At 39.4% G+C, this 144,179-nt stretch overlaps 1 protein-coding gene across 1 annotated transcript; it reads right to left on the reverse strand.

Annotated features, from left to right (window-relative positions):
* Nucleotides 1–18,935: 18,935 nt before the first annotated feature.
* LOC126426625 (zinc finger protein 98-like) lies at nt 18,936–100,343 on the reverse strand. The gene is made up of 6 exons (XM_050088514.1): nt 100,236–100,343; nt 98,570–98,656; nt 78,372–78,458; nt 39,199–39,291; nt 30,153–30,190; nt 18,936–20,115 (listed from the first exon to the last, which is right to left on the reverse strand). The coding sequence occupies exons 1-6, from the start codon at nt 100,275–100,277 to the stop codon at nt 18,936–18,938; spliced, it is 1,527 nt and encodes a 508-aa protein (XP_049944471.1). The 5' UTR covers nt 100,278–100,343.
* Nucleotides 100,344–144,179: the final 43,836 nt, after the last annotated feature.

Consider the following 144,179-nt stretch of genomic DNA (forward strand, 5'->3'; position numbering starts at 1 on the left):
TGGTCATGTATATTTTGATTTTTGTATTCCTACTAACATTACTGGAATTAAAAACATTCTGCAAGGCAAAATAGCAACGATTTCCTCTCGCTATCCATTCTTGTATTTCTACTGGTACTTTATTGTCCTCTGTTATTACAGAACCTAAATATTTAAATGTTTTCACTCTTTTATATTCTTTCCCATTCATTACTATTGAATTCTTTCGTCCATTTATATTGGGCTCCCCTATCACCATACACTGTTTTGTTTACGTTTACTTCTAAACCTACTTCTCTTGCTGCTTCCTCTAATGTGTCGTAGTTCAACTTTAGTGCCCTTACATTCGTCGCCATTACTGCTACATCATATGCATGTGCTACCACTTGAACTTGCCAATTAAGTATTGTTCCTCCTGGGTTTATCAGATTTTCTGCACCACCTTTTCTAAAACTAAATTAAATAGCACTGCAGAGATCGCATCTCCCCCTCTGTAGTTGGAATTGACCTGACAGTTCTTGCTCTATTCTTACTTTACACACTGTTGCTTTCATTGTTATTTCTGTTAACTTGACCAATTTTAATGGTATTCTAAATTCTTTCATGATCTGCATAATTTTCTCCATGTGTAGGCTGTCGTACACTTGCTTAAAATCAATGTATAACTGACGTAGTTGTTTTTCATACTCATAAAACGTCTCTAGCACTTGTCTTAATAAATATATGTAATCCATCGTGGATCTGTTCCTCCTAAATCCAGCCTGATAGTCCCCCAATATCCTTTCTGTCATTCCTTCAAGTGTGGAGGGTAAAATTTTACCAAGTATCTTATATGTACGTCCAAGAGAGTGATTCCACGATCATTGCTGCATTCTGACTTGTCGCCCTTTTGTGTAATGGGCAGATAATTCCCATGTTCCAATCCTTAGGCAGTACATCATTTATCCATATTTCCTTGATCAATTCACGGACTGCCTCCCCCATTTTCTTTCCCCCATATTTTAATAATTCGGCCTCTATGCCGTCTTCTCCTGCAGCTTTATTTTTTTGGGCTCTTCATAGCATTCTTCACTTCCTCTGGCTCTGGTACTGTTTCCTCTTCCTGATCCTCTACATTTAATTTGATTCCAATACTGAGTCCTGTTCCTCCTCATTCTCAATCACGGTTCCTTCTTCTTTATCCCCTTTTTTCCCATCAAGCAGTCCGGTAAAATGCTTTTGCCACCTTTCTAGGACTTTGCTTTTATCTCCAATTAGATTTCCATCCTTATCCTTCTAGAAAACTGCTCAAGGTTGGAAACCTTTCTTCAAATCTCTTGCTCTTTCATAGAACCTTCTGATCTCTTTCCTGTCTGCCATTTCGTCCAGCTGCTCTATCCTTCTCCTTTCAGGCTGCCTTTTCTTTATCCTACAAAGCTTATCAGCTCTTTTCTCTGTATTCTTCTGCCCCTAACATCGTTTTCCTTTGCAACATTCTCCATCTCATTTCATTTCTCTTGTGTATTACCGTTAAGCATTTCTCGTCGAACCACATAACTACCATTTTGCGTTCTTCTCTCCCCAGTATCTCTTCTGCAGCTATTCTAATGGCAGTTTTCAACGACTCCCATTTAGTTTCCACATTATCTTCATTCCCTATGTTTCTACCTGCTTCCAATACCTCTTCCAGTTTCCTCCTATATTCTTTCTGTGTTCCTTTCATTTGGAATCTCTGTGTATCGTGTTTCATTCTTATCTTATTCCTTTGGTTTCTTACCAAATCTATCTCCTGCCTACATCTAATTCGTACTAAGTAGTGGTCTGTATCTCCATCTTCCCGTTTGCAGCTGCTAACTTCCATATCATCCGATGCATGCCTTTTGTCTATGATCTATTTGGTTTTTTGTGTTTCCATCCAGTGATACCGATGTACATTTCTTAATGTCTATCCTTGGGTGAAAGGTGCTTTTCATTATGCTGTTTTTCTCACTGGCGAAGTGTATCGGTCTGAGGCAATTATCATTACTGTCATTGTGTAGGCTTTCCTTTCCTATTATACTTCTATATATCTTTAATGAAGGGGAAGAAATAGTGGGGGATGGTGGGGATCAAAAACTTGGTAGAATTAATTCTGCAACTTCTGAGTAAGCAGAATGAAAACATAAATAATTTAAAATCTGAAATGAGGGCTGAAATTGACGAAAGTTTAGGGGAGAATTTGAATAAGCAATTAAACGTAATAAAAACTGAGTTAACCAAGGTCAAAAATACACTGGAAGGTAACTTAAAGGTGATAGCATTGAGGGTAGACAATGTGGAGGAAAAAGTAATTGTTTTTGAAAATGAATTCATTGCTGATAATAGTAACAGAGTCAGGGAAATTCTGGAACTTCAAAATGAAAATGAATCGCTACATGCAAAATTAGATGACTTGAAAGCAAACAATGTTAATGCAATCAGTAGTGTTGAGAAAAAGGTTGACAGTTTAGAATCTAATCTTACCAATAAATTAGACACATTAAAAACAAAAATAAATCAAGTTGAAGAATATGTTGTTAACAAAAATTTGTAGTCATGGAGCAGTATGGTCGAACCTGTTGTTAAAAAGTTTTCCTTGTGATAATTTGCACCCAGTTGATTTTTTGCACCATTGCAAGGATAATTTTGTGCCAGGAATGTCTGATAATTCAAAAATTAAATTTGTCAAAAAATTTCTTGAAGGGGAGGCCCTATCCTGGGCTAACCGAAATTTAGATCAGTGGGAAACCTTTGCAAATTTTGAGAAAAGCTTCTTAAACAAATTTTGATCAGAATCTGAACAGGGGAGGATTAAATCTGAATTCTTGAATGGACCTTTTTTGAGAGGGAGAGTGGGCACCATGAAAGCATTTTGTAATGATCAATTGAGAAAATTAATACATTTAGATAAACCTTTTGATGAAATGACAGAAATAGATGCGCTGAGAAGAAGGCTACCTGAAAAATTGTATTGGGATTTACTTCATGGCTCTGATGAGTCTTTGTAAATTTTTTTAAAATCTGTGGATAAATTGAATAGGACATTAGTAAGATGGAATATGCAAAATTTTAACAATGGTGAACACCTACACGGGGGGTGGTATTCAAACAGGTATGGAGAGAGAGGAGAATACAGAGACAATAGATATGAACAACACAGGAGAAACAATAGGAATCATAATGGTAATGACAGAGACAGAGATAGAAATTTTGGAAATAGAAACAGATGGGGTGACAGAAACAGGGGGGAACAAAACTGGAGATCAAACAACAGAGAAAACAGGCAGGAAAACTCTGGACTGCCTCAATGAGGGTCCACAGTTTTGGGGCGAGAAAATTTAATCACAATAGGACCTACAATAACAACTGGGAATTTACAGAGGAAGAATGAGAAATGTAACTTACTATTATAATAAAACCAGTGAAAGACAAAACAAATACACACCACAAATAACAGACACTCGTGTTCAACACCAAATTAATACTGTAAATTCTGATCAGAAATTTTGGGATACAATAAGAGAAACTAATCGTATTGAAAGCAACAAGGTAACTACTTCTGAGAACAAGCCAGATGAGGATATTGCAATTGTGCCAGAATTTCATAATTGGGCAGATGAAAATCTATGTAATTCTGAAGTATCTGACAAACATTACAGCTCTGATTTGCATAAGTTATTTAGTGAAAATGAAAAGTTATGTGAAGAGAGAGAGATGGAACTTAATGTGACTGTGGATAGGCTGCATGATGAGGAAAGTTTTGATTTTGATGAAAATATGGAAGCTAATGATGTTGTTGAGAGTTGTACGGAGGTAAGTAATGATGACATTAATGCTGTGGGAGGTATTCGTCGAAATTATTTCAAGTGAAGTAGTGAAGCTTTGTGAAAATGAAGTTGATAATTGTGAGCATTATGATGAGGTAAGTGTGGTTAGTAATGAGGAAGTGGACACTCATGCATCTGAAGAACAGGTAAAGTTAAGTCAGTGTAACCAATCTAATGTAGCAGAGGACTGTAATGTTGTGACAGCTAATAGTAACAAGTATTTAAACTCACAAACAAGTTCTGAAAGAAAAGGTGAAAATTTTTTAAAAATATTATGGAACAGTTGCAATTACAAAACAGATAGGAAAGAGTTTTGGAACTATTTAGCTAAAATTTGTAGAAGGTTATATCCTCACTGGTGGCAAAGTGTAAAATGTAATGAATATCTGATGTATGCTCAACCTGTTGTATCCATAGATGATGTTAATAAAAGTGTCAATGTGTGTGTGAAGCTATTAAAATCTGATCATGAAAATAATTTGGGTAATTTTAGAGAAATTGAAAATTACCTGTTATATTAATCATTAAAAGAAAAAGTAGAAGAATGTGAATTAGGGTGTCCATACATTAAAGCTAAAGTAAACAATTGGGAGGGTAAATTGATACAGGGAGACCTATTTCAGCCATTTCAGAAAAATTCAGAAATAAAATTAAAGACAGTGTTAATTTTGTTGAGGCCCCTGTGATGGGAGTAAAGATAAGAGGAGCTACAGGCAAACACAGTAAAGTCATCAAAAGTCAAGTATTTCTATCATTTGAAATAGAAGATGTAAAATTTGAGCAGGATTGTCTTGTTATTCCAAGTTTAGACGAGAACATATTGTTTTGCATGGTCTGGGAGTTAAAGGTAAGTGCTGGATTTAGCTGGAGTGAGATGAAGTTAATTGTGTGTGAACCCAAAAGCTGTATTACTGTGTGTACACAACTGTTTATTATACACTGCGGAGAAGGTTGCAATCATGTCAGGAAAAACATTGACTATGAAGAGAATTTGTACTGTTATGATGACAAGCCTGAGCTAAATTTTTCTGGTCAAAATTATCAAAACCTAGTTAAAAGCAAAGTAGAGGAAGCAATTAATTTGGACAGTGATCAAAACAGACAGTTGGAAAATTTATTGTGGGAATTTCAAGATGTTTTCAATGAAAAACCTGGAAGAGTCAGGAATTATGAATGCACTTTACTCCTTAAAAATCATAATCCTTTTTCGCTCAAGCCTTATAGTATTCCTTTTGCAAAAAGAAGAAAAGTAGAGAATGAGATACAAAAAATGGAAGCATGGGGTATAATCGAAAGAAGTAAGAGTGATTATAATAATCCTTTGGTGGTGGTTTGCAAACGTGGAGGGGGTGTTAGACTTGTACTTGATTCTAGGCACCATAACAAATTTTTGAAAAAGAAAATGATCATCCAGAAAACATAGATGAACTGTTACATAAATTTGAATGTGTGAAATTTATGAGCAGCTTAAACTTAATTTCAGGCATTCCTCAAATTTTTTTAGAAATAAATTCTAAAAAATACACTGCATTTTTGTATGGGGGAAAAAGTTATCATTACAGTGTTGTACCATTTGGACTAACTGTTTCTGTTGCTGAGTTTATTAGAGCATTAGATCTTATTTTGGGGGATGAACTGCTGTCTAAACTTACTGTATATGTAGATGATATTTTGATTTCTCGAAAAACATGGGAAGAGCATTTTGAATTGTTAACACATGTGCGTACAAAATTAAGGGAAGGGGGTATGACCTTAAAGTTAGAAAAATGTAAATTTGGAGTAAGTGAATTGAAATTTTTGGGACACATTATTTCGGAAAGGGTGATTGAGCCTGACAGAAAAAATTGAAGCTATAGAGAATTTTCCAGTTCCTAAAAATAAAAAACAATTAAAATCTTTTTGGTCTTGCTGGATTTTACAGAAAGTATGTCAATACTCAAGCTATGAACGCTTCTTGTTTATGTGATCTATTAAAGAACAATACTGTCTGGGATTGGTCATTTGATTGTCAAAAAGCATTTGATAAGATAAAGAAACAACTTTCACAAAGCAGAATTCTATATAGGCCTGACATGTCTTTACCTTTCTGTTCGATGATTGGCAGCAGAGTGATACAGGATTAGGAGCACACTTATTTCAGGAAAAAGTAGCAAGAGATCATATTGAACACCATTCCATTGTATTTGCTAGTAGAGTATTACAAAAGTATGAAAAGACTTACACTGTGCCTGACAAAGAACTTTTGGTTATAGATTAGACTTTCAACAAATTTATAAATTATCTTCTTGGATACAAAGTAATTGTTTACTCTGACCACAAAGCACTAAGTCACTTACAGGAGTAGAATCACCAGATGGACATTATTCTTACAACAATTTGATTATGAAATCAAATATATTAAGGGGAAGGAAAATTGTTATAGCTGATGCACTTTCTAGGTCACCCATTGGGCTAAATTTTGGTAATGAAACAGGGATTGATGACAAAAATTCCAAAATTATGTATTTGAAGGGGATAAAAGAGGAAGGAGAAATTTTAAAAATTTTTAATGACATTAGGAGACACCAAAATAATGATGAAAATTGGAAATTGGTAAAAAGTTATTTGGGAATCAAGCAAAAGATAGATAATTATTATAAGGTACACAAAGGGATTCTGTTCAGAACATTAAGACCTGATTTGAATGACTGGAAATTATGTTGGCCTGAGCAGCACATAGACACCCTAGTTAAGTACATACATGAGAGCTTTGGACATTGTGGTTCTGCCAAATGCATACAAAAGATTCAGGAAAACGTCTACTTTTATAATATTGCCATAAGAGTGAAGAAAAAATTAGCAGCCTGTGACCGATACCAAAGAGTAAAGGTGAGTAATGAAACATGCAGAGGGATGATGCAAAATATTTTGCCCAGCAAAAATTTAGAGCTGGCAGCTTGTGACATTTATGGATCCCTCCCCAAGTCAAAAGGAGGTTACAGTTATATCTTTTTGATCATTGACATATTCTCAAAATTCATCAAATTGAATCCATTGAGGAAAGCCACAAGTAAACAGATTACATCTAAATTAACCAGTGATTATTTCAACAAGGCAGGTACTCCACAAGCAATCTTGTCAGACAATGGGTCACAATTTACATCAAAAGTATGGAAAGATTTTGTTGAAAATGCAAACATAAAACATATTATGATTTCAGTTTATCACCCGTCCAGTAATCGAGCAGCGAGGTACATGAGAGAGATACGGAGGTTGTGCAGAACATATTGTAGTAAGAACCATGTAAATTGGATTGAATATGTAAATGATTTCGAAGACATAATGAACAGTTTGCAACACACATCCACTGGCTGATACCTAGAATGAAATTTGCAAATCTCAATAACCTGGAATACAAGGAAAATTTTTCACTTTTTATATTGTTTATGAAGTTTGTTTCCTATCATGTGATATGGAAACTATATATCGTACTGAAGCTTACTTATTGTTGAAAGGAAGTGCAAAATGATTTTGCTTTATGAACCATGAACACATGTAATATATGTACTATACATTGAATATATGCCTAGATGTAAGAAAATATTTTGATGGTTGGTTATGCATTTCATTTTGTTTGTGTGGTAGGACATGTGCTATTTTAGTTGTAGTTTACTCATGTTAGTTATTAGACATTTTAATGAACATTTTCACATTAATATTTTCTGCTTACTATTGTTTAAAAATGCTCGTGAAGTATTAGTAGTGTGACATGTTAAGGAAGTTGTGTGTGGTGAGTTGTGGTGTCATGAACAATTACTCACTTTGGTAACAATGTTTATGGAAGAGGCTATTATGTATGCATGCTTAAATTTGTGACTATTTTCTTCAAGTGCTGATGTCATTTATGCTGAAAATACTTTGTTGCTGTTGTTATATTTTCTGAGCCTATATGTTGGAACTCACCAAAGTTTGTGCTTGGACACATTATGAAAAGACTGAAATTGGAATATTATGGACAGGCTATGCCTGCTTATTTGCACACTTGACAGTTGGTATGTATGAAATTGAGAAGAACTTTACACACTGTGGAATTAAATCATTCTTTTGCGCATTATTGGTGACCCATTCTGTCTGCTTATGGAGGCAACACACAGATACTAACAATTTTCATTTTTCTTAGTTTTGTCTTTGTACATAACATGTTTAGGATTAGTGTGATACCTTTTGATATTTTGCATATTAAAATAATATTTCTTCTGTTTTCAGAAGACTCAGTGTACTCCTGAGCACTTTTCTTCCTTTATACATGTCATATTATAGGTTTTTATGCTACAGTTAGATTGGATCTGTATTGGGGGGGGGGGTGAATATTGGGATAGACAATATATATCAGTCATGGGTTTCTTAAGCTGCTGTAGGGAGATTATCACAGTTGTCCGTTCTGCCATGTCTGCGTTTTATTTTATATTGGTGGGCGGCTGTTGATATTCTGCTCTCAGTTATATTTTTTGAATCCTGCTCTTTTATTTCTTATCCTACTGCCTGTCACTGATTCTGTTCTATTTTTCTTCTGTTGCTGATGAGAGGGGGCTAGGCTGAACTCTCCAGTAGTACCTATTTCTATTTTTCTTTTCCATCCACATATTTTGAAGTATTGCTCCGCCCTTGTTGCAGTGTCTATAATTGTACCATGTCCTCATGCTCTTCAATACAGATCAACAAGGAATTGTTTACTTAAATGCTGTCTGGTAATACTTCTCTCTGTCACAAATTTCCATGTCAATGTAGTTAACTGTATCTGGTTGAATAACTTTGAAATTAATTATCAAATTTATTTATACACTATCATACCATGTTATAGTAGAGTAAAAATTCCAATTACTTTCACATCAGAATTTTGAAGGCCTATGGATAATAAAAGCTTGCTCATGATATGTCACAAACAAGATTTTTTTTAATAATGTCAGAAAATGAGACATTTTATGTGTGTTGTAGTATATAGAATTTTTATTGAATATGAATAATTGTTAGATTATTATAATCTTTCATATTGTTTCTTTTATATCCTTCTACTAGTGTTTGATCATTCTTGGTGACACAATATAACACTGAATATTTGTGTAGGAACTTATAATAAACTGAAGAGTAATGTAATAATTTCAGGTCAACTACCTGTGTAGATAAAGAACCCACCAGTTAAAAGGAACTATGTAAAGGGAATACCTACGGCCATGATATTAGAGGAAAAAGTTAACTAGGAGAACAGGAACTATAGTGGTGAAATGGACAGTGAGTTTATATATATATAATAATGGACTGAAAATAACAATTGGACTCTTGTTTGAAAAAATTTTAATACTTTTCTTATTATATTGCCAGGAGACATTCTGTTCTCATGTACATAGTTGTAACTAAGATTAAAAAATGTTATGAGTTTTTCTTTGCAAACAATATGTTACAGATTAACACATTACATTTTGATATTTATGGGTACTGTTCTAAAGAGAGTGAAGTGAGGCCTGTCGTAAAATTTAGTAATTTTTGCAAGTTTGAAAAGATATGGTTAAAGCAACTTTTAATCTATTACATTTCATTTCTTTAATATTATACCATGAGGATCAATAATCTCTACGTACTGTTTCAATGATACTATTATTTTATATATGATTACTGTAACTTACTACCTTATCTTGCTGTTTGGGACACCCAATCCCATGCAGCTTGTGCATGGAATTGTGTGTGTGTGTGGGGGGGGGGGGGGGGGGGTTGTAAAGGTACTTTAATTACGTAATCATTACAGCACCACACGTTAACTTCTTGATACCAGCAATATTCTCCTGTGTTTCTGTAAAGTAGTTAACATTTTTCTGAGACAACATTCAGATTTGATTTCATTAATGTAGAGGTACTTTGATGCATCAATGTGTTTATGTTGCAATGATATTATTCTTATATGTATTCTTTCTTTTGTGATTATGATCTTTGTCATACTTGTAACTATGATTTTTGGGCGCGTAGGTGGTTGTTGGAGAATCAAGTCCCGGTGGTCATGTTGAAAAGACGCGACTTGTAATCAGTTTATGAAATGTGAACTTTAACAGTGAGGAAAATATTTTCAAGTATGTTTTGTATTGTGAAGTGATGTTTTGCGTGTTATGTGATGTTGCTGTGGTCTTCAGTCCTGAGACTGGTTTGATGTAGCTCTCCATGCTACTCTATCCTGTGCAAGCTTCATCTCCCAGTACCTACTGCAGCCTACATCCTTCTGAATCTGTTTAGTGTATTCATCTCTTGGTCTCCCTCTACAATTTTTACCCTCCGTGCTTCCCTCCAGCAATAAAATGGTGATCCCTTGATGCCTCAGAACATATCCTACCAACTGATCCCTTTTTCTAGTCAAGTTGTGCCACAAACTCCTCTTCTCCCCAATCCTATTCAGTACCTCCTCATTAGTTATGTGATCTACCCATCTAATCTTCAACATTCTTCTGTAGCACCACATTTCGAAAGCTTCTATGCTCTTCTTGTCCAAACTATTTATTGTCCATGTTTCACTTCCATACATGGCTACACTCCATACATATACTTTCAGAAACGACTTCCTGACACTTAAATCTATACTCAATGTTAACAAATTTCTCTTCTTCAGTAACGCTATACTTGCCATTGCCAGTCTACATTTTATATCCTCTCTACTTCGACCATCATCAGTTATTTTGCTCCCCAAACAGCAAAACTCCTTTACTACTTTAAGTGTGTCATTTTCTAATCTAATTCCCTCAGCATCACCTGATTTAATTCGACTACATTCCATTATCCTCGTTTTGTTTTGTTTATGTTCATCTTATATCCTTCTTTCAAGACACTGTCCACTTCGTTCAACTGCTCTTTCCAAGTCCCTTGCTGTCTCTGACAGAATTACAATGTCATCGGCAAACCTTAAAGTTTTTATATCTTCTCCATTGATTTTAATACCTACTCCGAATTTTTCTTTTGTTTCCTTTACTGCTTGCTCAATATTCAGATTGAACATCGGGGAGAAACTACAACCCTATCTCACTCCCTTCCCAACCACTGTTTCTGTTTCATGTCCCTCGACCCTTATAACTGCCATGTGGTTTGTGTACAATTTGTAAATAGCCTTTCGCTCCCTGTATTTTATCCCTGCCACCTTCAGAATTTGAAAGAGTATTCCAGTCAAGATTGTCAAAAGCTTTCTCTAAGTCTATAAATGCTAGAAACGTAGGTTTGCCTTTTCTTAATCTAGCTTCTAAAATAAGTCGTAGAGTCAGTATTGCTTCACGTGTTCCCATATTTCTACAGAATGCAAACTGAACTTCCCCGACGTCAGGTTCTACTAGTTTTTCCATTCGATTGTTAAGAATTAGCGTTAGTATTTTGCAGCCGTGACTTATTAAAATGATCGTTCGGTAATTTTCACATCTGTCTACGCCTGCTTTCTTTGGGATTGGAATTATTATATTCTTTTTAATATAATCCATTATGGAGTCGAGGTAGCAGTTGCCGTTATACTGGTTATCACTCTTAGCGTTCAACCGCGATTCTTATACATATATTTTAACAACGTGTAAAATTTATGTCATGAAATTAAACGGACTAAAAAGACAAAATACCATCACAAATAGTTGGGAAGTCCATAGAATAAAACAGAATTAAAAGTATATTGGACTGTGGGTCCTCGTCTTACATTGAAGTTGTTGACACCAGTCAATGGCTGTCGCATAGCTACCAAATATACTGTCGCACTGTGCTGGCTCTGGAGCTGTTGTGGACTGACGTGCCTAGGTGTTGTGGCGTGGTTACAGCCGTGTGCTTGACGGTAACGCTATGCTATTGGGCGCCTGATTTCCTTATTGCATTGGTCTGCTATTGTTAGCCTCTCGCCACTCCGTCAGTGACATGTTACAAGTTTAAAGTCGCATACCTACCCTAAAATAATTCTAAAAACCCGCTAAAAAATCTCATTTCTTTAAAATTATCTTGTGCATTTAGAATATTGCTTTATTTCTTTTCATGGATAGCTATCTCGAATTCCTCTAGTAAATCAAGTTTCCTCCCTTTCTTTTCTACATGCAGTATTTCTACATTGTCTTCTATGCTCTTAATGGGATGGCCTGTTTCATATACATGGTTCGCAACAGCTGATTTGTCATAATTTCCTAACCTGAGCGCATCTTTATGTTCTTTATACCGGATCGCGAATGATCTTCCTGTCTGCCCTATATATTTTGCATCACAAGAATCTTATAAACTCCCGATCCTTCAAACTTATTTCTCTTCTCGCCAATATCGTGCTTAAGGCTATACCTCACTAGGTTATTATTCTGAAAAGCTATTTTAACATCGTATGGCTTGAAAATATTTGCTATCTTTTGTGAGACTGTTCCGTAGTATGGCATCGTGATAATTTTCACTGTCTTTCCATCAGGTGTATTCTTTTTGCGCAGGTAACAGTTATTTAACCACATCTATTCTGTAACCGTTATTCATCGCTATTCTCTTAATGGTATTAATTTCAGTCTTCCAATCTTTTTCGCTCATAGGTATATTGACTGCCCTATGCACGAGACTACGGAAAGAAGCTTCTTTATAAGCCTGCGGATGGCATGAATCATTCGGGATCACGGCATCAGTCGTAGTTTGTTTTCTATAAACGGAGAACGCATGTTTGTTGCCCTGCTTTTTTATATTCAGGTCCAGGAACTGTAAACAATTGTCAGTTTCATACTCCACGGTAAATTCTATTTTATTATGTGCGTCATTGAACTTGTTTTACTATTTCCACAATGTCCGTGCGGGAACCATCGACAAGTAACAGAGTGTCGTCTACATAACGTTTGTAATAGACGACACTCTGTTACTTGTCGATGTGGTCAGAGTTCACATCTGCCCCTGGAAATGTCTTACAATTTAAAACCTGTTCCTAAATCTCTGTCTTACCATTATATAATTTATCTGAAATCTGTCAGTACCTCCAGGGTTCCTCCATGCATAAAACCTTCTTTTATGATTCTTCAACCAAGTGTTAGCAATGATTAAGTTGTGCTCTGTGCAAAATTCCACCAGGCGCCTTCCCGTTTCATTTCTTAGCCCCAATCCATATTCACCTGCTACGTTTCCTTCTCTTCCTTTTCCTACTATCGAATTTGAGTCACCCATGACTTAAATTTTAATCTCCCTTCACTATCTGAATAATTTCTTTTATCTCATCATACATTTCTTCAATTTCTTCGTCATCTGCAGAGCTAGTTGGCATATAAACTTGTACTACTGTCGTAGGCATTGGCTTCGTGTCTATCTTGGCCACAACAATGCGTTTGCTGTGCTGTTTGTAGTAGCTTACCCACATTCCTATTTTCCTATTCATTGTTAAACCTACTCCTGCATTATTCCTATTTGATTTTGTATTTATAACCCTGTATTCACCTGACCAGAAGTCTTGTTCCTCCTGCCACCGAACTTCACTAATTCCCACTATATCTAACTTTAACCTATCCATTTCCCTTTTTAAATTTTCTAACCTACCTGCCCGATTAAGGGATCTGACATTCCACACTCCGATCTGTAGAACGCCAGTTTTCTTTCTCCTGATAACGACATCCTCTTGAGTAGTCCCCGCCCGGAGATCCGAATGGGGGACTATTTTACCTCCGGAATATTTTACCCAAGAGGACGCCATCATCATTTAACCATACAGTAAAGCTGCATGCACACGGGAAAAATTACGGCCATAGTTTCCCCTTGATTTCAGCCGTTCACAGTACCAGCACAGCAAGGTCGTTTTGGTTAGTGTTACAAGGCCAGATCAGACAATCATCCAGACTGCTGCCCCTGCACTACTGAGAAGGCTGCTTCCCCTCTTCAGGAACCACACGTTTGTCTGGCCTCTCAACAGATACCCCTCCGTTGTGGTCGCACCTATGGTATGGCTATCTGTATCGCTGAGGCACATAAGGCTCCCCACCAACCCCAAGGTCAATGGTTCATGGGGGGGGTGTTATGTGACATTGCAACAAAAGTAATAAAAAAGAAGTGTAATTTAAATTCGGAGTGCTGATTACTTTTTTACATCACCATTGTGGTAACTTGCAAAAGTTTAATCTTCAAGAATGTATTATGAAACACATCTATAAAACTTTTGAATATCGCAGAATAACACCTAGGTCTCTTTGCATCTGAGCTTGGAATCATCACTACCTAGATTTTCGACGATTGAGCCATGATTTCACAATGAGACCAGTGTGGGGAACACGAAAAGATGAGTGCCTAGTTTATCCATTATTTCATGAAATGACTTTATTAACTGTGCTGTAATGACAACTGCCATATAATATAACTTGGTTGTTCCCCGAAAATGCAATATTTAGCAGCATGAGCAACACTACAAATCATAATTAATTTTTGACCTTTGTTGTGGTAGGGTTGTTAAAACCTCTTCTTTCTCTATTTTTGCATTTATGTCTCCAAGCATTATTTTCACATCGTGCCTTTCGATTTTACCGGTTTCTTCTTCCAACTAGGCATAAAATATATCCTTTGAATCTTTATCTGCCTCCTCAGTAGGGCTGTAGACATTCACTATTGTAACGTTACAAATTTTTGTCCTTATTCTTAGATAACACATTCTGTCACTGCCATTGCCATAAAACCAATTATGTTAGCGCTCATAGGCCTATGTAGAAGGAAACCAGTGCCATAAAGGCCTGTATCTCCAACGCTATACTTCTTTAAATGTTCCCCCGATGCTATCATTCCTTGCCCTTTCCATGTAGTTTCTTGTATTGCTCCTATTTTCACTTGATACTTATCTAGTTTACTCCCTATTTCTTGTGTCTTGCTAGGCCTCTTGACTGTCCTCACATTCCAGGTGGCTATCCATATATCTGTGATCTTTCTCTTTAACCATTTTCCTCGCCGGATCATAAGAGGCAATCCTTTCTATTCCGAGGCATATGTATAATATCCAAAACAGCACTTTTTTCCTGCATGGGGTTGTTACTCTCACACCTATCCACTGACTTTGAGGACCTGTAATTTTTACGGTTTACTCCACTAGGTGGGTTGGGTTCCCTATGCCTATAGAGCCGCCGCCCCCCCCCCCCCAGGTCGTATGTTGTGGGACACACTTTGTCTGACTCCTACATCGAGACCAATCCTGCTTGGGTGACACAGCCAGTAGCTGCACTACCTCCAGCACAGCTCTCGACTACGTCACAGCATGTAAAACTTCCTACCAAGCGCTGAAGGTGCCTACGATAATGTGGTGTCCCCTGGGAGGGTTCACAATTTTATACTTCAGTGAAAAGTAGTTTTTTTAGCTTTAAATGAAACTTGTATCATCTTCCAACAAACTCCGTTCACTCAAGTAATTTGAAACAAGAAGGTACTGCAATTCTACAAACGACAATATTATAATCACACTTTCTTCATTTATGATTCATTTTGGACTCAAGTGAACAGTAATGTTTGTCTTTTGACAAATGTCTAATAACTCAGGTTTACAAACGAACCATTTTCGACAAAAGTGCAAGGAACTGCTAAGCTCACTTACAAAACAGAAATGGCAACAATTATCGTCCCTAAATGAGTTTTCTAAGAACGTTTTGGTTGGAAAATGCCACCCATATTGGCTTGAAGGGCAATGGTGATACTGTGAAGATGGTCATTACAGCCTTTATGGCATTTGTCAGATACATTTCATCAGAATACATCTAAAAGTTACTAATAATGACATTTGTGTTGGTCTTATGAATAAATACCACACTACAACAATTAATATCTTAGTGTGGGTTACTTTAATTTCTGTTCAGAATCATCAGAATCTCACTTTCAGTGATGAGACTATTAAAACAGAACAGTTACGAGCCAGGATTTAAGCTTCATGTGAGTAGAAGCATTGTAAGTTTGTGAATTTAAGGCTCTGCTCTTACTTGAATAAGAATTATAATAATATTTGTCTCAGCAAGCACTATTGAGAGGAAATATATTTTTCTGTTATGATTAAAATAGACCATCCTCGCAGTACCAAAAGGAAGTGACGCAGAAATATGCAACTAAATAGCTGGACAAAACAGTGTAACAACACTGCTATATGGATAATGATACATTTTAAAATCCATGCAATTTCATTCCAAGTGACAACCAAAACTCCTTATCAAGTGTGTATGAAGAACAATACTCCACAAACTGCAAATATATCACCATTACCTAAATATTTAAAAGCCACGGCAGTATTACACTCCAGATAGCAGCTCAGTATTATGTTTCAAGACCCATCATGACAGATACATTCTCATTTCAGACAAAAGCCATAAAGCAGAAAGTGTCACAAAACTCAGTAATGGCTACCACTTAATAACAATTAACTCAAGTTTTTACTAGTATGACAAAACATAACCAACAAGAAATAAGTAGAAAATCGAAAAAAACTGATCAAAAAGTAACTTTATGAAATATGAGACAAAGCTTTAGTAAAGATTTCTGAAACCTCACATTTATTAGAGAAATAAAGGAAAACACACACTATGAAATCATGTTTAAAGTTGATGAAAGAAGACAACTAAAAAGAAATAAAATGAAAACAAAGCAATTAAAAAGAAAGCACATTTGGTATATTTACTTATTACAATAAAAATTATGCATTTGGATTACATTTATATTTAGTAGTCACACTTTGAGCTGTTTCAATTGTCCTTGTATTTTATAAAATTGGAATTATAATCTGACACTACATGATGACATAGATTTCCCACATATGTTTGTGCAGCAGTTACATGATAATTAAAAACAGACAAATAATTAAAAGACTATACGCATAAAACTACTCTTCATTAACTCAGAATTATGTACAGAGCTTTGTACTACACAAAAATATTTCATAAGAAACACAGCTCAACCTGCCAGTAGTGTATTGATATAAAATTTAAGAAAGCATGAATATATGAATTACTACACAATTTACCAAATGACCCTTTTGCATGAATATACACTTTTGATCCAAATCAATATATCCACTTCCATAGGAGGGCTGTATGCTGCCCAGTGGCATTGTGGGTATATCACGTAGTAATGAATCTGTGTAAGCAGAGATGAATGCGCAATCATTCTAGCGACAGTATGTGAAAAACAACAGACAAATAACTTTGCCAAAGAGCAGATTGATTTTCCTGGTACCTGGGTAATAGCATCTCACTAACAGCGAATCTGGTTGGCTGCTCATGTGAACCTATTGTGAGCCTCTATGGAACATCGTTTAAAGATGGTGAAACCACAAGTTGACAAAATGGTGTAGGATGCTTGTGCTTTACCTAGAGAATGGGAGATGAGTCTGGCTGCTCTGTAAAGTGGGATCGATGTCAGTCTATGAAGACAGGAGACAATGCTTGAGCATGCTCATGACTCAAGCAATTCAGCAGACATTGTTGAGAATGAGGCCCCAAGTATTGTAATATTGATCTAACAACATTGTCAGTTAAAGCAGCAGTGGAAATGTAGGAATTGAGATTGGACTGCATACCTAGAAAGATGTGTCAGATGTTGTTGGGATAAGTGACATTTCTTGTTCGACCAGGTCAATGGTTGTGCCCAGATATGCCATCATCCACATGAGTGGTTATTCAAAACATGTACCACACAACACATGCAGGAAGATGAAGGCAATGTCATGCTATGAGGGATATTCATATAAGACACCAAGAAAAAGCTGGTCGTATCTGAAAGCATCATGACAGCTGTGGATAATACTAACTTTATTGCAACCTCTTTACATCTTCCCTGACAGTGACATCTTGCAGCAGGATTACTGTCCAGGTCACAGGGCCATTATCACACTACAATGGTTTGAGCAGCATGATAGCGCACACTTGTCATGCCCACCTAGTTCAACCCATTAGATCATGATGAAACGAATTTGGGATGCTATTGCACACTGTCTACACAGCAACAGACTAACAGCCTACAACTTATGGGTACTGTGTGAACTATGTTTCGACATGTAGTCCAACGTACTACTGGAAAACTAACAAAGAACAAATGAGTCCACACCATGCAGAAGCGATGTTGTATTGCATTCTGAAGGTGGATTTATAGGCTACTAGGCAGATGATTAAAATTTGTGGAATATCACTGTATACTCACAAAAATCAGTTATTTCCTATTGGGGAACTAGTACAAAACAGTTAACATGTGTGCAGATAATTAACTTCAGAAATATCAACTATTAAGGATGCATACCTCAGTAAAATGTTTGCATGATCATGAGATTTTTGTATCTTTCTCCAGTGTTCAGATAAATAGCCTGAGTGAAGAATATGTAATAAGCACATCTTAGATGTCACCTGTCTAGTGCATACTGGTTCATGGGTCGTGCATTGGCAGTATCTTTCAAACGATTGGCAACAAATTGTTCCATTTGCATGATGAAGATGGGGTCATGATTACTACTTGGAACTTCTACCCAAACGAGTAAAAGATATCTCTCAATACACAAATTTCTGATCGCCAGTTCATTAAGGCATGGAGCATTTATCGGAACAAAAAATTCGCAACTGTGTGATTCATAGGTAGTATTCAATATGCATCCTCTTGAAACGTCAAGAAGCATAAATGGATTTGTCATTTTTATGACCTCTCTCTAGCACATCCAAACAATTTTCATAACACATGTGTGATCTTACAACACGTGTAACACTAGAGGCCTCGACAGTGCTTTGAATGGTCTGTACTAAGTGTGTATTATAGCAACCTTCTAAAAACGATCAACCTGAGTAAAAGGTTTCCCACAGATATATCTGTGTAGCCTTTTTTGTTGTGTAGTAATTCCTGTGTTTTGAAATTACTGGAATGGTTTAACTATTTTCCACAAGCACTACATTGATACGGTCGTTCGGCAGTGTGTACTAACTTTTTTTCTTAAGAGTAGCAGAGTAAAACATTTGCCACAAGTATCACATTTGTGCGATCTGTTCCCTGTGTGTTTCTTTAGATAATCCAGTAATAAAAAAGATTTGTCACACACATTGCATTTGTGTAGTCTCTGTCCAGTGTGTATTAATTCATGTCTCTTGAGACTGCTCAACCGAGTAAACGATTTTCCACAAACACAACATATGTGCGGTCGTTCGCCAGTGTGTGTTAATGGTGTTTCTTGAGATTACCCAAGGAAGTAAAACACTTTCCACAAGTATCACATTTGTGGGGACTCTTTCCTGTGTCTATTAGTCTTTGTGCTTTTACATGACCCAGTCCTGAAAAAAGATTTTCACAACCAATGCATTTGTGTACTCTTTGTCGAGTGTGTAATAAATAGTGTGACTTCAGATTACTCGGATGATTGAACGATTTTCCACAAACACTACATTTGTAAGGTCTCTCTCCAGTGTGTATTAAGACATGGCGCTTGAGATTGGACGATACATTAAAAGATTTGTCACAAGTATCACATTTGTAAGGTCTCTTTCGTGTGTGTATTAATTCATGTGCCCTCCGATTGCTCGATTGAGTAAATGATTTTCCACAAACACTACATTTGTAAGGTCTCTTACCGGCGTGTATTAAGTTATGGGACTTGAGAGTACTCGAACGAGTAAAAGACTTGCCGCAAACGCCGCATTTGTGGGACCTTTCACCAGTGTGTATTAATTTTTGTCTCCTAAGAGCACTTAACCTCTTTGCACATAGCACGCTGTGGACATTATCACTTGTAGATAAAATTCCATCATCATTACATCTTATGGGTTTTTCTGCAGCTTGTGTCACATTATCTGTATTGCAGACGTCATGAAGCGATTTCTTGAATGTTTTCCTACTTTTCTTGGATGAAGACTGCTTCTCAGTCTGTTCCATGGTTCCTTCTCGTACTTTTTCCAAGGAGATAATGTTTTCATGGTCATCACTCCAGTCAACTATCTCACTGTTGGCAGCAGATAATGCTTGGTCAACCTCACTCATTCTCAAATGTTTTTTCAAGCAATCATCAGTGGGCAATACTTCACCACATGACTTACACACATATGCAGGTGCCTGCACACCATCAATGTGGTTGAAGACATGCATTATGAGTCTGTATTTTGAAGGGAAGCTCTTTAGGCAGAAATCACAGTTAAACTTGTGAAATTCCTTTTCCCTAATGCTACGACTACATCTCATGCTGAATAAGCTATCTTCTTGTGAAATTGATATTTTGGTATAGCTACTGCACACAGTGAAATCTGTTGACTTCTCTGCATCTATCTCCAGCTCGTTGTTCACTATTCCTTGATGCATTGTTTCTTCAAACGAAATGTCACAGCTCTCACCAGAACTTTGAATGAAACTGAGGAATGAAGAAATAGGTGTGAAATGTTGATTTACAAGATACAAAAGAAGAATATTTGAGCACGCACAAAATGAGGGACTATCAACTGAAAGATAAAAATGTATGGGCATCACAGATAACTTATTCAGTAAATGTAAGGGTTTAAAATTAACATGAGATTCTACCAGAATGATATCATTTTGCAACACTCGAACATTTTCACAAAGCAAACCATCACAGGAAATTCAATAACAACCAATCTCATTCAGTGCTGACAACGTTTCCAAATTTTCTGTTATTTAAAAGTGTCACAATATTATAAAAATACTACATTTATTAAATATAATATCCTCCTGTTTTCTACATAGGAGTTTCCATTCAAAGAATAAAGGAAACGAAAAAGAGTAATCAATGATTTTAAAATAAAAGTAAAACAATTTTCCGAAGTGGCTTTTTCTTTGTTTTGGAGAGCAATTTCAGCTATGGGTAGAAATTCTTAAAACCACATATGATAAATTCATTTCACAAAACAATAAAGCATGGTTTTTTTATTTGATTCTAAATGAATCAACAACTACCACAAACATCAACTTTTTTTATTGGCTAGTAGTAAGGCCGTCAACCAGGTGGAGAACATCTGTGCATATATAGGAAATAATGTCAGGTCAATACACAAAGGAACACCTACATGAACTTCCAGACTGATGAACAAATGTGAATGGCACACAAATTGTTCTAACATAAGACGTGTGTTGTTAGCAGCACAGCTTGTGTGTAGCCCTCTGGCAGGAAGAACGCCAATGCAGTTACAGCTACCCATTCAAAAATATTTTTACAACTCAACATTTGGTCACCAGCAATTCCAAAACATCCTTGGCTGTATCAAACACATTTGTCAGTGGTGATGTCAGCACAAGTCACACACTGTACAGCCTACCATAGTCTTCTGAGAGCAAGTAATGGCAGTAGGTGCATGGTCTACCTGTGTGATATCTGGGTCCAATCATTCCACCTGCAGCTACCCCATTCCATCTGATTGGAATTGGAAATTTTTGAGCTTCCCAATGAGTTCATTTGAGTGTGGATATGTCTGTGGGTGTGTAGGAGCATGCACACATCTGTGTGATATTATTCTTATTTTATCCTGATTGCTGCGTTTGACTGTTTTGCTTTTTGGTGGGTATTATATTTGGTTTCAGGTAACCAATGACAATGAAAAATTACAGTTTGCTTTCCTCAAAAAGTGATATTATGCTGCAGGATATGGCTACACTAACAAAAATAAGGAAATTTTTCTCTCTTAAGTTAGCTGATAGTGGTTAGCCTTAAAACTTCTGCACAAAATGATCATGATCTTAATTGTGCTGCAGATTGTTGATCGGTTTTCTCAGTTATATTGCACACCACATGGTTGTGGTAAGGTTAGGACATGACTTTAAATTACAGGCTACAAAACCTGTCATCTACCTCAGTTTAGTCACAGATCACTTAAAATCGCCTTTCAACAGAGCAAATCCCATTTCTCTCATGCTGTGCATTACATATTAACAGCATTTGTGAAGTGACCCACTGCGTTTGTGTGTTGCCTATAACCGAGCAGTAGCTGGCAGTGGATGTAGCAGCACTGCAGTGCCAAGTGACACACGTCAACTGTTAAGTAGTTTTAATCAGATTACAGTAAAACTTATTTTCTACGTGATTAATTGAAATCTTTACAGTTAATCACTCCATTGCTGGTAACAGTTATACACTGTCATTAATGTCATACACCAGAAATTGGTCTGTAAGAGAAACTCATAGTAAAATGGGCTCCTGTCTAACATCTCTAAGTCAATGTAGAATATTATACCCCACTGACCACAGTATCGTATTCTGCATTAAAAAGAACACACCTTTTGGCTATGTCCTGTGTAGGTATGTTTCTTATACAGTTGCTTCCACACAGGCCATGTAATAAGGGTAGATGCTTGGTGTGCCCATAATCAAAGTTGCCGAAAACACCTCTCACTTTCACAGCTTACATATGGCATAGATGGCAGGCACTGAGTTTCCCAGAACTGTCAAACAAACACATATACCATGAAGACACAGCCACAAACACACACTGTTTCGACATATTATTGGATTAGGGAAAGGCAGTGTATTCCAGCCATCCACAAGCTGAGGGTGCAGAAATATCATCTAAATATAGGCTGGATGTTAGTACATTCTTTCTTGGATTCTACAGACAAGGTATGCCACATGCTGATCGAACTTTTCTTGTAATTTGGCTTACAATTGGTGAGGGCAACATTATTGTAATTTTGTGCAATGTACCTTTTTCCCCTGGGTTCAGTAGAATAGGCAAGACTGATTTCTTGCATAAAGATAAATGGTTCCTAGCAGTTCAGCTGTTATGTAGCACTACTTGAAAATAAAAAGTGATATCTAGGTTCTTTGAGACACCACATTTGCACTGCCTGAGCTATTACAATAATAATTAATACTCCTGGTTGCTACTCGCATTTTTGTTGAGCCAGCTGACAAACTAAATGTTTAGACAGCTGTTCTCAGCTAAATATTCACTGTACAAGTGTACTCTGGAGATAAGCAACATTGGAATTATCACCAAGCTTTGCAGAAGGTGAATACTGTGGGCTGACATTTACTTCCACAACAGGACAAGTGCACCAACTGTGTGGTGAATTTACCTTGCAATAAACTTAGAATGGCAAGATGTAAGCAGTTTTGAAAATCACCAGATGGTAAAACAATCCTCTGTTTGCTCTGTGTGGTACCACCCTCAATGACCTCCTTTTGACATGCCTGTGTGTGGAGGTTATAATTATAATGAAGCAGGATTAGAGATTAGTTGAAAGAAATCAGATAACTGTGCTGCAGCAAATTCTGCGACCTGTGTTCAGGAGACATAGCTCGTCTCACGACCCACCAGGAGATGCTGGCATTACCCCTGCATATTACTGACATTACTATCTCCTATAAACGAAATGGCTGTCAAAATTTTAGATCAATATTGACAATGCTTCTTGCAAAGAGGTTCCTGGCAAGCGAAAACAAAATGTAGTATTATTGAGAAACTGCTGTTCGTATTAATACAGCTAGTGTCTGATCTCAGTCCTCACTTATGCCTCACAGGTAAGTAACACAGGTTATCCATCAAGCAGTTCTTACCCCCCCCCCCCAGTTGGAACCAGTCAGATACTGTGCCTTGACAGCATGGGACAACTGAAAGATTTACACAGTCACTGAAGTGAAATACAGTGATCTTCTTCAAATATAAAGTTTCAGTTACTCTACATATGCTATCAAACTATGAATGTTCCATTGCAGTATAGGAGTAATTAAACCAACAATAAGTTCGTGTATAATTACTAGAAGGGAGTAGGGAGATGACAATTTGAGGGTTTTTGCTGTGGACCTTTGTGGTTCCATCTTGAAACCATCAATGTTTACATCTAGTTGGCTGACTCCACCTGTGATTCATGGTATAAGGTAGTTGTAGCTGACGTTCTGAAAGCATCAAGTCTCGTTATTTTGACAGTTGTTAGTCACTCTATGTAATTTCCCCAGTGGTTATGGTGATGGCTTTAGGTTTCAAGTATTTTCTAACCTTGTCTGTTGGGATAGAGTAGAGCATTAAGTAACACCCCCATCTGCTGCCACAGCCCCCAAATCACCACCAAATGTATTCTTGAAGACTTTGCTAGTGAACTAAGATGTCCCATAGGAACAACCCTCCCACAGTAAAACCGAGTGACACAGCAAATATCCTCATTTAATGCTGGATAGTCATGCCTCAAGCTGGTACAGTTGTTGCAACACGATGTTCCTGATTCATGTGCAGCTTTCCGGTATTTCTCAGAGTTCTTGTCCTTTGAAAACCCACAACAAAGCTCGTGATATTAGGGATTAGTGGCATCATCTCACAACTGATTACTTGAGCAGTTACACATGCTGTTATCCCTTATGAACTTGAAATTAATACTATGTGTCTTATCTGTGGATTACCATTTTAGTTATTCATAATTTTCCTCAAATATGTGCTACCTCATTTCTACCAGCCTTTCTTAATTGCTGGGTAGCTTCCAAAAAATTACTTATGAGAAACAATAACTCACTAAGGTAGGTTGTGAGAATCTATGATATCAATGGTACAATTAAAAAGGCTATTAACAGCACCATAGCACAATGTCATGTCTTCCAAATTTTGTGACTTTTTGGTAATAGCTAAGTTATTTCACGTGTTTCAGTTTTGAAGCACCCATTTCCTACATGAACACTATGTGAGAAAACCTATCTGGAATCCTGGCCGAAAATGACTTACAGGTTTGTGGCACCCTCCATCAGTAACGCTTCAATTCAGTATGGTGTTGGCTCACCCTTACTCTTCATGACAGCTTCCACTCTCACAGGCATACATTCAATCAGGTACTGGAATGTTTCTTGTGGAATGGCAGCCCATTCTTCACAGAGTGCCGCACTGAGGAGAGGTATCAATGTAAGTCTGTGTTTCAAAATATCGCAAAGGTGTTCTACAGGACTCAGGTCAGGACTCTGTGCAGGCCAGTCCATTACAGGGATGTTACTGGCATGTAACCACTCCGCCACGGGCCGTGCATTATGAACAGGTGCTCAACCGTGTTGAAAGAGCCATCCCTTAATTCCTCCTCGGGAATGGGAAGCAATAAGGTGCTTAAAACATTAATGTAAGTCTGTGCTGTGATAGTGTCATGCAGAACAACAAAGGGTGCAAGCCTCCTCCATCAAAAACGCGACCACACCACAATACCACCACCTCCAAATGTTACTGTTGGTACTACACACGCTAACAGATGTTCACCAGGCATTCACCATACCCACACCCTGCCACTGGATTGCCACATTGTGTGCCATGATTCGTCACACCACATAACGTTTTTCCTCTGTTCTATCGTCCGATGTTTATGCTCCTTACACCAAGCGAGGTGTTGTTTGGCATTTACCAGGATGATGTGTGGCTTGTGGGCAGCCACTCGACCACGAAATCGATGTTTTCTCACCTCCTGTCTAACTGTTATCGTACTTGCAGTGGATCCTGATGCAGTTTGGAGTTCCTGTGTGATAGTCTGGATAGATGTCTGCCTATTACACAATAGGATCGTCTTCATTTGTCGCCAGACGAGGTCAGCTTTTACGTTTTTGTACTGTACGTGTCCCTTCACGTTTCCACTCCACCACCACATTGGAAACAGTGGACCTAAGGATATTTAGGGGTATGGAAATCTCGCATACATATGTATGACATGAGTATCACCCAATCACCAACCACCTTCGAAGTCTGAGTTCCACAGAGCACCCCATTCTGCTCTCTCACGATGTCTAATGACTACTGAGGTCACTGGTTTGGAGTATATGGCAGGAAGTGGCAGCACAGTGCACCTAATATGAAAAACGTATGTTTTTGGGGGTGCCCGGGTACTTTTGATCACAGTGTATATATCTTGCCAAAGTGAAGTGATTTGCACAACTTAACGAAAGAGACATACGGTACATAAAACTGCAATGGAAGGATATCTAGGGAGAGTCCAGACTCTAACATGTGGTTAATGAAGACGCACGACAGGCTTTTAGTAGTACAGGTACCAGCTGTCACCATACTGTATGATGGCTTGCTGAGTATCTATGTAGAAGCAAATGCACAACAGTTTGTACCATTAGCCAACATTGCGTTGCTATGTTAGTACTGTGAAAGGCTAAAAGCAAAGGAATTACAACCGTTATAATCCATAAGGGCATGCAGCCCTACCGAATAGTTTAATGATGATGACCAATCTCTCGCAGGCGGCTAATTTGGTGCATATCATCATGGAAAAGAACAATATGGCTACAAGTCAGAGTGTGGAATGTTAAGTCGCTTGATTGATTAGGTGTGGAAGAGAACATGAAATGAGAAATGGATAAGTTTAAGTTTGATATGGTGGCAATTATTGTGGTGCAGAGGGAGGAGGAACAACATTTCTGGTCAGGTGAGTACAGAGTTATCAACACAAAATGAAGCAGGAGTAATGATTGAGTAGAAGTAATGATAAATAAGAATATAGAAAAGGAATTAAACTATTATGAACAGTATTCTGGACTCAGTACCATAGCCAAAAGATATAAGAAGGCAAAACTATCCATAATTGTACAAGCACATTTAATTACTGGCTCTGCCAATTATGAAGTAATTAAAAGAATCTATCAACACGTACCTAGATAAAATTTTGAAATGGTGCAACAATTGGCAACTAGCATTAAATATTCGGACTAAACAAAGTATAGTTCAAAGAAAGGAGAAACATAGTATCCTATCACTATTCTCATTAATTCTTGAGTGTAGCAATATATGGAGATACCACATTGGTTTAGTTGCTACGATACTATACAATACATTGCTAGGATACGAGAGAAATCCAGTCATGCTACAAACGTGATGCTTTCAAAACAACTGTAAGACTCGCCTCAGAATATTGCTGAAGTGTGTATGACACGTATCAAGTAAGTCTAACAAGAGATATTAAGCTTTTACTTCACATTGCTTTGCAAATAATGGATGTGTATCTAAACATAGCAGTCACGCTGATCTGTGAGCATTTACTAGGTGAACAATGTTAAACGTTTAAAATGTGGAATTGAATTATTTCCTAAATATAATTTGGAAATCTCATGAGTCCAGCATTCCTATACAACAGGTCAAGCATCAACTACATTTCTAGCACCAAGAAAGGATGGCTACAAGTTGGGATGAGAACATCTTGTGCCAGGAAAAAAGAGCTTTACTGAACACAAAGGAAGATCTGATAGTGCAGTACAGCTGAATATTTCACTATGCGTGATTAGTTGTCTTCTCAATTAGGCAGAGCTCTCTCTACCTTGCACAAGATATTTAAGTCCAAGAAGTTATTCGTCCCTTGCTCTTACTTCCATTCAGTATTACCGTTTTTTAAAGAATAAGAAGACTAGGAAAATAATTAACATAAAGTTTAATTGTCCAACCACACTGTGTGCCTTATACACCTAATGATAACATTCATCAAGAAATGTCACTCTAATTACTGTGATTCTGTGATTAAAATACTTTCCTCCTATGACCTGACCACAATTGATCAATATTCATTTTACTGTCATGGTCAGATAATTCACTTACTATCGGTTTCGCTCCCAAATCAGCCAAGCTTGTGGTGTGCCCATTAAGTCCTTGTGGTGAATTGTACTGTGTTAGATTTCCCAAATTCAGACATTGGGAATTCCAGGTGTCGTTGACTTCTAGCTTCTGACAGAGAATCAACATTAAAGTCACAAAAGATAACCACTCACAAGTCTACTTGGCCTTACTAAGGCTGCCCACAGCTGCTTTATGAAAATTAAGATCATGATGGTGGTCTGTAAACTGTCAATATAACAAGCTTAGGTTTCCCAATTCACATTCTTGACACAGTGTTCAAAGAGCTGTTCACCACACCATTCATTAATCTGAAAGAACTAAGACTTGACTCCAGTATTTGCATTTATACCCACTCACCCTTTCCTCTTAGTTGTTCTACATTAGCTTGTACGCACCATGTTGAATTTCTGTGACTTCCATCTCATATTCAATTACAATAGTTAGCACTATACAGCTGCTGACACTTCACCTGCACTTTCTTTCCCTTTTTTGTATAAAAGAATTTCACTCTTTTTATTAAGGAACAGAAACACAAACCAGCTGTTTTATAGAATGTGTTACCAACCATACTGCTTTGTAATATTTTTTCTTATCGATGAACAATATTGTATATTTCAAGCATGATGCTTAATGTGAACTCACTTAAGGTGAACACTTTGTTAACACAAGCAAAAGAAAGTCCAGGCAGTGATGTACATGATATTATACAAATTTTTACTGCTTAAGCAAATTTCAGTCAGCATGAATTACAAACTTTTTGTCATAATGTTTCTCTGGCTGACTTTTGGGCATAACATTGCTCAACAATCATCAACAATGTAATCAATCATCAAACCAACAGTGTGAAAAACTAGATTCCTTCAGGAAGTGCAATTCTATGTTGAGATGTGCTTTTATGTTCTTTAAATGGAGCCTGTATTAGTAACATTCAGTTCCAAGCAGTAAAAGGGTAGTCATATCAATAGGAAGCAGAAAGCCTAGATCAGGAAGTAAAACTAAAAATTCTGCAGGAAGCATACCATGGTGTATTGAGCAACAGCACAATTGGCAGAAAGATTAGACTCAGCAAATCTACATTAATCATACTACCTAAATGAAAAGTTCTTAACTCTGCGGCACTGGATTCCAGGAGCAAATCTAAGTGACTTCACAGTGTTATGTTTGAAGATGCAGAACTTTTACTTTTACAATGGTTCATCTATACGTACACTTCCAACGTCCCTATAGTGGAACTATAATTCAGTCAACAACAAATGAGATAGCAAAAATTTTCGACATTCAAAATAGACTTCGGTGTTTTTGCTTGTTGGCTGTATTGTGTAAGTTCCAAAACAGTGGCATAATTTCACGCTCAGTTATTGGCAGTGAAATGAATAAAATTGATGAAGGCCAGGCAAGGACTGGTTGCATGAATTTGACCAAGTGAAAGAAAAGTTTGCTATATCTTATATCTGCAATGCAGACAAAACTAGGATTTCTTTACAACTTCTGCCAAGTCAAACCACAAAATTAAAGGTGACATGTGCCATGGTGGGGGCAGCAGTAAACAATACTTAATGTTGTACTTCTCTGTAGTTCATAAGACATAGATAAACAACATTCTTGGGTGATCAGTAAATCTGAGAAACCCATTTGTTTTAAGAACTTTGCATCTGCTGTCATTATTGGAAAGCTTCAATTGACAGCTAATGTTAAATGGCTTTTCTGTTTTAATATGAACTAAGGTAAAGGTTAACTTTTTACCTCCAAATACATTCAGTTGCCTTCAGAATTTTCATCAAGGCATTACTGCTGCTATGAAGATATTGTATCACAAGCCACTTGTGCAATCTGTATTGCTGAAAACAAGATTTAAATGCCAATTTGGATTGCATTGGATGGAATACGAATTGGGAATCAGTTCTATCACAACACATGGAGAATTGATTTAGAAATGCCTGGAGATATTATGATGCAAGTTAGATGGTCATAATCACTTCACCTAAGAACAGAATATTTTGCAAGACATTTCAAATCCTGCATTCAGTCCTGAAACTGATGTACAAACATTTCTGTCTGAGGTGCAAAATGCATCATAAGAATGTGATGACAAGACCATTCTGCCTACCCACCATTAAGTGTTAAATGCCTTTGACACTTTTTCTGCAACATCTGAATTGATCATTATTTTTACAGAAGTTTCTAGAGATGGCCTGAAGCAAGCAGGCATTTTTGTTTCTTCCTGTGACAGCACAATATTCTGGATGTTTGCCATATGGAAATATCTGAGCGTATAATTTTTCAAATTACACTACAGCATTTAATGTAAGGGTTTTGGTTTTCATATTTGCTGTTGATGTTGTTGTTATTGCAAACGAATGTTATAAATGGGACTGATGTACCTCATAATATTGTAAAGATTCTTTTTAATTTTTTGCAATAACAGAATGGTGGACATAGTAGTGTTTCCTGTAATAACATGCATAACATTGCTGTAGTACATATATAATGTATATAATGTATACTATAAACAGTTAATATGTAGAAAAAATTGAACTCCAAAAATATAACTTTTTATAAACAGTGTCTAGTATTTTGATCCCTAGGGGTTATTGTTTATTTTGCTTTCATATGGCTGGCTCTGACCACTATGGGACTTAACTGCTGAGGTCATCAGTCCCCTAGAACTTAGAACTACTTAAACCTAACTAACCCAAGGACATCACTCACATCCATGCCCAAGGCAGCATTCGAACCTGTGACCACAGCGGTCGCACGGTTCCAGACTGTGGCGCCTAGAACCGCTCGGCCACTCCGACCGGCCTGCTTTCATATGGACTAACTAAAAACTTATACTGCTCCAAAAATTGTGCAGTGAATAATAAAAACATACCTTGTACTATCAGATGTGTTTCTTATTGAGGCTGCCACCTGAAATATTACAAAGAATTACTGGTGATTTAAAATTGATGAAACAGTAAATAAATAAAACTGTATTAACACCCACAAACATCTTATTGTTCCAAACAATACTTGGAAGTAGTATTAACAAAGGGACACTACATAACTGTAGCAGTAATTGAAGAAAAGTAAAAAATATAGTAAAAGCAAAATAAAAAATCAACAATTCATTTCAGCACTTTATTTTTAGCTGTGTAAATAACTATAAAAAAATAGATACATTTGAACAAAAATTTCCTACTTGATACTTGAAAAATAAAAGTGTCCTGAAACATCTTTCACCTATCATGCACATTGGGTTAGGCAAAATACCTGAGAAAATGAAAAAATGTCCATTTTTATTGATGAAACACGTAAAGAAAAAACTGAAAAAATATCTGAAATGCTATTAAATGTATTTTTTAAACAACTGCAGTATTGAGTATTATTCCATTCTTGTGAGATAGCTCACTGCATGGAACATCAACATCATTAAAGGTCACATCAGTTTCATTCACAGAGGAAATTTAGGAGTACAGCTTGACATAAAAGCAATTGGAATTATTACATGAAGTGGTGGTGTTTTATAGGAATATAGATGACAAAGATTCATGTATTATTATGAATAGGAAATGAACAACATGGTCAACATTAGGACAGTGTCTACTTCAAATGAATAAATATGCATTCATACACTTCAAAAGAGGGAAGGATTAATACAATTGCTGATACATTCAGGTGACAGATTATAAAGAGCCAGTATATAATGAATATACATGAAGAAGCACTCTGAATGTGGACAACTATAATAGCAGTCAAACAAGTCTGTTACTGGAGCCTAGGAGAAGACCTTCAACAGCAAGGAGAATCCAGAAATTCAGTCATCAATCCCAGAGATGATCACATTTTGTGAAACATGTCAGATTAAACAAACTAGGGCGCATTAAAAGTACAGACAGTCATCTCTGACAGCAACTTCAATTAAGCTAAGTAAAACAGCTAATTTCTGTTCAAAAACAACTGCACTGGTAATGAATAATAAAGATAAGTGTACTATATTTTGCAACAGGAAACAGTTTCTTGGTAGTGGTCATGATTTGTTATTCAAATTATGTAATTTAATGAAGCACAACTTTAGTGACATTAACGAGGAATACGATCAGTACAGCAAGGAACTTTGCAACAAATGAAATGTTGATATAAATAGAAATAATAAAAGGTTTGGAGATAATTGCAAAGGAAACTATCCAGAAAAAAATCATTTTTCAACAGGATAGAGCATACCACTCTGGCACCTGCATGAAAGAGCACTTCAGAACAATCAGCCATAAGGGGAATACATATCTCACATTCATTTGCTGACCTTGAAGTTTGTCTGATCTTCCAGTATGTAATTTTTTTTTGTCAGGGTTAGTCAAAGGATCCATCAATTGGCCTTGCCATCCTACAACTTGGGGATAGCTAAAGAAACAACTTTGATCACAGTAACTTTAAATGTGCTTCAATATGTATGGGACAAGTCTATTGCCTCAATATTTGTTGCGTGTCTGGTGGAGGGAATACTGAACTTTCATCAAAGGTAAATGAAAACATTGAACCTAAACGACAATGTGAAAAGTACCCCATTATACTTGCTTGCATATAGAATATGTACATTTGATAAATTGGATGGTTCTTCTGGAAATAAAAGCTTTATAGTGATACATCTAAGCAACATTTATATCTATATTAGTGTCTAGGATATATCCTTGTGAATTAAGATGAATCTTTTCGGAACACCCACATGATCTGGTTACACAGCCATCATTTCTCTTTCAGTAAAATATGGTAATCTTGATGTGGTGAATTTATTTATTAACTATTTTTATTTTCTTCATAAATTTAATTTCTCTTTCACTGTTGAAATCACACTACAGCCTATACCCTGGCCAGGGAAGGTTATTCATTCATTTGCTTGTTCTATGATCCACACATTGTGTTCCACAAATCAAATTGTCTTGATGGGTGCAGAATGTGATACATCACACGTTATAAAGCAGAAGCTGCTGTTGCAGATTACTTTGCGAAAGCCTACTGACAATGAGGTACCTTTGGTTCAAATGGCTGTGATCACTACGCGACTTATCATCAGTCCCCTAGAACTTAGAACTATTTAAATCTAACTAACCTAAGGACATCACGCACAGCCATGCCAGATGCAGGATTTGAACATGTGACCATAGCAGTCACCCAGTTCCGGCCTGAAGCGCCTAGAACTGCTCAGCCACTGCGGCCAGCTGAGATACCTTTGACTATTGCTAATCTCCTCACACTGACACTTATGTGAGATGTTTCCAGATTGCATTACTATTATTATCATTTCTTTACTTTCTCGGGCGTTAAGTCTGGTTAAAAATGGAAAGTGACACGCACCTTGATCAAGCGTGACTTCCTTTTAACTGTACAGTATATGTTACATTGCATTTAGGAACTTTTGGGTAATTGAACAAGTGTCAATAATTACAGATTTCTGTAGTTGTATATATAAGTTTGGATGTAACTGTATTGCATTGATGTACTGGTGGATATTGTGTGGTATGACTCCTGTAGTTGATAGTATAATTGGTATAATGTCAACTTTATCCTGATGCCACATGTCCTTGACTTCCTCAGCCAGTTGGATGTGTTTTTCAATTTTTTCTCCTGTTTTCTTTTGTATATTTGTTGTATTGGGTATGGATATGTCGACTAGTTGTGTTAATTTCTCCTTTTTATTGGTGAGTATGATGTCAGGTTTGTTATGTGGTGTTGTTTTATCTGTTATAATGGTTCTGTTCCAGTATAATTTGTATTCATCATTCTCCAGTACATTTTGTGGTGCATACTTGTATGTAGGAACGTGTTGTTTTATAAGTTTATGTTGTAAGGCAAGCTGTTGATGTATTATTTTTGCTACGTTGTCATGTCTTCTGGGGTATTCTGCATTTGCTGGTATTGTACATCCACTTGTGATGTGATCTACTGTTTCTATTTGTTGTTTGCAAAGTCTGCATTTATCTGTTGTGGTATTGGGATCTTTAATAATATGCTTGCTGTAATATCTGGTGTTTATTGTTTGATCCTGTATTGCAATCATGAATCCTTCCGTCTCACTGTATGTATTGCCTTTTCTTAGCCATGTGTTGGATGCATCTTGATCGATGTGTGGCTGTGTTAGATGATACGGGTGCTTGCCATGTAGTGTTTTCCCCTTCCAATTCACTTTCTTCGTATCTGTTGATGTTATGTGATCTAAAGGGTTGTAAAAGTGGTTATGAAATTGCACTGGTGTAGCTGATGTATTTATATGAGTGATTGCTTTGTGTATTTTGCTAGTTTCTGCTCGTTCTAGAAAGAATTTTCTTAAATTGTCTATCTGTCTATACTGTAGGTTTTGTATATCGATAAATCCCCTTCCTCCTTCCTTTCTGCTTAATGTGAATCTTTCAGTTGCTGAATGTATGTGATGTATTCTATATTTGTGGCACTGTGATCGTTTAAGTGTATTGAGTGCTTCTAGGTCTGTGTTACTCCATTTCACTACTCCAAATGAGTAGGTCAATACTGGTATAACCTAAGTATTTATAGGTTTTGTCTTGTTTCTTGCTGTCAATTCTGTTTTCAGTATTTTTGTTAGTTCTTCTTTAATATTTGTATTATCTATTCCTATTTTTTGTCTGTATCCTAGATATTTATAGGCATCTGTTTTTTCCATTGCTTCTATGCAGTCGCTGTGGTTATCCAATATGTAATCTTCTTGTTTAGTGTGTTTTCCCTTGACTATGCTATTTTTCTTACATTTATTACTATTACTATTATTATTTCATATGCTACCTTTTAAAAGATACTCTCTAAATTTGACATTTTCTTCTTATTCCTACATTCTTCCCAATTTCTTTATGTCCACTATGGTCTCTCCTGTGGTCTTCCGAACATTTGTTTCCTATTCTGTTTTCCATGTGATGTTGTTTAAGTGTATGTTTCACGGTATTTCTAGACTTTTCTCGATTGATTATGTTATCTTGTGAAAGTCTCACTTCTTTATTATCTTCTTCTGGATCCATGATCCATTCTGAGCTGCTTTTTATAGTGTTTGCCACCTCAAAGATCTGCCTTCTGAGCCTGCTGTTCATCCTGTGATACATCCACAGAATTTTTCCTTCCTTATCTAAAGGTGTCTGTTATTGTTTCCATCTATTTATAGATTTCTCTGAAGGGCCTGTTTATCCTAATTCATTCACAGGAAACTGGTCCTGATTTTTTCTGAGAATTTTTCTTTCCTGCTTCTCAACCAGCCATTTTTGTTTGACCATGAATCACAGTACCTTCTGCAGCAAATAATTGCTCCAGTAGTAGTTTTTCATTGACAAAGACATTTTTTATTATAATGACTCCACTAGAGCTGACATGCTTTTGAGCCAGAAACTCTGGAAGTTGGTCTGATAAGTGAGGATCTCACTTTTGAAAGACTGAAGATATTGAACAATGCGATTTCAAGATTTCAGCTACAAAACTTGTGGACAGATGATGACAGGATACTGGCGAGAACCTGAAATAGGAACGCTAAGTCTGCAATGCATATCAACTGGAATGTCTAGATTTCAGAAGCTAAAAAATGTGTCAACTCTTGTTGCCTCTAATTTTGTCTGCTTACTTTCATATCTTTATTTTGTAAAGAAACTATTTTACTTAAAACAGTCTCCCCTCTTGCTATTTTCTATTTGTCTAGTACTACTTCTAGTACAAATTTTCTGCTCAATTCTCGTACCTCCAATAACAATACAATTCATTGATTCACTATTACTTGACTATCCTTACAAAGATCTGAGTCAGACGATGATTTACCGTCTTACTTCTACTTTTATTTAACAATTTATCATGATATTACTATGGTTACTCATCATTAGAACCAGTAACTGTACACACTGCTTTTATTCCATTTATCTTTCTTTCGGTATTGTTGTGCACAGATTATTCTAGCTCTGTTCAGGATCTTTCTCCTCCTGTCTCCAGTCGTCCATTCACTGACCAGTGCAAAGCCTGCTGGCCTTGTCATAAAACCTCCCTCCTCCTGGCGATAAATCCCCTTTCACTTCAAGGAACCCTGTTCCCCTACCAGTGCACTTTGGTATGCTTTGTTCTCCCTGCCTCGCCGGCTTAAAGTTCCTACTATCTAGCGTCTTCACAAGCCTTGTAACCAAATGCACTAAACTTCGTACTGTGCGTGCAAATGTCCAATCTCTGCCACCTCACTGCGACAAATTGTGTCACATTTCAGGACATGGACATACATCTGATACTTCTGCCAGTGACGTGGCTCAAACCAAGTATGCTCCCAAGTTCAGTAAATTCAGAAGACTACATCTGTCAAAGACGCAACAGATGTAACCAACAACTGGGTGGAGTAGGTGCACACACATGCTCTGATTCATCACAATGTGCTACACACATCCAACAATGCAGAAGGTGGGCAAGAGGAATATGTGCGTAGAGATTACATCCATCAACAGCAAGTGACTTATGTGTGTCGACTACAAACTTCCTGAAGTAGCCAGGTTTGGCTGCTTTTTAACTGGTCTTTGAACTCTTGAACTAACCTGTGAGTTTATAATTATGCTACACCCAGATCTTCCCCTTTTCCCAGAATTCTTGGCTGGTGAAGGGTTCTTCAATTTCCTTTCCACAGAATTCACTATATCAGAAAACTATCTTGTAAATCTATAAATCCTTTTTATACCTACCGCTCTTATTGTTTTCATTACTACTGTTAGCATTGTCACCACCACCACCACCACCACCACCAATGGGAACAGCTGCAGTACTGTTCAAAATGGTTCAAATGGCTCTGAGCACTATGGGACTTAACATCTATGGTCATCAGTCCCCTAGAACTTAGAACTACTTAAACCTAAGTAACCTAAGGACATCACACAACACCCAGTCACCACGAGGCAGAGAAAATCCCTGACCCCACCGGGAATCGAACCCGGGAACCCAGGCGTGGGAAGCGAGAACGCTACCGCACGACCACGAGCTGCAGTACTGTCAGTGTGAACTTTATTAGTTCATAGTAGGTTTTACTCACATTGTCATTACAGACACTCAAATAATTTTAATATTATTTACCATATTAAAACTGTTGTTTCTTGGGTAACTGTGATGTAAACAAGGTACTGTCTGTATGAAACACTGGTCAGATGCAAAAGAGAACCTGATGGCCCTTATCAGACCAGGATAAATAAATTACAAACGTCTTGCTGCTTGGATAATCTCTCCTGGATATGTAATGTGTGTATCTTGTGACACTTCCTCATATCAAGTTATAAAGGAGAGATTATCTATAGCCTTCCTGTCCATTATTGAGTTCTCATAGATGATTTGTACACCAGGTTTCTGTGCCATTTCATGAAACTTCTCCATGACAAGTCTGGTCTCTCTGCTGTTTCTCAGAAAGTAATTGTCCACAAAAGCTATATACCTCATGTTGATTCTCTGCTCTTGTTTAATCTCAAGCTGAATTCCCTTATCTTCTTCCCCTATGTCTTCATAATTTTTTGCAGAAATATTTTAAATTGGAGGGGAGCATGGATCTCTGGCTGCACACTTGTGCATTTGAAATGCTTCTGAAATTTCTCCAATGAATTTAATGTTCGGGATTGTACCCATTAATGTCTGTTGCATAACTGCCACTGTTTTCCTGCCAATTTTGAATTCCTCTGAAGTACTGAATCAAGTCGTTTTCTATCAAATCATAAGCCTTTCTGACACTCGACAGAATTTACCACAGTATTTACAAGTCACCATCTTTCCAAAATTGTCTTTGGTTCCCATATCTGTTCTATACAAGATTGCTCTTTACAAAATCGTGCCTTATACTCTCATATTAATGAGTCTACTTGTTCATCGCGTTGACTTCACAGGGCTTTTTAAAAATTTTTGGACATAACAGGACCAAGTGAAACTATCTGGAATTATTCAGACTGGTTTTATATTGTTCTCTATGAACAGGATGACTTATGCACATTTCCACTCTTCAGTAATTTGTTTCAGTTTCACAAATGTTTAACATAGTTCTGTGTGTTGCTTGTGTCAGACTACTATCGATCAATATCCATATATCCATACTTCTGCTATGAGTTTGTCTTCTGCAGATGACTTGTTATTTTGAGAAGTACTGATTATTTCCTTCCGTTCCTCAACACATGATTTTTAATCAGAATTTTTTGCCTCCAAAATCTAATTGTCTAAGAGGCACACAGTTGAGAACTGAGTGAAAATAATTGGCTAAAATTATTGTTATTTTTATATTGGTCTCAAGTGACTCATCAAGTAGGCATTATCACACTGTAGGTGGCCAATACCTTTTAAGTTAGGTAAGGTTGCTGTTGTGCAGTATACGGTCATCGACAGTGAACTTGTAAACGTAGACCAACAATTTTTTCTGGAGCACTGTGGATTGTAAAGATAGTGGACAAAATGGAATTAAAATTTATGCATTCCAGCTTACTTTTCCACACAATAGCATGAAGGTTGCAACATGAAAACGATGCAGAGGGATGTTTACTAATGGAAAAGTTTATGAAGTGCAACGCCAACTACTAAGTTAATATTCCAAGGTGTGAATCTTCCTCTTATTGTGAACGGATGTAATGTGGCAAAATATCAGAGCAGTGACAGAAAAGGCACACAGTTAGTAAGTGAATTGATTTCAATATTGAGCACATTCTCTAAACTGAATACCATATATAAAAACTACTATGTCTGTGCACCACAAAAAATAATTATTACGTCATGCATATGCAACAAAATTAGGCCTAACAAACAAATGCTTAATTTGTGAACAGGAAATTGGATGCAGGAACCACTTCCTCCACATGCACTCTTTTTTTATATACCATATGCGCTGTACCTAGCATGATGAATTTTGTTCCTTGACTGGTATGCTTGCATAATCACCAGACATCTATGTGCCTCAGGGTCCTTTACAGACACGACAAGGACAAGAGAAATTATGGCTTGTATGGAGGCAACAGACAGTTGCTTTGCCTTCACTGTATTTGCAAGCGGAAAAGGGAAGGAAATGACTAAATGTGGTGGAACCATACTCACTGCCGTGCACCATATTGTGTCTTGTGTAATTTGTCTTTAGATTTAGGTTTTTCAGTCCTCGATCTTATATTCCCCAACATTAGTTAGGTTTTATACCTGTGAGAAGTTTATGAATCTAACCATCTGCTTTTTCTTACGCAAGACAGATAAAATTATACCACCACATTTTAGTTTACTGGGTTAAATTTTATGCTTCATACAAGCAGACCCTAAAAAAGCTGTAGGGTGTGCCAAGAAGATAATCTGTTTCGACCAGTTACGACTTCAGTGGTGAGGTAATACACAAATTTATCTGCGCAGGTACAAGAATTTTTCTGTGACACACAAATCTACAAGTAATTCAACATATACCACTGAGGTAGACATATTATAAATATTTTAAGACTAATGTATCAAGGGTGATCCATCACATACACATATTATGACATTTCATACCTCAGGCACGTTTGAAAATTTTTGGTACGAACTCTCATATATCAATGATTCACAGAATAGACAAAAATATCCAATGTATTCTTCTGCATTCCATTAATCATAAATTATTGAAAGGAGCCATTTTTTTCAAATCATCTACACTCCCCAGGTTTAAACTTATACAGAATGTTTAACATCCATAAGGGTCACTGAAAATATGACTGAAGATATTGTTACAAATTCTACTTTGATTCTATTCAGAACAGTAAGGAAATAACAGTTGATAATCCACATCAAATGAAACAGTACAAGAGCAGTGGAAAATTAGGAATTGCACTTAATTGCAGAAAACTCTCAATCTGTGCCTGTCCCACAGTACTGCATTATTAACATTAAGCAATTAAACAAATACGTTTTTATCACACTACATGCAAAAAATCAGAGATGTGAGTGCTTACAGTATTCTCAGTTTCATCCACCTCCAAATTTAGTTCAGGATCCTTCTTGATAATATCATTTAGCCAAGAGAGTCCCAAGTCATCTTCAAGAAACTGAAAGAAACAGAACATCTCTCAGTTAAAACTGCTTGTACCCTTCTGTACTTATTACAATGCTCCCAATATTTTTCTTATAAATATCTCACAACTTTTCAGAGATTCGTATCATTTATACACAAAAATAAATAAAAAAATATAATTTCTTGAGCAGCTATTCTGCCAACACAGATCACTACAATTTCAAACTGCCATACTGTACTAATTTTACATGTAATCAGACAGTACATGCTGTATTTAAGGTGCTTACTGACCCTTGTCATTCCTCTGGTAACCTCACAGTTTGCCCATAGCAAGAAGAAGATAAAGTAATTACTTCCCATGCATTAACATAGTAGAATAGGAAAGGTGGCGAGCCCAAGAACTATGATTAGCAATGTCACTTGAGACTAAAATTGACATGTGATCGGATGGCATTTGTTTCTTCTGCCTCAACTTATTTTGAGAGTTTGTTTATAGAGTTGTGAGTGAGTATTTAAGAGTTGAAGGTTGCGATTATGAAGAGGCGTTGAGTTACAGTTAAAGGTATTTTTAGAAGGAAATGAACAAAAAATGCCCACGTTTTTCGATCAAGTGTACTGTCTTGGGTGAAGAGAAACAAAAGGTAAATATTTTGTAGGTCTCCAAAAATTAAAGGACAATTTCAAAATAGTTGAGAGCAATTTCTAGAAAAAACCATCTGATTCAGAGCTGTTCTGTGTGTGATACACATTTCAGTGAGGAACAACAAATCTTTATCATCGGTAAACAAGTTGTAATTCTAAGAGAAGGGTGCTCTCTCTTCAGCCGAGAGCAGCTCAGCAGTTCTTTGTGTATTTCCCAGTTTACTGAAATATCTGTCGAAAATATTACACGAAAGAGGTCAGTAAACCACTCGTTAAAGGGAAGCTGTGAGAAGAAGACAGTAAACAAGCTGCAGTTTCGATACCTGCCAGTGCTTCTTCTGTTGAGGAAAATGTAGGGAGCACATCAGTACTGAACGAAGGAGTACTTACATTAGAACAAAGTTGAAGTGCCAGGAACTGGAAATTGTGCGATTATGTGAAAAATTAAAGACTGCAAATTCTAAAATCAATTTCTTCCGAAATCAAGTCTCAGTTGAGAAACATGAGATGGCTCAGTCGAATGTCCTAGATCATTTGAAACTCAGTAAAAACAGAAAATCATAGTTGCCACTACTTTAAATAAATGCCAATTTAGAATCAAGAGAATGCATTACGTGGTGTGACAACGAATTTATTCTGGATGGCGTGCTCTTGAAAATTAGTAGCTCAATGGATAAAATTTGTTTGAAGCACGCCTTGTTGCAAAAACTTTCTGAAAACCATCTCCAAAATTTTGTAAATCATCTCAAATGCTCATGCGCAATTAACAAAGAGGCTGTAGAACAATTAATAATTATTTTCGGGAAGGACAAAATGAAAACAAAGGTACACTGATTTATGATGAAGTAAAGCCCAAGAAAAGCTACATTTCAATAACACTTTGCTGAAAGTTGGTTTCGTCAATTTATGGGAATATACTTCAGACGATTGTAGTAATAACTTTGCCTATCATTGCTCTGATGATACAATGTAGGTTTTCATGGCCGGTGTTGTCTTCAGTTGAAACTTCCGGGCTGAGAGTCCGTGGTCGTTGTATAAAATTTCCACCTGACGTTATGTCTCCATCTGTGGGAGACATCTTCTGAGGTCGTCCGGCTACTGCCACTGAGGCTCCAGGTAATCTCGCATTTATAGATCGTATAGAGGGCACCACTATTCGTCACGTGATGCCGACGGTATGCCTATCTTTGGAAGGCGTCGTCATTCTCGATTAAGAGTAATCGATTGTCATTCTGCTGGCGCAATGTCGACATCCATATTTTGTCCAACTTTAAAACTTCCTCTTTTCTATTAAAATTGTTAAGGTGTTTGTGAATTTCTATTGCTTCTCTATACATGCGCTCACGATAATGGGATGTCCGTGCTAGAACGCTTGTCTCATAAAGTTGGACAAAATATGGATGTCGACATTGCACCAGCAGAATGACCATCGATTACTCTTAATCGAGAATGATGACGCCTTCCAAAGATAGGCATACCGTCGGCATCACGTGACGAATGGTGGTGCCCTGTATGCGCTCTATAAATGTGAGAGTATCTGGAGCCTCAGTGGCATTAGCCGGACGAACTCAGAAGATGTCTCCTGCAGATGGAGACGAAACGTCAGGTGGAAATTTTATACATGGACCACGGCCTATCAGCCTGGAAGTTTCAACAAGACAACGGCGGCCGTGAAAGCCTACATTCTATGATTAAACGCCTCTACGGGGAGGGGAAGTGTCAGTTTTGGTTCGACGACTGGAGGGACTGTGCAAGAAGAAAGGACAACAACTGTCTACACTTACTTTCCTGCTACACTGCCGGGACACAACGACAGAGCCGAAGTTTCTGTAGGCGAGGTGAAAGTTTCACAGTTTCACACGGCGCAAGTGCGCCGTATTTACAACCGCATGGAACTATTTTTTTGTTTTTTGTTTTAGGGCGCAAAACTGCTATGGTCATTAGCGCCCGGTCCGTGACTTAGGAAAAAGTAAAAAACCGAAAATGGAAACCAGCAGCAATGGGAACGAAACTCATAAAATTGGAGAAACTAAAAGCAGGAGGAAGGCTTAAAAATCCACTACAGAAAGGGGTTGGTTGTCCCCAAAAATGACTTACGTCATTTCACTGGCACTAATAAACTCCAGAACGCGATCGGCCGAGCGTGTGTCATCTGCTAAAATTGACGATATATCAGGCGACAGCTGTAGACGGGCGCGTAACGGAGTAAAATAGGGGCACTCAATTAAAAGGTGTCATACCGTCCACGTCCCGCAATTTATTATGCGGAAGTGTCGACCAATGTGAGTGCCATAAAAGAACAACACGACGACATAAAACGCTCCATAGATCGGCGAAGGGAATCGATTGAATAGCTGGCCGAAGGAGAGGGACTGCAGCCTTGGCTGCTATATCGGCCGCCTCATTTCCACAGATACCAACGTGTCCCGGGAGCCAGAGGAACGCCACCGAGACGCCCCCCAGGTGGAGCAAGCGCAGACAGTCCTGAATCCGGTGGACCAGAGGGTGCACAGGATAAAGAGCTTGGAGACTGAGGAGAGAGCTGAGAGAATGTGAACAGATAACATACTGTAGCCGCTGATGGCGGCGGATGTAGTGGACAGCCTGGAGATCAGCGTAAAGCTCCGCAGTATAAACAGTACACTAGTCAGGAAGCCAAAATTGATTTGGGGTGTCGCCAACAATATAGGCGCTCCCTACACCAAACGATGTTTTTGAGCTATCAGTATAAATAAATGTGGCTTTCTTCATTTGTGCACATAGAGCAGAAAATGTCCGACGATAAACAAGTGAAGTGGTACCATCCTTGGGAAACTGACAAAGGTCACGGAGCAGGCAGATTCGGGGACGGAGCCAAGGTGGTGCTGCACCCCAAGTTGTCAAGAAGGTTTTAGGAAAGCGGAAGGAAAGAGAATGGAGCAGTTGACGGAAGCGGAGTCCCAGTGGTAGTAGGGAGGAGGGGCGGCCTGCATACCCTACATCAAAGGAGGCGTCGAAAAAAATGTCATGGGCTGGATTAGCAGGCATGGAAGCCAAATGGCTAGCATAACGACTCAGAAGGACTGCTCGCCGATTGGACAGCGGAGGTTCAGCAGTCTCAGCATAAAGGCTTTCCACAGGGCTGGTGTAAAAAGCTCCAGACACTAAACGTAATCCACGGTGGTGGATAGAGTCGAGACGCCAAAGAATAGACGGCCGAGGAGAGGAGTAGACTATGCTTCCATTGTCCAATTTCGAGCGCACTAAGGCGCGATAGAGGCGGAGAAGGACCACTCGGTCCGCTCCCCAGGAGGTACCATTCAGGACACGGAGGGTGTTGAGGGATCGCAGACAGCGAGCCGAAAGATAGGAAACGCGGGAGGACCAGCACAGTTTTCTGTCATATATAAGACCCAAGAATTTAGCGACGTCCGAAAACGGAAGGTTGACAGCTCCTAGATGTAAGGAGGGTGGAAGAAACAAACGGTCTTACTGGGAGAAAAACGGAAGCCGGTTTCGATGCTCCAAGAGTGGAGGCGATCGAGACATCCTCGAAGACGTCGTTCAAGAAGGCTGGTCTGTTGAGAGCTGTAGTAGATCGCAAAAATCGTCCACAAATAGGGAGCCGAGACATCAGGAAGGAGACAATCCATAATTGGATTGATGGCAATGGCAGTACAACACTCAGCACGGAGCCCTGGGGTACCCTGTTGCCTTGGGAGAAAGTACAGGAGAGAGTAGTGTTCACCCGCACCCTAAATGTGCGCTCTGCCATAAATTCGCGAAGAAAAAGGGGCAGCCGACCTCGAAAGCCCCAAGAGAACAGTGTGCGGAGGATGCCTGTCCTCCAACAGGTATCGTATGCTCTCTCCAGATCAAAAAATATTGCTACTGTTTGGCGTTTCCAGAGAAAATTGTTCATGATATAAGTGGAGAGAGAAACAAGATGGTCAACTGCAGAACGATGCTTTCGGAATCCGCATTGGGCAGGTGTTAAAAGACTGCGGGATTCCAGCCACCAAGCTAAACGGCAATTCACCATACGCTCCAAAACCTTACAGACACTACTCATGAGAAAAATGGGGCGATAGCTAGAGGGGAGATGTTTGTCCTTTCCAGGTTTCGGAACAGGAACGACGATAGCTTCCCACCATCGTCTGGGAAAAGTACTGTCGGTCCAAATTCGATTATAAAGGCGAATGAGGTAACGCAGAGTATGGGTTGATAAATGCAGGAACATTTGGACATGGATACCATCCGGTCCTGGGGCGGAGGAGCGAGAAGAAGAGAGTGCATGTTGGAGTTCCCGCATGGAGAAAACAGTATTGTAGCTTTCGCGATTTTGAGAGGAGAAAGCAAGAGGTCGCACTTCCGCTGCACGTTTCTTCGGGAGAAAGGCTGGCAGGTAATTTGAAGAGCTCGAAATCTCACCAAAGTGCTGACCCAATGAGCTAGAAATTGCGACGGGGTCCACTAATGTATCATGCGCGACAGTGAGCCCAGAGACCGGGGAGAAACTAGGCGCGCCTGATAAACGTCGAAGCTGACTCCAAACTTCCGAGGAGGGAGTGAAGGTGTTAAATGAGCTAATAAAGAATTTCCAGCTTGCCTTCTTGCTATCGCGGATGACGCGACGGCATCGCGCACGGAACTGCTTATAGCGGATACAGTTGGCCAAAGTAGGATGGTAGCGGAAAACGCGAAGAGCACGTCGCCGCTCACGTATTGTGTCACGGCACACCTCGTGCCACCAAGGAACTGGGGGGCACCAGGGCAATTCGGAGGTGCATGGTATTGAACGTTCCACAGCTGTAAGAATAACGTCGGTAATGTGTGACCTCATCGTCGACGGTCACCGAATGTCGCTAGAGACGAAAAAAGTGTCCAATCGGCTTGGGCAAACTTCCAGCGTCGCGGGCGCATATATGGCAGTTGAGGCTGCAGTCTAAGGACACATTGAAAGTGGTCAGTCGAGTGTGTATCATCAAGGGCGAACCATCCGAAGCGCCGAGCTAGCGGAACAGTACCGACCGCAAGGTCCAAATGAGATAAATTTGTCGTGGAGGCAGACAAAAATGTAGGGACCCCAGTGTTGAGGCAAACTAGATCCGCTTGGTGCAAGACGTCTAGCAATAGTGAGCCATGTGGACAAGGATGTGGAGATCCCCAAAGCGGGTGGTGGGCATTGAAGTCCTCAACCAGCGAATAGGGGGGTGGAAGCTAACCAAGAAGATGAAGGAGATCAGCTCGTGCCATTGGTGTGGGCGATGGAATGTATACAGTACAAAGAGAAAAGGTATATCCAGAAAGGGAAAGACAGACAGCGACAGCTTGGAAGGAAGTGTTTAAGTGGATTGGGTGATAATGGAGAGTATCATGGAGAAGAATCATGAGTCCTCCATGGGCTGGAGTGCCTTCAACAGAGGGGAGATCAAATTGGACGGACTGAAAATGAGGGAGAACAAAGCGGTCATGGGGACGCAGCTTTGTTTCCTGAAGACAGAAGATGACCGGCGAGTAGGATCGTAAGAGGATCTACAATTCATCCCGATTGGCTCGAATACCACGGATATTCCAGTGGATAATGGACATAGGGTGAACAGAAAATGGAGGAATGTGACCAAGGTCGCCGTCAACTCAACGACTGCTCAGAGCTTGCGACCAACAGCATGGAATGGCATTCAGCCGAAGGCAGAAGATCCTGATCCATAGGTTGTTCAGGAGCAGCTCCTCCACCAGCGATCGGCCGGTTGATCGGCCACCAGCAGTGCGCGACACAGAAGACGGGCGAGGGCGATTTCCGCCAGGTGGTGCTGTAGATGGGACACGCCTTAGCGGAGAAGGAGATGAACTGGGTTTCTTTGTAGCCTTCTTGGAAATATTATGTTTAGATGAAGGAGGAATCGATGGTTGTGAAGTTGGGGTACATAAAAAGCTTCACGAGTATGCTCTTTTTTCGAAGTCTTGGTGTCTGACTTTTAGGCTCGAGATTTAACAGAACCCGATGAAGGGTGAGCCATAGAGTGGGAAGGCGAAAGTGGTGAGGTTGAACGGAGAATCTTTGCGCTGGCTGATCTGACGACCGTGGCACTAAAGGTGAGGTCACAAGTCTGCGTGGCCGCCTCCTTTGTTGGCCGAGGAGAAGCAAGGACAGTGCTGTATTTTCCTGTCTGAGGCACGGTGGGCTGTCGACCGGCGAATAATTTTCGAGCAGCAAAGGTCGACACCTTTTCCTTCACTATGATTTCCTGGATGAGCTTTTCGTCTTTAAAAACTGGGGAATCTCGAGATGAAGCTGCGTGGTCACCCATACAGTTGATGCAGCGAGGGGATGGAAGTGGACAAGCACCCTCATGGGCATCCTTGCTACACGTAACACATTTGGCCGGATTGGAACAGGACTGGCTGGTGTGATTGAACTGCTGACACCGATAGCAACGCGTAGGGTTTGGGACGTAAGGGCGAACGGAAATTATCTCATAGCCTGCTTTGATTTTCGATGGGAGTTGAACTTTGTCAAATGTCAAGAAGACAGTGTGGGTTGGAATGATGTTCGTGTCAACCCTTTTCATAACTCTATGAACAGCCGTTACGCCCTGGTGAGACAGGTAGTGCTGAATTTCTTCGTCAGACAATCCATCGAGGGAGCACGTATAAACGACTCCACGCGAAGAATTTAAAGTGCGGTGCGCTTCAACCTGGACAGGGAAGGTGTGGAGCAGTGAAGTACGCAGCAATTTTTGTGCTTGGAGGGCACTGACTGTTTCTAACAACAAGGTGCCATTCCGTAATCTGGAACAAGACTTTACAGGACCTGCAATTGCGTCGACACCTTTCCAAATAATGAAAGGGTTGACCGTGGAGAAGTCGTGACCTTCGTCAGACCGAGAAACAACAAGAAACTGTGGCAATGATGGAAGAACTGTCTGTGGCTGAGACTCAGTGAACTTTCACTTGTGGGCAGACATAGTGGAAGGTGAGGAAACCATTGCGGAAGAATCCCCCGTGATTACCGGCGTCTCCGATGGCGCGCTTCTCCCTTGTGGGGTCCCTCTCTGAGGGCACTCCCGCCTTAGGTGATTGTTCACACCTCAGGCCACACCTCCTGACAAACGGACGGAGGGACCAATCGGCACTTTCGGAAGGTATCAGCTCGGTTAATCACCCCTCCCTGGGCCTGGGCGTTACCAGGGGGTATGTACGTGTCCTACCTGTCTACCCAGGGTGAGGAATCACGCGTTACCCCGTCACCGGCTACGCACAAAAATGCGTGGGTCGGCCTTCAGACACGCACAGGGAGGAAGAAAGAGAAAGGGAAAAACAAGGAAAGGAAAGAGGAGAGGTCTCAAACGCTGCAGCGGAGAAAAGGGTAAAGAGAAGAGGTAAGGAAAAGAGAAGGACAAAGGAAAGATGAAGACATACAAGCAGAGAAGGCGAAGAATGCGTTACATTTACGAGCGTCCGTCTCTGGACGTAGGCACAAACCATACTCCCAGAGGGGGAGAAAGGGAAGGAAAGAGCCAGAGGTGAGGGGAGGGGGGGCGAAGATAGGGGAGAGGGAGGATGCGGAAAAGGAAGGTATGCAGCCCGGAAAGGAAGGAGGGCCACATTAGCTCGGGGTCCCGTGTTAGCTACGCACGTATCTACAAAAGAGTTGTGGACCCCCTGGGGGGAACCGCATGGAACTAGCGATGCTACGGGAACGAATTCACCACAGGCGGCGAGAACTAGCGGAAACTAGCAGTAAGCTGTTATATATCCATTTATATATCTGAAACATAATGCAGTGTTATGACTGGAATGAGGTGGACTGTCTAACGTTCACGACCATGGAACTGAGTGCAGAAATGTCATCTAATAGGCAGAAGAGGAAACTCGGTGGCCTACAGAAAGGCAGAGGTGAAACATCAGTCGCTGGCAACTCTCCTACTGTGATTAACATGTCTGGGAGAGAATTAACAAAAGACGAACATTCAGTTCTATCGAAAGGAGGCAACTTTGCAGTCACGCCACTAAAGGTTCCTATGGAGGACATTATAGCGAATGTGGAGGTAGGAATCCGTTTGTTATCATCGCATTCCGCAGATGAAATCAGGACTGAAACAGCCAGAATATTACGCCAAGCGAAACCACCGATCAGCAATTTGTGTCAAGCGGAAAGGATGGCACTGAGGGAGATCAATGCGGATAAGAGCATTATTGTACTTGCAGCTGATAAAGGAAATGCTACAGTTCTGATGAACACCGAAGATTATAACAAGAAGATTAGTGACCTTTTGGATCCCACAACGTACAAAAAGCTTCAGAAGGCTACTACAACCAAAATTTTGAGAAATACCAATCAACTGGTGAAACAATCTTCTCTTTCTTTGGATAATAAAAAACAACTCTGCAAAACGGAAGCTTATCCACCCTGACTTTATGGACTCCCGAAGGTACATAGACCACAGATCCCGAAGAGACCGACTGTGAGTGTCATTTGATCTCCAACACAATAGGTGGCCAGATATCTCGCCTGCCTGCTGCAACCACACATAAGCAGTACCGACAGTTACATTAAAAACTAGGCATAATTTATTGAAAAACTGAGGGAGATTAACGTCAAACCAAGTGATATTCTTGTGAGCTTCGATGTAGTGTCATTGTTTACCATGGTGCCTGTAAACGAAGCTATTTCATTTATAGTAGATATTTTTACGACTGACATAGTGGCTTTATTTAAACATTGCCTGACGACAACGTATGTCCAGTATAACGAGTTTTACGAACAGATCGACGGGGTGGCGATGGGAAGTCCTCTCAGCCCAGCTGTCGCCAATTTATTTATGGAGATCTTCGAACAGCGAGCGCTGCAGACTGCCAGTAAGAAGCCTAATAAATGGTACCGCTATGTTGATGACATATTTGTAGTGTGGACTTACGGTGAAGAAGAGTTGGATGTCTTCTTGGTGCACCTGAACGGCATTAACCCGAAGATACAGTTTACGATGGAGAAAGAAAGCAACGGTCGACTCAATTTCCTGGATGTGTCGGTAATTAAACGGGTGGATGGAACGCTGGGCCTCAAGGTATATAGAAAGAACACTCACACGGATCGATACCTCCACAAGGAATCTAACCATCATCCTAGGCAAAAAGAGGTATCATGAAAATATTGGTGGGCAGAGCCAACAAAATCTGCGAGCCAGCTTACTTACAAGATGAACTGAATCACTTTCATGAAAAACTGATATACCAGCAAGGAAATTGAGCGAGCACTATCAAAGAAAAAAAGAAGTCCAGAGCAACAACGGTCACCTACTGGAAAAGTTTTCCTATCGTTCATTAATAAGGTCATGGACCGCATCGGGATAGTGCTGGCCAAGTATGGGATGGAAACAATCTTCAGACACACCAAGAAGATTAAAGAATATTTAAGAACTGGGTAAGACGCCCCACATCCCCTAGCAACACCTGGGGTATACAAAATTCCATGCAGTTGTCGACAAGTACATATTGGAACAACGAAAAGAAGTGTTAACACTCGCTTAGCCGAACATAAACGGAACTGTCGCTTAGGACACATCAAAAAATCGGCCGTAGCTGAGCATGTTTTTCGAGATGGGAATCACGAAATTAAATTTAATGAGAGAAGCGTTCTAGCACAAACATCCCATTATCTTGCGCGCATGTATAGAGAAGCCATAGAAATTCATAAACACCATAATAATTTTTGTAGAAAAGAGGAAGTTTTAAAATTGGACAAAATATGAATGTCGACATTGCGCCAGCAGAATGACAATCGATTACTCTTAATCGAGAATGACGACGCCTTGCAAAGATAGGCATACCGTCGGCATCACGTGACGAATGGTGGTGCCCTCTATGCGCTCTATAAATGCCAGAGTACATGGAGCTTCAGTGGCAGTAGCCAGACGACCTCAGAAGATGTCTCCAGCAGATGGAGACAAAACGTCAGGTGGAAATTTTATACATGGACCACGGCCTCTCAGCCCAGAAGTTACAACTGAAGATTGCTCTGGTGTTCATATTCCTTGCTCTGATGCATTACCATATTCACTCTATTCTTGTGTACCCGAGTCGGAATGCCACTCCTAGTGATGTCTAGCATCTATTGATTCAAGTAATTATCCAACTAAAGCAAGCTGAAATGAGACTTTTTGTATTTACTTCGTATGGTACAATACACAACCGAATAAAAAGGCCTGGCAGTATCTACTAATTACTGGCATAAAAAATAAAGTTGCTTGCTCAGTATCAAATGCAGTTGACAAGACCAGAAAAATATAAGCATTTTCATATGTGCTATTCATGTCATATATTGCGTAAGAAATGGATGATGTGATAATACTGGTTGACTTTTTAACGATGGCATCATCAACTACAGTTTTTATCGACAAGATAGTTCTCCAGAATGAATGGGTTCATTCATTAATAGATGAGCAACTTAGTGGACACACTTATTTTCTTGATTATGGTTTGTACAAAACACAGAGGCTCACAAAACGTTTATGAAATAGAGAAGCATTCTCACTAGTAAAGTAAAAGCTTAGCTTCTGAAAGAACTCTATAGCCACTAAGAGTAACCATTAATAGTACCTTAGAAATACCTAAATACTTATGGAAAAGATGCTCCAAACAGCAGCATCACTTCAGTAGCGTAAGGTCTCCAAGAATCAATGGTCACCCGTCAATAACAGACTACTTCTGCTTGAACCAGTTACAATTTGTTTGCCAGTACATTGTTGTAAGACTTTCACTATCTCTTGCAGAAACTGAGCACAAATGCGAATTTTCGTTGATGTCATATGTAAGACAAATGCGGATTTTAGATGGATATTTGCAACAAAAGAACCAGTACAGAGTTTTGGAGCAGAAAACATACTTTCAAAAACCCTTTGTATTCATATAATATTAAAGAGGCCCAAGCTAATCCACAATTTAAGTCAGTATGCTGCTTTTGATGTTGTAACACACACTTCTGTGGGTCATAAGCAGACCAACTGACATCTCACGACAGAACCACTCAACTAGGGGAGTCAGCATATTTCCTCTTCTACTCGCTATGGTTTGCCTACAGTTTCAGTGTTGTTTTCTCCCTCCACTCATACAATTACTTGTCCTTAATTTTTAATTATATCACCTGCCTATTTATTACTGCCTGGATTTATCAGCTGAACACATTCTCATGCTCACAGGTCTGGTTTGAATATTTTCTGGCATATGAGACTCTTTTCCAACAATGTCACGTTTTTGTTTCATTTCCAACACTTCTTGTTTTTTCTCTCTGTCCTAATGTCTACAGAGTTTTGGAATGGACCTAAAACAGAGATGAGACTTCCTCTCAGTTGTGTTTACAATACTCAAGAACTCTGTTTATAAACCAACACTGGGGCTGCAACTGTGTTATAAGCCTAAACTTTAGTATTGCTGGAGATACTATTTTAAGTTACAATCATTTTCACAGTTTCACAGTTCTTAATGTACAAATGCTGCCTCATTAAACATCCAGCTGTAAGTCTGTGCCCACAACAATATTTCTCTAGGGTGATAAATCTAAAACCACCACTTTGCATCGGGTCACTCTGCACTAACCCTCAAGGAATAGTCAACACATCTGTCTTCTCAGCGTTTTAGAGTAAAAACCTGATTGTTATGTCATGTGCCCTATCAAGTTGGCATCCCTATTTCCATTAATCTGTCAAATATTACGTTGAACATTCATGGTGACGTGTGTAATCTTGTCCCAAATCTGTACACATTTTAAACATACAGCTCATCTCTCCGTCTCTCTCATATATTTGTACATTTCCTCTTGTCCCTGTACATCTTCCACTACACCCACTAATTTTCTTGGATTCCAACGCTCCCTACCACTGTTGGGTAACCTCTGTCTGTGACTATTGTCCTGCGACTGAAAAATGTATAAACACCAAAGAAATGTGTTCCTAAAATTCATTGAACTTCTCCCAGAGTCTTATAATATGGAGGCTTGGTGAAAAGTAATGCTGCCGAAATTTTTTATTCTGTTCTCAATATCAAGTGAGGTATTACTTCTCATTCATATTACATGGTCGAATTCCCATTTCACTGACAAGTTGCAACACACAACTACTTTACAGCTTTGAATTGTACCATGTAACATTGCAGTGTTTAATGGAACTATGTTACTGCAAGAGAAAGAGTGCTGTAATCAAGTCTGTAACTGTAGGAAATGTGCCTTCAACAGAATCCATAGAAGAATGAAAGCAGTGCATGATGTTGACCATATCAGTATGACTAATGTCCAACATTCAGTTGTTCATGTTCATAATTAAGCAAACAGAGCTGCTAAACTCAGCTCAAAGTGGACAGCTGCATTCGCTAAAACATAAATCTTTGAGGAATTCAGTCATATAGTGATGAAATGCTTCAAGTCGAGGTGAGGCTGTGGCTCCATCAACAAAGTTGAACAGTCCACAGCGACAGTATCAATGAACTCTTCAATCACTGGTAGAAATGTTTTCATTCCCAATGTCGCTTTGCTGCAACATAAGTAAGTGGAGATGAAGAACAACGGTGTAGAAAATTTATAAGGTTTTATTCAGAAATCTGAGTTTTCACATAAATTCGGTTGCATTTCCTTTCAACATGCCCTCATAGAAGTGATTTACAGTTCATATCATATCCTCCCCCATGAACCATGGACCTTGCCATTGGTGGGGAGGCTTGCGTGCCTCAGCAATACAGATAGCCGTACCGTAGGTGCAATCACAACTGAGGGGTATCTGTTGAGAGGCCAGACAAACGTGTGGTTCCTGAAGAGGGGCAGCAGCCTTTTCAGTAGTTGCAGGGGCAACAGTCTGGATGATTGACTGATCTGGCCTTGTAACATTAACCAAAACGGCCTTGCTGTGCTGGTACTGTGAATGGCTGAAAGCAAGGGGAAACTACAGCTGTAATTTTTCCCGAGGGCATGCAGCTCTACTGTATGGTTAAATGATGATGGCGTCCTCTTGGGTAAAATATTCCGGAGGTAAAATAGTCCCCCATTCGGATCTCCGGGCGGGGACTACTCAAGAGGACGTTGTAATCAGGAGAAAGAAAACTGGCGATCTACGGATCGGAGCGTGGAATGTCAGATCCCTTAATTGGGCAGGTAGGTTAGAAAATTTAAAAAGGGAAATGGATAGGTTAAAGTTAGATATAGTGGGGATTAGTGAAGTTTGGTAGCAGGAGGAACAAGATTTCTGGTCAGGTGACTACAGGGTTATAAACAGAAAATCAAATAGGGGTAATGCAGGAATAGGTTTAATAATGAATAGGAAAATAGGAATGTGGGTAAGCTACTACAAACAGCATAGTGAACACATTATTGTGGCCAAGATAGATACGAAGCCCAAACCTATTACAGTAGTACAAGTTTATATGCCAACTAGCTCTGCAGATAACGAAGAAATTGAAGAAATGTATGATGAAATAAAAGAAGTTATTCAGATAGTGAAGGGTGACGAAAATTTAATACTCTTGAGTGACTGGAATTCGGTAGTAGGAAAAGGGAGAGAAGGAAACGTAGTAGGTGAATATGGATTGGGGCTAAGAAATGAAAGAGGAAGCCACCTGGTAGAATTTTGCACAGAGCACAACTTCATAATAGCTAACACATGGTTCAAGAATCATAAAAGAAGGTTGTATACATGGAAGAATCCTGGAGATACTAGAAGGTATCAGATAGATTATATAATGGTAAGACAGAGACTTATGAACTAGGCTTTAAATTGTAAGACATTTCCAGGGGCAGATGTGGACTCTGACCACAATCTATTGGTTATGACCTGTAGATTAAAACTGAAGAAACTGCAAAAAGGTGGGAATTTAAGGAGATGGGACCTGGGTAAACTGAAAGAAGCAGAGGTTGTAGAGAGTTTCAGGGAGAGCATAAGGGAACAATTGACAGGAATGGTGGAAAGAAATACAGTAGAAGAAGAATGGGTAGCTTTGAGAGATAAAGTAGTGAAGGCAGCAGAGGATCAAGTATGTAAAAAGACGAGGGTTAGTAGAAATCCTTGGGTAACAGAAGAAATATTGAATTTAATTGATGAAAGGAGAAAATATAAAAATGCAGGAAATGAAGCAGGCAAAAAGGAATACAAACGTCTTAAAAATGAGATCGACAGGAATTGCAAAATGGCTAAGCAGGGATGGCTAGAGGACAAATGTAAGGATGTAGAGGTTTATATCACTAGGGGTAACATAGATACTGCCTACAAGAAAATTAAAGAGACCTTTGGAGATAAGAGAACCACATGAATGAACATCAAGAGCTCAGATGGTAACCCAGTTCTAAGCAAAGAAGGGAAAGCAGAAAGGTGGGAGGAGTATATAGAGGGTCTATACAAGGGCGATGTAATTGTGGACAATATTATGGAAATGGAAGAGGATGTAGATGAAGAAGAAATGGGAGATACGACACTGCGTGAAGAGTTTGACAGAGCACTGAAAGACCTGAGTCGAAACAAGGCCCCGGAGTAGACAACATTCCATTGGAACTACTGACGGCCTTGGGAGAGCCTGTCCTGACAAAACTATACCATCTGGTGAGCAAGATGTATGAGACAGGCGAAATACCCTCAGACTTCAAGAAGAATATAATAATTGCAATCCCAAAGAAAGCAGGTGTTGACAGATGTGAAAATTATCGAACAGTCAGTTTAATAAGCCACAGCTGCAAAATACTAACACGAATTCATTATAGACGAATGGAAAAACTAGTAGAAGCCGACCTCGGGGAAGATCAGTTTGGATTCTGTAGAAATACTGGAACACGTGAGGCAATACTGACCTTACGACTTATCTTACAAGAAAGACTAAGGAAAGGCAAACCTACGTTTCTAGCATTTGTAGACTTAGAGAAAGCTTTTGACAATGTTGACTGGAATACTCTTTCAAATTCTAAAGGTGGCAGGGGTAAAATACAGGGAGCGTAAGGCTATTTACAATTTGTACAGAAACCAGAAGGCAGTTATAAGAGTCAGGGACATGAAAGGGAAGCAGTGGTTGGGAAGTTACTCAATCTGTATATTGAGCAAGCAGTAAAGGAAACGAAAGAAAAATTCGGAGTAAGTATTAAAATCCATGGAGAACAAATAAAAACTTTGTGGTTCACTGATGACATTTTAATTCTGTCAGAGACAGCAAAGGACTTGGAAGGGCAGTTGAATGGAATGGGCAGTGTCTTGAAAGGAGGATAGAAGATGAACATCAACAAAAGCAAAACGAGGATAATGGAATGTAGTCGAATTAAGTCGGGTGATGCTGAGGGAATTAGATTAGGAAATGAGACACTTAAAGTAGTAAAGGAGTTTTGCTATTTGGGGAGCAAAATAACTGATGATGGTCGAAGTAGAGAGGATATAAAATGTAGACTGGCAATGGCAAGGAAAGCGTTTCTGAAGAAGAGAAATTGTTAACATCAAATATAGATTTAAGTGTCAGGAAGTCATTTCTGAAAGTATTTGTAATGAGTGTAGCCATGTATGGAAGTGAAACATGGACGATAAATAGATTGGACAAGAAGAGAATAGAAGCTTTCGAAATGTGGTGCTACAGAAGAATGCTGAAGATTAGATGGGTAGATCACATAACTAATGAGGAGGTACTGAATAGGATTGGGGAGAAGAGAAGTTTGTGGCACAACTTGACCAGAAGAAGGAATCGGTTGGTAGGACATGTCCTGAGGCATCAAGGGATCACCAATTTAGTATTGGAGGGCAGCGTGGAGGGTAAAAATCGTATGGGGAGACCAAGAGATGAATACACTAAGCAGATTCAGAAGGATGTAGGTTCCAGTAGGTACTGGGAGATGAAGAAGCTTGCACAGGATAGAGTAGCATGGAGAGCTGCATCAAACCAGTCTCAGGACTGAAGACCACAACAACAACAACAACAACAACAACATCACTGCTTACTAAACACCAATTGCTTCTACAGTTAAACTGTGCAAGCCACTTTATAGTGTGTTTCAGAGTATTTGTGATACCACTACAACTATCTTTTTCCAATAACCCACAACACAAAGTCAATATTGTAGATAATTCTGACGATTACAAAAACAGTTTTGTAGTTCAGGTATTTGTGAATGTAGTGCTTGGTATCAACAAGTGTCAGGAAGCATATGTTTCAGCTCAAAACTCTCATTTAGATACCACAGTCATGTTGTGCGATACTGGAATAAATATTATATCACACTCTTCCTACAAAGTCCTGTACAGATGGACGTATGGCATATGGCTCTCAAAAAAAATTATCTACCACTTTGGTGCCTTCTCCTCTGTACTGCTTCATGTGGATCCACCACACACACACACACACACACACACACACACACACACACACACACACACACACACACACACACACACACACACACACACGACTCGAGATCCTGTGCCAAACTCTGCATCTCATAGTAGAAATTGTATCCAACATCTTGAATTATTTGTTGGGTATATTCCAATGTGTATTCCTTACAGTTTTTGCCCTCTACAGCTCCCTCTAGTACCATGTAAATTATTCTCTGTAGTCTTCATATACACATCCTATTATACTGTCCCTTCTCGTCAGTGTTTTCCGTAAGTGTGTTTTTCTGGTAATTCTACGGGGAACCTCCTTATTCCCAATCATATCAATTCTATTTTTGTGTGTCTTTTGTAATAACACATCTGAGATGGTTCAGTGAACTTATTGTTTTCCATCTGCATCCATGCAGTAATGATCCTAGGTGTTCTTGTTTTACAAAGCCAGATACTATTACTAAAAACACAAACATACACAGTTATCAGACAGAACATTATGACCACCTACGTAACAGCTAGTATGTCCACTTTTGGCACAGATAACAGCAGCAAGGCATCGTGGCCTGGAAGTGATGAGGCCTTGGTAGGTCGTTGAAGGGAGTCTGACCACATCTGCATTTAAGTCACCAAATTCCCAAAAATTATGGGAAAAGGGGGGGGGGGGCGGCGGCGAATGAGCTCTGAAGCTATGTTCAGCCACATCCCAGATGTATTCGATTGGGTTCAGATCTTGCATGTTGGGGAGAGGGAGCCAGCACATCAACTGGAACTCACCACTGTGTTCCTCGAACCACTCCATCACACTCCTGGCCTTGTGACATGGTGGATTATCTGGTTGAAAAATGTCAGTGCTGTCACGAAACATGACTTATGAAGAGGCATACGTGGTCTGCAACTAGTGTATAATACCATTTGGCCATCACTGTGCCTTGCCTGAGTTCCATTGGACACATGGATGGCCACAGTCATGATCCAAATAGCATAATGGAGCCACCACCAGACTATTTCTGTCCCATAGCACAGATTTCAAGAAAAGGAACAGTTCTCATAGAATATTAAGGTATCGGGGTTCATCAGACCATGCAACACATTGCCAATGCCCATTTCAGTCATAGTTGCCGATGTCATGATGTTAACATTGCCACGTACAAGGGTCGTAGGCTGCAGAGGGCCTTCAGCAGTGTTCAGTGCACTGTGTGTTCAGACACCTTTTTACTCTGCCCAGCATTAAAGTCTGATGTTAGTTCTGCCACAGTATGCTGCCCATCCTCTTACCAGTCTGCCCAGCTTATAAAGTCTTACATCTGTAAAGCGGGGAGGCCATCCAGCTCCACCATGTCTGGATGTGCTGTTTCACCACAGCATTCATCAGACACTTGACAAGTTGCTCGTGCTCGTGCTGAGCCTCTGGGCTGTCACAATCTTCCCCCAGCCCAACTCAGACCACACAACTTCCCCATTCTACACAGAGAGGATGCTCAGATACTACATGCACCATGCATGTGTGATAAGCACTCGTTCCTTTTCAGGTGATGCTATTATCGCCTGGACACGTTTATACTGATAGTATTGCAGAGGACGGAATAAACGCAAATATTAAAAATAGTTTTTATCATATATAATTAATGTTGATCTTTAAATGGAATGGGTTAAAATCAAATATTAAATGTTTGTACCACATTTAAATGCAATACTGTACTATTAACACACAAATTATGTACCAAAGGCTGTGTTGAGTAGAAACACAATGGAAGGTAAGTCACAGGATTGCGTTCATGCACTTGCTCCTTAATAAGTCTGCAAAATAAGGAGTGAGTTGGCAATTCCCCACTTTCTTTATTGCACTGTTACAAAAATTAACAGCAGGGTATTTCACTAAATACATGGACCCTTCTACAGTTTGGCTAATGAATAACTGGGGACACAGTGTGAAGATATGCCTCGGTAAGGGTGGAGGGGGGGGGGGGGGGAAGGGAGTGCATGGAAGGTGGAAGGGGAAGAGTGAAGGTGTTTCATTTCTTTTCCACAACATGCTTTCACACTTGACGAAGTGCAGATATACACAAATAATGGTAATACAAGTAACAAATGGACAAAATCTGCGTAAATGTTTATTCTGTTCTATATTGCTTGAGGGGGAAATTGCATCTTAGGCATCCAGTACGGCAAGTGACGTGTTCTTCTAAGAAATTCAAATTCCCCACTACAAGTGATGCTCAATTTTTAGTTTACATACAGTCTATACCTCACCAACGTTCCTTGTCTAGTTCTCTTCTGTAAGTAGACAAAATAACTTCACTCAGCTCGCATTTATACAGGGTGATTTTTTCCACTGTGTACAAACTCGAGGGACTGGTTGATGAGGAGATACAGAACAAAGAAGGTCTAATGAACTTATGTCCAGAATGGGTGGTTTCCATACTAGAGACCATTTATCTAATTATACATTGTTACAGAGAATGCGCCCTAGTATGTGCTGTACCATGCTGCCACAGTTACAATAAGTATGAAAATTGTTTCTATGTGCCTCACTGCATGCGAGTATGTGCTGCAGCATGTTATGTCATACACGTTCTGGCCAGGCTGCATCCGAATAGTGTCAAAGGCACCATGAATAAACTGCTCCAATGTCTCCACATCTGGAATGGGCCCTGCATAGACAATACTTTAAAGATAATCAGAAATCCCATGAGTTGAGATCTGGTGAATGGGCAGGTCATGCAACTGGACCCTCTCATCAGATCCATCGACCAGGGCAGACACAAATGAGATGTGTCCAGTCATTAACAGTGAAGTGGGCTGGAGCACCATCATATACAGACATATCATCCTTAGAATCATCAATGGCACTTTTTTCAACAGGGGCAGCAAAGTCACCCACAAGAAACATCCATATTTCTGCCCTGTCAGACAACAAGTGAGATGTCCCAAATATCGTCACGAAGTATCATGGCCCACACATTCAGATTGCACCAATCCTGATACTTCATTGTCACCATACCATGGGGCTCTGCATACCGTCCCACAGGTGACCGTTATGAAAGCTGGAGATACAACTCTGCATAAAGGTGGCCTCATCTGTGAATAGGATGGATCATACATATCTTAGAACTGTGGTTGTCTGGTGAAGAAACTAGAGACAAAACGGCTACTGATGTGGAAAGTCTGGCGCTAGCAAGCCCCAAACTTTTAAGTGTTAATGGTAGCAACAATTGTCAGAGAATGTTCCACATGGCCATCTGGATTACCCTGTACTGGCAGGCTGACTGCCTGGAACTGACACAGCAATTGCCTTCCACAATGTTAATTACATTTTGCTCCACATCTGGTGCCCACATACTTTGGGTACGTCCATGATTTCCTGCTTCTTGAAACGACCCTGACTTAGGCAAACAGCGAAACACTACTGCAAACATTGAATGCTGTGGTTGTTATTGGCGGGGATAGGTCTCCTGATACAACCCTGGTGCCCCTCCAAATTTCTCATTTTCCTAGATGTAAGTAAACACCATGCTGGCAAGCTGCAATTCGAATACGGAACCATTGCGTACAGTACTTTATCACTACAAGGTAAGTCAACAAGAGAAGTGAATCGGACACAACATTACCACTTACTATGGCAGGAGAAGGTGCTAGCACATGTTGTTGTTGTTGTTGTTATTGTTGTCTTCAGTCCTGAGACTGGTTTGATGCAGCTCTCCATGCTAATCTATCCTGTGCAAGCTACTTCATCTCCCAGTACCTACTGCCACCTACATCCTTCTGAATCTGTTTAGTGTATTCATCTCTTGGTCTCCCTCTACGATTTTTACCCTCCATGCTGCACTCCAATGCTAAATTTGTGATTCCTTGATGCCTCAGGACATGTCCTACCATCTGATCCCTTCTTCTTCTAGTCAAGTTGTGCCACAAACTTCTCTTCTCCCCAATCCTATTCAACACCTCCTCATTAGTTACGTGATCTACCCACCTATTCTTCAACATTCTTCTGTAGCACCACATTTCGAAAGCTTCTATGCTCTTCTTGTCCAAACTATTTATTGTCCATGTTTCACTTCCATACATGGCTACACTCCATATAAATACTTTCAGAAACGACTTCCTGACACTTAAATCTATACTCAATGTTAACAAATTTCTCTTCTTCAGATATGCTTTCCTTGCCATTGCCAGTCTACATTTTATATCCTCTCTACTTCGACCATCATCAGTTATTTTGCTCCCCAAATAGCAAAACTCCTTTACTACTTTAAGTGTCTCATTTCCTAATCTAATTCCCTCAGCAACACCAGACTTAATTTGACTACAATCCATTATCCTCGTTTTGCTTTTGTTGATGTTCATCTTTTATCCTCCTTTCAAGACACTGTCCATTCCGTTCAACTGCTCTTCCAAGTCCTTTGCTGTCTCTGACAGAATTACAATGTCATCGGCGAACTTCAAAGTTTTTATTTGTTCTCCATGGAATTTAATACCTACTCCCAATTTTTCCTTTGATTCCATTACTGCTTGCTCAATATACAGATTGAATAACATCGGAGAGAGGCTACATCCCTGACTCACTCCCTTCCCAACCACTGCTTCCCTTTCATGTCCCTCGACTCTTACAACTGCCATCCGGTTTCTGTACAAATTGTAAATAGCCTTTCGCTCCCTGTATTTTACCCTTGCCACCTTTAGAATTTGAATGAGTATTCCACTCAACATTGTCAAAAGCTTTCTCCAAGTCTACAAATGCTAGAAGCGTAGGTTTGCCTTTCCTTAATCTTTCTTCTAAGATAAGTCGTAAGGTCAGTATTGCCTCACATATTCCAACATTTCTACAGAATCCAAAATGATCTTCCCCGAGGTCGGCTTCTACCAGTCTTTCCATTCGTCTGTAAATAATTCACGTTAGTATTTTGCAGCTGTGGCTTATTAAACTGATAGTTCGTTAATTTTCACATCTGACAACACCTGCTTTCTTTGGGATTGCAATTATTATATTCTTCTTGAAGTCTGAGGGTATTTCGCCTGTCTCATACATCTTGCTCACCAGATGGTATAGTTTTGTCAGAACTGGCTCTCCCAAGGCCGTCAGTAGTTCCAATGGAATGTTGTCTACTCCCGGGGCCTTGTTTCGACTCAGGTCTTTCAACACTCTGTCAAAATCTTTACGCAGTGTCGTATCTCCCAATTCATCTTCATCTACATCCTCTTCCATTTCCATAATATTGTCCTCAAGTACATCGCCCTTGTATAGACCCCCTATATACTCCTTCCACCTTTCCGCTTTCCCCTCTTTACTTAGAACTGGGTTTCCATCTGAGCTCTTGATGTTCATACAAGTGACTCTCTTTTCTCCAAACGTCTCTTTAATTTTCCTGTAGGCTGTATCTATCTTACCCCTAGTGAGATAAGCCTCTACATCCTTACATTTGTCCTCTAGCTATGCCTGCTTAGCCATTTTGCACTTCCAGTCGATTAAATTCAATATTTCTTCTGTCACCCAAGGATTTCTACCAGCCCTCGTCTTTTTACCTAGTTGATCCTGTGCTGCCTTCTCTACTTCATCCCTCAGAGCTACCCATTGGTTTTCTACTGTATTTCTTTCCGCCATTCCTGTCAATTGTTCCCTTATGCTCTCCCTGAAACTCTGTACAACCTCGGGTTTAGTTGGTTTATCCAGGTCCAATCTCCTTAAATTCCCACGTTTTTGCAGTTTCTTCAGTTTTAATCTACAGTTCATAACCAATAGATTGTGGTCAGAGTCCACATCTGCCCACGGAAATGTCTTACAATTTAAAACCTGGTTCCTAAATCTGTCTTACCATTATATAATGTATCTGATACCATTTATTATCTCCAGGGTTCTTCCATGTATACAACCTTCTTTCATGAATCTTGAACCAAGTGTTAGCTATGAGTAAGTTGTGCTCTGTGCAAAATTCTACCAGACGGCTTCCTCTTTCATTTCTTAGCCCCAAGCCACATTCACCTACTATGTTTCCTTCTCTCCATTTTCCTACTGTCGAATTCCAGTCACCCATGACTACTAAATTTTCGTCTCCCTTCACTACCTGGATAATTTCTTTTATTTCATCATACATTTCCTCAATTTCTTCGTCATCTGCAGAGCTAGTTGGCATATAAACTTGTACTACTGTAGTAGGCATGGGCTTCATGTCTATCTTGGCCACTATAATGCGTTCATTATGCTGTTTGTAGTAGCTTACCCACACTCCTATTTTTTTATTCATTATTAAACCTACTCCTGCATTACCCCTATTTGATTTTGTATTTATAAATGGTTCAAATGGCTCTGAGCACTATGGGACTTAACATCGGAGGTCATCAGTTCCCTAAAACTTAGAACTACTTAAACCTAACTAACCTAAGGACATCACACACATTCATGCCCGATGCAGGACCATAGCAGTCGTGCGGCTCCGGACTGAGCGCCTAGAACCGCTAGACCACCGTGGCTGGCGATTTTGTATTTATAACCTTGTATTCACCTGACCAGAAGTCTTGTTCCTCCTGCCACCGAACTTCACTAATTCCCACTATATCAAACTTTAACCTATCCATTTCCCTTTTTAAATTTTCTAACCTACCTGCCCGATTAAGGGATCTGACATTCCACACTCCGATCCGTAGCATGCCAGTTTTCTTTCTCCTGATAACGACGTCCTCTTGAGTAGTCCCTGCCCCGAGATCCGAATGGGGGACTATTTTACCTCCGGAATATTTTACCCAAGAGGACGCCATCATCATTTAACCATACAGTAAAGCTGCATGCCCTCAGGAAAAATTACGGCTGTAGTTTCCCCTTGCTTTCAGCCGTTCGCAGTACCAGCACAGCAAGGCCGTTTTGGTTAGTGTTACAAGGCCAGATCACTCAATCATCCAGACTGTTGCCCCTGCAACTACTGAAAAGGCTGCTGCCCCTCTTCAGGAACCACACGTTTGTCTGGCCTCTCAACAGATACCCCTCTGTTGTGGTTGCACCTACGGTACGGCTATCTGTATTGTTGAGGCACACAAGCCTCGCCACCAACGGCAAGGTCCATGGTTCATGGGGGGAAACAGTACCACCCTCTGTAAGGACACCATGCATACGTTAACTGTGGCTGGATGGTACAGTACATATTAGACCATAGCCTATGTAACAATGTATTTCCAGGCAAGTTCATTACACCTTTTGTGCTTTGTATCCTCACATCGGCCAATCCCTGGAGTTTCTAAATGGTGAAAAAAAACACCCTATGCAGTGGTGTTATTTTCAAAATATTAAAATCAGTACTTACTGCATGTATTATGTGAGCCATTGTATAAAATAAAAGCCTGTAAGCAGGGCTGAGAAGTACTTAATTTGTAAATGCGATAGTGTTGGTGGGAAAGGGACTGATTTGGTAAATGTGTCACCTTGTTGCTGTCTATTGTTGAAAGCATGTTATAAAGGTGTAAAATTATGTTATTGTCACTTGGTGAATTAATAAATCATCAGAAAGTTAGTGCATGTCTCTCACTATTAACTGTGTTACTGATAGGTTGCATACATCTTTTACATTCGGAATTACTGGAACTTCCTGGAAGTTATCAAATGGGCTGCACTGAATGGACCCACATACCATACCTCCATAGTGTATATTCCAAGATAGGTGTGACTATGTCTGATGGAATGGGACTGATCATGTTCCAACTAGAGCAGTAATGAGCTGTAATGCATTGCTTGTCTTATGCTGAAGTTCTGTAACACCTAGGTTACCAACCTCAGTTGCAGAGAAATGCAATTCAAGGCTCGGGATCTCTTCAAATGTTGGGTAAGTAAAAGCTGGAGAGGTTCATTTTGACATTCCTCATGCCACAAAAAATATTTCAGAAAGGGATAATAGAGACAAAGAAATTGACATTGTCAGATATACATTGGCATATTGTTACAATTTGGGCAGGCTCTTCAGTGCAGCAGACAACAGAGTTCCAGCTGTTGAGCTTTGTTGACATAATAGCTCACCAAAGAACTGTAAAGAAGTACTCCCTTAATGAACTGAAAATAATTCCACTGTACAAACATAAGCTCAATGAAGTTATTTTGTCTACTCACAAAAGAGGACTGGACAATAAATGCTGGAGAGGTATAGTCTGTGTAAATTGAAAAGCAAGCAGCACTCATGATGAGGGAATTTCCATTTCCCAGAAGAAGGCTACAACTGCCATACAGGATGACACAATCAATTTCCCCTCTGACAGCATAGATTGCTCTGGAGAGGTTTTCAGACATCCTGTCTGTATGTGTTTCTTGCGTTAATGTCATTAGTAACTGATATCAGCACTCCATTAAGTCTTAACACATTCTGTGGCAAATAAACGACCTCCAGGCATGTCTGCAGACTGTTGTAGTGAGCTCTTCATAGGCACATTCTGCACAGTTGTAATAACTTCGAACGACACCCTTTGGTTGTTTCTTGTGACGTAGTGGGATAGATAGAATAGGGAATAACTACCTTGATCTTCAGTTTGCAGACCTGTGAAGAAAGGAAGAGCATGAACATAATCTGGCAATCTATCTTTCCTTTGCTTCTACTTCCCGTATCTGCCCTTCACTCTGTTGCACTCCCAGAATATAATTTATCCCTTAATATGGCTCTACTGTACTTACATGTGTTACACTAACTTGTTTTTAAACTGGTTCACATAAATGTAAATTAATTTTGTACAGTTAAAACCCTATTTTTAATAACCTTCTTTTTCCATTTCCTGAATTGTGGAAACATTTAGTCACAGATTAAAGAAACACTTACATTTTTTAGCAAATTTCATGTAGTTTGATTCTGTACTGGGATACATTTTAAGTAGAAACTGCAGTTTCAGTAATTCAAAATGAAATGTAAAGAGACCTTTAAACATCACTCCCTGGTCCCAAGACTCACATCCTACCAGTCAGGATTTTTAGTACATAGATCAGGAGACTGAGTCTTGGCACTGTGCAAAAATTCGTGGCTACACGATTTTTTCCCCTAGTCGAACTTCTTTTGGCTTCACTGACTGGGCTATAAAAAGAGAGATCAGTGGTCATTAGACAAACGAACACAACATTCCATAGTGTATCAACATAATTTACAGAATTCCATACTGTTATAATAATTTCTTTCTGTCAATGCACCTCATCAGTCCATGTATTGCATCCTTTAAACTTTTTAAACAGTTTTCTGTAAAATATTACCATTATTGACAATTTGCAGCTAACAACACTGATATGAATGAGTCCATGATTTAATAATTTTTGTTGTAACATTATCACTATTTTTATACTATTACACTCACGTACTATTCATATTGCCTTCTCTCATTTTCCCTTTTCTAACTGTTATATTACTGATATATTACTGTGAAAACTGCCCATCTTTATTACAGAAAATAGTGATTCAGATGGTGGTTTCCGTTCATTATATCAATGGTGATAATGCTTTCATGGGTGCAAAGATTACGAAGAAAGTATCTGGTTGATCTGCAACCAGTTCCCAGTGACTGAAGTTTCAAACTTACAGAGTATGTGAGATTTTTGTTAGAAGTGAAAAAAACTTTCCGATATTAGATATTGCTTATGTCATTCCAAACACATCTCATTGTTCTTCCTCTCACTAACCTGTGGTTAAAAATTATTTTCAAATAACTGAGTGTTTCTCCCTCTCTCACATTAATTGCTTTATTTGTTACAAAATAACTTTTTGTTGATGGTGTAATTCACTGACGTTTTCTTTTGTGGCTCCTAGGACTGACCTCATGTTTTCGACCAAATACGAGGAAACACTGCAGTAGTTGAGACTGGCTCTGAGTACTATGGGACTTAACTGCTGAGGTCATCAGTCAGTAGTTAAGAAATTTCTTGTTCAGAACATGAAAGCTACACAAGCTTCCAGTGTGTATAAAACAAATCTGCATTTTCCTGTCTCATAAGGTATCAAATACATTCCTCTGTAGTTCTCTCATGCTCATATTATGCAGTGTTAAGGCAGAACAAAGTCACCTGTACCGGATTTATATGGTACAGTTTACTTATTGCATAAAACCCAGGAATTCGAATTTGTTGCTTGCAGGTCATTCATAATGCTGTTTATTTTTTGGTGCAGAGATAGTCAACTTGCTGTAAATGTTCAGAAGAAGTGTGTGTGTGTGTGTGTGTGTGTGTGTGTGTATTCCTAAGAGACCAAACTGCTGAGGTCATCGGTCTGCTCAGAAATGTAAACCTGCACTTGTATAACAGACTTTGGTTCACTGGTAAAATACAAAATACTGGGAAAATGCAACCAGTCCACAAAGGAGATTGCTTATAAAACATTTGTACTATCCATCCTACAAGCCTGCACCACATATGATTAGCACAGAATACTCAGCGTATACAAAGATGAGCAGCACAAATGTTCACTAGTTTGTTTGACCGATGTGACAGTTTCACAGAGATGCTAAGAAACTAGACACACACATGCTTGAAGATAGATGCAAACTATCCTAGGAAAACCTATTACACAGAGTTAAGAACCAGCTATAAGTGATGAATCTAGAAATGTACTACACCCCACTACATATCACTTCCCCAGGGAGCATAAGGACAAGACTTGAATAATTACAGCATGCACAGTCATTTTCACAGTCATTTTCCTGCACTCAATATGTGAATCGAATCGAAGAAACCCTAATTACTGATGTAGTAGGTTGTCAGAACCAAGATGGCCACCAAGTGAGATCACGGGTATTTTCTTTGTCCGCTAAAACAACTTATTTAAGAGGAAATAGTGTCAAATTTAAATTTTCTTTGTTTTTTATGCTTGCTGTGGTGTCCGTTCTTGTTACACTACTGAATATTAGCGTCCCATCAGCGCTTGTTCTTGAAAAAACTTTTTCTTTAGCTGAAGCCCCGATAATCGCGACATAACCCCAAATTTTGCGTGACAAACACAAAGAAATTATATTCAAGTTTTCTTCATAGTGCAAAATCCGTTTAAAAAAGACTGCTAGTACTTCCATCAGTGTCTACTGTGGCAATAACAGTGATATTAAAGGTTTCTAAATCGTATTTAACTAACACATTTCGTACTGTTTACTAATTAGATAGACGCGGTCTGGGCCTAAATTTTCCAACTTATAAACGTTTAAAAACCTATCCAAACACGCCTAATAACGTAAATTCTCTAAAAGCAAATTAATTACAAATTTATTCTTCTGTCATTGTATCTCTAAATCAGTGCAAAAAGAAAAACAACCACGACATGTAAGACCTTTGTATCGTTTTCTGTCAATCTCGCGTCCTTAAATTTAAAACATTCTTTAGACTTAATAATTAATCTTTTGAAACTGACCATGAGTGAGAAATGTGGGAGCTGTTATAGGGTGGGAGGGTAGAGGGATTTGTTGCCAATCATGTAGGAAATATTTTCACGGGGGGGGGGGGATGCAGTGGGGAGAATGTTGGGAGAACAGAAGAGCCTCTCTCCTGGAACTGCAGAGTATGCAGTAGGAACATTTTGATTGGGGAACAGGAAAGGAAAATTTGTGCCCTTCACGCACAGTTGGTGGAAGCAAGTGAAGATCGGGAGATAGGGGGGAAGAGGGTGGTTGGGAACTGGCAGCTGGTAGAAGGATAGGAAGAATTAGACCACGATCTGACAGTTTTATCACCAAAACCAAAAACGGTATCTACCATTGCCAGAGTTAAGTGGAGAAGAGCCTCAAGTAGAACGAGGAGCAGGAAATGTGTAGCGCACTTGAACCGAGGCCAAGAAGCCTAGGAATGTACAAAGTGTTAGGAACAAGAAGTGCTGTTGCTAGGTAGTAGCCATGGGCGAGGTGTAGGCCCTAAGTTACAGGAAAATTTAGGGGCAGCGTACAAGGCCACCAGTATCTTCAAGCCAAACGCAGGGCTAAGTCATGTGATAGGGGACCTAGGGTCTTTATGCAAGGACTACAAAAGAAGACCATGTAGTGATAGTGGGTGTGGTATGTAACAGTTTGGACAGGGATGGGGCATATGACATAGCTGGTGATCTGGACAAGATATCTTCCCTGACTCGTGGCTCCAACGTACACTTTGTTGATCTGTCAAAGCATCATAATCAACCACACTATGAGGGAGCTGTGAGACAAATCAATGTGGGGTTTGCAATGGCTTTGAGGACAGCCAACTTTGCTCACATTTCTCTGGTGCCCATCAGGACTATCAACAGATGGGGCTTCACTCGGCATGGCCCACACCTAAACAGTACTGGGAAGGGAAGATTGGTACAGCTGATTCATGGAAGTATAGGGGGTGGATCTCGGGCCACACATGGTCAAATACGTGTCGTCATAGGTATGAGAAGTAGGTGTTTTTAGAATAAATCTGGAAAACAGGTTCCCCTGCCTAAATAGTACCTCCAGCACTCTAAAAATACTGAAACAATCACTCACAAGACACATTTTAACACTTCAAATATTACATATACCAGATGTCACAAAGAAAATCAAACCACTGGAAAGAGTAACATGGGGCATTTCACAGGCATAACAATCCTCCATCAAATCAAATGGTTACAACAATGACTTCATCAGTAATTGACTGTTGTTGTTGTTGTGGTCTTCAGTCCTGAGACTGGTTTGATGCAGCTCTCCATGCTACTCTATCCTGTGCAAGCTCCTTCATCTCCCAGTACCTACTGCCACCTACATCCTTCTGAATCTGCTTAGTGTATTCATCTCTTGGTCTCCCTCTACGATTTTTACCCTCCACGCTGCCCTCCAATACTAAATTGGTGATCCCTTGATGCCTCAGAACATGTCCTACCAACCGATCCCTTCTTCTGGTCAAGTTGTGCCACAAACTTCTCTTCTCCCCAATCCTATTCAATACTTCCTCATTAGTTATGTGATCTACCCATCTAATCTTCAGCATTCTTCTGTAGCACCATATTTCGAAAGCTTCTATTCTCTTCTTGTCCAAACTATTTATCATCCATGTTTCACTTCCATACATGGCTACACTCCATACGAATACTTTCAGAAATGACTTCCTGACACTTAAATCAACACTGGATGTTAACAAATTTCTCTTCTTCAGAAACGCTTTCCTTGCCATTGCCAGCCTACATTTTATATCCTCTCTACTTCGACCATCATCAGTTATTTTGCTCCCCAAATAGCAAAACTCCTTTACTACTTTAAGTGCCTCATTTCCTAATCTAATTCCCTCAGCATCACCTGACTTAATTAGATTACACTCCATTATCCTTGTTTTGCTTTTGTTGATGTTCATCTTATATCCTCCTTTCAAGACACTGTCCATTCCATTCAACTGCTCTTCCAAGTCCATTGCTGTCTCTGACAGAATTACAATGTCATCGGCGAACCTCAAAGTTTTTATTTCTTCTCCATGAATTTTAATACCTACTCCTAGTTTTTCTTTTGTTTCCTTTACTGCTTGCTCAATATACAGATTGAACAACATCGGGGAGAGGCTACAACCCTGTCTTACTCCCTTCCCAACCACTGCTTCCCTTTCATGTCCCTCGACTCATAACTGCCATCTGGTTTCTGTACAAATTGTAAATAGCCTTTCGCTCCCTGTATTTTACCCCTGCCACCTTTAGAATTTGAAAGAGAGTATTCCAGTCAACATTGTCAAAAGCTTTCTCTAAGTCTACAAATGCTAGAAACGTAGGTTTGCCTTTCCTTAATCTTTCTTCCAAGATAAGTCGTAAGGTCAGTATTGCCTCACGTGTTCCAGTGTTTCTACAGAATCAAACTGATCTTCCCCGAGGTTGGCTTCTACTAGTTTTTCCATTCGTCTGTAAAGAATTCGTGTTAGTATTTTGCAGCTGTGACTTATTAAGCTGATAGTTCGGTAATTTTCACATCTGTCAACACCTGCTTTCTGTGGGATTGGAATTATTATATTCTTCTTGAAGTCTGAGGGTATTTCGCCAGTTTCATACACCTTGCTCACCAGATGGTAGAATTTTGTCAGGACTGGCTCTCCCAAGGCCGTCAGTAGTTCCAATGGAATATTGTCTACTCCGGGGGCCTTGTTTCGACTCAGGTCTTTCAGTGCTCTGTCAAACTCTTCACGCAGTATCATATCTCCCATTTCATCTTCATCTACATCCTCTTCCATTTCCATAATTTTGTCCTCAAGTACATCGCCCTTGTATAGACCCTCTATATACTCCTTCCACCTTTCTGCTTTCCCTTCTTTGCTTAGAACTGGGTTTCCATCTGAGCTCTTGATATTCATACAAGTCATTCTCTTATCTCCAAAGGTCTCTTTAATTTTCCTGTAGGCGGTATCTTTGCTTAGAACTGGGTTTCCATCGAGCTCTTGATATTCATACAAGTCATTCTCTTATCTCCAAAGGTCTCTTTAATTTTCCTGTAGGCGGTATCTATCTTACCCCTAGTGAGATAGGCCTCTACATCCTTACCTTTGTCCTCTAGCCATCCCTGCTTAGCCATTTTGCACTTCCTGTCAATCTCATTTTTGAGACGTTTGTATTCATTTTTGCCTGTTTCACTTACTTCATTTTTATATTTTCTCCTTTCATCAATTAAATTCAGTATTTCTTCTGTTACCCAAGGATTTCTACTAGCCCTCGTCTTTTTACCTACTTGATCCTCTGCTGCCTTCACTACTTCATCCTTCAAAGCTACCCATTCTTCTTCTACTGTATTTATTTCCCCCATTCCTGTCAATTGCTCCCTTATGCTCTCCCTGAATCTCTGTACAACCTCTGGTTCTTTTAGTTTATCCAGGTCCCATCTCCTTAAATTGCCACCTTTTTGCAGTTTCTTCAGTCAGAGTCCACATCTGCCCCTGGAAATGTCTTACAATTTAAAACCTGGTTCCTAAATCTCTGTCTTACCATTATATAATCTATCTGATACCTTTTAGTATCTCCAGGGTTCTTCCATGTATACAACCTTCTTTCATGATTCTTAAACCAAGTGTTAGTTATGATTATGTTGTGCTCTGTGCAAAATTCTACAAGGCGGCTTCCTCTTTCATTTCTGTCCCCCAATCCATATTCACCTACTATGTTTCCTTCTCTCCCTTTTCCTACACTCGAATTCCAGTCACCCATGACTATTAAATTTTCGTCTGTCTTCACAATCTGAATAATTTCTTTTATTTCATCATACATTTCTTCAATTTCTTCGTCATCTGCAGAGCTAGTTGGCATATAAACTTGTACTACTGTAGTAGGTGTGGGCTTCGTATCTATCTTGGTCACAATAATGCGTTCACTATGCTGTTTGTAGTAGCTTACCCGCATTCCTATTTTCCTATTCATTATTAAACCTACTCCTGCATTACCCCTATTTGATTTTGTGTTTATAACCCTGTAGTCACCTGACCAGAAGTCTTGTTCCTCCTGCCACCGAACTTCACTAATTCCCACTATATCTAACTTCAACCTATCCAGTTCCCTTTTTAAATTTTCTAACCTACCTGCCCGATTAAGGGATCTGACATTCCATGCTCCGATCCATAGAACGCCAGTTTTCTTTCTCCTGATAACGACATCCTCTTGAGTAGTCCCCGCCCAGAGATCCAAATGGGGGACTATTTTACCTCCGGAATATTTTACCCAAGAGGACGCCATCATCATGTAATCATACAGTAAAGCTGCATGCCCTCGGGAAAAATTACGGCTGTAGTTTCCCCTTGCTTTCAGCCGTTCGCAGTACCAGCACAGCAAGGCCGTTTTGGTTATTGTTACAAGGCCAGATCTGTCAATCATCCAGATCTGTCAATCATCCAGACTGTTGCCCTTGCAACTACTGAAAAGGCTGCTGCCCCTCTTCAGGAACCACATGTTTGTCTGGCCTCTCAACAGATACCCCTCCTTTGTGGTTGCACCTACAGTACGGCTATCTATATCGCTGAGGCATGCAAGCCTCCCCACCAACGGCAAGGTCCATGGTTCATGGGGGAGGGGGGGGGGGTAATTGACTATGTGGCCACAAATATGGACAGGGAAAAATGTGATGTAGCTGCAAAAGATCTCTGACTATCAGACCATCTCTGTCAAGTAACAACAGTAAAGTCACACATCGAATCATTCCCTGACCTACAAGCCTACAAACGATATCTACCAGAAATCAAAATAAAACATTTTTCAAAAAAACTAGAAAAACAAGGGATTTAGTGTGTAAGGATAGCAATGTGAATATGAAAATTACTGGCCCATTTCCCTGTTGTCAGCATTCTCAAAAATAATAGAAGCAATTATGAAAGGCAGATAAATGAATTACCTGAATAAATATAATCTTTTCACTGAATCACAGTTTGGTTTCCGAAGTGGCAAAAATATGAGTCAGCCATAGTAGAATTCGCAAAAGTTGTACTTGATGCTCTTGATAAAGATGAGTGTGTCACAGGCATATTTTTGGGTCTTTCTAAGGCATTTGATACGGTCGACCACACGATTCTCTTAAATAAATTAGAAGCATTAGTAATAATGTTTCGCTCATACCTAACAGATAAGGTACATAGAGTAGAGAGAACACATACCTCAAATAGATCTTAAGATTTAGTACAACACTTACTAGAACCAAACTACATTAAAATAGGGGTTCTGCAAGGTAGCATATTAGGACCAATGCTGTTCCTGATATACATCAATGATTTCCAGATAGTGTTACTCATGGTGAAAGAATCCTCTTCGCTGATGACAGCAATATTATAGTCACTGAGAAAACATGAGAACTCCTTGCTGAGAAAGCAAATGAAAATCTGAAGGAAGTTTATGATTGGTCAATAAATAATAAAGTGACAATGAACAATAAGAAAACTAATGCAATGAATTTCAGTTTGAAGAGGAAAAATGGCAACATTAAGTTAAATGTATATGGCATCTCTATAGACTGCAACAAATACAAAATTACTAGGAATGAATATTGTTTCTCAGTTGAAATGGTGTGAACACACAAAAGTACTTGCAAACCAAATGTCATCAGCTTGTTATGCCCTTAGAATCCTATTATCAGGGTTAACATGAAGTGTCTTTTAGTTACATACTATTCATGTGTACACTCAATTATTAGCTATGGTATTCTTTTTGGGGAACAAATGCACAAAATATGAACACGATTTTCAAACTCCAGAAAAGAGCCATAAGAATAATAACCAAAAATAGTAGTCGAGCTCATTGTGAAGACGTGTTCAGAACAATGGGGATTTTAACTGCTCCATGTGAATACATTTACCAGTCAGATGTACACATCAAAAATAACATTGGTAGTAACCGCACAAACAGCTCTGTCCATAACCATGCAACAAGAGATAGACTCAACTTACATTTACCAAGAAAAAATAAACATAAAACACAAAGCAGCATTTCTACCAAGGAATATCACTGCACAATAAATTAAAGAAATTGCAAAAATCACTTACTTAAAAAAGGCAGCTAAAAAGTACATGTTATGTAATTCATTTTATACATTGAAGGATTACTTAGCTAAAACAGAGTAGGGGTTTGATAAAAAATGTTGTAAGAATAAATAATAATAATGACTATAAAATATCCAACATTCCACGTAACACCTTCACTTTATGTTTTTCCTTCTTTTTTTTCCATTTCTATAAATACTTACCCCAAGCTATGCATGACGCAATAACAACACCTTTTCCTCTTTCTGAGCTCAACATCTCAATCATATTGCAGTACAGAAAATGGCCCAGAGATCACCAGTGTATGTTTGCCCCTTGAGACTACTTGCACGTGTATGGATGGCGAGCCAGAGACTAATCTAGCAGTGATGAGATTATCTAGACACATTAGTTACCAATTCACTTTGTGTATGCCCTGACTCCTTATTTATCATCATTTTTCCTGATGTAGGTGGATGTCAAAAAGTATTTTGTCATTTGGAGGAAAAAAGTCTGTGATTGAAATTTTAAGACATGAACTCAATACAAAGAAAAATGCCTTTGTTCTGTTTGCCACCCTAACTCATACCATACATTACACTTTATCCCCTATTTTGCAATAATACAAAATATTCTGTCCTCCTTTGAACTTTCTCGGTCCCCTCCATTAATCCTACCTGATGAGAATCCCACACTGTACAGCAATACTCCAGAGGACAGCAGACAAGCATAGCATAGATAGTCTACTAGATTTGTTGCACCTTCTAATTGGACTGCCAATAAAACTCACAGTTCAGTTCATCTCCCCCACAACATTTTTTATGTGAAGTTAAGGTTTTTGTAATTGTAGTCCCTGAGTCTCTGGGTGTTTTCTTGGATCCACAACCATTAAATCGGTATGTTTTATTACGTAAACCCAAAATTTAGTGGAGTTTTACCATTCTGATGTGGAGGACTTCACAGATTCTATTGTTCAGGGTCAACTGCCACCTTCCGCTGGCTTCATGGCAACGATCAGCACAGAGCTGTTTATTGCCAACTGAATGTAAGTCGAGTGATTACTAACTCCTTGCCAGGACTCTTTGTTCTAAAAGATGACTGTATACATCACCAACATTAATTTATACATTGAGGAAATAACATAGGATAGAAACAAAGCATTTTATGATCAAGGATTGTTTGAGAAATCAATGATTGTATTTCATAAAAGTATGGAGAAATTTCATTACATAGTTTGGAAGCAACGTTTTTAGTGGAAACATAATGGTGAAAATAATAAATGATATGTATTTACAGTATTATCTGAAACTGTGGTGTTTCGCAATATAGGAATTTTAATGGATTGTAGGTCTTTGGAGAATCAATATAAAGCAAAGAATGAAATATTTGCTGAGCTACTGCACTTCTATGTTGGGTCATAAAGTAACAGAACTGCAATGCACTGTTCTGTTCGTAGGTTGGATTGGGAAGCTACCAGTCTGAAGTATTTATTTCATTTGAAGAAATTGATTGATTGAAATGGTATCCATACCTATTTATTTCAAAACATACTGATGTGGTATGGCCAGTTACTGTAAGTACTAAAAACTGACCAGGATCTAGTGTGATCCATACATGCATGGTTACATTTCATATGAATGAGTTTGTAACTGCCATTGAATTTAAAGTAACTACATTACGCATTGTTAAAGCAAAATGCCATGTACCAGTCCATCACTAAATGGCAATGTACATAAAAGGGAGAAAATAAAGCAATATTTTGATATGGGAATGAAGACTGTGCTGAGACACCTATAACACCTATACAACCATACATATTGGGTGAACAGAAACCAACCAAAGTTAAGTATCTTTTTTGAAAAAAAAGTGTAGCAATTGAATGTAATTTGTGATAATGCCAATCAAGAATGTTAGTTTAAGCATTGAGGAAGTAACACAAAATAAAAACAAATCATTTTGTGGTCCACAAGGATTGTTAGAGTAATCAATTATGGCATGTAATAAGAAGTATGAAGAATGTTTATGATATCGGTTTGAATCAACAGGTATCAGTGGCACATCATGGTAAAAATAATGAATTGGTACTTACAGTGTTATATAAATTTGAGAGGTCTGTCTGCATTCACATATTAACTCTGCAAACCACTGTGAAGTGCATGGCAGAGGTAACATCCCACTGGCTTTTTCCCCAGACTATTCACATATGGAGCACAGGAAGAATGACTATTTAAATGCCTTCATGAAAGCTGCAATAAATCTAATTTTGACAAGACACGAATGGGAGCTATACATATGAGGCTTTAGCACTATGTGGTTGTAATTAAAGAGCAGCTACTCACACAGGTCCAGTGTGGACATTAATCATCATATCAAAGCAAAACTCTGTAGCTGCATTACTGGGGAACAGGTTTTCACTGGGAAAAAAAAAAAATCACTTCCAACTTTGGACACGAGGTGTAAAATTTGACACTATACAATTCACACTGATTGTCTGACACTATGACATCCATGCTGTCATTTGACAAGACATAACATGAGTGAACAGTATTGCTGTCAAGTGAGACCATGGTCTGTTAGTGAAAATGTTTTCTGTGAATAGCAGGAATTACAGTGCTGCATTGACAGAGTAGAAGCCAAGGTGAGGACCAATGCCATTAAATGGTTTAAAGGAGACTATAATGAAATTCTAAAACAGGAGTGAGCTTGGTAAAGCACTTGGAAGTGGGTGGTGTCCTATCTGGATGAAGTTGATGGTTGCTGTAACTGACCATGTGACACATTCCCCAGGTAGGGCTAGCGCTTGTGTTGTTTCATGAGAACTGGTCATTCCACAGTGAGCTGTGGAGTACTTCTACTGACACTTTTGCTGATCCCTGTATCACACTGGCATTTACTTGGTTTTGCTTTCCTTTGACTGGGTCAGTTTGGCTAGAGCACCAGAGTGCCCATCTCAGGTGCTGCAGCAGATCAGGTGAGTACCCTATTTGTTTGCAAATTTTATTTACAAGCCTCAAACAGCAGCGACTTATTTTCAGTTATCTGTGTGGATAATGTTTAGTTCCTAATTTCTTGCATGTCTGAATACTTACCAGGCATAGTCTAGCATCCTAATAACTGTGTAGTGTGCAGTTTTGAATCTTTGATATGAATAAGGACTGATTGCTCTATTCAGATTTGAGCCAATTTGGTGACTCTTAACAAACAACTCCAGCTGGTGTTGGCTTCAGTCACACAGCTTCATGTTGTTGCCAATGGGCATCACTATTGGATACTAGATTTCTACCATGTCCCACACATCCCCCAATTGGTCCACTACTGTGGCCCTCCTCAGTACTGCCTGCACTGGAGCTTACCCCCTCACCTGTGGTCGAGTGGTTGGTAGCTCCAACAAAATAATTTCTGAGGGGTCTATCTGACTGCCACTACAGATTGTATGACAAACAGAGTCTGGGTGCTATTTGTGGCTTATGAAATCCCTGAGCCAGGTGAAGGCACTCCTCTTTTCCAGAGCAAGCCCACAAGGTCTGGGCATTCACAGAGGGTGGGTTTACTGGTAGTTGGGACTTCCAACATTAGGGGTTATGGCTGCCAAGGAGGGCAAGGAATCCAGTGTGCATCGTGTGCGTATCACTAGATATTTTGCAAGGAATTATTCTAGAAGGGAAATGGGTGCTTCCAGATACCATAAAGAACAAAGGGTGCTGCCAAGTGCAGATGGTGGCTCATGTTGGAACAAAAATGTGTGTTGCGTTGGATTGGAAGAGATTCTCTATGGTTCTGAGTGGATAGCTGAAGAAGTAAAGACCAAGTCTTGGTTGCGAGATGAAGGCAGAGCTCACCATCTGTAGTATTGTATACATAACTGACTGTGTTACAGAGGCCAGTGGGTGGCTTCAATCAGGGGTCCAGATGGTTCTTCAACCATGTAGGCTGAAGATTCCTTGACTTGCACCATAGGGTGTTAGGTTTCTGCTTAATAGGTCAGGGTCCACTATAAACAGGAAGTGGCTACACAGGTAGTGGGACCTGTGTGAATGGAACTAGGCAGTATTTTGAAGTTCCCATGGAAGGAACATGTTCTTGCAATCTGCTGGTTAGAAAGTTCAGATAACAAGCTTTGTAACTGACTGCAGAATGATACATAGACACCAACATACATCTCAGAAGGCTTTAGAAGACGGAGGGAAAAAAATCAGGGCTCCTATGGAAACATGTTGTTTGTTGTTGTGGTCTTCAGTCCTGAGACTGGTTTGATGCAGCTCTCCATGCTACTCTATCCTGTGCAAGCTGCTTCATCTCCCAGTACCTACTGCAACCTACATCCTTCTGAATCTGCTTAGTGTATTCATCTCATGGTCTCCCTCTACGATTTTTACCCTCCACCCTGCCCTCCAGTAATAAATTGGTGATCCCTTGATGCCTCAGAACATGTCCTACCAACCAATCCCTTCTTCTAGTCAAGTTGTGCCACAAACTTCTGTTCTCCACAATCCTATTCAATACCTCCTTATTAGTTATGTGATCTACCTATCTAATCTTCAGCATTCTTCTGTAACACCACATCACTTTAGTCTACATTTTATATCCTATCTACTTCGACCATTATCAGTTATTTTGCTCCCCAAATATTCTGTGCTCCCAAAATATTCTGGAGAAGTGCTACTATCCCATGTTTTAATGTTTCATCATTTATGATCACTGAGATTTACTGCACCCATTGCATTACAAGATGTTCATACTGTACTTCATGCACGATGAATCACCGATGTGAAAACTTACATGATGTTCAGTGCCATCCAAATCCTCTTTCAGTTCTGGGTCATGCTTTATATGAAGACTAGGCATCTTTAGTGGATCTTCATCAAACTGAAAAAAGAAAGAATGATGGCACATTCAAAGCATCTGTCCCTTGCACTTCAGTGGTGGTTACACATCATGCAGGGCTAAAAAGCTATTGGTCAGATGTATTCACTTACAGGCCATATGTAACAAGAAAATGTCTGTCACATTAGATTAGATTTATTTTCACTCCAATTGAGCCATATTGCTGAGTTCCTACAGGATGCAGAACATGTCAGAAAAACAATAATACACAACAATTATACATGATAAACATTTCAAACTAAAGCTCCGTTTAATTTAGAGGTAGACACATCAGATAGATATAAATCAAATAACAGAAATTATTTCATCCTTACCAAGCAGCTGCTGCTGCTGCTACACACACACACACACACACACACACACACACACACACACACAGGACATGTCATTTTTCTCAACTAAAATTTTCCTTACCTTGCAAGGGAGGCAGAAAAATGCACTAATACAATACCACTTCCTTTCAAGACAAAATTACACACCACACTATCTAAAATATCATGACTTTTTCTCCTTTTCACCAGTACCACTATCATCCCTTTTCATGCTTTATTTGAACATTTAAATAGTGTGCCACGATTGTAATTTTATTTGAGGCATTTTTGCTGGGGATGGTCACAGTCGCCAGCATTGACATAGGGCACTGAGCACGTCAGGATTTGCATAAGCAGGTAGAAATTTCTGTATCATTGAGTACATCATACTATGTGACAAATTTTTGACATTTCTACTGCTTTACTGCAACACTGATTCATTATTGTGAAGAATTTGATAAATTTATGTGCATAGAAATGCACTATATTTGCTAATGAATGGAAGATGCTGATTACTCACAGTGTTTATGTAGATGGCAACATGAATTATTACTAATATATTTGCAATTGCATGACTGAGAAACTCCAGTAACATTACTAAACTGAACTGTGTGTCTTATGTATGACACCAAATCCAGAACCTTTTATGTTTCTAGTGCAAAGGAGCAGGCGAAACTGGCCAATTGTCTGTAAAATGCTTGGTGAAGTGTGTGGTGTGGTCAATGGCTTCAAGCATGTGATGCAATTCCATTGAACTCTCCACTATCTTCGCAAGTCCAAGATCAACTGCAAGCTCTCGCTCGTTATATGTGTTTTACTGGTTCAGATGGAAACTCCTTCATGAAGTAAAATGTAAAATTTTACAACACAGAAGTTAGTTCTATGTAACCCAAGCTTTTTGTTACAGTATTTGATTAGCTTTAAATTTTATTCCTCTACCCTGTTATTTAAATTATTTTTACTATGTCAGTTCTCACTGTGTACTGCAAATATTCACTTTTGTTTCCTTTGTAGATATTATATCTGACACTACTAATATTTATTGAAGCTCATAACTGAAACTAGTTCAAATGGAATTCACATCAAATCTCTTGACATACATCACAATAGCATTTCTTGATTCTTATTTCAGAACTTAAGTTAAATTCATTTTTTTATGGTTTCAGTCCTTCCAGCCCCCTTTCAGCCTAGTTCAATCAATATATTATAAATAAAATTTACACAAAAACAGAACTGGCGGTTTCTGATGGCTCCAAATGTCATTTAGACATTTGAATGTATTCACTACACTTGTCTAACAGCAGAACTTTAAATTACACGAAATTTAATGTAAGTCATATGGCAGATTATAATTATGACATAGAGGTCATTTGACTCAATGTTATGATGTAACAAACAACCACAATAAAAAAACTAGTAGTAACAGCAGTGTGGGGTGAGTCACAGTGCAATGTAGATCAGTGCAGCCAGCAGATGCTTTTACAGATGTAAGTTTGAAGATGGCACTTTGTTTTTACCAATTGTCAATGTGCAAACACTGATGCAGTAAGATAGTTCAATGCATCCAACTTCTTTATGTTCTGCACATGGAAGCCAAATAAGTTCTTTGCAAAGTTCTTATTCATAAAGTTAAGAAACACCTGAGACAAGAAATGAAGTTATGCACCGGCAACACTGGAGGAAAATATGACAACCCAACATTAGTTGATACAACTTTTTGATGGGCCATCCCCCTGCCTCCCTAACCCCAAAGTTTATATTAGTAACACCTGTTGCATGCTGTAATGGGAAACTATGATGGCTGAAAAGCCAATTGGTGTAGCCATTGACATAATATTTTTGATTGAATGGCAAGACAAACACAGTATTCAACCTAACAACTATCTTGACATATCAAGTGCTAGAGTGGGATCAAACTGAATTTTCAAAGAAAAAACCTGCTTGCAGGGGGGAAACAAACATGTAACACTTAATGTAACACTGGGTTTTCAGCAATTATTTTTGTTCTTTTGTTTCTGATTGTTTTGAATCACATTCACACTTTTACTTATAAAATACTTTATTAAAATATACATATGTTCACTTTACAAAAGACACACGAAGGCTATCTATTGCGCCTCATCACTCATGCATATATACACAAACATAGCTGTCACCACAATCAATACTTCTCGAACATACTCGATATAACTTATTCTAGAACGATGTTCTGGAACTTTCTCATATCCAATATAAATGTATTACATAATTCCAACACACCTCCTTACATTTATATTGCGATGTTTAACATATTCCTAATTTTAATGAATTTTGCTTTACATAACGACTTTGTGAATATATCTGCAACATTTTCATTTGAATCTACTTTAACAATATCAATGAGTCCCTGTAAATAATACTCATTCACAAAATGGTAATGCACTTCTATGAATTTTGAATTCTTTGTGAAATTACCAAACTTCGCTATATTTAATGCTCCTGAATTATCTTCATATATGACAATAGGTTTTTCAAATTTAACATTAAAAATGTCTAAAATATCATGTACAAGTTTCACCCCGCTTACAGCTTCAGACAATGCTACATATTCTGCGAAAGTTGAAGCCTTTGTAACACTCGCTTGTTTTCTTGACTTCCAAAATACAACATTACCAAATAATCTAATTACATAACCAGAAGTTGACTTTCTATCCACACTATCACCTGTCCAATCTGAATCCACAAAACAATCTAATATCTCAGCACTTTCATTCCTACAATAGTTTAATTTCAAATCTTTAGTTAAATATAAATATTTCAAAATTCTCGAAGCATATTTAAAATGAGTACTACTGTAACAACTTTGGAATCTGCTCAAGTAATTCACACTATAGCTAATATCTGGTCTAGTACCCGAACTTACGTACAAGAGTGCACCTATCAAGTTTCTATATCTAACGTCATTACAATCTTCATACGCTTGTTCTAACTTTAAATTTACTTCCATTGGAGTTTTGTACAAGATCGAATCTTCAATTTTATATTTCGCAGCTAACGAATCAATATATTTTTCTTGACTCAAACTCATAACTCTTGTTTCACAATCATAATTAATATCGATGCCAAGATATCTTTTTACCCCACCTAAATCTTTCATATTAAATCGTTTTGACAATAAGTTCTTAATCTTAACAATTTTTTCTTTTCTCACACAGCAAATGAGCAAATCGTCGACAAAAATAATCAAATAAATCAAGACATCTCCATCTCGCAATACATAAAGACAATAATCATATTTACTCCTTTTAAAAACTAAACTTCTTAAAAACTCGTCAAGACAATTGTACCAAGCTCGTGAGCTTTCTCACAAACCATACAATGCTTTATACAATTTACAGACTCTATCCATACCATCATCATATCCTCTTGACTGCTTTACATAAACTTCAGATAAAACTTTACAATTTAGAAACGCAGTCTCCACGTCCATTTGTTCTATAACCAAACCTTCTTGACAACAGTATGACAACAAAATCTTTAATGTTTGCATATTGGTTACTGGAGAATAAATATCCTCAACGACTTCTTTTTGTTGAAACCCCCTGACAACTAATCTTGCTTTGTAAACACTTCCTGATTTCTTTGTGAAAACCCACTTTACATCAATGGCTTCTTTATCAACTGGTTTATCTACTAATTTCCATGTTTTGTTTTTGTTCAAACAATTTCCTTATTCATCGCTTTTTCCCAATAATTTGATTCGGCGCTGTTAATCGCCCCTCAAAGCTTTCCGGACTATTTGCACTGCAAAAGTTTACATAAATAAAATTGCTGCAAACATTATCATTTAATATTTTTGGTTTTCTTTCTCTAGATGATCTCCTCAACTCAAGTACTTTCTCTGGTTCATGATTATCAGAAAGCTTTTCATTTTTCTCAATTTCCTTCTGTTTTTCTATTAGTTCAGTTTCATTTTCTATACTTTCGTGTTCAGAATCACTAGAATATTCACCTACTGAATCATAATCTTTAAACCCAATACATTTAACACCACTTTCAACAATGTGCACATGTCGAGCTACAACTATCTTATTATTTATTAGCACTCTGTAGCCTACTTCACAATAACCCATTAAAACCCCCAAATCGGCTTTCCTATCCCATTTCGACTTCCTCAGTTGCTCAGGTACTCTTACAAAAACTCTATTCCCATAAAACTTCAAATGATTAACATTAGGTCTTTTCCCCAGTAATATCTCATAAGGAGTTTTCTTTTCAATGGTGTTAGCTAAAGTTCTGTTTTTGAGGTACGCTGCTGCACAAACCACTTCAGGCCAAAATCTCGTGTCTACTCGCGCTTCGGCTAGCAGACACCGAGACATGTCCATGATGGATCTGTTATACCTTTCAGCAGTACCATTAAGCTCATGCACATAAGGTGGACAAGCATTCAATACAATTCCTTTTTGTCTCACAAATTAATAGACATTTTCATTTAAATATTCCTTCCCATTGTCACATCTTATCTTTTTAACAGTTTTCCCAGTGAGATTCTCAACTTCATTAATATACTCTACAAAACAATTTTATACTTGATCTTTAGATTTTATGGTGTAAACACGAGCTGCCTTACTGTAATCATCAATGAAAGAAAGAAAATATCTTTGCCCATGCATTCCAGTAGTTGAGTGAGGCTCATTTAGATCTGTGTGAACAATTTCTAAGATTTCTTTTGCTTTGGTTCTATTATTTTTAAAAGGAACATTATGCATTTTGTTTCCAATACAGATTTTACATTTCATAAATTCTGATTCTAGCTCTGAAGGAACCCCATCTAACAATTTATGTTTACATAAAGTATTTAGATAATTGAAATTAACATGTCCCAAAATGCGGTGCCATTTTTCCTTTGTTGTCATATTATTGTCTTTACTCATAACATTAACATTAACTTCTCCTTTATTAATAGTACTACTCATTTTATACAACCGACTCTCTTTCCATGCAATCGCAATCAATCCATTAGCTTTATTAAAAATTTTAGCATTATTCCCTACCGATACAATTTTGTGATTATCTGTAATTTTTGCATAACTGATCAAGTTTTTGTCTATGTCTTTTACAAAGAAAACATCTCGCATATCAATTGGAACCATTTGATCATAGACAGGAAAATTACTAATTACATTACCAACTTTAGTAGCTTGCAAAATTTTTCCATCAGCAATTTTTACATTTATAGGTTGTTTTGAAGTTATACTATTAGAAAAATATTCCTCATTATTAATAACATGATCAGTACAGCCACTGTCTAATAACCAATTGATTTGAATTTGATTGTTGTTACTTGACTCTACTGTTCTATTTTGACCTATCATAGAATTAACCTCTGTTATAAAACTACTCATACCATGATCACTCTGATGGTAACCTTGCTTGCTGTGATGCCGACCGCTGCTAAAACCATGCTCCTCTCCTCGACCACGTTGCCTGCTGCCATAACCTCCACGCTGCATGTTGCCATAATTTCCACATTGTACATTGCTATAGCCTCCACGCTGCATATTTCCATTGCCTCTGTCGCTACTTTGAAAATGTACTCCACGATGCCATGTGCCTCTGTTACTTGGTCTTCCCTGGTTACAATCTCGTTTGAAGTGACCTGCTTTGCCGCATCGATAACATACTTGCTTCTGATTTCTTGAATTCAATTTTCTTTCTGTGTGAAATGCATTTGATTTTACCTCTTCATTTCCAGTTTTTGCATTCAATAATTGAATCTTACTTTTAACGTATTCAACTGTCTGGTCCTCTTCCTCCAAGACGTCCACTAAGTCCCCAATATAGCTCATTGACTCTGGTAACGTTCGCAGCATATAATTTAACTTCTCCTTTTCCGTTACTTTAGCGCCTGCAGATTTCAGCTCATTTACAGTTTTTTCAAATGCACTGAAAAATGTCCCCATATCACTGTAATCACTTAACCTCAATTTGTCCAACTTGTTTCTGCATAATATTTGAAGGGCTGTAGACTCTTTCGAATATAATTCATCAAATTTCTTCATGATCTCGAAAGCACTTTCTCTGTCACTCACGAATTCTAGTTGCTTATTTGTGATTGCACCATAAATATAGTTGATAGCCTTCAAGTCCTCTTCATCCCACGTTTCGTTGTCTGAACTCACTTTTGCCTTCGTAGTCACTGTATGGCATTTCTTCATTTTTAGGTACATGATTATCCGCTGCTTCCAGTTCCCATAGTCCTCGCCATCAAATACAGGAATAGTTCTATCAGCCATGTCGAACTTTCTGAATAACACGCGACGGCCACAATATAATATTTAACTTCTACTTTTCTTTTCAATAACCACGCTCTGCTACCATGTTTTGAATCACGTTCACACTTTTACTTATAAAATACTTTATTAAAATATACATATGTTCACTTTACAAAAGACACACAAAGACTATCTATTGCGCCTCATCACTCACGCATATATACACAAACATAGCTGTCACCACAATCAATACTCCTCGAACATACTCGATATAACTTATTCTAGAACGATGTTCTGGAACTTTCTCATATCCGATATAAATGTATTACATAATTCAAACACTGATATTTATTTGTATCCTGCAGAACTCTGTGCAAAAACAGGAAATAATGGAAAAGAAGACTGTCGGTTTCCAGGCTAACCTAAACCTCTGAGTAGGCTATATATCAGTCTGTCACAACGTAGATTCCACCTCTGAGAGAAAGCTCTTAATATTTGAAGAGATACAGTGAAACACTGCTCGACACCCCAATACAAAAACCTCTTGCGAGCAGCAAAAGAACATGAAGACAGGACTATCCACACAATACCACTCACCAAAACCAAGATTTGTATACCAGATATAATTATTAATAAAATTTCAAAATCAATGTTGCACATGTGATCTGTATAGCCACATATATGATTATATAACATTAACAGAATCATCGGTATGTGTCAAAAGCATTCTGTGAAGGAAAGGCCATACAAAAAATGATTATGTTGTATGTTAACAGCATGACTGAGCTTGTTAACAGCTGTGCATTGTCTATGATGTAATATCCTCCCATTGCCTGTCACCAAACCACTTCAGAGTTATTTTACAAGTATCTACTTTTTACCATAACCATGTGCAGTACGTGGACCATCATTTGTAAAGTTTAGCTAATAAACCTCTCCATATGAGTTGTTGGCTTTAGGAACTATGTTATTAATATGGGCACATTAAAGCCATTTCAAAGTAACATATGTACATCTCAAGTACCTGCACTTACCAGGTCTCCATGGCAATGACTAAGAAACAACAGAAGCCCCTGGAGTTCCAGTCAAGATGCCACAGGTCCATAAGCTTTCCAATGTGCTTGACATTGCTGACTTTTTTCACCCAAAAGGAAAGGGAGGACACTGGCTTCAAGATTATTCATGTTTGCCTTATTAAGAGACAAGATGTGCTGAGTGTTGTTGATTGGACACCCAAACCAACACAACTCACTTCACCTGTTGGGCCTGAAGAATACTGCCCTAGAGCATCCAATCAAGTAGTGAGGGGTTGCTGATCACTGGGAAATCCAAGACTCTCAAGCAAACAGCAGCCTTGTGTGGTGATACACACCACTATGAAGAAATGTGGAAATACATACCACTACAGAGAAGTGATGCATATCCCTACATCATCAAATGATACTTCCAACTAGAAGTTATTTATGTAACAAGATTAGAGAAACAAAATATATTGAGTATAAATGTACATGGCACAAGAGACATGTCAGCGTCTTGTGTTTGCCAAGGTTCCATCTAATCTAATACATCTGAGATGTGGTGTTCCATCATTATCTAATTTTTCTGCATGGTTAGGTTATGTATGATCCTCAATATTTTTCTATGTACTGATAGATTATCATCTGCAACTAAATTATGTTCCTTTGAGTTAGTTTGGCTGATCAACATGCCTCTACCTATGAAACAATGTTGTTGAACAACAAAATTTCATGTCCGTTTTGTAGAACTCCACTCACAAGCTACACTTCTTTACTTTATAGAAAACAATGTTTCTCTTCCTGTCCCAATCACTATATATTATGCCTGTGCCAAGTTGAAGGCTCCAATAAGAACATTTTTATTTTATTTTATGATGATCTTAGTTCCCTATTTTCTGACCTGTGTTATTCGGTAGAAGATGATAGGGTATGCCTCTAAAGACCATGAGGGCACTATGGTCAAGAAGAAGCTAACCAAATAGTAGGTTATATGCAGAATGAATTTTTTAGGTTAGAAAATCACCTGTAAAGACAATAAGCAGGTAACTGAAGATAAATTGTGGGTCACCTAATTTTGGTACTGAGGAAAACACATGTCAAACGTCACAAAAACTAAATGCAAACGCAAAGTAAAAGTAGAGCTTTCTTCAACCTGGAGGTAGTTATTAACACATTAGTGCTCTAGCAGGCACTGTCTTACTGGATGCAGTATGCCACTGGCTTCCTCCAACTTCTAAACTCACTAACATATTAAGTTACACGAGGACGTACAGTGTCGTCATTTTCCACATAGACAATTTCCATATGTGAAAAAGTGACATGTGATACTTGGGACCTAACCCACAACACTTGAACTTGTAGCCTCACACGTATACATTCAATAAGCAATCGTCTTACTCTTAGAAAAATGTGTAAGCATTCAAGACAAGATCTAGAGTTTCGTTAACAGTAGCATTGCACAGAGAACACTGGAAGGAAAACTAGAAATAATTAGCTACAAAATCTCATATTGCATACAGAGGACCCACCAGAAAGATGCACCACAGAACACTGGCAGTAACACATTTCAAATTTATCATCATAAAAAATCAGTAATGTGCAATGAGATAAATCTACTTCTATCTCATCGCATGTTACTGAAATTTGAAATAATCTGCATGCAGTTAAGTACCAAATGTGAGGAAAAAATTATTTTTAAGTGTGAAGTGGAAAAATAACCATTTGAGTACCAACATCCACCCATCATATCCTGTGAACTACATAACTGGAATTGCATGCATTGAGAGTGGGAGAAAGACGTGGAGGACAATTACATCAATGAAGTACAATATGATATGAGGTTGTGCAAATACAGACAAGATAAGCCACATCCTTTTATCAGGAAGTGTCCCTCCATTTCCTTGAAGAGATTAAGGGAATCCACAGAAAATAAAGATCTAAATTTACAGAGGACAATCTGAACTCATTCATCTCAAAATCATGTCCTGTGACAGTGCCACAGCTGTGAGAACAAGAATTCCTGTGAAAATCTACAAAACACGTTTTCCCAAAATTAGCCTGTGTAACTGCTTAGAAAACCCACACAACAGGAAAATGTTTATTCCGTTAGCAATAGACATGCCCAAAATGATCACTTCTCTGATACAGAGATTGGATCCTGAGCACTAGACTACTGAAGCATCACAGATCACTACTGTTAAAAACAAGTTTTGAAAGAAAGGAATATACTTCTGCCTAACAAACCTGTTAAAGTTATTAGAAACTATATAATAGCCAAGCCACCCAACTATGGGGAATGTTGTGGAATACAGTGAGGACCTGCATCTGTTTAACAACATAAAACAGTTACATGGCAGCAGGCATCTGTATAACAGATTCAAATGAAGCCAAATCTACTGGATCCCCACTGGCAATCAAAACTGAACATAAGAACCTTCAAGGCAGCTTATATAAGAAGTGTTCCATTAATTTATAAGGAAGACCGTATCTTGCAAAAAATTAAATGGAAAAAGAAATCCAAGAACTTTTGAACAAAAATTTTTGAAAATGGACCAAAGGCATCTCTACAAATGCTTGTTGATAATGTTGCACACAGAAGCAAAAGAGAAGACAGGAACAGAAAGACTAATTACACTGCTTTACCACAGAACATAAAATTGCATTTCACATTTTTGACTACAGCATGGATACCAAAATGACAGATATATAATTGACTAAGGTGGGGACAGGAGGGAGAAGGAAAAACCAAACTTATTCTACACAGAGTAGACTGCTAGACCTGAAGGGGCAGCCATCAGATTAAATGAAACACATGGATGTTGCACAACCACCTCTGGCAATGGAAGTGTTACGTTATGGAACAATGGCTTCTCAAAGGAATAGAGAAATGCACATGTCATTTTCGTTTGTAAGATGAGGTGCAGGAAACATGTTTGGAGCTAAAGACCTAAATATCAGATAATTTTTTCTCCAAAATAATGATTTTGGAAAGGAAACAGTTCCTCTGCAAGAATAAAAATGAAGAACACAATTGATCAAGTAACATTGATTGCTCTGTTCATTCACAGTGCTGCTGCAATGCAGTCAGCCAATCCCATTTTGAATACCAGATGATTTCAGCTAATCAGGAACCTTCACAAAGTGATATAATGAATGTTTCAGATTAGAAAATCTTCTATGTAACACATGTAAAAATTTATTTAGGCCACAATGATGAGTTAAACTTCGATTTCTTGCTCTTTATGGGCTGTCACCTTAACCATTATGGACACATCACTGTGACAATAATAACTAGACTGAAAAGGGTATCTTACAGATCATCCTCTTCAATTTCCTTCAGATTCATAGTATATGGAGTTTAGTGCTGGACCATCAATTTTGTAAACCAGTACTGTGCTATTACCAAACAACTAAAAAAATTGACTTTCAAAATCAGAAGATTTCTGAGTGCTGTAAACTAAAAAATATTTGCTACTTATTAACACAATTGCTGGTAATTGAGTGTATAGAATAGAAGTGCAGTAATGAAAACGTTGCTGGTTCAAATCTCCTAGTAGGAACTACTACTACTTTTTAAAAAATCCAATGTCTACTAACAAATTGCAAATTTAAGAAATACTGAATTGTAATGGTTTAGTAAAAATTACATCTTTTTACATTACGCCACCTTGACATTTTAAAACAAAGATTTGGATACATTTATGGGCAATTTCTTTGTTTTCTATCTGATGATTTCCATTTCTACACCAAAATTTAATTTTTCAACAATACTTGCATTTTTATGTAATTTTTAATTAAAATAACTTTTTCATAAAGCATGATTCCGCATGAATTAAAATTGCCATTCGTTTTACATATGGGATTTAAATAAAACTAAAAGAACTGGTTGCTATTAGTGTGTTCTGAGTCACCAATTTTATGATTATTATAGAATTATCCTATACACCCCACTACAGACAACGACGTAATAAATTTTTTGTACTTCCCAGCACTTAGGAATCACCCAATCTCCAAATGCATTTCTTGTTTCTACTTTCATGGAGAACTGTGTCATACTGCTTTACCTAAGATGAAAACCTATGAGGAAACAAGTGACGTCCCTTTGGCAGGCCTGGAGGCAAGCTTGGTTAGGATAATTGTTACTGATCCTTAAACCAGGAGTTACGGCCTTAAATCTGAGAGATAGGAACAGTTTTCATCTTTTTCTTTGTATGTGTATCAATTAAGTCTCTCAGAATTGTTATTTATGTTTATATAAATAGGGAAGTAATTCTACAAATATATATCCTAGAACAATTTCTCCTGCTCAAAGACAGTACTTTAAACAATAGAGCACACAGCCCCCACCTCAGACATACCATGGACATTGCCGAGGTAGTGCTGCTTGCATGTAAACGATACTGAAAACAATATATTAGGTGCAACCACAAGTAAGTATTATCTGTGGAGGGGCAAAAGCCTTTTTAGTAGTTGCAGGAGCAATGGTCTGGATGATCAACCGACTTGGCCTTGTAGCATTAGCCAACTTCCTTTGCCAATACTGGAAATAGGAAACTGTAGCTGTGTGTTTTTGTTCTCAAGATCATACATCTCTATTCTACAAAATTATGTTAGGATCATTCTGGAGATTAAAAAAATCCCCCATTCAGATCTACAGGCAGAGACTACCCAGGAGAATGTTATCAGGAAACGCAAGACAGGCAGCCTATATGTCAGAGTGTGTAGTATTAGATATCTTAGAATGGTAGGCACATGTCACTAGGGTTAAGATAAATACTGCCTAAGGGGAAATTTAAGTGACCTTTGGAGAAAAGAGAACCACTTGCATGATCATCAAGAGCTCAGATGGAAAACAAGTTCTAAGCAAAGAAGGGAAAGTTTATTGTGAATATATAGGGTCTACACAAGGGTGATGTACTGGAGGGCACTATTATGGAAATGGAAGAGGACATAGATGAAGATGAAATGGGAGAAATAATACTGTGTTATGTGTTTGACAAAGCACTATAAGGTCCGACTCTAAACAAGGCCCAGGGAGTAGACAACATTTCATTAGAACTACTGATAGCCTTGGGAGAGCCAGCCCTGACAAAACTCTACCATCTGGTGAGCAAGATGTGTGAGACAGGTGAAATATCCTCAGACTTGAGAGACAGGTGAAATATCCTCAGACTTGAAGAATATAAATTCAAATCCCAAAGAACGCAGGTGTTGACTGAGGTGAAAATTACCAAACTATCAGTTTAATAAGTCATGCCTACAAAATACTAACACGAATTCATTACAGGCGAATGGAGGAACTGGTAGAAGCCGACCTTGGGGAAGATCAGTCTGGATTCCATAGAAATGTCTGAACGCATAAGGCATTAATGACACTACAACCTACATTCGAAGATAGATTAAGGAAAGGCAAACCTACGTTTCTGGCATTTGTAGACTTGGAGAAAGCTTTTGACAATGTTGACTGGAATACTCTCTTTTAAATTCTGAAGGTAACAGGGGTCAAACACAGGGAACGAAAGGCTTTTTACAATGTGTACAGAAACCATATGGCAGTCATAAGGGCCAAGGGGCATGAAAGCGAAGCAGTGGTTGGGAAGGAAGAGAGACTGGGTTGTAGCCTATCCCCAATGTTATTGAACCTGTATATTGAGCAAGCAGTAAAAGGAAACAAGAAAAATTTGGATTAGGAATTAAAATCCATGGAGAAGAAATAAAAACTTTGAGGTTTGCCAATGACATCGTAATTCTGTCAGACACAGCAAAGAACCTGCAAGAACAGTTGAACAGAATGAACAGTGTCTTGAAAGGAGGATGTAAGAGGAATAGCAACGAAAGCAAAGTGAGGAGAATGGAATGGAGTTTAATTGAATCAGTGATGCCAAGGGAATTAGATTAGGAAATGAGACAATTACAGTAGTAGATGAGTTTTCCTGTTTGCGGAGCAAAATAACTGGTGACGGTCGAAGTAGAGAGGACACAAAATGTAGACTGGCAAAACAAGGAAAGCTTTTCTGGAGAAGACAAATTTGTTAATGTTGAGTATAGATGTAAGCGTAAGGAAGTCGTTTGTGAAAGTATTTGTATAAAGTGTAGCCATGTATGGAAGTGAAACATGGATGATAAATAGTTTAGACAGGAGGAGAATAGGGGCTTTCGAAATATGCTGCTGTAGAAGAATGCTGAAGATTATATGGGTAGATCATATTACTAATGAGGAGATACTTAACATAAATGGGGAGAAGAGGAATTTGTGGACCAACTTCACTAGAAGAAGGGATCGGTTGGTAGGACATGTTCTGAGGCATCAAGGGACCCCAATTTAGTATAGGAGGACAGTGTGGAGAGTAAAAGTCATAGAGGGAGACCAAGAGATCAATACACTACACAGATTCAGGATGAGGCAGGTTGCATACGTACATTGAGATGAAGTTTGCAAAGGATAGGGTAGGGTAGCACGGAGAGCTGCACCAAACCAGTCTCTGGACTGAAGAAGAGGAAGACGATGACGACGGCACCAACAGCATAGGAACGTTAGAGAGTTTAAAAAGGAAAAATGGATAGGTTGTACTCAGTTGTAGTAAGATCTCAAACACAGAGGCGGAAAGGACAGGATTTCTAGACAGGTCAGTACAGGGTTACCAACAAAAAACCAAATAGGGGTCATCTAGGGACGGGCCTAGTAATGAATAAGAAAATAGAAACATGAGTAAGCTATTATCAACAGGAATGCCAATAAATGACCATAGTTGAAATAGGAATGAAGAAAATATGACAGTGGTAGAAATTTGAATGGAAACCAGACCAGCAGAAGGGAAGAGGAAAAAGTTTGATAAGACAAAATTACTCAGTAGCTAAGGAAGATGAAAACCAATTCTAGAAGGGAATGAAATTCAATAGTAGGAACAGGAAGAATAAGCAAAATAGCAGGAAAATAACCAAAGGCAGAAAGGAATGAAAGGGGGAAGCTACGTGGTAGAATTTTGCACATTGCATGAATTAGTCACTGCAAACACTTGTTTCAAATATCATGAAAGTAGTTTATGTATGTGGAATAACCTGAAGACACCAAAAGATTTCAAACAGATTATGTAAAGGCAAAAACAAGGATTTCAAAACCAGATTTTAAACTACAAAACATTTCCAGAAATAGATGTGGACTGGCTAGAGTTGTTTTTATTAACTGTAAAATAACACTGAGAAATGGCAATAGTAGAATTCAAGTAGATGGGATCTGGATAAATTAAAGGAACCAAAAGTCAGTGACAGTTTCAAAATGGGCATTAGGCAACAAGTGATAAATAGAGGAAAGGAATACAGTAGATGACGAATATCCAGCTTTGAGATGAAACAGTGAAGACAGCAGGAAACATAGGTAAAAAAAGTAAGACCTAATATGAATATCTTGGCACCTCATGATATACTGAATTTCATTGATGAGAAGAGAAAATACAAACATGCAGCTATTTAAGCAGGCAAAAGGGAATACAGAATGATGTTGACAGGGCATGCAATATGGCTAAACAAAAATGGTTGTAAAGGAAAGGGAAACGAACTTGCTCTAGAATGGGGAAAGGGAGCAGGTGTAGAGCAGAATTTGATACAGCACTGGGAGAGTGAAGTAGTAACAAGGCCATTGCGGTTTATGACATTCCCTCTGAATTATTGAGATACTTGAGGAAGCCATCCATGATGAAATTATTCCACTTTTGCACAAGATATGAGAAAAGCTGACATACAGTCATACTTCAACAAGAATGTAATAATTCAAATTCGAAGAAAGGCAGGTGCTGACAGATGTGAATATTATCAGACCACCCAATTAATATGTCATGCTTGCAAGAACGGAAAACACACACACACACACACACACACACACACACACACACACACACACAAACACAAAACCACTGTGACATGACAGCATCTGCTTCTGGCATGAGCTTCTGTTAGGGTAGGTGATGAGGTATGAGGGGACATGGGGCAGGGGGACAGAGGGATAGCAGTGTAACGTTGGGAGGAGGGGTGGGGGAAGATACTGTGTTCCCTGTGAGAGCATGCAAGGATGTGGCAGAGACAGTATGGGTTGCTAAAGGCAGTGTTGGGAAGCTGTACTGTGGAAGGGGAGGAGAGAAATGAAGAAAGAGTGTGAGTGTGTGTGTGTGTGTGTGTGTGTGTGTGTGTGTGTGTGTGTGTGTGTGGTACTGAAGTGAGAGCATGGAAGGGGATATGAGTAGAGGACATGGACTAGCATAAATTAAGTCCAGGGGGGTTACAGGAAATAATGATAGGTTGTGTTAGAAGGTAGAATCCAGATGGTGTCGGCTATGAAGCAGTCATTGAACTGAAGCACAACATGCTGGGGGCACTTTCAGCAAGTGGGTGGTCCAGCTCTCTCTTGGCCACAGTGGTCACTCATGCAGATAGAGCATGTTAGTTGTCATGGCTATGTAGAAAACAGCACAGTGTTTGCAGGCTGGTAGTTGCCAATCACATGGTTGCTTTCACAGATAGCCCAGCCTTTGTTTTGAAGACGTCTGACAGGGCTGGAGGGATAAAGCATGTACTGCATGTAGGGGTTAACAGAAACGTCCGAGTCCACCCGTCTTATTTGACCAATGATGTCACCAATATGGCGGAAACAACCATTCACAACAACTCCCATATCGCCGCTATGACGTCATTACATAAACATGACAACCAACACACAAATAGATAGAAAAACCATCAAACACATATTCTTCCAAAAAATATAATGAAACTAATGAGACAAGCAGGGGAAATCGGGGGGTTTTGAGTGGGGACAAACTAAAAATGAACACAAGCCACTTAACCAAACGATAAAATAAAATGACCACAACCTTCCCAAAATGAATTAAAGACTATTTCCACTATAATCGAACACTTCCCTAGACCGGGATATTTCATCAGTTCAGTTGGTGACAAAATACAACTGTGGGAAAGGTGAAGAGATTATTTCTCGTTTTGGAGCACAAGAGGTGATGTAAATCCTGGTAGAGAATGTGATTCAGTTACTCGTCAGGGTTGGTACTGATTTGCAAGGGGAGTGTTCCTTTATGGCCAAACAGTGGTTATGTGGGAGATGGTAGGTGACTGACAAGACAAGGCATGGGAGATTCCTTTCTGGAAAATGTTTGAAAGGAAATTTTAGGCTGAGCATGCCTCAGTCAGACCCTTAGCATATTCCTTCAAACCACATTATGTCCCAGTATTCTTAGGTGGTGGAGCCTCCTTGAATTTTCTTTCACTGTAACTCACTATACCAGAAAAAAATACACCTACTAATTCTTTCATCACCACCACTACCAGCACCACCAGTGGCAGCAACTGCAGTAGTACAACTACTGCCAATATTAACTTTTAGATCATAGTATTATTTACTCACACTGCTACTTCATACACTCAAGTTATTTTAATACTATTTGTCATATTATAACTTATCTTCAGGAAAATATTATATAAAAAGGGTACTGTATATGTGAAACTGTGGTCCAATTTGATAGAGGGCCTGATGGACCTAATCATATCAGGTTCACTAAACAAACCAATAGGATCAGAATGATGTCATAAATGAATCTTTATCCGGTGAAGGGTTTGCGATTCTGGGTGGCTAGAAATGAATCTTCTAGGTGGTCTATAAATAAATTGGCATAATATGATGCCATACAAATGCCCTCTGATGTACTGCAGATTTGTTTGTAGGCCATGCCTTCAAAGGAGAAGTAATTATAGGTGAGGACGTAGTTGGTCATGGTTACAAAAATGGGGCTGTAGGTTTGGTGGCAGTCAGACACTGGGGAAAGTAGTGTTCAGTAACAGAAAGCCATGAGTGTTGGGGACATAATCATAGCACGGTGCTGAGTGGTAAAGGAACAAGAACTGTGGAGATTCAGTGTAGGAAATGATTGGTGTCTTTTGTGGTAGGGTAGGCTGTAACAGGCTGAAGGTGTTGCCCATTAGAGCAGAGATTCATATTGTTTGCATTGTTACAAAAAAAAAAAAAAAAAAAAAAAAAAAAAAAAAAAAAAAAAAAAAAAAAAAATGCACACACACAACCATATTTTCTGAACTGTGCAAATGGGAACTCTTCCTGCTACATATCATTCATCCCCACAAGCCCCCTAGCCCAATTTTCACTCAACTCCCCCACTCCCTCTCCAGACTCCAAACAGCACGTAGCAGCCCTATCCGGTCCTCCCCCCCACAATGTCCTTGCACAAACCCAAAGGCAGCACAGCATCAGCTCCACCCCTACCCTGCTATCCCTCACCTCCCCACCCTATGCCACCTCTTTACCCCACCACTCACTTCACTTCAACAGATTTCTGCTCGCATTACATACGGTCATGCCCTAGTGCCATGCATGTCTGTTTTGTATGTCGTACGAATGACTTTGTCCAAAAGCTTAAATATTTAGCAGTCAATTCATTCTACCTACCTGCAACCTAAGGCATCCTCAATATGGTGAGTAGGAATGTATCCTTTGTATATCATTATTCTATCCTGACATTTCCCTTGTTTGATTTTACTTTCTTTGTTCTTTGGAAAACATAATTCAGGCAACTGAATTTTATCTGTCATCATAGGACCATTTCAGATACAATCTCACATGAAAAGCTGGAACAGCAATTGCTCAGTTACACAGCTTTGAGCTAATGAAAGAGAGATACATTAACAATAAAGATGTAACATGAGATAAAGGTGCAATGTAATCCTCACTTCTGTGGTTGTCCCAAAAAAGTAATAAGAGAAGATTGCCAAACCAAAGGCAGGTGTGCTAAATCAAAAACTACTTGCCTTTACCAACTTATGTTTTCAGACCAATGCAAGAACTACAATACCACTAGAAGAATGAACTTCCTGAAAATGAGCAGAACAATACAGCCACCAAGTTCACAGAAAGAAAGGTATGTGAGACATTCAAAGCACAAAGGTTTCTTTTTTGGGGGTGGGGAGGGGGGGAGGTCACGCTTGATGCAGACTTTAGCAGTTGGTGCTCACATAAACCTGTTAAGGCTACTTTTATAACATGAAATTGTCTAGCAAGCAACTTTCAAGATGAATGATTCAGAGCAAATGACACATTTATTTTGTTACAAGAGTGTTTTGATTTAGCTAAAAACAACTTAATTACAGCACTTTGATGAAGAAAGAAACAAAGGAGATATTTTCAAAACAAGCTCAATGATGAGGGAATTTTCCATGAAACGTTGATAGCCACACACAGGAAACTTCAAAATCCTTCTAATTTCAGAGAAACTGAATAAAGAATTGAGATCTAACATTCACTTTAGCATGTTTTAATTTGTCAGAAGCTAACAGCGACATTCTATTATAATTACTTCTTTGATGAGCATCAAATCCGTAGGTGTATTTTCTGTGTTACAGGTGTGTCATATTTGAGCCCACACAGTTTCATTCTGTGATTATATTAACATTTAAGTAATTTATATGATACCAAATATTTAGAGTGGTAATGGGAAGATCTAATTGTTAAACAGTATTGCAAACATTCTGTAGTTAGAACTGTAACACTCCCTTATTCTTTTAGCATCAGCATTACCACCATTTCCTTCTTAAGTTTGTAAATTCTACTATCAACTACACTTTCATTTAATAATATTTAAGGTCCTCAAATGTTTTCAACAACAACTCTTGGTCCACCTACCACTTCTCTACATTTAATGGATTCTGAATACCTACCGACAAAACAAAAACCGAATAGGAATATTAGGACTTTTGACAAGAACTTTGAGGGTATAAACCAATTACATGAGCAATAGCAAAAATAATACACCAAGAGAACAATATTGTAGGGGTCATAACTGTAGATTTCTCCACCTGGCATCATGATGAATAGACTGCCAAATATTGTATTTGCAATAAATCCACATGTATCTTCCTCTACTCTGAGAAAGCAACTGTGGTCAACTTAAAAATTGACCACAAATATAGCATCTGATCAGTTCATCCAACAGATCATAGAACTGATCTACCGTACTAGCCATAAAATCTGCACTTTAGCAAGTAAATTCCTACCCACGTATTACTTCATCATATCCATTAATAAGACCACTTTCTATCTAGACTTCAACAACACACCAAACTATCTTGAATCAGAAAATTAATTTGTAACAACTGATTGTTAACACCACAATAATTTAAGAACATGTGAATTTCCTAGTAGACAACAGACCTGTAATCATTAACTGCTGACAAGCCAACATCACACTCAAACAAAATGCTACAGAAATTTTGAAATAAATTAAATACTAAGAGAGCAGCATCATATGCTACAGGACACCAATCCATTTCAAATATGTTGAACATCCAAGAGTCACAACTTTGTCAGCTCATGTATCAAAACCAACAGCCAATACCAAATGTTTCATTTGACAACCAACAGGGCATGCAATCTGCTTGTTTACACACCACATAGCACATAAAAATTAATGAAACAATGGTCAGAAATACATGAAGCTATTTACCAAGGAGCCTGATTCAGCATATACTTCATTCTTCTCTTTTTTCAGCCAATTAGTTCCCTTGCAGTCCATGATTGCCCTCGTAAGCCACTGAAAAACAAGAAATAAGAAGTGGTCATATTTTTTGCATTGTCACTATTCGTTATAGTGCACAGGTGGTATTTTCTGGCTGCAGCAAATGAGTCAGTGTATATGAAAAATTTAAAAATGGCTGATGAAAGGAAACTGGTGTACAACTTGTTGGTTATGAAGACACTGAAGTCTCACTGTCATTAATGGAAAACAAAACTCAATTTGAGAGAAAAAAAACTCACACAAGGATACAAAACTACCAGTTGCTGCTGTTACTTAGTAGCATTTGCTTGTGGTATACAATCCCATTCTGAACACGGTAACGGACATAACTTGCTTTCTTCACATAAATTTCTAACTGTCAAGCGAAGCAACTAAGACAAAGTGAATTTACCAAATAAGTCTATTTACTATAGACAACAACAATTTTAAGTATGAAGAATAAAAGACTAAACTGAGTCTTGAGCTTACACTCTTGAGGTATATCAGAATCTATTCTGCAAATGCCTTAATATATAGAATAATGTAATATGTTCAGAATTATATTCTCAGCAATGTATGCAAGGACAGAACAGAATTATTTCTCAATCATACTGGTGCTCTTTCAATCCTTAATCTATAGACCCACATTTGCTCATGGTATTTAGGAAAGCACAACACGAAAATCTACCCCTACAGACAGTTCATTTTTTTTTTGTCAGTTTAACAACTGATTCCCTATACAGTCATCTATTATCAAACTTATCAACCCAGTTTAGAGCAACACTGCACTCTTTACCCAGGCACTACAAAAACAACACACACTGCAGCCTGCCGGTTGCATAGAAAAGTAAATGATTTTTTATTGTCAAGATTTAACACCTATTAAATTCCTCTAACAAGACTTAGTGAAATTACTTTCTTACATATGAGTATTCATGACAATCTTCTGTGGTGTTGTGATGTGCCGTATTTTGGCAGTGGCAAATACACATACCCTTTAGGCCTTACACAGTCAATTACATTTCCCATATCCTTCCAGAAAGGTGATGCACTACTCTTTCACAAAAATAGTTTTCAACGTGCGCATTAGTAGAATAAGATGTTAACACTATTTGCCACACTATGGAGCACATAGGCACATTGAAAACCCACGGAAAACGCAACACAATAAATTACCTGTACAGCAATCTCTTTCGTCCCAGCATAATCAATCCCTGAAATTCTGTCTTAACGTGGGCAAATGAATCGGATGTATCGACAATACAACTGTTCAAGCTACAACCTTGATGAGCTACGCACCGGATTACAGTGAACTTTATTACTGTTCCTAGTCACTCCTTCACAAATATTGTTACCGAATATAGCATGCACAACCCAAAGTCAATATAACAATACTAATGTAGCGTGTGTGCGAAGTTCATTAAGCGCAAATTTTCTGTCAATCACGAAGTATTTCACACTGACCTTCACTTTCTCTAACTACCATACCATTTACAGAAACGTTTCCGGTAATTTCAGACAACATGTCAAAATTTCAGCCGGTTCTTTTGATAACTCACGGGAGACATTTAGCAATTTTATCGGACAGGATGTAAACAGCAAGCACATGACGTACATACACATAGATCTGGTATTTCTCGTAACTAACGGACAGCATAGGTACGTAATTTGCACTAATATGTTTGTTTAACCACTAGTCACCTCCGGCTCGAAGTACAGAAACACAGGGTCACGGAAGATAAAAAGTGCTTGGTTCTGTTACACATAACCTGAAATAATTACTTATGCAATTCAAAGGCATTCCAAATCATAACCAGAGACGTCAAAGATAATGCAAGAATTAAATGTGGAAAAAATTTATGGTTCAAATGTGCCCAATAAATCAAATTATACCAACACAATAGTTGTACGAACAGTTACCACAGCATCTTTACAAGGTATTGGCAAACTATTTCATTCATGGTAGTTAGCTGTAAAAATCATTAAAATTACGTATTGACTTGGTTCCAGACTCGATATGTGTCTTTCCTTAATTTCCTGTCTCTACCATCTAATCACTTCTTTATCACATTGAAAATGCAACGTAATTCCGTACAAACTTATGATACAAGCTTCTAAATTCTACAGCCACCTGTCAATAGAGGTGGCAAAAAATAATGTAACTGATAGAAATAACCAGATACTGATAAGTAACGACTCCTGCGATAACCGTTCCTCTGATACAGGCAGTTATTTCAATAACTGTCTAATGTCAACAGTGCATCGCGCCATCTGTTGACCGAAGATCGTACTACGTTTTCCCGTCAACTCATCGGAGATCTGGCTAGGAACGAAGGAGAGGGTAGACCATTTGGAAGGCGTTCTATAGGCCATGGGAATAACTGTGAGACTGCGCGCCATCTGTTGATAAGAACAGTGTACTATATCGTGCGCCTTCGTTACTTTTAGCACAACCAATTAAATAAAGTTAATGTCCGAGCGTTGGCTGATGGGAGCTGCAGTACAGGCATTAACAAGTACGGTCCTTCCCTTGAGCCACCGCCTCATATGTCAGTTTAGCTTCGACGGGTAGTATAAATAGAGGTACCATGAGGAATTCGAGCGACTATGGAAATAACTGTCAGAGATCGGTATTTTCCTCTGGTAGGTATCTTTATTGGCTGCTCACAGTTCTCGCTCTCCGGCAATTATCGGGCTACCGCTACAGGTAACCTGGAAGTTGCTAACGGAATAACTGTGTGTCTGTGTTCCTGACACAGTGACTCCAGTCTTAGACCCCGGTGATATTACAGAGACGATAGTTACTGGAGCGAATAAATATTTACGCACTTCTTCGGAAATAACCGCTGGCCATCGCGAATGACAAATAACATGTCAGAAAGTATAACATAATACAGTTGAATATAATAATTATTATCCTCATCATTTGTCAGGAGATTGTCAAAATATGTGGATATATTACAGTAACTGCTAATATTTACAGAACTGATACACTGTCAGAATAAAACACAGTTACGCACTTTTAATAAATTTATCATACACAGAATACCCGATCTTGACTGTTGCAACCAAGTGCTGTCAAAACTCAAATATAGCAGAATTTTTACCTAACCTGGTCTGTCAGTCTCTGTTACGATATTCATCTACAGCAGGGCTTAACAACTGGCTGGTTTCGAGCGCGAGGACTCGCGTCTGCTCAGGCACGTGCTCGCGAGCAGGTGCAAGGTCGCGGAGTAAGGAGGGAGGGGAAATGCGCGCTCACGTTTGAATAGGGCCGCAGCGTGCCTATTGAATTCGCGCCGACTGTGTAACGTTTAAAGTACTACGATCAGCTGTAGCAGTCACTCCACAGGTTAAGAATCATGTCAAGTCGCCATTGTGTAACCCCAACCATGCTTTCGCAATTCAACCCCCATTGGGAGGAATTGTATCTGTTTACAGAAAAAGATGGTGTTGCAAAATGTTTAGTATGTCACAAAACGCTGAATTCTTTCAGGAAATTTAATTTGCAGCGACGTTATATGTCGTACCACGCGAAAGACTATGGGAGTCGAAAATCTGATGGACCAGATCGTGCACAGGAAGTTATTAATCTTAAAAAGGAAGCTATCTGAAGAAGATCTGGACGACGAAGAAAAATCAACTGAGGCAGCTCTCAGAGTGAGTTACAAAATTGCTTTGCTTTTAGCAAAATCCCTGCGCCCCTTCACTGATGGCGATTTAATAAAAGAATGTTTGGTAGTTGCAGCGGAACATTTGTGTCCATCTCAAGTTGAATAGTTTCGGATTGTGCCATTATCTAACATGACCGTTATGCGTCGCATACAGGACATGGCAGACGACGTCCAGAGCCAGCTTGCAAATATCTGTAAAGATTTTATGGCGTATTCTCTAGCTCTGGACGAAAGTGTTGATATCACTGGAACAGCGCAGCTTGTGATATTTATTAGAGATGTTAATAGAGATCTTCAGGTGAGGGAGGAGCTCCTCGATGTATTAGCCATGATGAACACTACAACCGGAGGTGATATTTTAAGTAGTGTTGAAGAAAGTGTTGAAAATATAGGATTGTCGTGGAATTCTTTAGTTTCAGTGTCTACAGACGGTGAACCAGCGATGACAGGGAAAAAAAACATATTTCGTTGGGCTGTTGAAGGAGAAAATGCAAAAACTGACCGTGCCGAATGAAATAAGGGGCGTTCACTGTGTGATCCACCACGAAAACTTATGTGCAAAGGGTATCACAATAAAAAATGTGATGGGTGTTGTTGTTCGTACAACCAATTATGTAAGGAAGCATGGGCTACAACACAGGCAAATTAAAAGCTTTCTTGAGGATGTAGAAAACCAGTATGGTAGCCTGCCTTATTACAGCGAGGTCCGCTGGCTTAGTCGTGGCGCATTATTAAATCGATTTTTTTGCCTGTTAGATAAATATGTTCGTGGAAATAAATAACATGTGTGTTCCTGAATTGTTAGAGCCTTCATGGAAATGTAATCTCGCGTTCTTAGCAGATTTAACTAGCCATCTGAATGCTTTGAACATTTCACTACAAGGTAAAGATCTGCTAATTACTCATTTCATAGATCGAATACGAGCTTTTAAAATGAAATTCACACTTTGGGTGAGTCAGCTGGAAACAGGAAATCTAGCTCATTTTCCTAAATTATCATCCATGCAAGATGTTCACAAAGACTGTGAACGTTATTCACGTAGTTTAGTTGCCCTTAAGGAAGACTTTGATCAACGCTTTCAAGATCTGACAGCATTAGACAGTGATTTTGATCTGTTCTCCTCTCCATATTCAGCGAATATTAAAGAGATTCGTCCTGAGCTGCAACTAGAAATTATTGACCTGCAGTGTGACAGAGAATACAGAGACAAATTTCAGAACAAGAAAAACATTTTGGATTCTACAGACACTTCCCTCAGGATAGATTTCCTCGTTTGTACAAAGTGGCTGCTACAATAATATCAATGTTCGGTTCCACGTATGTTTGTGAACAACTGTTCTCTGCAATGAAACGTAACAAGACGCGCCTGAGAAACGCATTGTCTGATCGAAATTTAAACTGACGCTGCACCTACAATGCACAAGAACAATTACTCCGAACATAGACGCAATTGTAAGGAGAAAAAAGTACAAGATACCGAGAATCCCACACTTCAGCGACATCTTTTATTGTGTAACGGTTCACAAATTAATGCGAATATAGACGCTTACACTAAGCTAATAAAATTATGTGGCATGTGTACATTCCCCTTTATTTGTTTCATTTGTCGCAGTAATAATTCGTGAGTGATATCCCTGCAGGTGGCCGCGAATATACATTGATTGGCGGCAGCTGTTGTGTGCCCCACGTGACTCTCCCCACTTTCTGCTCTGGTCTGCTAGTGGGGGTAGCGTGCTCGCACCTTGCTTCTCACAGCTTGCTCTGTGAGCAGGTATGTTGTGAAGCCCTGATCTACAGAGTAGAAGGAGGAGTCAATGGAAGCGTCCGATTCCACCCGTCTGCTTCGACGTAAAGGTGTTGTGGTGTGTGTGAATGTCGTTACAGCACGGTGTTTATGAGTTGGTTAATTTTTTTTTCTAGCTTTGATGTTTTCTGTATTTATGGAGTATTGAATGTGATTTAATTTATGTAGGGATGATTGATTTGTGGACTTTTGGGATTGTGGTTTTATTTTTCGCAGTTGTAGGTGTTGGTTTTTTGGCATCAGTTTTTTTTAGAGTTGGAGCCCCTCCACGCCCACACCAGCATGATGGCCAACTCAAAAGGTCTACTGCCATCTCTGCATAAAGGGTTAATATTCACTAATGTGAGGCGTTGCAGATGTGGGTACTGCGATGTTTGCGTATGTCTGGCTAAGATTAGCCATTTATACGCGCTCATCTGGAGATAGATTTGGTCAAAGATCGAACGAAGGGTAATGGTTTTAAGGGCAGAGGGAAAAAGTGCCAAGGCAAGCACCAAGGGAAAAAAACCTCTGCGATAGTTAGGTCTGGTAATAAGAGCAGTAGTGGATGTCTTGCTGACTGCGGATGGTCATGCAAGGGTAGGTTATGTTAAAAGCGGGTATCATGCAATCGGATACCGTGTCATGCCAAGTTTCGTCATAAGAGATCAGTCCTAGACAGTGCTGCAGCACAGAGTGCTGCAATTTGTGATGTGAGAGCCCCTACCGCGCTGTCAGTGATAACATTGTGCGGGATAGGGCCCAGGTCGTCCATCGGCGTCTGGCGGGTTTCTCCCCTCTTACATTCTACCGACATTGTGAGCAGTGTTTTAATTCACATTATGTTCATTCTGCAATGTTTTGTGCTCACAGGTTTCATCCTATCACTTGAAGATTGTCATGTGCTGTCCAGGTTCCTCTTTTGACTGTGTCTGGAGTGTGTTACTGAACTTGCATGATTTGGATCAGATGCCCATCTGCTGTTTCATCAAAGGTTAGTCAGGAGTTACATGTTTTTATGCGCACTTCCATCTTGGAATTCATGGCATACGAACTACTTGTTTTGTGAGTACATCACTTTACTGTGCACTTTGTTGGGTCAGTTATGTTAGCTGCTAGCACTTTCACTTGTGTAGTTTCATTCTATATGCAGATATACCCCTAAGGTATGAAACAGGTCATCATACAATGAAAACAAAATAAACAGCTATTGCTGATTTGACTTTCATTCAGCTTAATGTAGACTATTTGTCCATTTCTGATTTTAAATTATTTGATTGTCCTTCAAAATATGTTTAAGTTTTTTGCCTGTTGTTGCCTGACCTATAAGATTATTTGTAGTACACTGCCTAACATGACTAAAAGAGCATTTTAATAATTTTTAAGTCTTGGAAAAGCTATGCTCAGAATTTTCATGAATATTCCGTTCAATAAGACTTGCCTCACTAAATGTGTTTCCTAAGTACGTAAGAAGGATTGCTAATTTTAGAGATCTTTTGTCCCCAAAAGCAAGCAGATGCATTATGATGTTCTCCTTATGGAAGAATGTCTGTAGTTAGTTTGAGAAGAAAGCAAGGGTTAACAGAGCCTTATACATGTCTCATTTCGATTTAACTGGTTATGTATGTCCACTTCTTTTTTGGTTCAGTAAACGAGCATACAAATGAGTGTATCAATAAGTTGAGGGAGTGTTTGCATCATAATCATGCTAAGAGAGTAGGTTACCTATTATCAGACCCTGTCAGACATGGGCTTCCCCCACCTCCTAGCCCTACTTTTCAGTTTGCTCTGAGGAGAGTTAATTTGGTTTGGTTTTAACAGTGAGGAGACGTATCTTCTAGTTAAAAGTCTAACTTATAGTACTTGTCAGCCACCGCTTCAACAACATTTGGATTTCTCTGTTGCTCATTCTAATTTGCGTTAAATAGTGTTTTGCTCACCATGGCTAGCATAACGAGGCGATCATCGATATTAGTAAAGTCACCAAGGGCCAAGGTAGCCAGAATTCGAGACTGGGTACTAAATCGCTACTGACTGGTGATAATGTAGTGCTTAAGAATATCATTAAGAAACTTGATGAATATGATTCTGTTGCTTGCAACTCTCATAAGGGGAAGGCTGTTGTTGTTATCAAGGGAAGGAAATAAGGGGCTATAGTCCATGATTTCTTCCATGACCAAAACATTAAGTGCTGTACATTTTTTCCAACAGTGAAATACGTCACACGTCTAAAGAAACATCAGAAGTCCACATCTATTTTTACAAGTCCCTATCAGTGAAAGTTGTTGATGCCTATGAAACTGGAGGCACCATGGATCTGGGCTATTATAAAGGTCCATAAGGATAACTTCCTGGAACGTCCCATATTGAACACTAGGAATGGTGTAGGCAACCACTCAAAGAAGTTGACTGTGAAGTATTTAAAAAAAATATTATATTCACCATTCTGATTTATCTCTACGTAATAGTATCCATGTGGTTCATGTGTTTTTAGGTTTGAAGGTTCCAGCAGGAATGAGGTTAGCTACATTGGACATTGATCGTATGTACAGTTGACGACTCCCAAGTATTGTATCTTTTAATTCGTTTCCCTCCACGGATTTTGACGATGATAGGTTTCTCTTCTTTTATACTATACGGACACTGTGAGTTGTGTTTTAATTTACATTGCGCTCATCCTGCAATGTCTTGTGCTCATACGTTTCATCTTATCATATGAAGATTGTCTTGTGCTGCCCAGGTTTGTCTTTTGACTGTGTTTTCGAGTGTATTACTGATCTTGCGTGGTTACCCAGCCAATTTTTTTTACCAGAAAGTGTTATGTATTTGTGCACACTGGTACCCTGGAATTTGTGGCACATGAACTATTTAGTTTTGTGAGTACATCGCTTTACTGTGTACTTTGTTCAGTAGGTAATGCTGGCTATTAGCCCTTTTGCTTGTGTAGTTTCATTCTATATGCAGATACGACCTGAAGAACTTTCACTCAATTTAATATAGACTATATCTTTATCTCCGATTTTAAATTGTCCTTCACACTGTGTACTAAAACTTTTGTATAACCATCTCAGAGGAATTACAGAGGATAATAGAATTCAGAGGTTCTTGAAGGTGTGTGAATGCTAATAGTTAGGAAATCTTTAAGCATTTGTTGAAACAATTGGAGTTTGCAGGTTGATATTTTCGTTTAATTTTAAAATCGAATTCAAAGAATCAGCACATTATATCTCACAAATAAACATTCCATTTGGTACTATATCGATATGTTCATTTCAGGTCCTATAAGAGGTACAAGGTAACAACATTAAGTGACGCTATAATGGAGCTAAGCAGATGAACCATGAATTTATTTACATCTGCTGATACAGTCTAGCGACATATGAACAAAGACTGGGCGATATTAATGAGCTATAATACAGTGAGATGAACTTACTGATCGAATGAATGATGAAACTACTAACCTATATGTGTACACCACCCTACTGAAAGGGACGTTTAATGTAGACTATGTCACTATCTCTGATTTTAAGAGTTCCGCCTCGGAAATGTCTTTCTAGGGTATGGAAAAGTCAATCTCCCAGTTTTCCACGTCACTTGGATTGCACGTATTCATAAACCTCAAGTGGATATTTAGGAATAAAGCAGTTGCACAAGGAAACGTATTCGACAAAAGCTTACTTCTTCAAAATTCAAATAATGGCCTACCGCTCTTAGGTGCTCACGTAAATAATCATATTGTGTTATATTTCTCTTGAAGAAGTCTTCATATGTACTGTGTGGCAGCTCACGAGTACTTTTCAGTAGAAGTAGGAAGACATCATCATTCAAACTACGACCAACCTATGCGATCTAATTGAGGTTACACTTATTCAGTAATTATTCTACAGCTGTCTCCACTTAATTCATTTTATAGTCACTACTGCATCTCATTTCAGCACGAAGGTCTCTATAGTGCACTGTCATGAAATTCAGCTAATCTGTAAACCGTGACAGTGCTGTGGGCAGTAAATAAAAGTGTATCTCAGTTTTCCATTGTCTCAGATGAGTTGTAAAAGTGCGCTGGTGCATTGAATATAATTTTGTGAGCTGTGAGGTGTAAAAGCATAGTGAAACCCCAAATACCTGGATCAAAACTCTCAGAAATTGTACTATTGGAGAAAATATAGACCTCGCCAGTACATCAACTGCCTTTAACTGCTTAGCGAAAAGAATAGTTGTCTCCTGGTCACTATTTCCGAAGTCGAAAATCTAGTGGAAGAAAAGGAGAATGACGATTTCCTGACCCCAAACGAAAATGTTACTTACTGATTGTTTCATGGAGATAAATAACAGTAGCAATGAAAATTCCGTCTGAAGCATGATCTTTGGAATATTGTCAAAAAGAGCCATCAAATGCATCTGATCATCTACCACTGGATACCATGGTATCATGAGCCAAATGACTATCCACTACTACCCACTACATATTGTAATAGTACTAGAATTACATAACCATTATGGCACCTCACCTCAACCTCTCGATACCAGCAATATTCTACTGTGTTTCTGTAAAGTAGTTAACATATTTCAGAGACAACATTCAGATTTGATTTCAATAATGTAGAGGTACTTCGATACATCGATATGTTTATACTGCAATAATATTATTCTTATGTGAATTCTGTCTTTTGTCACTATGATCTTTGACGTACTTGTAACTCTGATTTTTGGGCGTGTAAGCGGTTATTAAAAAAAGTCAAGTCTTGGTCGTCATGCTGAAACGACGCAAATTGTGGTCAGTTTATGAAATGTGAACTTTAATGGTGAGGAAGATGTTTTCAAGTATGTTTTATATTGTGAAGTGATGATTTGTGTATTACGTGATATTACAACAAAAGTAATAAAAAAGAAGTGTAACTTAAATTCAGAGTGCTAATTACTTTTTTACATCACCATTGTGCTAACTTGCAAAAGTTCAATCTTAAAGAATGGTTTACGAAACACATCTATAACACTTTGAATATCGCAGAACAACACCTAGGCCTCTTTGCATCCGAGCTTGGAATAATCACCACCTAGATTTTCGACGATTGAGCCACGAGTTCACAACGAGACCGGCGTGGGAAAACACGAAAAGTGGAGTGCCTAGTTTATTCATTATTTCATGAAACGACTTTATTAACTGTTCTCTAATGACACCTGCCACATAATATAACTTTGTTATTGTCAGAAAATGCAGTATTTAGCAGCGTGAGCAACAGCACAATCATAATTAATTTTTAATCTTTGTTGTGGTAGGGCTGTTAGAATATCTTCAACCACTCCTTAACCACATGTGTTTCCCCTGAGGTGTGGTAACAGGGACTAGTAAATCCACTACCTCTATTACACCTTTAATCCTAAATGTCACAAATATCAACTTATCTCCTTCAGCAAAGATTCTAGTAGCAACAATAGACAAAAATCTGAGCACCTAGCTCCCCTTTGGAACTCAAAAAGGAGTGTGTATAAACACTTATACTTCCAATTGATTATAGTGATGTTTTGCTGCAAGGTCATTCACAGGAGAGCTCACAACTATTGTTACTGGCTATAAACACCTGTGAATAGATGTATATTGGGGACACGAGAGCAGTTTTACAGATAGAGATTTTTTGTACACAAATAACGTAAAAATCAAAAGCCCTATTTTTTAAATAAAATAAAAGGCAATACACACACAGAAAACGGCGTTTTCATGTATAAATAACCGCAAAAACTCAGTTTAGACCTTCATAACATCATATGAACGCGAATTTAATAAGGTAGCTGAAATTATACTTTAAAAGTAAAGTAATGCACAGTCAGATTCTGAGTAGAAATTTCAGATCATGGAACTCGTTAACATTATTTTTAAGCTTCTTCATTCCTTTATACACTCCTGGAAATTGAAATAAGAACACCGTGAATTCATTGTCCCAGGAAGGGGAAACTTTATTGACACATTCCTGGGGTCAGATACATCACATGATCACACTGACAGACCCACAGGCACATAGACACAGGCAACAGAGCATGAACAATGTCGCCACTAGTACAGTGTATATCCACCTTTCGCAGCAATGCAGGCTGCTATTCTCCCATGGAGACGATCGTAGAGATGCTGGATGTAGTCCTGTGGAACGGCTTGCCATGCCATTTCCACCTGGCGCCTCAGTTGGACCAGCGTTCGTGCTGGACGTGCAGACCGCGTGAGACGACGCTTCATCCAGTCCCAAACATGCTCAATGGGGGACAGATCCGGAGATCTTGCTGGCCAGGGTAGTTGACTTACACCTTCTAGAGCACGTTGGGTGGCACGGGATACATGCGGACGTGCATTGTCCTGTTGGAACAGCAAGTTCCCTTGCCGGTCTAGGAATGGTAGAACGATGGGTTCGATGACGGTTTGGATGTACCGTGCACTATTCAGTGTCCCCTCGACGATCACCAGTGGTGTACGGCCAGTGTAGGAGATCGCTCCCCACACCATGATGCCGGGTGTTGGCCCTGTGTGCCTCGGTCGTATGCAGTCCTGATTGTGGCGCTCACCTGCACGGCGCCAAACACGCATACGACCATCATTGGCACCAAGGCAGAAGCGACTCTCATCGCTGAAGACGACACGTCTCCATTCGTCCCTCCATTCACGCCTGTCGCAACACCACTGGAGGCGGGCTGCACGATGTTGGGGCGTGAGCGGAAGACGGCCTAACAGTGTGCGGGACCGTAGCCCAGCTTCATGGAGAATGGTCTTCGCCGATACCCCAGGAGCAACAGTGTCCCTAATTTGCTGGGAAGTGGCAGTGCGGTCCCCTACAGCACTGCGTAGGATCCTACGGTCTTGGCGTGCATCCGTGCGTCGCTGTGGTCCGGTCCCAGGTCGACGGGCACATGCACCTTCCGCCGACCACTGGCGACAACATCGATGTACTGTGGAGACCTCACGCCCCACGTGTTGAGCAATTCGGCGGTACGTCCACCCGGCCTCCCGCATGCCCACTATACGCCCTCGCTCAAAGTCCGTCAACCGCACATACGGTTCACGTCCACGTTGTCGCGGCATACTACCAGTGTTAAAGACTGCGATGGAGCTCCGTATGCCACGGCAAACTGGCTGACACTGACGGCGGCGGTGCACAAATGCAGCGCAGCTAGCGCCATTCGACGGCCAACACCGCGGTTCCTGGTGTGTCCGCTGTGCCGTGCATGTGATCATTGCTTGTACAGCCCTCTCGCAGTGTCCGGAGCAAGTATGGTGGGTCTGACACACCGGTGTCAATGTGTTCTTTTTTCCATTTCCAGGAGTGTATATCAGTTCAATACTAACATCATCAAAAAACTGAAAGTTCTAACCAGTAATAAATTTTGAGTATCTATCTGGCAAAATGATCCTCAAACCGTTATTAAGCTTCATACAACATGTGAACACGTTGGGGTGGTCTGCTGCGGAGCTCCATGTTCAACAACACACAATGATCGGAGTGCTCCAAAGCACTTGTGCATGCTTCTGCGTCTTGCTCTTTCGGCAGAATTATCCCAATTTGCAGGGTAGACAAGCCTCTGAACCGTACATGCTGTGAAGAAAGTGGACGTCCAACCATTTAGCGTCTAGTGGTGTTTCACTGTTCTTCTACCTCTTTCCATAGATGCTCACAACAGTAGCACGTGTACATTCGACCAGCTTCGCTGTTTTCGAGATACTCGTTTACAGGCTCTGTGTAATAGGCATCTGCTTTTTGTCAAATCTCTACGGATTTCCCCATTTGCAGCCCATATGCTCGCTAGGGTGATTCCCTGTCCGTGTCTGCTCCGCGTACATACTTTTGCAACCTCGTCACGTGCCCACAACGCCACCAGGCGGCGTCCAACGTCGCTGTGAGCAGTGGGCATAATGTTTTGACTAATCACTTTAAGTTCCTTTTATAAGCAGAATAATGTGCAGGCAAGTTTTATTACTTACTTAGGACATGTGTATAATACTACCTGTATCATTTGATGTCTGCAAAGTGATCGATATTTTGAATCACTTGCTACTGAATGACTTGATGTTGAAGCTGTCCTTGATAAAGGAGACAACAGAGATCAGGATATTAATGGTTTCCACGATAATGAACCCACGTCTTCCAGCGTCCAAAGTGAAGCAAGTTGACGAATTAGACGATACGGAGTACAGAACTGCTGATTTCAGTCATGATGCAACTCAACAGAGTAAATCATTGTCACCTGTGTGTTCACAATATCATAAAAAGTCCTCCTCTTCCAGTGAGAGGTATTGTAACAAAACAAATAGAACAGTCTACTCGAAATGAAGGTTTCCATGTCCAGAGAAGTTTTATAATTATTATTTTGATTTGGAATGCTATTTGACAGTTTTATTTGCGTGGTCAAAAGAAAATGTGTGACATTGTGAAAGTTTACTGCATCATCGCACCTCTGTAGGTGAAGAAACTAAAAACAAGCAAGTGAGAGAAATCTTTATTCTATGACAAATGTAAATCAGGAATTGATCCTTTTGATCACAAGGCATGTGTAGCTGAGAATGACAGTCAGGAAGACTAATTTATTGGCTGTAGTAGCAATAGCAGTCTTGAGTTCATTTGTAGAACATCACAAGCGACATGGAAAGCAGATTTGATAAAAGGAATTTTTTCTCATGTAGCGAGAACAATCACCTTCTACCACATCAATAATCAAATTAGTCGCCAACAGATTACGATTTCAGAATCCAGAAGATCATCTAAAGAATGTTTGTATACCCACAGTAACTGGACATAACAAGTTGCTAATTATTCTGCAAATGCACAAAAACTATTTGTAATGACTGTAGTGAAATTATTTGGTAGGTTCGTTACTTTCAGTTCAGAAATGGTTGAAATGGCTCTGAGCACTATGGGACTCAACATCTGAGGTCATTAGTCCCCTAGAACTCATAACTACTTAACCCTAACTAACCTAAGGACATCACACACACCCATGCCTGAGGCAGGATTCGAACCTGCGATCATAGCGGTGACGCGGTTCCAAACTGAAGCGCCTAGAACCTCACGGCCACACCAGCCGGCTTACTTTCAGTGAAAATATCTTCTACTGTGCGTAAGTAAAACTGACAGATAATTGTAGGGTTACAGGGATTTTATAATGTTATTGGTAGTACTGTATTTCATATTAATTAAAGGTCATAAAATCATAATCAATACTTTCTCATTAATTCTGCATCACTTTTCCCTCAAAATTCTGATAATATATCCTTTAATAACATAATTTAACTCTTGTTTCCAGGTAGGGGACATACAGAGCCCTCATGTATTTTTGCATTCACAGCCACTCACGCATCCAAGTACTAAACACCCCGAGTATATCCTCTCACTGTTGAACTACTGGGCTATACTGTGACGCCCAGTCAGTGCCAGTTAACCCTGAGACGACGAAGCGACTGCCACCACCGCCGTCAGGCTTCAAACCTTTGACCACCACCCGATCATTCAGTCACTCGATGCCTCGCTGCCTGGCTGTACATTGGTAACACACAGTATTGAGATCAACACACCAGGAGTCGCTGTGGCATCATCCTAACAGCATTGAATACTGACTGATGTAAATAGACACCAATGAGGGGTTTATTGTATCCACTAACTGCCTTGTTTCTCTGCATGCACATCATGTCAAATATAGTATCACTATATTGTTGTTTTTATGGCCTTGCCACAGTGGTGCCACCGGTTCCCATCAATTCACCAAAGTCGGGCTGTTGGGCTGGGCAAGCACTTGGATGGGTGACCATCCGGTATACCGAGCACTGTTAGCGAATGGGGTGCAGTCAGCCCTTGTGAGGCAAACTGAGGAGCTACTTGATTGAGAAGTAGCGGCTCCAGTCTCCGAAACTGACATATGGCCGGGGGAGCAGTACACTGACCACATGCTTCTCCATACCTGCATCCAGTGACGCATATGGGCTGAGGATGACACGGCGGCCGGTTGGTACAGTTGGGCCTTCATGCCCTGTTCAGGACAAGTTTAGTTTGGTTTTTATGTTGTAGTGTTTGGTGGAGATTTTAGCTCACCAGCAACGGATTGGGAGACTCCAGTGATTAGGATGGATGATACAGACAAAGAATGATGTTAAATTATTCTAAGTGCTTTACTGGAAAATTACCTTGAGCAATTGATCAGAGAACGGACGCATGAAGATAATGTGTTGGATCTGCAAGTTACAAATGGACCCGAACTTTTTTTGCGGTTAGCGTAGAAAAGGGTATCCGTCATCACAAGACGATTACAGCATCACTGAATGCAGCTGTAAAAAGGAATACAAAGAAAGGCAGCAAGTTACACTATTGGCTATTAAAATTGCTACACCACGAAGATGACGTACTACAGAGGTGAAATTTAACTGACAGGAAGAAGAAGCTGTGATATGCAAATGATTAGCTTTTCAGAGCATTCACCCAAATTTGGCGCCAATGGCGACACCTACAACGTGATGACATGAGGAAAGTTTCCAGCCGATTTCTCATACACAAACTGCAGTTTGTGATGACCTCAACCCACAAACTTCTACTTGGAAAACCACACTCTTTGTTGTATTTCTCAATTTGTCATGATCCCACTTTGTTTATGAACTGAAAACTCTAATTTTCACGAGAAACTGCTCTGAAATTAACCTGAAACGACAAAATTGTGTATATATTCTCTGAAACTTCAAAGACATCTAAGACAATATCTGAAAGGAATTAGAAAAAGTGACAAAATTTCGTGAATCACACACAATACTGTTAATAATCGCATGAACACTGGGGGGTTTCACCATACATCTGCCAACTTTTGAGTATAACCAGTGTCTCTTAAAACTATGACTCGTAGCAATACAATATCAAATACTTTTATTACTGGGTAAACAGTCCCTACATGATTTGACAGCTGACATTTATAATTCCTGCTCATGTCAGGAAATGCACCAATAAGGGAATAGGAGCTTTTACATTATTGGTAAGAACGCAAGCAATTATGGAGGTCGTCGTAATTTTAGCGCTAAGCCATATTTTGCGACAAAATACTCTTATTAGTCACTGTCAAACATTTAGTCTCATAACAATACATAAAATAACTACAATAATTTTGACATGGAAGGAGAAGTTCATATTTACTGGTGTTTCACCAATGACTACCAGGCAACTTTTAATTCCCTGGTTGTAATTTTATTTTCGTTAGCAGAAAGCAAACATAAACTAAACAAAGAATATATTTAAACAGAGTCTGTAGTTCTTATACTTTTAATAGAGAAAGAAAGTTTCTAGGTGAGAGGATAGCGTTCGGCGAAATCTCTTTAACTTTTTGTTGCATACGAAGCATTGCGTTGGGCAGCACGATGTCGGCGGGTTACGATGATGAGAGCAGGATTCAGGCAGTTCCGCTGGTTAATCTTCTCCGGCGAAACGCAAATAAAGTTCCGGCACAGCTGTATCATTAACCCCGTGGTGATCAACAAACCACAAGACGCCAGTATACGGCCGTTGTTGACGTGTCCTCTCTTGCAAAGTACATGACGTAGACATCGCTCGTTTTTACACTTTACGCACTGTCCGTGACGCTATCGTCCATAATTACACAGATCGTCACATTCATGTAGTTTTAGCCACAAATACACAGCTCATAGAATTGTTCCTGTGTGTCAATGTCCACTCTGTTCTCGCATTTCAAACTTCGACAACGTCGCTGAAAGTCATTTATATTGCACAGTTAATTAAAGTCTTCACTTTCATGGCTTGATAGAATGTGATATACAACAATTCCACCACCCAAAACCAATACCAGCAAAGTTCATTCGCATAAAATCACTGTTCGTGTCGGCAACAACACAGTAATGTTGGTGGCACTTTCACAGTCCGGTTTATTTTCTCTTAAAGTTCGCTGGCAATGGCATTACATACCGCAGTGGTAAAGAGAATTAACAATCTGATAGTTTGGTATCACTGTTCATACAATTACGTATGCTTTTCATAAAAGACAGTACTATTTTCCCGCATACGCTTCACAGACACACCATCCACGATCCCCTCTACTACACTACCTTTCGACTATCGATATCACTATCGCTGTCCCCTGTCTATAGATGTTATATAGTTATCGTAAATTACATAAATCTTTATGAATGTTATTGACTGCATTTTTCACAATTAATAATATTCGAAAAGAGAACTTTGCAAACTTTACCATAGGTACAAAGCAAGAAACATACTTATCCATTGGCAAACGAAATAATCACAATTACATCTTTACATTTATAAACCACTGTAGAAGGTTACATAATCACAATTAGAAATGCCCATATGAACAAAATAAAAAGAGTAGAAAATTAAAGAAAATCACAAAAATTTATATGCATAATTAGCAATGCTTCACAAGTTGACCGGCGTTGCCTGGTGAAACGTTGTTGTTATGCCTCGTGTAAGGAGGGGAATTGCGTACCATCACGTTTCCGACTTTGATAAAGGTCGGATTGTAGCCTATCGCGATTGCGGTTTATCGTATCGCGACATTGCTGCTGGCATTGGTCGAGATCCAATGACTGTTAGCAGAATATGGAATCGGTGGGTTCAGGAGGGTAATACGGAATGCTGTGCTGGATCCCAATGGCATCGTATAACTAGCAGTTGGGAAGACGGGCATCTTATCCGCATGGCTGTAACGGATCGTGCAGCCACGTCTCGATCCATGAGTCAACAAATGGGGACGTTTGCAAGACAACAACCATCTGCACGAACAGTTCGGCGACGTTTGCAGCAGCACGAACTATCACCTCGGAGACCGTGGCTGCGGTTACCCTTGACGCTGCTTGACAGACAGGAACGCCTGCGATGGTGTACTCGACGACGAACCTGGGTGCATGAATGGCAAAACGTTATTTTTTCGGATGAATCCAAGTTCTGTTTACAGCATCATGATGAGCGAATTCGTGTTTGGCGACACCGCGGTGAACGCACATTGGAAGCGTGTATTCGTCATCGCCATACTGGCGTGTCACCCGACGTGATGCCGTAGGGTGCCATTGGTTACACGTCTTGGTCACCTCTTGTTCGCATTGACGGCACTTTGAACAGTGGACGTTACATTTGAGATGTGTTACGACCTGTGGCTCTACCATTCATTCGATCCCTGCGAAACCCTACATTTCAGCAGGATAATGGACAACTGCATGTTGCAGGTCCTGTACGGGCCTTTCTGAATGCAGAAAATGTTCGACTGCTGCCCTGGCCAGCACATCCTCCATATCTCTCACAAATTGAAAACGTCTGGTCAATGGTGGCCGAGCAACTGGCTCATCACAATATGCCAGTCACTACTCTTGATGAATTGTGGTATCGTGGTAAAGCTGCATGGGCGGCTGTAACATTACACGCCATCCAAGCTGTGTTTGAATCATTGCCCAGGCGTATCAAGGCCGTTATTACGGCCAGAGGTGCTGTTTCTGGGTACTGATTTCTCAGGATCTATGCAACCCAAATTGTGTGAAAATGTAATCACATGTCAGTTCTAGTATAATATATTTGTCCAACGAATACCCGTTTATCATCTGCATTTCTTTTGGTGTTGCAATTTTAGTGGCCAATAGTGGATTTATGATTAGAAAGAGCGACAAGAAACAGATTTCAGATTACCTGAGTGACCAGCACGAAAAAGTGATCTCCAGCACTTACATTGTTGAGTGCCAATGGACAAAGCTGAAGAGTATTGTACAATATGCTTTAGATAGTACAGGGTGACAATTATTAACTATATGAAATAAAACCGTAATAACTTCCGAATGTTTTGCGTTAGGACGTTCAAACTGCACGGTTGGTTGCAGGGCACGACGGGAATTAGTATGTGTTGAGTGGTTTGGTATAGTGACTAAACCCACTTCCATTTTGATGGGTTCGTCAACAACTGGCGTATTTCGGGTACTGAAAATCCGCACTTCGTGATCTAGAAGTCTCTTCATCCTCAGCATTTGACTGTGTGGTGTGCAACGTCCAGTCACGGAATAATCGGTGCAATATTCCTTGATGGTATGGTGACTATAGAACGGTACATGAAGGTCTTTGAATATGATTTCATCCCCATTATCCAAAGTGACCCTGATTTCGACAAGACGTGGTTTATTGAAGATGGAGCTCTACCCCATCGAAGCAGGAGAGTGTTTGATGTCCTGGAGGAGCACTTTGGGTCCGTATTCTGGCTCTGGGGTACCCAGAGGCCACTGGCAGGGGCCCCGATTGGCCGCCAAATTTCATATATCCTAAGACAGGCGACTCCTTTTTGCGGGACTGTATTCGAGACAAGGTGTACAGCAATAACCCCAAAATCACTGCTGAGCTGAAAACAGCCATTCAGGAGGTCATCGACAGCATCGATATTCCAACACTTTAGCGGGTCATGCAGAATTTCGCTATTCGCCTGCGCCACATCATCTCGAATGATGGCAGGCATTTCGAACATGTTATAACCTAAATCCGAATATTTGTGGAGACGTTTACACGTTGCATAAACAGTATGCACTTCGTAGCTTGTAACTAATTTACGTTTTTTTTTCATATAGTTCAATAATTGTCACCCTGCATGTGCCAAACAAAGTTCCATCATCAGTTATTTTACCCCCCAAATAGCACAACTCATCTACTACTTTAAGTATCTCATTTCCTAACCCTCAGCATCACCTGATTTAATTCGACTACATTCCATTATTCTAGTTTTGCTTTTGTTGATGATCATCTTATAGCCTCATTTCAAGACACTATCTATTCCGTTCACCTGCTCTTCCATGTTCTTTGCTGTCTCTGACAGAATTACAATGTCATTGGCAAACCCCAAAGTTTTTATTTATTCTGCATGATTTTTAATTCCTACTCCAAATTTTTCTTTTGTTTTTTCTTTACTGCTTGCTAAATATATACACTCATGCTCTTAAATGAAGGATAATTGCAGAATGTGGTGCCACACAAAACTGGCACTAATAGCATGGGTACAAAGGGATGACACACGACACAGATCTGTAAGACCACAGTATTGGTGATAAGTTGAGAAAATCGTCGTGAAACACATGTGCTACAAAACGTCACTGTTTCCTGCACATGTACCTCGACATCAATATGGGATTTGTTCACCATGCACACTTACACAGCCCACACAATGGGTTGACATACTCTGGATCAGGTGGTCGAGCAGCTGCTGGGTTATAGCATCCCATTTTTGCTTCAGTGTCTGTCAGAGCTCCTGAAGTGTCCTAGGGATTTGAAGACGTGCAGTGATACGTCGACTGAGAGCATCCCAGACGCGCTTGATGGGGCTTAGGTCTGGATAACAGGCAGGCCACTCCATTGGCCTGAAATTTTCTTTTTCAAGGTATTCCTCTACGATGGCAGCTAGGTGGGGCCGTGCATTATCATCTATCAAGAGGAAGGTGGACCCCACTGCACCTCTGAAAAGGTGGACATTCTGGTGCAAAATGACATCCCAATACACCTGACCTGTTATGGTTCATCTGTCAAAGACATGCAGGGGTGTACGTGCACCAATCATAATCCCACCCCACACCATCAAACCACAACCTCCATACAGGTCCCTTCCACGGACATTAAGGGGTTGGTATCTGGTTCCTGGTTCATGCCAGATGAAAACCTGGCGAGAATCACTGTTCAGACCATACCTGGACTCCCCCATGACCATAACCTGGGGTCACTGTTCCAATGATCATGAACTGTTTTCTTGACACCAGGCTTTACGGGCTCTCCTGTGACCAGAGGTCATTGGAATGCTCCTTGCAGGTCTGAAGGTGAATAAACCATGTCTGTTCAGTCGTCTGTAGGCTGTGTGTCTGGAGGCAAGTGTTCCAGTGGATGGGGTAAGATCCCGGACAAGGATACCTGCAGTACTGTGTGGCCATCTGCGGGCGCTGATGGTGAGAAATCAGTCTTGTTGTGGTGTTTTACACTGTTGAGGGTCCCGTACTGTAGTGCCTGGATACATTTTCCGTCTGCTGGAATCTTTGCCATAATCTTGAGATCACACTTTGTGGCACACGGACGGCCCATGCTGTGTCTGACCAGACTCCAGTCGCCCTAGTATTCTACCCCTCATAACGTCATCAATATGTGTTCTTTGAGCCATTTTCAACATACAGTCACCATTAGCATGTCTGGAAACGTCTGCACACTTACTCGCTGCACCGTACTCTGACATGCACCAGCACATCTCTGTGTAAGTGGACTACTGCCAGCGCCACCGTGCATCGACTGCTGGTCAAATGTATCACATGGTCATACCCCAAGGTACAGCAAACCTCCCACCAAAGCGTTGTTTCACAGCGTATTTGCATTAACCTTAATTTATCAGCATGAGTATAGATTGAATAACATCAGCGATAGGCTACATACAAACCTGTCTCACTCCCTTTCCAACGACTGTTTCCCTTTCATGCCTGTTGACTCTTATAACTGCCATTTGCTTTCTGTACAAATTGTAAATAGCCTTTCACTCCCTGTATTTGACCCCTGCTACCTTCAGAATTTGAAAGAGAGTATACCAGTCAACATTGTCAAAAGCTTTCTCTAAGTCTACAAATGCCAGAAACGTAGGTGTGCCTTTTCTTAATCTATCTTCTAAGATAAGTCGTACAGTCAGTATTGCCTCACATGTTCCAACATTTCTACAGAATCCAAACTGATCTGCCCTGAGGTCAGCTTCTACCAGTTTTTCCATTCATCTGTAAAGAATTCGTGTTAGTATTTTGCAGCCATGACTTATTAAACTGATAGTTTGGTAATTTTCACACCTGTCAACACCTGCTTTTTTTGGGATTAATCTTCCTGAAGTCCGCAGGTATTTCGCCTGTCTCATACAGCTTGCTCACCTGATGGTAGAGTTTTGTCATGACTGGCTCTGCCAAGGGTATCAGTAGTTCTAATGGAATATTGTCTACCCCTAGGGCCTTGTTTCAACTTAGGTATTCCAGTGCTCTGTCAAACTCATCATGCAGTATCATACCTCCCATTTCATTTTCATCTTTGCAAATACATAGACAGAAAGACCGTTCACTTTATGATCACACAGTTGCAGAACAATCAATGAAAGCTTCCTCCATAAAATAACCAAGAGCATGCATACAGTGCGAGTTGGATTTGAACGACCACATCAGGTTAATCGCCAGTAAGGCAGATGCCAGACAGAGTAATTGGAAGAATGCCCAGAAAATGTAGTCCATCAGCAAAGGAAGTAGCTTACAAAACACGCGTTCGACAAATATTTAAGTACTGCTCGTCAGCCTGAAATCTGTACCAGACAGTATTGACAGAAGAATAGAGGAAATACAAAGAAGAGCGGCGCGTTTCGTTACAGGTTTATTTAATAAGCACGCAAGCGTCACAGATATGATCAGTCAACCCCAATGGCACACAAAGCATTCTGCATCATGGTGTGGTTTACTGCATAGTCGTGGTGCAGGAAGCTGCCACAGCTGCGGCCGTTGCTTAGCCTGCTCTCGTGTAGCCCCAGCGCCACCTCTGCTCTGGCGTTCCTGGACAGGACATCAGCAAGAACAATGGCCTCCCACCCATCAGGCTAGCGGGTCAGACCTGCAACAACAGCAGCTGCAGCAGTGGTGAGAGCCATCACCACAGCCAGGCTGCTCTCACTGGCCTGACCCACAAGCATAGCCTCCTACTCAATCGTCTTATCTCCTCAGAAACCAGCATCAGCAAAAGGTGTGTGTGGCTTGGCGCATACCCCTGAGCACCTTGCTGTAACAGAGTGGCAATGGAGTGGACATGGTCATCATCTAGTTACAGTATTAGTAGTAGCAATGTTCTTTTAGTGAAGGACATCAGAGTAGTAACACCATACCACAATCAGAATATTCGATGATTGCGGACGCCTTTGAGGAACAAATCTCCTTCACTAGCACTGAGAATTCGGAAGGGGGGCACCGCAACTTTGTTGGGTTCCTAAGAGCATGCCTTCCTGTCGTGGAAAAGGAGTTTCTTAAGAGTGTTAATAATCTGCAGTATCCCACCATTAAATGGATCAAACTGTCATAACCCCCAGCCCTCAAATATTGCCTTTGGCGTTGAAGGCACAAGTCTTCACTATCTTTGGGAGGATAATGGCGTGATAACGTCGAGCACATCAATCACCGAGTGGTTTCGAGAGTCCACCTTCTGAGCTATAAGGGCCCAGTTTTTCTAGATGGAAGTTATGGAGTCAGCTAAAACACTCAGCCAAATACTATATATAGATGTCTATACTGAGTTACCTAAAGATATAGCGAGTAAGAAGGCATCAATTAATGTCAAAAATGAAAAAGCCTTGTTTTGCATAGTGAACCATGACTTGCAAAGGAAATTATACAAAACATCTGCAGTGTACAGGTAGATACCATGTGTGTAAAAATACTATTCCTGGAGGGCATGACATACCTAAATTTTAGGCTCAGATACTGGAATATCAGTTCATGTTTATGGCTTGCAAAAATACAAGTGAGATCAGCAGAACAAGTGTACAGTCATTGGCCTCCTCCATTTCTCATAATTTGTCAGTGATTGTAGGATGCATGTAAACATGGTCTTATGCTCTGTTGAGAAAAATAAGAAGAAAGGCAATCATCATTATATTTGGATCAGATACATGTCATATTTTTTCATCTCCCACATTAGTAAACGTAAGGGTAAAGAAAATAGAGGTACAGAACATATTTGCTTAAGATGCCTCAATGCCTTTTCGACAAGCGAGTATTTAGCAAGCATTTAGTAGTTTGTGCTTCCAAGGACCCCATAGGTGTTATGGAGCTTACTGAGGAAAACAGATTCATAAAGTTTAGGAATGCTCACCATTAGGATCGATGCCCATTTATGATATATGCCGACTTTGAATGCCCCTTCGCTACTGTGACCTGCAGTGAAAGTGACTCTGCAATCTCAGATACTTTATTTACAGAAGAACACGTATCACATATACTGTGTTCCAAATGGTATCATCCTATGTTTCAAGTCTAAACCACTAGAAATCTTATGTCGGGGATAATCCTGCAGTTTGGCTCCTCACTGAGCTTTGCAAATATTCATAGGAGTTTGATAAGCCTTACAGCGACAACGTTCCCATGACCGAATCGAAGGAGAGTGAAGATCTGTACAGTAACACGGTTCACTGTCAAATTTGTGGGCTGCCATTAGGTAGAAAAATGGAAACTCCTCGAAGAGACCACTGTCATCTTAAAGGGAAGTTCCGTGGCGCAGCTCACAATACATGTAATTTGAATTGCCAGTTACCAATGCAGATACCCGTTTCCTTCCATGATTTAAGTGGATATGCACTCACTTTCTTGTTGAGTACTTGGCTGATATTGGCTGGGAGACAAATCAGGTGAGTGACCCGCCTGAGAACGTCGAGAAATAAATTTCATTCTCCAAACGGATGATGCTAAGTATCACGTTCCGCTTCCTTCACTCGCTATGTTTTATGAAGGGACCACTCCAGAAACTCGTAAAAAATCAACCTCGGGAGGATATGAACATCACTCGAGCTGCTTTTCCCAACGAGGAAATGTTTCAACTTGTGGCTAGGGAGGGTGTTTTCCCACACAAGTATCTGGATACCATGGCAAAACTCAACCAAACCAGGCTACATGAAATAAGTGCATTCTCCAACAACCTAACAGGCAGTGCCATAACGGATGCAGAGTATGAGCATGACATGAATGTCTGATGGAAATTCAGCATCTCCACATTAGGACAGTACCCACAGATTTACGAGGGTTGAATGAAAAGTAATGCCTCGACCTTCGATAATTGGGTTTTGACAGGAATATTTTAATAAATCAAATGCAGGAATAATCCTTAGAATGTGATCTTTAATTACCAATATTCACTTTTCCACATAATCACCAGCCAATTGGGTACCTTTCTGCAAGTTTTCTGAAGCCGTCACGGAAGAGGTCGACACTCTGTTTACTCAACCACAGTCTCACAATTCTCTCAACGTCTTCATCAAAAGCATAACGATGTCCACACAGATCGTCTTTCATTATGAGGAACAGTCATACGGTGCTGAATCTCTGAAGTTCTGCTGTGGTGGCACGTGAAGTGTGTGGTTTGGCATTGTCATCCTGCAGGATAACATTTGCCTTTTCCTTTCAGACCCTTGTTAGCCGTCGTTTCAGAGTTCGCAGCGTTGTGCTGTAACGCTCTGGATTTACTGTGGTTCCACGATCGAGGAAATCAACATGGATAACACTGCATCCCAGAACACTGTGGCCACGATTTTTCCAGCTGAGGGTTGCGTCTTGAATTTATTTTTCTGGGGCGATTCTTTGTGTCAGCATCCCATAGACTGACGTTTCGTCTCCAGATCGTAATGGTGTACCCACTTTTCATCTCCTGCCACAATTGAATGGAGAAAGGCGTCATGTTCATTTACATAACGTGAGAGGAATTCCTGGCAAATTTCAAGTCTGTGCACTTTCATTTCAGAAGTCAGCATCCGGGGTACCCATCTTGCATAGATCTTCCAATAGCCGAGATAAGCAGTAATGTGACCCACATGTTCTTGTGAAATGCCAGTTATACTTGCAATTTCTCTCTGAGTGATACGACGATCGTCCTGAATCAATCTGTCAACATTTTGCTTGTGAAACTCAGTCGTTGCTGTCACAGGACGTCCAACGCTTTGTTTTTCTCGCAGTTCAGATGTTCCTACCTCAACATCTTGAACTTACTCGCCCAACGACAGATGGTACTCACATCAACACAATCACCATAAACTGCTTTCATTCTCTGATGAATCTCTTTTGGGCTGACACCGTCTGCTGTGAAGAATTAGATGGCTGCACGTTACTTAAATCGCATTGACCGACCCTCTGCACAGGGTTCCATACTTTTTGCTGTAACAACACAATCGTTCAACGCTAAGACTTCCTGCCAACTGGAGCAGTAGAGAAGAGGTTATGGAACAAACCAGTACCTGCCGCATACCAATGCTGACAACTGTTGAAGAGTTACGAAGGTGGAGGCATTACTTTTCAGTCACAGACGTGAGCTTGCTTGAAGATGTTTTCAAGAAATTCCGAAGTCTATTCATGACCACATATTCTATTAATCCCACCCTTTATTACATGGCGCCTGGGTTGTATTGGGACGCAGTGCTCAATAAAACGAAGTGTAGCATCAAGTTATTGACTGATCCAAACTTGCTTTTTTGCTTTGAGTGAGAGATTCATGAGGGAGTTTGCTAATGTGTCCATAGGAACACCAAGGCAAATAACCCACAGATGGGTGACAGGTTCAGTGCATCCCTTGATTCGAATTATATCAGGTACCTGGATGTGAATGACTTATATGGGCCTTCCATGCAGCCATCACTGCCAATGGGCAAGTTGTGATAAGTGCTCAAAGACAAATACAGAGTATTAGGTGTCATGATGATAAAAGGGTCATTGTGATGATGGGACTGAAACTCGATCATACACTATTCACTTGCAGTGAGACAAGTTGTGGGAGAGGGAGAGAATGAGTGTGTCTGTGTGTGTGTGTGTGTGTGTGTGTGTGTGTGTGTGTCTGTGTGTGTCTGTGTGTGTGTGTGTGTGTGTGTGTGTGTGTCATAAAAAAGGGAAAAATGTTAAAAAATTTAAAACATGTAAAAAAGCATAAACAAATATATGTCATCTAAATATCTATTTATACGCACTGTATGTGTAGTGCTTGATGCAAATAGAATAGTTTTTAAGTTTCACCTGACGATAACTGTCCAGGAATGGTTAGTTTTTTAGTATAAATAACACAAAATCCATCACATTTACTGCAAAACATATGCTATGTGACTGTGGAATTTAGTTGCAGTAAAAAAGTATCTCTGTGTTAGCTTTTAGCATAGATTTATGTATCTGGAAAATTTTAAATATTTGCATCCAGTGCTACTGGAAAATTGTGTCCGCCCCAGTAGCTGAGTGGTCAGCGTGACGGATTGCCGTCCTCTGGGCCCGGGTTCGATTCCCGGCTGGGTCGGAGATTTTCTCCGCTCAGGGACTGGGTGTTGTGTTGTGTTCATCATCATTTCATCCCCATCCGGCGTGCAGGTCGCCCAATGTGGCGCCGAATGTAATAAGACCTGCGATATGGCGGCCGGACCTGCCCCGCGAGGGGCCTCCCGGCCAATGACGCCAAACGCTCATTTCCATTTCCACTGGAAAATTGTAAAAATATTCTCAACCAGTGTCGCAGTTGGGAGGTTTTCTTCCCTATTTATTAGTACTAGTGTGTAAGTTAACAGTATCTTTGCACTGAACTATCAGAGTCAAATTGTGTCTCCAGAGCTGAACTGTAACTCAAGAACTAAACTGTATCTCAAAAACTGAACTGTATCTCAAAAATCATGTTGTATGTGTGTAAACTGAATAAATGAAAAAAATCGTTATCGTATATCTTCGTTGTTGTTGTTTACAAAAAAAGATATCCCCTATTTCGTTGTGTACATAAAGGATGCGCAGGAGACAAATTACATTAGTTCTGAACCTGAAGGTGAAGTTTAACGTGGAAGATAACAAAATGTATAGAATGGTTGCACGGGATATGCCTATCGTGCTGCATGTATTGGGTTATGGGAACCGTTGGCGCATGACTGTGCCTGCTTCCAAAAACTAGTACGTATAGCAAACATGTTTAACATTATATCTCCTGTGCATGAAGAAAACTATAGACATAGTACCTGAGTAAAACTGTATACTATCAAAGTGGGAACAGGGTGAAGAGTAATCATATGCAGACTCTCAGGTGAAAATTTTTCATTTTCATAAGTGGGCACAACACTAGTTTTCGCACATTTTCTTCTTTGTCTCGAGTCGACGGACAGCAGGACGCCTGTAGACTTCCAGGTCTTCAATAACAGTGAACTTGAATATTCGATGTATCCATGTGATCTTCTCCCTCCTCTTCTCATAGATGATGGTATCTGTGTGATGGAATAATCGAGGCGACTTCACTGTATCTTTATAGGGTATTCCACGAGCATCCCAGTGAATTCCATAGTAGAAATGTGTTAACCACTTGCACTACTTTGTATTTTAGCACACTTCACATCTATGAAAGACCTCAGTGATTCAATGTTTGCTGTTGTAGTTGCATCTTCTGTGTATGCTATGAATGAAACATCTTTAACTATGAACTGTCTCTGCTCATCATCAAAAAACCCTGAGTGTCTGAAATGATGGTCACACCTTGAAATACCATTATGGAATGCTCTGGGTATGGCACAGCACTTGATCGTTTATACAGGGCGTTGCACAACACAGGTGAGCGGGCAGTATTTAATCACAAGGTCAAGTGTAACAAAAGCTTACGCTGCAGTGCGTTCTGGGAAGTTTGTCAAAAATTTAAATCCAGATCGTACATCTATGGATCCATATTTATTTATCTCACTTTGTTTTGCGCAGTCTACTGCAATGATTGGCGCCAGCTCCTTGAATTTCCGTGGAATGAGTAGACATTTTTCCTCTTCATAGTATGAACCTTGCAAACATGTCATATGCTAGACTGTATACATTTTCATCCCACTGCAGGTGTAAATTATCATACAGGTAGAATTTGGAGTTCAGGTGCTCTCTGGCATTAGTTAACTTGCGGTTATATCAAATTTGGTGGAATCATTTGCTATATTCCCTCTTCTATTGGACTTAAACGCAAGTATGATGAACCTGGGCGTCTCCAGATGAGCGGAAGTTTTAATAGACCATGATTGCCTGCTTGCAGTCGGTAGCATTGGGTACTCGAAAACCTCCCGTGAACAGAAAGATAACTGTGGAAATACACGAGCATTCAGCACTTGCAAAAGCTTCAAACAGTTCTTATCTTACACAATGATGTGTGGCATTTTCCGTGTCATTTCATTGATGGTGATCTCGTTCTCCTCTTGAGCTTCTTGAATGAATGAGTTGTTATGATTTGCACTCCACACCACAATAAGTTCCTGTTAAGCATTCATAAAAATTCACCACATGTCCTCAAAGTATCTCATAAGCAGTTTTAAAGGTATACATGGAGCAAATCTCTTCTACTCATCCATTGTTCTATCCACTGGTTCGTCAATGGGCCATCCTGCATTTTCTAAATCGTTCACATGCGAAGGAGAAGCAGGTACAAACGTTTCAAGAGTTGATGTTATGACTATATTGTGTGTACAGTCAATCTCGAATCCATTAAGTACATATTGTATCTCAGGAAACAGGAACGCTAAAGCATTATGCATAACGTTCTATGCCACTCATCCCTTTTCGTAATGATCCATCAAGATATATGGGAGGGTTAAAGCGTCTTCATGTTGGATGAAATCCCGATTTCATCGTTCTTGTTAAACATGGTTGATGCGTAAGGTTTCTGTGAAAATCAATCCTGGCGTATAATTCACTCATCATATTCCATCGGGCTAATCATGTTAAACGATGGCATTGCATGACTTCAGACCCACCAATTTAAGAAACTCGTAGTCTGCATGTTTTATCACCTTGCTGTTCTGTTGTAAAGTGCCCCACTGTGCATTCGGTCCGTCCTCTCTTCACTGACAGTAGGGGGATACTGTGATCCCTAACAGATTGAACCTTCCTGTTTGGCAACTAAAAGGTCGTCGCTTTTGCTGTTGGCTTGTTGAAGGGCACCACCGTTTCTGGGACTCTGTAGGTACAAGGTCACTGGTGGTTCAGCTTTAGATGTAGCCTCACAATAAATTCCTCGCCATGAGAGTCGACAAGTCGATTATCGTGGTCCACAATACGAAGCTACCGTCCTATTGATCCTTTCTGGTTAATGTGACTCGTTGTGCTCATAGTCTTTATTTCGGATTTGAGTGTATTGACATTTGCATGTAACACAAACTAGACCATTTTAAAACTTTGTTTACATCGTCAATATCATATGCACCAGGTTCTATTTCCACAATTTCTGTGTACCATTAATTTCCAGACCAAATTTATTGTTAGCCTCCATGATATTCGGAAAGTTGTTGCAAATTTCCAGACCAATCAGCGCAGTATTCCACTCCCAATTGCCTAAATCAATTCGTACGAAATACAGGCGATCGATGTTTTAAAGTTAGACTATATGACATTGCATCTGAATATCAACTGATGAGTGGATGCTTAATGCAAGGAACATGATGCACAGATACTCGCATGAGCAAATATTAAAGTCTTGGGAGCGATGAAAATTGTAGAACACACGTCTTCTGTCGGTGAAGTATCGTTGTAACTCTTCTGGTGGTTGAAAATCTGCATATGAGACAAAACAGTAGACGTTATTTGTATTTTTCTTAACATATGCTACCCAATGGGTTTTTAGCCCCCCCCCCCCCCCCCTGCAAGCAACATCTAAGTCCACAATTGTACATTCTCCTGGTTTCCACTAGTCTTTGGTAATGTGTCCCACATAAAAACACCTATGAATCTTGGAATGTTGAATTTTTTCTATGAAACTTGAGCAGATCTATATTTGTAAGCGGTCCATTCGGTAGAATAGTTAAGGGTTTCTTTCATCTATGAAGAGACCTTGTCCTTTCTTGTATGGTTTCACCTCCTGAGTCCTGAGATATTTTTTTTAAATATTTTAGAAACAACACAAAAAAAATCACTGAAATTGAGAAAATAGTAAAAAATTGTACATTGATCATTTGGGCATAAATGAACGTATGGTATATTATACTTTGGGTCTTAGGACAATTAAACCTATTCATAAATTGTAATATGTAAATTAAAGATGTTGTTACTGATTTCTGACTTTTCATTTATAACAGTGGAAAATAATTTTCAGCACCATCTAGAAGGAATATAGCAGTTTTTATTGCATTATTTTGGTGGTAAATTACGAAGTACAAGTTCCACAAATACACATATCAACTGTTATGAAATGCAGCTAAGCAGTCTCGCTGTGCATTGAAGCATAAAACACTTTGCAAATTACACATTTTACTCTGCAATGCTTTTTACAATTCTCTCTACGACATTTTTGAAATACTTTTGTCTCAATTATCTAAGGCATGTGCTCTGTTTGCTTTCGGGTTCTGAAGGTGGCAGTGTTATTGGTTTCCTTCTTTTTGGTGCACTTGTCTCAGGTTCTTCTTGTTTTGCATTGTCATTATGAGTCTCTTCTTGCTCTTGATTGCCTACTGCTTTGTTTCGATTCAGAAACTGTTGTGCAAGTATCATCTGAAAAGATCTCAGTTGTAACCTCTCCTATGCTGGAGTGTTGGATTCCTTCTGTTCGTCTTTGTAGTGAAACCAAGAATTACAAACTGCAACATCTGTGAAATGGCATATTGTTCTTAGTGTCCACTTCTTGGTCCTTGCACTCATTGGGCAGTAGGAACTGAGTGTATCTGCCAAAACCACACCACCCATGTTCTGATTATAATTTTTTATTACAATGGGTTTCTCAATATGTAAATATTTGCTCTCTTTCTTGGACCACCTCCAGCATGTGCCACTAGGTTCAATACATTGTGCAGTAGACAGCATCACAACACTTTTGTTGCCCATCCATTTCGTAACTGCCAACTTTTGATCACTTCTGACCAGCACGTCACATGAGCCTCATCCTTCTTTCTGCAGATCCTTGTCTGGCTTTAGCTGGATCTGCTTTGGATTTCTCTTATTCATAATGGTCCCTGTAGATGCAAGGCCTTACTCAAGCAGCAAACCAGCTAATTTCACAGATGTAAATAATCTTTCATGGTAAATTATAAGTACAAATGACATGTACAAGCAGCTCCTGAGGAAATGATGTTTTGCCTTGGTAACAGACAAAATCACATACTGTTCCATTGGGATTGGCCAAAACAAACACTTTAATGCCAACTGGATTTGGTTTTCCTCTTACATACTGTTTGAAACCACAGCGGCCTTGAAATGGAACCATCATTTCATCAACAGCAATGTGGAGAGCTCTGGGTTGTAGAAAACAGCCTCCTCTGACCTTTTCCAGCAATGGATGCACTTTCCACAATCTATCTTTAAGTCTCTCATTTTCAGGTATGTGATCGTCAAATACAACTTTTAGGGAATTCCTTAACTGAAAATACCTATCCCTAGTCAGAGCCCCTGTTATATTAGATATCTCCCATTGTTTTTGCCAATTCATCCTTATTATAGGATACTGTAAGCTGGCCATCACCATAGTTACAGCAAACCAACTCATGATCTCTTCTGCAGTTGTTACAAGTGATTTACCATACAGCAAAGTATATGTCTGATTTTTTTCTCTGAAATGAGTGTAAACATAGAGAAATCTACATACTGTAGAAAATAATCAAGAAATGTCCATCCTTGAGAGCTGATCTGTTGATAAGGTTGAAAATTTGGAAGGTTTGGTACCATGAAATTTCTTCACCTCCAAGTTTCCCTGTTGTTTATAACTTCTGTAACGTCCTAGAAACAATGTAATATGTTTCCTCTAAGATGCATATTTACAAATATATGTTACTGTTACTGCAACTAAACACATAACTTTTTTCAATTTTAGTATTTTTGTTAAAAATGAACAATGTTAAGTACAGATATTTCAAAAATATTTACCTCATTTGACGAAGTATCATTGGAATCTTCATCTTCTTCTCTATCAATATATATGTTGTGTTACCAGGAATATATTCATCATCATCCAAACCAGAAAGCTCAACATCATACTTGTTCAGTGAAAATAAGTATTCCACCACTTCCTCATCATCTAATTTTCAAAACACGTTATTTACATATTAATTACAAATTTAAAATGTTAATTTCTTGAAGGTATTAGTCTCGTACTAAGTATGTTCATCTGTGAGAGAGACAGAGAGAATGTAGTAGTAGTTTGCAATGTACAAGAAGAAGTTACAACATTGAAGCCTGAAGTATAGAACACTATACTTCATTGTTATGACCTTCCTGTTGCGCGAATTTTTTAATTGTATACTTATTATTCTAAAGTGATACAATGTTCAAACATTAATAAAGGAGACATAATTTTTTCAGTCTTGTGAAATGATATTTACTATGGGCTTACTTCGAAATTCAGCAGATCGGCGTGTCTGCCTTCTGTCTACACCAGCCATTTTCGCTTCGTATCGCTACAAATAAAACGAAAATGTGTGAAACGGCTTACTACGTAGTTACAGTGATTGGACTCAGATGTCAGCACATCCTAAACCCAGTAGCAGCCACCCAGGAACGTGCTGCTAAGTAGCGGGAATTTTTGAACTTTCAGGATGCGGAGTATAGTATACTATACTCGGGGACTCAGAATGTTCAGGTATAGTCGTTTTCTGATGGGTGCTGCTTCCCTCATGTGGTTACTTCTTCTTGCCTTCTCTAGCTGCACCTAGGTTGTTCTGTGCATTCTTCACTGTTCTGGAAATAGCTACAGCACCACCAGCCAGTGAACCCATCACTGAGAGACCTGGGAGGGCAGAAAAGAGGAGGGGGATAATTCAACCTGATATTTTGGATATAAGCAAAACCCTGAGTGCTTTAACCGGTCCTTTATTCTTCAGGGCGTTTTTATCTGCATACAACGCTGTCAGGATACAGTTTTTTAAACATCCCTTCTTGTTTCTTCACTGTTCTCTTCTTCTTCGGTACATAACGTACAGTGTTCATAACTTGTTTGAAATCCACACTCAAACACAACTTGAGTTTGCCATAGATTGTTTTATCAATTACAAATGCTGCAATGCGCTATCCTATACCAGTATCCCTTCTTGCACATAATGCATTGACTTTATCAGCTAAAATTTGATCTGCAGCGTGACATGCTGCGAGATCTTTATGTTTTGCATATTCAGTGTCATGTTCACAGGGCTCATCAAGCAGGTTAATCCCCTTATCACTACAATGCAAACGTTTTTGAAACTTTGTACCAGATGCACAGTAATTATACCACAGAATGTGCAATTTAACAGAAAATTTGTCGAGTATACCACTGTGTCCTATAACGCATCTCCTACCATGCACGTTATCCTGCTATGCTAGTCATGATCTGTGTACCCCATTATATAGCAAATCGTCAGCATCACTCCATCTGTTTCGTGGTGCAGGAAAACCATTTAACTAGTGCTCTCTTCCCTCAATGTTTTATGACACACTCTACATGAAACACTTGTGGTTCTGAGCGCTTCTGCATTTCCTCATCGTAAAAGCATCATGAAATTTCAGTGCCATTGCTATCCTTTCAGATGTTACTTCTGGGATTTGTTCTCTGCATTTTGGAAACTGTGAATATCTCACCTGACCAGTTTGGGATGTATGACTTCTCAAATGCTGTCTTGTGCCTTCAAATACATACCAAATTACCCATATTAATTTTTTGTTTACGTGGATCCAGCATTTTAATACTGTACCTATGAGTCCGTTATCATGAACATCGATTGGTCTCACAATGAAATTTCCAGTCTGCAGCGGAGTGTGTGTTGACATGAAATTTCCTGGCAGATTAGAACTGTGTGCCAGACTGAGATTAGAACTTTGGACTTTTGCCTTCTGTGGATCTTGGAAGGTAGGAGATGATGTACTGGTGGACGTAAAGCTGTGAGGACGGGTCATAAGCTGAGCTAGGGTAGCTCAGTTGATAGAGCACTTGCCAGCAAAAGGTAAATGTCCAGGTTCAGGTCTTGGTTCGGCACACACTTATTAATCTGCAAGAAAGTTTCATTAATTGGTCTTATCTTTATTGTGCAATGTTTCGTTCGATTACACTATTACTTTATTTCTCGAACAATATCTGTCCATTTTTGTGAGCTGCAAAGGTTAAAACATGTCCACATTTGAACTTTTATTGTTACGTTGAGACATTCCATGATACTCGCCTTCAGGTGGGTGAATGTTGAGTAGTGATGTATTCCATACCGCTGCATCATGGTCACGAAATAACTATTTTAAAACTCTCCCCTACGATCGGTTTGGAGGTTATCAAGATGTTGATTCATCCCCATCTCCAACAAACTCTCAAATACTTCGTCAACATTTCTCGCACTCTTTGTTTGAGCGAATTTGGAAAACTTATCAATAACCATTAAAATATATTTGAATCCATTATTCTCATGTGAATATTTCCACATATCTACAAGATCAACCTGCCATAAGTCATCCAAACCTTTAATCATTACATGCTTATGACAGTATGTTTTGAGTGCTGGTTTGTGCAATTCTCAAACTACCATCTCCACACTCATTCGATTATACCTTTCTCTAAACTCTGAAATTACTGAGACAACCTCATTTGAATGAGTGGTATTGCACACAGCAACTGACACCATGAGCTGTCATAATCGATCAATTGCCTCATTGGGGCAATCAAAATATATAACACTGACTCTTTCCTGCCGAATGTCAACATCATAACCACTGCTACACCAACCACATAATGATAATGGTTTTGTAATGTCTCTGTATTTCGCACTGCATTGGTTCCCTTCTTCCCTGTGTACACAGTCAAATGTAGTATTTCTCCATACACCTCCAAATATCTGGGTGTAAATTTTACTGTTTCTGATGGTTTTAGGAAAATGAAGTTCAGTATATCTGGAGTTCTTAGAAGTCCCATATCCCCTCTCTGTATTGCGTTTTCATTTAAAGTTATAGGCTGTGCCCCCAACATGTATGGTTTTTCACCACTGACATGGAATGTTTGGTCTATCCTAGCATCCCTGTGATGGTTAATGAAAGCAGCAATAGCATCATGCTCGCTGCTGTGTAAGTTCACTGAGTGTTCATCGAGACATTCAGTAACTAGTTTAAACATTTCTCATAGTTTCTGCTCTCGATCCAAATGTCCTAGTCTTAGCAACTTTAACTTCTCTCGAACAGCCTTCTGTTAATTCATGACCTCATGCTTAGTTGACATCTTGCTGTATAATAAGCGGGCTGCTTCACATGCACATGCACATTATATACATTTCACTCACCCTTTACAGTTAAGCCATGTAGTTTCTCTTCAATTCCATGAACCTTTACAGCTAAGTCATCTACTTTCTTTCTCAAAATGATGCAGGTGTACGTCTCTAGTTCCTTAACCCTAGCATCAAATTCGTTGATCAGTCTCCAAACGGTCAGACCCATTCTCTGTCTATGCACACCTATCCTCTCAGGCTGAGTGTCTGACACATGTATATTGACATACTCATCACTATTTTCAAAGCTGTATATATAGAAACTCCTAAAAATTCTGTCTATACCTACCATCAATAAGTTTTCTTCATTTATCAATAACAAGAAACATGTACTGCATGTGACACCAGCAACTCCTTATCAACATTTTGTCCAGCCTGATCTGCCATCTGAAGTGATCAAACACCCTATAAAGAATGATGTCTTACCTTCGCGTTCTCTAGGGACCACCATTAATCATGGTGACTTCAGGGTAATTATTGTCTATGAACAAAAGAGCCATTTCTGTTAATCTCATTCTGTATTTCTTTCAGTTACTTTCTGTACCAAACTCTCACAGTTTTACCTCTGTATGGTTCATCATAGAAAGAAATATCCTTTATCATTTAGCTACAATATAGCAGGTCAGCAACTGGAAGCAGTTAATTCCATAAATTATCTGGGAGTAGGCATTAGGAGTGATTTAAAATGGAATGAGCATATAAAATTAATCATCGATAAAGCAGATGCGAGACTGAGATTCATTGGAAAAATCCTAAGGAAATGCAGTCCGAAAACAAAGGAAGTAGGTTACAGTACACTTGTTCACCCACTGCTTGAATACTGCTCACCGGTGTGGGATCCGTACCAGATAGGGTTGATAGAAGTGACAGAGAAGATCCAACAGAGAGCAGCGCGCTTCGTTACAGGATCATTTAGTAATCACGAAAGCGTTGCTCCAGTGGAAGACTCCGCAAGAGAGACGCTCAGTAGCTCGGCACGGGCTTTTGTTGAAGTTCCGAGAACATACCTTTACCGAGGAGTCAAGCATTATATTGCTCCCTCCTTCGTATATCTCGCGAAGAGACCATGAGAATAAAATCAGAGAGATTAGAGCCCACAAAGAGGCATACTGACAATCTTTCTTTCCATGAACAATACGAGACTGGAATAGGAGAGGGATGTACTCAAGGTACCCTCCGCCACACACCGTCAGGTGGCTTGCGGATGGATGTAGATGTAGATCTTACCTCAAGCTATGTTATTCGACTGTGATACACCATGCAAAAGTGGGTTTCGTCCAAAAGTTTTGCACACCAGTATAAGTATGAAGTTTTGGAATAATTCCAATGAAGGTTTGTTACTCCATCAAAATCAGCACACTGGCCCTGTAAGATAATCCTCTCACAATATCAAAGTTTTCTTTCATGGCTATAACTAGTTCAGTGTCTAGTGAAAACTGTGTGGAGGTTACTAGTGCTCAAACAACAATAATGCGGCATATTTGGATTTGGTATGCTGTGCCTCTTCTCTTGTGTTTGATTCTGTTTCCTTCAGTGTAACTGTTTCTACACAGTGTAATGACCCATGGTTGACAGTCTGTGATATAAATTAAATCTCATTATGCCAATAATCCTATTTTTGCGTCCAATGCCACTTTTATTTGTATTTAAGTGATTCTCGGTTTTTTGCCGGGGAGCTTTGTTTATTAACGTAATTTTCGGTTGTTACTTTTTATTTATCCTATTTGAAAATAATAAAAACATTCAGTATGTTATAAATGTAAGAATATGTATACCTGAGAGAGTTAGTCATCCTGTTTACACAAAAATTAGTCAAATCACTTGTGTGAGGTAGAAATAATTTCAACGTGACAAATTAACACAGCAGTCCTAGTTTTGTCGTCAATATTGAAAAACGCAGTAAACATTTGCGTTGTAAGTACTTAAATATACATGGTGTAACAACAATGTATGGCAGAAATTGCAGGACACATTTCTCACACATAGATGAAGAAATTATGTTATATAAACATGAATCTGGAAAAGCTTTGTTTCCATGTTACAACTCATTTCCTCCAACTAATTAATCATGAGAAACAAGCATGAACAGAACACACTAGCCTACTGCATGCTACTCTTTCTCATAGGACATGTTCAATATGCCCTCCATGGACATTAAAACATGCATCAACACCCCATTGTAGTGTATCTTAGATGCGTTGATGTACCCCTGGAGTATTGCATCTGGTTTGACAGCCTTCCATAATACAGGCGTGGAGACTTTGATCATATTCCACTCGGGTTCCATTCACAAGAGCTAAGGGCGTTCATTCAAATTCCCCCACAAATAAAAGTTCAGTGGATTTAGGTCTGGAGAGCATGGAGGCCATGTTACTACCTAACCATCTGTCTCCAAATCTGTTACGTACAAGCCAGCGGACATTAACACTAAAATGAGAAAGTGCTCCATCGTGCATGCACTATATGTTCTGTCACACAGCTAAAGGCACATCTACTAACACGTCAGATAGAACATTCTCTACAAAATTATGATAAATTTTTCTGTTGAGCCTGGGTGAAAGAAAATGAGGTCGTCGCAGTCACCAACAATACTGGCCCAGCAATGACAAAAAAATCTTCGTTGATGACTTGCTTCTATGATTGCATGAGGATTGGCATTTGCCCATACACGCTGATTGTGAGAATTTACAATCTGATCTAGTAGAAACGACACCTCATCTGCGAACAGCACCATTTCACTAAAATTAGCGTCGACTCTTTGTTGAATAAACCATTTTCATAATGGTACCCTTCGCAGGGAAATCAGCTGATGATAGTGTCTGCACACACTGTAAATGGTACGGATTAAGCTGGTCCTCGTGTGACACTCGCCAGACAGTCACGTTGCCAACATTCAGTGTTGCAGCTATACATCTTGTACTGACTCTGGGGCTGTTGTCAACTGCATGAAGAACTGACACCACCCATAGCAGTGTCCTCATCCTTCTCGGCCTCCCCCCATCGCGAGTATCAGGCTTAAATGTCCCACGTTCCCTAAGGTGACCATCAATGGCTTCAAACGTTTTCTGTTGGGGCACCTTCGTCCTGTAAATCTCTCCCACTACAAATATTGAACGCAAGCGCCATTGCCATGACTAGTCCATATTCAAATAGGGCATTTGGGTACACTGCCACTGCATGAACCAAGTCTGTGATTAAGTAGCAAACAGTGTGTTTGCAACTGTTGTACTGATCTCTGGAAAAATTGTTACCTGTAAACAAGCAATCACATATGTAGCATGGCAACAGGGACATGTAAAACAAAACACTGGTGACGCAAAATGTAACCATATGTCACCAAGAGCTCGTATTCCCCATGATTCTAACGTTCTGTTATCTTGTGTATTCCATTATTAAGGAGTTGGTGAAAGGGAGTTATAACATGGAAACAAAGCATTTCCAGACCGATGTTCATACAACATAATTTCTTCATCTGCGTGTGAGGAATGTGTCCTGCACTTTGGGCCATACATCTTTGTTACACTCCGTATATCTCTGCTACAGAAACGTCTTTGGATCTGTGATGGAGAAATAATTGCATGCTGCTAACCAGTTAGTTACTTGAAATGAGTTAATCGTGGTGTAACTGTTCTGTGGCTAAATTGCAAGATGTGTGATATCTTCTCTGTAATTGTAGAAACTGATCTGCCAATGCAGTTATAAAATTTTAAAAAAGTGGAAATAAATATAAAAATGCACAATATAATTGATATTTCAGTCTCGATATACAACCCAGACCTGACTGTAGGAAAACTGATATGCACTATTGGAGACTATAGACACCCTTTCCAGGTAGAAGGTGAGTAACACAAATACTTTACGTTCTCTCACTGAAGATTAGTAATACAATTATTTTATGATCTCTCACTGATACTATTAAATTGCTTTAAATCAGGATATAAAACCACAGACAGAAATATTAATTATTGTTATATTTTTCAGCAGTAAAACAGTGTCCAAAATGTGTAAAGAACGGTGGATGACAAATGCAGGATAACGAGGTACTTGGATCCTACAAATTTCTAGAAAAATTGAGAACAGAGCACATTGCTGAAAACAGTTGCTGAATTGAACTGTAGCACGTGAAGATAAGTGCAGCCTACAAGACTTCTTACATAGTTTAGTGTTTTCAATATACTTAATTCGACATTATTTTATCTGTGGGAAACAATAGGAAACACTCATGACGAAATCTGTGGTGGAAAGATACTCTCAGTAACAGTGGGATGGCGAGAGATGTACAAAATCTATTGGGTCTAGAAGAGGTAAAGACTCAAGGTTCAGAAGAAATAGTGAGAACGTTGAACAGGTTGCAGCTCGACTTCCGCCTGAATCAGCTGAGGAAATACGTCGTGAAACTTGTCGTGCCTTGACGAAGTCCAAGCCGATGAAGTCAAATATCACCAGTAAAGAGAGGGCGGCCATTCGTGACCTGAGGAAGCGCTCTGAAATTGTTGTCTTACCGGCTGACAAAGGCACTGCTACAGTTGTTGTCTCCCATAAGGACTACACTGATAAGATGAAGAGCCTGCTAAATGACAATTCCTACCGGAAGATCAGCGTTGACCCTACAAAGAAGGTGGAGAACAAGACGAGGTCGCTTCTCAAGGACGCAGATTTACCGGAGGGTGACGCTAATAAATTTTACCCTAAGGTCCGGTACCGCCTAGACTATATGGACTCCCGAAGGTTCACAAAGAGGGGGTACCATTACGCCCCATTCTCAGCAACATCAGGGCACCTACATATTTGTTGGCCAAATACCTGACGGGAATACTAAGTCCTTATGTAGGTAAATGCCCTCATCGCATCCGAAATTCCGTGGATTTTGTTAAACGCCTTGATAGCTTCAGGTTGGATGAGTCAGATATAATGGTGAGTTTTGACATCGTTTCCTTGTTTACGACGGTACCCCTGCGAAGGTCACTAGAATTGATTAGTCAGAAATTTGACGAGAAGACCACTGTCTTCCACGTATTTTCTTTTTAATGGATAATACTACGAACAAACGGAGGGAGTCGCCATGGGTAGCCCACTCTCACCGGTGGTAGCGAATTTGTACATGGAGAACTTCGAGGAGGAAGCCCTGTCGTCATCCGAATGGAAACCTGCTTTCTTTTTCCGTTACGTGGACGACACGTTCGTCATCTGGCCACATGGTATGGATCAACTCCTTGACTTCCTTACACATCTAAATTCCATTCACCCCAACATCAAATTCACTATGGAGACTGAAAGGGAGGGTAAATTGCCTTTCCTTGACGTCTTGGTCAAGAGAAGGGCTGACGGCACCCTAGGTCATGGCGTGTATCGGAAGACAACGTACACTGATCTGTATTTGCACGCAGACAGCTGCCATCACCCTTCACGGAGGAATGGGGTACTTAAAACTCTAGTACATAGGGCGCGCATTATCTCTGACACAAGAATTGGAACATCTGAGAACTGTATTTCGGAAAAAATGGGTTCTCAGAGTGGCAGATTCAACGTGCTCTCCGCCCAACCACTGCAGCACAACCTGTGGAGATGGATGCAGTCACGAGGGACGAGGTAGGCACTGCGTTTTTCCATATACAGGCGCACTCCCGGGGAAAATCGCCCGCATTTTGAAGAAACACCGGGTCAGAACTGTGTTTTGTCCTCCGAATAAATCTCGTGCACTGGTGGGGAGTGCCAAAGATGACCTCGGTTTGAGGAAGGCCGGCGTGTACCAGATTCCGTGCTAATGTGGCAAGTCGTATATTGGTCAGACGATGCGTACCGTCGCGGATCGATGCTGTGAACACCAGAGGCACACTCGTATCTGAGCAAGTCGGCGGTCGCTGAGCATTGTTTGTCGAAAAAATCACGCTATGGAGTATGAACGCAGGAGGATTTTGGTACAGCCGTCGAGATACTGGGACAGCGTTGTTAGGGAGGCCATTGAAATTCGCACCAATGACGACCTCATAAACCGTGACTGTGGCTATAATCTTAGCAAGACTTGGGAACCAGCGATTGGGTTAATCGAGAGTAAATCGAGCAAACGAATAGTTGTGACTACCACGGCGGACAGAGCCATCACACCGACGTCATCTCAGACGCCGTCGCAATCTGTTCCACTGCGCGATCGTGGCGCGGGGCGCGGACGGCGGAGGGAGTGCGCCGCGGACGGAGGGTATTTATATCGGCCGCCGCCGCGACCGAACCCAGTTCCCCCTGAGCAGCCATAGCGTACGGATCTCCGTACCGGCACGTTCACAGGAACTCAGTCCGTCAGTTCACCTGATGATGGCGACATGTGTGATCGCCGGAATATTGTGCCCGTTGGACACTGTAGACCGGCAGTACATCCGTGGATATTTTGAGAAAGTTAATAGTTCAGTTGGAAAAGATGAAAGCAATATTAATGCAAAATGCTGGCGAAAAATTACATTTCAAACTTTAAGAAAACAACATTCAAATAGTTCTAAAATCACACACAAAATTTAAAGAAAGCAATAAATGAACAATAGGGTTTAATGTCCATCGACGTTGAGGTCGTTACTGATGTAGCACACATTGAAAATTTTTCAAGGATAAGGATGCCCTTCCAAAGAAACCATTCCAGCATCTGCCTGCAGCGATTTAGCGAAATCAAGGAAAACTTAAATCTGAATGAATCCATGCAAATCTGAACTGATTTCCTCCCAAACATGTGTCCAGTGTGCTAAGAAATGCTCCGCCTTGTTTTGTAGAAATCAATGGACAACTACAGTTGAAGTTAGCAGGAAAGAGTCATAAATTATGAGTGTATAGGAAGGAAATCAATCAAAGACTAAGAAAAATACAAAGTGAAATTGAGATTTATGGTTTGGAAATATTGAATTTGAATGAGTGAATCGAAATCGGATTCAATCATGCAAAAATTAGGAACACTAATAGTAATGGCAGTGACAACTGTTTTATTTTTAGATGAGAAAATTCAGCTGAAGTAAGCAATAGTAATTCTGTTGAACACGACGCAATTTTGAGTTGTAGTATGATGCCTGAAACACATTCTCATCAGTTTGAACCTCTTGTCCAAACCAGCAAAATATTACATGGAACTTGCAGAACTTTAAGAAAGAAGATTTTCTGAAGCAAATGTTAGGAACTTGCAGCGTTATATTTTTTAAATATCTATAGAATAAAAGACGAAAATATTTATGTGTTGATTCACTCTCATGTTAACGAAGTTTTGGCTGATTATAGCGCTTTCCATAACATTTATTGTAACGATAGTTTGAAAATGCTGAAAACTGTGTCATAGAGAATTTTATGAGAGATGATGTTACATTTATGTGCAAGCCTGCAAAGGGTACAGTCAAAAGAAAGATAGCGTTTATTTTTCTGCAGTATGTTCCAAAAGTTTGGAGTAGGAAGTGTTAAAACTCACTTTTACTATTAGAGTCATAACAGAGACTGAAGCAGAAGCTGTAGTGACAAGTGATGCTGTGTCTGAACATTAATGATTATTTTCCGACCGACTCATGAAACTGTGACTATGACACGAGTGTGAAAATTGCGTTGCCCCAGACAAAGCAGCATTACTTCTGAAGTTTTCTCCCTTTCCTGCTGCACTTCTTCTCCTATTCATCTGTTGAGCTTTAAATGTTATCTTCTATTTCAATAACTCTCATCTAAGAATCATCTTTACTAGAGATTAAGAACGGTTAAAACTAAAAAGTAATCTTACAGCACAGGGAAAAAATTGTTTACATGTCGCATTTTCTTAATGAGAAATAAACTGATATTTTTGGAAAGGGAATGTTCTTATTATGTGTGTCTGAGAAGGGTGCTGTATAAATTACTAATTTTTATGTATTTCTATATTTTGGTTTTTTTCTGAAGCCAAGGATGTATAAGATGAATTACCATATTAAAGAAAAGTTGATGAAATATTAGATGAGCCAGAGTGTATTCATACTGTTTCAAGGAAGTGTGGGTGGATTTGGGGAAATTTTTACATTTTCAGAATGATTTTGTATTTGTTGTGAATAAATTACTGGCAGAGACGATCTTACATGTTTTTGAAACTGTTTGAGTAAATAGATGAAAATGTGCACACTTACTGACCTTTGTTAGGGAACTATTGTCCATTTTTCTTGAAACTGGTTTTCTGCTGAACTATTTGCTGAAAGATGGAATTTCAGACTTATTACTGTTTTAGCGTAATATTGTGGGTGTAGTCAGCTATAAACGTGCTTATTGAAGAAACATCTGACATCTTAATGAGGAAACTTGATTATGGAGCTCTTTGAGCTTCAGTTTTGCAAATTGTGACAACTCTGTTTCTTATCCCTGTGGCAATTAGAGATAAGTGTTAATTTGTGGAAAGTACTTACTTGTCACCAAATCTTCAAAGACAAATTGGAAAATGACTTGTTATATTGCTACTTATGTGAGAATCTTGAAGAAGAGTTGATATGGTTGTTTGGTGTAAGTGCTATGCAGTCATGAATGTGGTATGGACGCTATGACCAGAACAACTTTGTAACTTATATATTATTTTGAGGGTCTTGGAGTTTTGTCGAGTTGTGTGAATATATTATGTGGGATATCTTTATATGGTGGCGAGATTTGAAGTAATGGTTTGCAATTGTCATTTTGATGGAGATGATGACAATGGTGGTGTACATTGTGTCAATTTAGTGTCTGTTCTGGGTAGAATATAAGTTGATTTTGTGCTATCACTTGTGATATTTTGCCTGTCAATGCTAAGACAATTTGGTAATATGTTTCTTGTGACTTTGATGGTGTTGCAGTAAGTGAATCGCAGTTAGCACATTTAAAATAATGGTATGTGACCTGGATAACAAAGTTACGATTGTTATATGTCTGAAGTGTAGAATACATTAATGTTGTAGCTGACTACAGATAAGTTACATCTGATTACGATTTTGCCAAAATTGTCTGACACATTAGAGATAAAAGCAATGAAAAACTCAGCATAGAAATACAAAACTGATAAGATAAAATGGAGGATGTTGAAATTGGAATAATATTAGGAAAGTGTACGGTTGTAATTTAAATGAACAAGGCAAACCTTTGTGAAACTTGGCTGTTGGATAAAATAATGTATAAGCAAACTTCTGAGACTACTGTGAGACCATTTTTAAGTATTCACCTATTTTCCAGTCG

Source organism: Schistocerca serialis, chromosome 11 (assembly GCF_023864345.2).
Source record: "Schistocerca serialis cubense isolate TAMUIC-IGC-003099 chromosome 11, iqSchSeri2.2, whole genome shotgun sequence".
NCBI classification, from domain to species: Eukaryota; Metazoa; Arthropoda; class Insecta; order Orthoptera; family Acrididae; genus Schistocerca; species Schistocerca serialis.

Coding starts and splice junctions, on each gene's coding strand:
- LOC126426625 (XM_050088514.1), bottom strand. CDS start 100,277: ATGCTGTCCGTTAGTTACGAGAAATACCAGATCTATGTGTAT. Junction 78,459..98,569: donor ATGCTGAATCAGGCTCCTTG/GTAAATAGCTTC, acceptor TTCTTTTTTCAG/TTTGATGAAGATCCACTAAA. Junction 20,116..30,152: donor AACACATCTGATAGTACAAG/GTATGTTTTTAT, acceptor TTCATTCCTCAG/TTTCATTCAAAGTTCTGGTG.